This window comes from Rhopalosiphum padi, chromosome 3 (assembly GCF_020882245.1).
Source record: "Rhopalosiphum padi isolate XX-2018 chromosome 3, ASM2088224v1, whole genome shotgun sequence".
NCBI lineage: Eukaryota > Metazoa > Arthropoda > Insecta > Hemiptera > Aphididae > Rhopalosiphum > Rhopalosiphum padi.
In genome coordinates, this window is record NC_083599.1 from 73,400,395 (window position 1) to 73,544,573 (window position 144,179).

The following is a 144,179-nucleotide window of genomic DNA, read 5'->3' on the forward strand; positions in this document are numbered from 1 at the left end:
AAAAATTGTATTATGCAAAAAAAAACAGACATATAAACACGAGTACAAGTATCTACAATTCCTTGTGATCATAAGTTTATAGTTACGTACGACGTGTGCTTCGGTGCACCGCGTGTTTGGTTCGGTTAGGTTAGGTAAGGTTCGAGTGCGCCTTAAGGCCTTTTCTTTGAGTGTATGGCATGACTAGAGTGGCCGACTAGGGTATAGCATAAGTGTCAATTTTTTTTTTATTTTTTATCTATTTTCAAGTGTTTTATGTGCATGGTATGTTAAAACAAATTAAAGTACGATATTTGTGAGTATAATAATCAACGCTAGTATGCTAGTATGTTGAAAATATTATGACTAAAATATAACAACGGAATGCAGCTTTAGGGTACTAATAATGAAATAATTAGCATAAGTATCTTATATACTTTATATTTAATGTTTTGAAATGTCACAATCTGTGTAAATATATTATAAGTATCACTAACGGGTAGTTTAAAATACAGTAAATATATATGTTAGTATTATTAATTTAAGAGTTTTAGTAAAGGTAGCGTTGGACGTATTTAAGAATAAAAGTATATGTATATATATATATATATGTATTAATAAATAGTTATCTTTAGCGATTGAAATGACGATATTTTTTTGACAGGTAAATAAATATCACTATAATGACGTTCATAATATTATGATGTATATACCTACATTTATATTAAACACGCTACTTTGTTAAATTAAATGAATTTATTATATTATTATTACCTAAATTAATAACCAAATTGAGTATTATTTTGTTTATTTTACGTCGAACTTTACTTTTACTTTTTGTCTTATGCTCCTTTAAAGGTATCCTTAATTTATTGATTTGAAATTTTAAAATAAATATTTTATGAAACAATATCGTATATTAATCTTTAGAAAATGATAGGTACTATTTTAGGAACGTGATGAATAATTATTTTAAAATAATTAACACAAAAATATCATAACTCGCTTATATTTAAGCACCTTTTATGTATAAAATGTTTGTTCAAAATGTTGATTAAATTATTATTATAATAAAATATTTACAAAATTCGTTTCGAACATAAGTATAGCTTCTTTTAATGTAAGAATGGTATTTAGTTATTAAGTAGACAAATTTAAAAAAATGTATTTAATGAATTTTCAGCACATGTCAAGTAAAATAGGTAATGTACATTGATGAATCTAATTAGGGAATTTTATCGCCCACATGTATGGATGAGGCGTATGAATATATATATATTTTTTAATTGATGCACTTTCATACGGACAGGTGTATGTAAATTAAAATTATGGTCTCATTTATTTAACCGCCTGAAACGACATACAAGTGTGATACCTTATAAAAAAAACTAATATTTCGGTTGAACTAATTATGATTATTAAAAAATTCACGTTTAATCGAAGTGATTTTTAAAATTCAAAGAGCTGCTTAGGCTATGATAAAAAAAATAACATAAAACACGGTTTTTATTATTAATATTTCATTTGAATAAAAAATTAAAATTAAATGTTTAAACTTTAAATAAATTAAAAACTTGTCAATGATTCAGAATCTACTTTCAAAATTAAAATCTATCGAACCAAAAGGTCCAACAGTTTTTCTCATAATATGATAAAACGCTATAGTTTTATATGATGGACAGTTGCAGTATATCTTTAATATTTATACGAAGAAAGATACAAATAAAAATATTTTACAACTATTCATATTTATAAGATATTTTAATAAAATATCTATTATTTTGTATATTTTGGAAATGAAAAAAATTGAGATCCTTTTCCATTAGTTATATTATGACCGCAGATAAATTAACAAATTATTTTGATTGACATTTTAAATTGGTAAGTACCTATGTATTGTTCTAAGTTGACTTTATACATATTTATACCCCTATGTTAAAATATATAATTAAATATTGATCTTCAATATTATACAATTTCTAAAAACAGTGTATGGTTTATAACAAAATCAATTTTTCTTAGGTTCCTTAGGTGATTCAAGAGTTTAAATTAGTAGTAAATGATTTATAATTATTTATTTAACGTAAAAAATAAAAATACATTTTATTACATTATATCATTATATACTATTAAGTATCTACATCTATTTTATTTTATTAAGTTACGAGTAAATATACTGGATAATTCGTTTAGAATAACACTAATTGTTTCAAAAACTATTAACTTTTATGTAACTAGTTTTTTATATTTAATTTAAAGCCATTAAAAAAAATATATTTTTAATATTTGTTATCGTTGTCAGTTTTTATATTTTTAATGATATTTGACAACATATATATTTTTAATTCCTTATTTTAAATATAATTTTGTTTTATTACTACCTCCTTTAAATTATGTAAAAGAAATATTTTTAAAAATGTTGATTTTGACAATTTTAGCTTTCGTACAATTATGAAAATACTATAATTTTCTTAGAATGCCATTGCAATATTTGTTTTTTCTCTCAGGAGTCTCAGGCACATATGAACCACAGATAAAAAAAAACCATACATTTTTAGAATAAAAACTCATATTAAAAAAAAATAAAAAAAGAGCGCCTGATGTAACATTATTTTATATTATTTTTCATTCGGCTTTAAAAATAAAAAAATAATTTTATAAATGAATTCAAACAGATATTAATTGTTTTAGACAATATTTAGATATATCGATACGTTTATAGTATATTTATACTTTATAGTACATCATATCTTATAAAAGTATATTTTATTACATTACATATTATTTTTCATAACTTTTGTAATAGATGATTTTATACTAATATTACTCAAAAACACTAAAAAAAAATTGTATTGTGTCTGTTTTGTCTATGTTTTGTTTGGGAAAGAGAGAAAAAACAAACAGCTGTGCGCTGACATTCTCTTAAGATTTAATATATTTATTTATACATTATTCATCTATAATACAGACTTCAATAATTAGTTAAACAAACATATTGATTCAATTGTTTGATAAAATTATAATAATAAATTAATATGTATTATTCTAAAACGCGCTACTCTGAACTTCAGTTTTTCCTCGATATTGACTATCTCAAAGTCCACGGGATTCTAAAATATGCAGAAGTGTTAAATAAATCAACATCGAAAAAGTTAAATTTGGTATTCACAGGCCATTGGTCCAAACGTAAATTTAATATTATGTACTATCGGGTCACAAATATATTGTGATTAGTTATTACCAAATACTAAGTACTAAGTAGATAATAATTAATAAAAATTACTGAGCATTATGTTATATTCATAAAAACACCTAAATACAATAATTTCAATAATATACAAAAAACACACTATGTCAAATTGGATGATAGTTCTGGAGATACTACATAAAATATACTAAAGAAATCCGGCTGACTAAAACAAGACGTAAGTTTTTCGTAACATAATATAATTATTTATTTTGCTTATGTCTAATAATAAACATATCGATATTTTCATCATATTATTTGAATTGTATTTCCAAAGTTACAATCTTCATAGGGTTTTGAAAAATTATCTTTGATTAACCTAAATAATATACTATAACAGATTCATCAACTCGTTAAAACCGCATAATAAATTGATTTGAGAATTAATAAATTCCCATATACGTTTGGATTTTATTTGATTAAACTCCATAATTTATACTTTTATTGTAAATTACCAACAGCACTATACTTAGGATTATATATTATCATTCAATACTATATATTAAAACAGAATAAATCGTCAAATGATAATTTTGCTTAATCTTTTAGAAGAGAATAATTGTTTATCACGATTTAACATATTTATAATAAACAGGTGTTTCAGAACTAATTTTTATTTAAATTTTCCTTATTTTTTATAACAAGATCTATATCAAGTTAAAAATGATTTTTAAAAATAAACAATAATAAACTTTATATGTATATTATAATTTTTTATTTGACAAAATAATAATTTCGTATTCCTTGTGATTTGTAATAATCTTATAATAATTTGTTTTTTTTTTTTTTTAATATTTTCAGGAATTTTTTTCTCCAAATTATATATTTTTTTATCATTACACAATTTAATCAACTCATATATACAATTCATATTCAATTTCACCATCAAGTGGAAATCACGCAAAATAGTTATCTTCATCAGAAATAATAATAAAAATATATGAATATGATAAAACAAACACAACCACATTTATGTTTTCCTGTTTTTCTCCTTTTATTGTGACATTATATAAAATTATAATCTCAACTCAACATCGTTAAATATTAAGATAAAACTTGGAGTGAACTAAAAACTCGTTGACAAAGCATAATATTATTATACAGATTTTCATTAATAATGTAGTATTTTATTTTTATATTTTCTTTTAGAATTAATAAAACAATACTATTCCTTTATTATATTTTTAATAAAGTACAAGATAACAGTGTATAATAATATTATAATGTATGTAATTCGTATCTACAAAATCCAAATGTTAATTTCAACAAAAAAGGAAAATAATTTTAAATATTTAACACAAAACTCACTGTAAATTAATTAATAGCTTGCATACTCTTTCATTTACTAGATTCCCCCCCCCCCCCACAGTCTCAAAAGAAAATGCTGCCATGATCTTTTGATTTAATTATCTTTAACCATTTATTCCATGCAAGATATGTTACTAATGGGTGGCTGGCTTCTTATATTTATGTGACTAACATTAATTTTTCTTTTGCTTCTTTATCACATATACATATTTTGACAAATCTGTATAGATAGTTATGATATTATATTTTAAAGAAAAAAAATGAACGCAGAGAATAAAAAAATAATAATAAAACGAAAAGAAGGTTTTAAAATAAATAATAGAATTCTTCCTTCATAGTCCACTTAAAATCGTCTTTGCGATTATTTAATTAAAAAACATTGTAAAGATGTTTTATTATAATTCTTTATTTTGGTATATAATATAATAATATAAACTATAATATTATAGAAAAAAATTTATATTCCCCACATCTATCAATTATTATATATTCAGGAATGAAAAGTTGTTTGTACTATTTTCTATTTAATGTATTCTGTAAACTTTATCGATAAGAACTTGACGTATATATTTTAATCAAAATGTAAATATCCAGTAATATAGCTAATGATCTAGTTTCCGAAACTAATAATAATAATAATAATAATAATAACAATAATAATGAAAAAAGCAAGGTAAAATATTGTATTACTATAAGGATGTGTACCTATTGCATATATTATCCACTTCTGAAAATATGTCTTAGAATTTGATTTACATAATTTTTGAAAATTGTATTGGATATGAAAATAAAAATATAAGTAATAGTGAAATGTTTCAATTTTTATGGTTTATCATTTTCGAAAAATAAAAAAAAATGAACAATATTTCATCAACATTTAAATTTAAATGATATAAATTAGTTAGTGCAGATTTACAATTAATTCTAATTTTTAGTTTTATTATGAAAAAATTACAACAAACCTAAAACCTTACATTATATTTTAAGACTTTTAGACCAATTATACATTCTTTTATTGACATTAAAAAGTTAAATTTCAATAAATAGATCAAAACGAACTAAAAAATTTTCAAAATGTTTAAAATAATAATGTTATTTTATATGTTACCACCAAAGATATAAATTAGACAATAACGTAAATGCCTAGCCAGTATTATAAATTCCTAACATCAGTAGACGAGATTGTCAATACCTAGGCGTTATTAACAATGATCTTTTAACATTTTCCTATGTTGTAGAAATCAAATATTTTGGTAAACACCTTTACTAATATGACTAAAAAATTACTTTAATGTCTAATACTGTTAGAAAATGTTGATAATTTAATTTAACAAATATTTTAAGTTGGTCAGTAATATAAAAATATAAAATAAATTATACATAATTAATTATTATTTATTTTCACAATTTGATGTATTGTGCGACACTTTGAATTACATATAACATTATTTTTTTACTAGCACATCCTGCACATCATCTATTGCTTTTTAACCAAAATACCGGTAATTAATTTATCATTACTTATTAAATAACTCTAAATGCATCATTGTCTAAAAATGATGAGCATTAACATTATTTCTTAGTCAATATCGTATATTGTCTAATTTGAAAGGAAATATTGTTATTTATTAGTCATTTATATTAATTCCTTTATTTACGCAGGTAACATAAAAATGTTTATATATAATATATAAAGTTAATTATTATATCTCAAATAAATTTTTAGCGGGTACTGAAGTATCCCAATACGGACATCTAAGTCATCATTTGTTCAAACCTTTATGTCATCGAAATTTTACCAAATACGGACAATTTTAAAGTATTCCAAAAAATTGGGTCTATCAATAATCATCAAATTCTTGAACTCAACACGTTTAATAAATAACCAGAGTTTGTCTCTTAATCTTGATATATATATAGATTAAGTAATTTCAATTTAAATATTTCGTCATTGTATGTTTTTATCATATTCTCTAAACGAAATTGCATTATAATATGTCTCCATTATAAAAGATATAGGAATCCACTATATCTTTAACCTTTGTTTCAGTCACCACAAGGACATAACTGTAAGAAGAGCTTAAAACTTATTTGAGATTTCACTAAACGCAACACGAAGCTCTTTATCTTAATCAGCTGTCTCCGTGCCTTTAATTTTCTTTAGTTTAATACTTACTAATCGAGTTTGGAGCTGTCATTTGGTATCCCTATCTATCTAATAACATAAACTAAATTAAGCCATTGTAAAATACATTTTTTGATTATAAGATATTCAAAATAAAGGACTTCAATTATTTAAAAAAAACTATTAATATTCTTATTAGTGGTCTGTTAGATTTTGAAATTCTTTTATAATTTCAAACATTTGTATATTTTTAATGTATGTATATTAAATAAATAATAATAAATAACTTCCATTTCCACATTTTCACAATTTGACGAATTTGAACATTAAATGTCAAAATTGTAAATATGTATTTTTAACATATTAAATATATATAAGAATAACTTATGTAAGATCATGTATCAAATTTGAAATCTTTATGACTGAGCTAAAAAAACCTGTATCAAAACATTAAATTTTAAAATATCAAATTATATTATTCAAAAATATTACGAAGAACCTTGTATTTCATTTTAAAAATGTTTACCCAGACTTCAGAGTAATTTTGTTCAACATTTAAACAAAAAAATACTTACGCATTTAGAGATAATTATTTATGGGTATTTTGTTTTAATTATAAAGAAATAACAGAATTGATTTTATCAATAACTGGTTTTGCGTAAAAAAATCCCATTTTCTTTGTTTTGATTTCCCACATCTAAATTATTAAGAAAAAGTGTTCGGAATTTTAATCTTCTCCTCATCCTTGATTCAGAAAATATAATATTGAAGTTAGAGATATAAGATTAAAAAATGTCTTCATAAAATGCCTAATTACACATCATTGTTAAATCAATCCACTAGTATCGCTTTATTTAAAATTTAATAAAGTTCAGGTAAATTTAAATTATAAATTTTCCATTTTAACTAAGGAACTTAAGTGATACGTATAACTTAAGCACTTATACTCAGTTTATTCAAAATGTTTAATTTTGACAAATTTCTAGAAAATCGTATACAAATTATATAATTTTTATATCGTTTTTATAATTTATTTTTCTATCGCATATAGTCTACCTTCAGTAATATAAAAAATGTATTACCGGTATTTAAATATAGTTAATTTGTTAAAGTTATAATTAAATATCAAATAATTGTTATTGTCAAATGAAAATTGTTGTCTCTGTTTATTCGCTTACAAAAAATAATTTTAATGAAATTTCACTACATCGCTAACATAACGTATACCTGCTAAAACATAGTAGATAAAATTGGTTTCGGAAGTCTTTACATAAGTCTCTGTTGACGATGTAGCTTAATATTCAATGCATTTTTCCAAGAATCATAATAGTATTTGGTATTTAGTATAATAAAATGAAATATATTTTTAAGCCCATATTCCATGAATTAGACCATACTATATATAAGACCCAGAGTATCCCAATGTGGTTTGAATTTATAATATTATAAACTTATATACGCATGTGACTGACCTATTTTATTTATTTCCCCTTATTCAATTCTAGCTGACTATGCCAATGATAAAACATTTTTTTTTCACAATGACTGAATAGTTGCATCAGGAAACCTCTAAATTCAATTAAATTCAATACAATATTGGTTTAAAAAATGTAGGGTCAAACCTAATCAAGAGATTCAATCCCTTTACACTGCATTTGCATCACATAGTATGATATTTAATTTAATGAGCTAAAAAGGAATTCTACAAATTCATAAATTGTTTTGTAAAAAACCTTTCCGTGAAAAAAAAAAACTACTTATTTGATTAAATGAGAATTCAAATTTATAGACAACACCGATTACAATATTTTCTAAGTTCTTATTTTTTTTAGTTATTATTAATATAAAAACGTTATTTAAATTTGAAAAATACAAAAAATAACGAATTAAAAAAAAAAATTATTATTATTTTTATGTTTTAATGATGGAAAAAAAAAGCTCTATGGCATAATACATTGATTAGTGACCGCTTTAACGTGTAGTTATCTGGTTTCTTAACTATAACCGTAGCCTAAATGGTTTTTTTTTACAGCAACTATTTTTCTGTTTATCTTTTAATATTACGAAATAACTAACAACGGTTCTGTCATAAGGTCACCTCTATGTTAAGTTAATCATCCACTTAAACAATTACTTAATTCCAACTAATCTCTAAGCTGAGTTGTTAGACTTACATTACTTATATAGTTGATTCATCAACTTGAATACACAAAATAAGATTTACAATTATTTAATTACCTATGCGATAAAATACAAATAAAACATTATATTTCATCAATTACAAATAATTATGATTAATATCTAACTAAAACTTACAAAACGCAAACGTTTATACACAAACCATTTTAAACATACGACATACATTACTTAATAGTTATTATTAATATGAAAGTACGCATGATTTACCATCATTAAGAGTATTCTATTAAAATTAAATACTTTTCAATTCATAACATTCACTATTGAAAAAAATCTCAAATTCATACAATGTATGTATCATACACAGCATTTTTAAAAACAAAACAGTTCCTAAAGTCTTAAAATTAATTTATATCTTTATAGTTTTTATCAGTGAAAATGTAAGCAAATCATCTCTCGGGTCACTTAATAGTTAATATTAATATATATCATATACTATCTAATAAAAAAATTTAATCTTTTGATAGTTTAATGCAATAGAAATCGTTTTTAGAACACGCGAATCTTTTCTAGTCATGTTTTTTTCATGGGTTATCACCACTATGTCGTTGCATAAAATTTTACCGTTAAATACACCAGGTGTACCACGTAAGTTTTATAGTGGTTTGTGTATTTCATAATAAAGATTTTAGTCGTTCATGCTTTTACACAATATTAAAAATACATTGATAATATTATAGTTATATTATAGTGATAATATACTTATCTATTTTTACAATAATAAACCAAATCTAATATCACCGAAACACGTGTACTGGACATTTTGAACCAAAATAATAGGATTCTAGTGTATGACGTGTCAAATTAAAACTGAAGAATTTAAAATAGTATTATTAAACAATATATATGTATTCCTCAAAAACTAACCATTATTTTCCGTCATTTACTTTACTTTCTTTTATCAATTGGATCGTATTGCTAATTGATTATTTAGTAAAATTGGATACACTTAAACTATGGTAAATATAATTAATTTTTAACCGCACAAGTAATATATAATAAGAAAAACCGTTTTGGATCACTATAAAACTAAAAAATAAATAATGTTATTTGTTTGAAAATGAAGAGTCCTATTTGTGTATTATTGCTATATCATATTATGTACGACACAGTTTAGAGGAAATATGCATAAAATATAATTATCCAATACTACACAAGTTTTGTAACTTAAAGGTTTAACTATAATATTGTAAGTATGTACTTAATATAAATATTAAAGTTATATTTTTTTAATCGTATGATACAATAAATTATTACAAATTTAATTTTTAGTACGTGTATATCCTATGCGTGTATAAATAAATATTAACTTATAATTACTTAATATTTTTTTAACTAAATAATATTTTAATAAATAAAAACTATATTACATTACTGATGTTCCTCATCAATTATTGTAATTATTAAAATACTTATTTAATACATTATTTAATATTGCGTGTGCTACTATCAAATTTTAATGAACAAATTGCGAAGTCAGAAGTATTTAATAATTAATATTGTAAAAACATATAAAAATAGCAATTCAATTGCACAGTTATTACTCAATATTAAAGTGCCTTATGCTGATGACTCAAAAACTACAAAAACTACTTTTAAAAAATAAAAAAATAAAAACCAATTGGATAAATAGGTGTTTTATAATATATTTTAAAGAATCCACAATGGTTTTTTTTTTTAAATTAATTATTGATAATTCTAAGTATATAAAACATAGAATATTTAAATAACTTAAAAGTGTGTGATTTAAAAAAATGTATTATTTTATCAACAACATCTTTATAGAATTTTAAAAGTCAAATTTCTATGATTATAATTATTTTTTGTTTTAGTAATTAATTAATGAATATTTATTTTATAATTCAATTTTAAATTATTTTTTTACAGAAAAATAATAACCCTCAGTATCATGGCGTTCAAATTTAATTTTTCTTCTTTTGGACCTTTGTATTACAATTTGGTTTTATAATAAATATTAAATAAAAATGACTAAATGTTAAAGGTTATATTATAATATGAGACTTAAGTTTATATATTGAGTAAATTATGTTAAATTAACTTGTTCAATTCGGTTGGTCGAAGAAACGTGACTATATGACGTGATGGAGTTGGGCAGGTTTGGTCCGCGGATTTCAAAGGTCGAGTGTCGTTTGCGCCACCAATAGATACATTTAAGTACATATATAATTTACTCCGGGATATACAAATATAACATGTATTTTGCGCCACGACAGAAAACGAAATGTAATATGTAATCTGTGTCAAACTTTTAACTTCAATTGTTGGCATTTCCCGGCAAATGAATTTACTAATATCGCATCAACTATTCGATAATACCAACGCACACCTAATCTAGTCTAATCTAATAAAAAAAAATATCGAATAATATTGAACAGCAGTATCGTGATATTTACAGTTTGTTCGATATTAATCGAGTGTGCGTTCATATTTTACATTTTAAAATTGTATTGAAGTAATGGATAAAAATATTGGTAAAATTATAAAAAGTACCAATTAAAAATTTGTTATTATTTGCAAATTTTACGTATAAAAAAGTTAATAAATCTTAATATTGTTCAATACGTGGCGTTGTACTGTCAGAACTTACATTGCGCATAAGTGTATAAATTATTAGACAATTGTTAAATTTGTAATTGAAAATAACGGAGACGATCAACTAAATGTCGACAGAAAAATATATTTAAACGGATGTAAGAGAAAAGTAATGGAAAATCTATATACTAAACCAAGTAAGATATTATTACCAACAGAAATTTTTGAAAATGTATCTAATTTACAAACCATCATTAGGTACCGATGCTGATGTATGACTAGTTCGACAAAATATTCATAACACCCGTAGAAAAATAGTCCCCTGTGATTACCAAAAACGTAAAGTCACAAAAGATAATCTCAATCATAAATATAAGTATGAACAAAGTGTGCCATTTCAAAGTATAAAATCATTAACAATGTCGAGGCCATGTAATGACGATGTAATAGCATTTGCGATAAAAAAGTGTTTCGTGAAAAGACGCTAAAAGAAATAGTTTTTATTTTGTGAATTTAAGATTCGTAATGTTTTTTGTTTTATGCAAAAATGAACGCGAGCACCATTTGAATTTTAAAAAATATAATTATTTTATAATACCTTATAGGTATTATTACTTACTAAATCTATCATTCTGATAACTATTAAATTAAACAGCTTTTTATTTTATTGTTTTTCTTTTTAAGACTAGTAAATTTAAATATATTAAGAGTGTCGTGTTTTGAATAGGTGTGCAATTTAAAATGTTATATTTGTTTTATTTAAGTATTTACAAATATGGTATTCATGGGGTAGGTTGGACTTCATTGATTTAAGATGGTTAAAAATCTAAGATTTTCAATTAAGTGGTTTAGATTTAGAAGTACGTGTATATAATAGCTACCTATATATTTTAAAATATTATTAATGTTGTTATTGAAATCGTTTGTATAGTTCACAGTATTTCAACACCTATATAAAATAAAATATTGTATTCAGCCGATTTAAAAATGTATTAAAACACAAAAAGATAGAATAAATATACATATTTTAAAAAGAACAATATATTTATAAATAGTTGTTTTCATCGTTGATGGTTAAAATTATCACTATTTTATATATTATAATATTTGATATTTTTATATGAATATTTGAAATTATATAGAAAAAATGTTAATAACAATAATAATTTATTATTATACAAAACAAAAATAAAATAAATGGAAAAATATTTAAATTTTCACCTGAACAGAATAATACTTCGTAGGTATGAGAATAATCCAAGTTATAACCTTAATAATTTTTTTTAAAGAAATAAATATAAATAAAAATTCAAAGACAACTTTGAAAGAGAAAAAAATGATTTACTGTCTTTGAGGCGGATCAGTTATAACACCTTTTTGATATGCCTACTAATGCTCGACCATTACAAAAGACAGGTTTTTGAAAAGGATGATGCATATCTTACTGGACATAAGCCTTCTCTGGTTTTTATAAAAATTGCGAGTAAATAAAAAAAAATAAAGAACAAACAGGCAAAGTAGAATTTAAAAAAAAAAATTAAAGGATAATAGAAACCGCACAGGCAAGCAGAGGATATTTTCCTTAATACGACTTAAAGAAAACTGTACAAAGATTATTGAGGACATTTTTATAAAAAAAAAATCAGTTCAATGAAGTAGACAGCTGTACAATAACCGACTAAAAGAAGCATATATTTATAAACAAGATGTACAATATTATAAAAAATAAAGGATAATGAAATAAATGGAAATAACCTAAGTACAAACGTCCGTTTCAAATAAAAGTGACATTGTTATTTAATGCCATATCCTGAATCCTCTGTTCTTTGTACATAACACATTATTATAAACTTATTATATTTTATTTTGTACGATTTTTGCAACTAAATTTATATCATTAATTAGCGGTGTGTGTTTTAGTACTTACTGCAGTGATTTAAATCAAATATTTTAAGTAATGCACTATTTTAAATCGTCTAAAATGTATAAGAATTCATATAGAAATGTTTAATATTATATTCAGTAAAATTTAAATACCATAAATGTATATTTATTTTACCTAAGCAATATGGTGATTTTAATCAGTACCCACACTGAAAAGGCAGTAAAAAAAAAGGACAGTAAATAAATTCCTCCCACAATATTTGGTTTTCATTTATGAGTATAGTTATTTGTGACCACAGAACATTCTATTGATAACATAAATTATTATTGAGATTCAGTCAAATATAAACAAAAGAAAAAAAGAAAAATGAAAATATAAACAAAAATCATTGAACAATATAAATAAAAAATACAAAAGTAATACTTTATATACATAGGTAAATATTGTGTAACATTACTTTACTACCCGTAGTGATAAAGGTACAAAAATAACATACACATAAAATTGTATATATTATGTACGCATACAGTATATTTTTCATTTTTTATTTTACCCAGACCAAAAATAGTTTTAAATAGATATTGAAAGCCAGCTCCTCGTGGTGTCTTCCAGAATCCAGATAATCCTTAACTAACATTACAAATATAATTATTCGCACCAAACAATATTGTTGCGCAGCAGATGGTAACGCCGGGTTTACGTGCGTGGATTGACATCTCTTCCCTCTCTGTCTTGACCCTTCATTGTCGTAGGTTCCGGTTTTTTTTAGTTTTTTTTTTTCAAGATCGTTCTGTTTTTTATTAGCTAAAGGCTGATTTATTGTTCAAAAGCTCAAGTTTGCCTGATTTGTTACTTACTCGCTTAATCTACAAATGTACGGGTACTTATAAACCCTGTTAGTATGGAATTTACAGTGCGCCGTTCACAATTCGGCGAACGTTGAATCTATAATTCTCAGTTGCGTCGAAAGGGAAGTTGTCCAGAAAAACTGTTGTCGAGTTGCTGATATCGCGTTAGTAAAAATACTTTTAATTTGTTGTTGATTTTTTTTATAGTAATGTACCGTTTCATTGAATTAATATAATTTGTAAAATTGATTGAAATAGGTAATGTACTAAAAATTTCTGACCATTACGTGCAAATGAAAATATAATTTTCAATTAAAAATCGCCAATTATTTTAATTCGTGAGATAAGCCCATAAATTAGTATAAGTGTTAGTCACAATTATTTTTAAATTGTTGATGATGTGGAAGTATTATTAGTCATTCGTTAAAATATAATTTTAACGTTATTCGATTTCGACCGAATCGAGAAAAAGATAACCTATGGTTAACATTAAAGAGGGGTTGAGTCCAGTAGTGTAGTCAAGCGTGTCAAGGGCTTACGGCGTATAACAACTTCTTACAATTTTTTTAGTTGATACGTATACTTTTAAATTATAATATAATGTGGGGTGCGTATAAGTACTATACGGGTATACTTATTCTAGCAAAACACAATTTTGACCTTTTTTTCTATAAACGTCAAAAATAGCAAGAAAAAAATGTCTGTTATCTCGTAGTTTAGAAGTTATGGTTATCTATGTTATCATGTTTACATTTTACATATCTATTTCAAATTGTATGGCATGGAAAATAGTTTAAAACGCCATTAGAATCTATAGCTGTTAGCAGCTAAACTGTGGTAATTTTATTTTCAATTCTCACATCTTGATAACTATGGTGTTGACCATTGACTTTTAAATTTTCATCAGTATTACAGACAGGAAGTATTAATGTAGGAGGAAATAAGTTTCATTATATATATATATATATATATATATATATATATATATATATAGGTATGTTGCGCTTTCTTAATTGTATTCCAGTGTGTGCTTTCTCGATTTTCTTTATAATAATTGTCAACCCAAAACATGGAAATTGAAGCCAACAAAGTTGACGACAATGACGTTAAGATAAATAAAGAATTAAAATAATTGGATGTGCTAATTAAAACTTTACCAGATCTATTGCTGAATGCGAGAGAGGCTTTATTAATCTTATAAATTCAATATGTTCCGATCTCAGATCTGAATTAACAATACAGAACATATCTAACCTCATGTTCATAAATATTAATGGACTACCAATCTCACAAAGGAATCCAGGAATCCAACAAATTATGTAAAATCGTGGCAATTCAAATACAGGTCTGCTGATAATAACAGCATTTTAATACAGGTCTCTAGAAGAAGAAAATCATATTTTGTCAGATACCTATTATTAACGTCGATATATATATATATATTAGGTCGTGTGTATATACGCAATTTTAGATTTTTTTAAATATTAAAATATTTAATATGTATATATTGTATATTATATTGTATATAATACATATATATTAAATAAAATATAACTAAGTATAAATTATTCTGAATGTTTTGTAATTTGCAGTATTGAGAATACGACTCGTAATTTATTAAACTTATCATTTATGTGCAATAATTAATCTTATGTATCACGTACCTTTATATATTTAAAAATTGAAGAAGCAAAAAAAAACAACCTATAGAACATATTATTTTCTTAGTCTAATAATTCGAACTATAAGATAATGTAAATTCCACAAATATTTTCATAAAAACCTTTAAAAGCTTAATAATTAAATGATAGCCTCTACAGGACTTTCTATTTTAACTACAGGATTCAACACATTTTACTTAGAATTTAGGTTAAATTATTTTGTATTATACCTACATTATTTTTTCAAAAAAATTAACCAGTTAAGCTCATACACGCGTGCTCAATGTTTTTTTAATAATAATTGAGAATTGAAGATAACAAAACAGTATTAACACGTTGAATACAATTCGTTAATTAATTTAAATCGATGACAGTTAACATGCAATTGTATTTATTGTTATATCACAAACGTACCTATACAGTCAACAATTTATAAATGTGTACCTACAGCTAATACAGCTTAAGCATAATTTTTTTCGATATTTTATAATAATATAATCTCATATTATTAATTTCGACATTTTATACAAATGATAATACTATATACATGTTGCCGCTCTCGCTAGTATGTACTATAATGACTTCGTGAGCATAATATTCGATATCAGTAAACATTTCGAACATATTGTCATTTTAAATTTGAATATTACTTATTGAAGCTATAAATGTGTTTTTTTTTCCTTTGTGGTCTTATGAATGTGATTGTTATTCACTATTTTGAGTATAAATGCTATGAAACTATAATTTAATATTTCATGCAACAAACAAAATCTTTATCTAGATTGTACTTAAAAAAAAGTTTTTTTTAAATTTCTCACTAGATTATTAACAGAAAAGTTCAAAGATAATAAGAATTTTTTTGAGCCTTTTAAATCTATGGTTAACTTTTTTTACAACGATCTAAGTCGGCGGTTCTCAACCTGTGCTCCAAAGTGTCCGAATGGCATCTTAAATTACAATGTAGTCTCTAAATTAATAGATAAATGACACACGCCACGTAAATTCAGATAACATTATATATACTCCAGACTTCCTTAATCAAAACAAAATACCGAAATCGTCCTGATATCCGTATTCAGTTGTCACAAATTGAACCAGACATTTTCGAACTTTCCAAAAATAAGCAACCACAAAAACGTCATTAGTTATTAGTTTTTCAGATTCATTTTTCACTTTTAAGGCAGTTTTTCTGTCTTGTAATATTTTGTTCTCTTTATTCGCAACTATAATGTTATTGTTATTTGTTTATAATATGTTCAATAAAATTATTGAAATTGGTAATTAATGAGAACTAGTGGTAATTTTAATCACAGTCTTCGTGGTTTTTACAAAAGAGCACAAATAGGTAAATTTTGTGGAACAAAAGGGCATTGACGGGAAAAAGGTTAGGAACCACAGATTTAAGGGAATTAAAACATTTTTATTTATTGAACATTTATTATTTTACAACATGGTGAGTATTGGATCGTATTGTATTTTATAGCTTTTATGATTTGTGTGAGTAAATACTACTGTAATTTCTAAAATTAATCTAAAAATAATAAAAAATTATAATTATTTATTTAAATCTATAATTATTTTTATTTATGACGGGCAGTTACATCTAAGGTAAAAAACATTTGATATTGATATATTATATCTTTACATATTAAAATATATTTTCATTCATAATATAATAATTAATTATACTACCTAATCTAATGTTTTATTATAAATTGTTTTATGTTTAATCAATATAACACAATTACTTTTTAAGCCCATATTAAATAAAACGATTTAATGGCGTTATATAAACGTAGTTATTGAAACCGAACTCCAATTGAAATACTTTTTTTTTAATTTACAATAAATAACACGCTACTTTTTTAAAACCTATATATGAGCGTAGTGAGGATGTGGGCATAGTAATGGGCTCGTATCTATATTGTTTTTTCCTAATATGTAAATGTAACATTGTATGCAGGCCATTTTGAATATTTTAGCGTACCACTTTATTCGCTAATATATACTTTCAATAAGAACGTTTGTAAAAATCTATTGTATTTCAATATTATAAGAAATATAATAATAAAGTCGAATTTATTTATAAATATATGTTGTCGAACACGAACGGTCATAATCGTGGGACAAATATGTTTTAGATAATTTGATAATTCATTTAACTCTAAATTACTCAATGGTGGCAATCATATGAAAGGTCAAATTGTATGATTTCATAACTGCCAAACAAGTATGTATATTTAACAGGTAATTAATTGGTGAACTTGTAATTAATTAACGATAATTTCATATTTAGTTGTATACTTATGTATAGAAATAATGATATATGTAGGTATACAATTATACTTATATTAAATTAAGTATCTAGTCTAATAAATTATATATATTATTTTTATTATCGCTAATTTTGATTATTAATAATGACTTTAAAATGGAAAGATTATGAGTTATATTTAAAGCTAAGACTAGGAGTATAATACTGTGAACAACAAATCTGTGAAATATGCATTTTATTTTTAAATATCAAGTACATTTCCTTTTAGTATGGTAAGCATTGAGTGTATCTGATCATTAACTAAGTTACTGTATTGAAAGTATTAAATTTAAAAATTTAAATTAAATGATGAATTATCCCATACATTTTACGAAAAATAATTTTGGGCTGTAATTTTGCCTAAGATTCTATTTTTAAGGATATATTGAAAATGTATTTTTCTTCTAGTGATAACTTATGTTGAACTAAATTATGTACGTAAAAAAAACATTTAATGATTTAATGCACAGTAATAATTATTAATAATATTATTAGGTAATTGACAAGTCAATACCAAGTTAGTAGAACAGTGTGAATAGATTGCAATTAAATAGCTTAAAGTTGGAAAAATATTCTGAGAATTTATATTTTATCTATGGAGAATTGGAGAATAATAAAACGAATTTAAAAAGTCCCTAGGAAAAAATATTTATTGAATTTAATCAAAATAACTTAAATCCTTGGAAGAAAAATTATCTATTTTTATTTAGAAATTTATATTTCATAATGTAAGACGATTGTCGTAACTCATAATTACGAGTTTTATAAAGCGAATATTGATTACAAAAGTATACCTGAGAAAGAAAATACCAGTAAACAGTGCATTTTTACACGAAAATACTGAAAAATTGTATGTACTTATATTCAAATATCTATAACTTTTATATATTATCCTACAGAATACCATGGTCCTATAGCACCATTTACCAAGTATTAGGTATTGTATCATAAAATAATACGTATGATGTGCTGTAGATGTATGCTCTTGCAGCTAACTCCACTAATTACTAATATATAAATATCATTCAAAACCTATTACAACGATGGTGGTCTAATTTTTTTTTTTAATTGAAACCATGGATATATATATACCAATCTAATTTATCGTAAGGAGTTCTTAAAATGGATTAATTAACCCTATCTAATAATATTATTCTCTCAGATAATTTGAAAATTATATATTTATAAAAAGTTATTCAATGAACACGTTTTTTGTTATTTTCTAAAACTACTTTTACAAAAAATTCGTAAAATATACAACGAATATCTGATATAAACATTAAAGTATCTATGTGTTTCAGATTAACTTAAGGTTCTTATTATTATATTGGATCTTATAGAATTCATATAATCTTTTTTTGAAAAATCTAACTACTTATGTACAAAATAAATCTGTTTTGTGAATCCTCGATATCAGATAAAAAATATAAATGTGTTTGCGGTAACGAAATTGTGAGACACCGTTACTTGAATAATAATAATAAACACAATTTGTACGTTACCAAAATCATAGACTATATCGCGCACGTGGTGGTGCATCGCTCGACTAGTAAATGATCCACCAAGGAATAATCATACAGCTACACTATAGATAGCGCGCAACCAGTTCATGACGGCCACTGTCATAATAATTATCTCAATTAAACGAATAATTTACATAATAATAATTATTAATGATATGTAATGTATATGTATGTTTTGAGGGAGGGGGGTGGTCGTGACGCTCCGTCATCGTAATGATAGTCGGTACTCGGCCGGTCAGAATTTTATTGATTAAATTACCTACTTGATTTATTTACAAACTGAAATTATCTTGGACTGAAAATGAAACATTTTTCATAATCATCATTCTTCAATAACAAAATATTTGAATCATAAAAAATGAATAGTTCTGCAGGGGCGGCTCGTCAGGGGAGACTTTGAACCATGACATTTGCGCTTAAGAAAAAAACAGCTACTTGTAAATCATAATTAATTAAAAATAAAAATGTATAAAAGTATTTTGCTGAATTGAAAAATATATCGGTTTTTTATTTGTTTATTATTATTGAAATTTGTAGGCCACAAATTCTACACCATATAAATAGTTATTTCGATGAAATATTATTTTAGTCATTGGACGACGGTCATCGATTCTATGAACTGCCGCTCGACAGTTTCAATCGTAACATGACGTAATGTTATCACCAGTTGTTGAAGAGGGGAGGGGGTAGAATAAGCCGCGTATAAAGACGCTATTGAAACTTGGTTCACGACAATATTGTATTATGCCGTGCCGCCGCGCCATCGTTATAGTATAACTGCAGACTGTCATACATTTAATAATTATTATTATACGTTTATGGTATACTATCTGATATCATAACTTTTGTAGAGAGTTTGCAGATAAAATAGATCGCAGAATCGAATGAGCTTGTTATAAAAACGTATTAAACCATTATGTCATTAAACAGTATAAATATTAGTGTATTAGTGTATGTACAATTAATTAGCTATTTAAGAATATTTAATTTCCAATAACGGGTTGTTTTTTTTTTTTATTCGTTGTATGGGATTTACGTTATGGAATATAAACGCTGTTAATAATAATTAAAGTTTCCATAAAATATATTTTACTCACCAGCCGCTACTGTAGTTCTGATATCACTGGACATTTGATCATAGATATAAATAAATGTAAATTTAGAATAGTCCATGTCTATTTTTAAAATTATTAAAATAAATTGATAAACATTTTCTCGCGCTCACGCAGTTCACTGCCCACCGCTAATCGACGTATTGCGTATCTGTTGCAGATTTCGTCTGTGAAAGTATCAAATAGGTAGGTAGTAACTATAACATGGCAAAATAATTAGGTATTTCAGCAACTCTGTGATACGCAAGTCATGCCGAAAGGTAAACTGTTATCACTATTCATTGTACTTGGCCACTTAGGTATTATCAGTACCACGGTTAAGTATTTTGATATATGACCGATAAAAATCCTTGCCAGTTTACGTAAAATTATCATGGAATGAATTAAGATTTGTTAATTAAATTCCATGAACGGATACGCTAATAGAACGCATTTTAGTATTATTGCTGTCATATACCTAAGTGTTTGGGCACGGTAATTAGTCGGTACTAGGTAATAGTGGTAGAACTGGTAGTAGCTAGTATGGGTAATGTGATGTACGCGAATGATGACTGCCACACAAAAATCAATTATTTGTGAGCCTTAATCATATTATTTTAGTTTTTACTTTTGATTTTAATTTTTAATTTATAATGAAAAACAAATGGAAACGAATTAAACTTGAATGCATTAAGTGTAATAGTGTTTTTAATAAAGACTATCGTGCTAAACATTAACGTCAACAACTTGGTGAAAAACGAGTTTCAGTAAAGCATTTTGGAACATCGAAAAATTCATTCGAAGCTTCAAAATTTTTATTTAAAGAATATTCACTAGCTGTAAGTATTTATTTACTTAAGTAATTTCCATTTCTTATTACAAATAAATATACATAAAAACGTAAAGCATTCAAATGTATACAATTATAGAATTTAAAATTTCGTGGAATTACAATTAAATTATTAGTTTTATTTTTTTTATTTTAATTTTAACAAATTCAATACCTATACAATTGATAAATATATGTCAAATATATAAGTTTTTAGATTAAATGAACATAGTGAAATGTTCTCGATTTACAGAGTTTAAAGATTTTTAGAATTTCATTTGTCATTATTGCCCTGGTTATTATTATTTTTTTTTTTTTGAGTCGGTAAATATACGTAGTATTTGGAGTCAGCAATTTTGGTATGACAACCCCCCCATTCCTTAGATTTTTCTTGTGTCAGCCCTGTTCATACTAGACATAGCAACATAGACTATAGTAGTGTATATTGTTGTGAGCTCTGGACGGACAAGTGACAACCAGTGTGTGTGCGGATAAACGCCCAAACGCCCTAAACAACAATTGTGGAAGTGTGGAAGTTCGCGGGCAGAAAGTAAGTTAACACGTAGCAATACACGTATGACTGTGAACAGTGTGAACACCGACAGTTTACGTCGGTAATAGACTATCACACGAGGCCACGAGGGTTACGACGTTTTTGCTAACACAATATGTCAATGTATTATCATTAAAAAAAATCTTTGTAAATCTCAAAATAAAATCTCATCTTTTCATTATTTTTATATTTTTGTATAATCTCATTATATAAATTCTTCAGAATTATCTCTCGTTAAAGAATAATAAGTATCTTATTACGTATAAATCGATGCGGGAGAAATTAATAAAAATTAAAATTACCAAACAACGAACAAAAAGTTTTCGGTTATTATTTTAAAATATTCACATATTTTATAGGTTTTGCAATACAAATGTTTATTTTAGTTTTTTAAGTATTTCATTAAAAATAAGCTTAAAATTCCAAAAAAAAAATTAAATTAAAATAAGTTAGAATGTTTTAATGTTTCTCATAATATATTTTATACTTACGTATTATATTTTTATATAATTTTTATAGAATGCAAAATCCAATAATTATCAAAAAAAGTTTCGAGTTATTCCCTAAATATTTTTATGAATGTTTAAAGTTTATATTTTTTGAAGAAATTGTATAATATTCACGTATAATCAACGATTTTTCAATAAATAATTTTAATTGTAACTCGAAAAATATTATACCGTAAAAACTTGAAACATTCCAATGTTACTTAAATTATTATTTTATATTCTTAAGAAAAAAATGAATTTTTCAATTAATTTATTTAGAATATATTTTAACTATTTATTGGTATTTATAATTAAAAATGATTAAAATACTTTAAAAGAAAGTGCTAATAAAATTTTTAGATTTAATAAAGTCTTGAAAAGCAAGAGTTAAGATAAATTATTCAATAAATTTTAATAAATGTTAAAGTATATAGATATTATTTTTTATTTTGTCTGAAATTCACTTTGACGAAATTTGTCAAAACACACAGCTTTGCATATTATTTTGTAGTTAAAAATGTATAACAATTACAATTTGAATATCTAAGGTTTGAAAATTGAATACAAAGTTTCTCATTTATAGTTTTTGTATTAATACTAAAATTTGTAATAATGTATAAGTATAGATTTGTTTTTTTAGACATATAGTTAAAAGTCAACGAAATTAAATATAAATAAATAATAAAATATACTTCGTAGTAGTAAAGGCTGACAGGCCGTCTTCATTCAGAATCGTTTTTCGTATGCAATTATTTATCATTAAATTAAAATGTAACACATCCATCACAGTGACCTACTCATTGACGAAGTATACTAGACACCTACCTACTACAACTGTACGTCAGACCGGTTACGTTTACGTATATACTTGCCGACTTTTTATCATTATTATTGATAGATTAAATGAAATATAATTATAAAACAATATTATTATACTGTTGTAAATTCGATTTCATTAAAAACCCAACATTCGTATACAACATGATATCAGGTAAACGCGATTTCATCGCATTTGTTTTTTATTTCTCACATTTTTCAGCGCATATTTAACAATATAATATCGTAAACGCGTATAACATAATGATGTCTAAGGGCTGCGAGTTTTGAAACGGCAGAGTGGCGATTATTCTTATCGTCACGTTTAACGGAATGTCGAAAATCCGACGGCGAATTATTTTGCCATACCTTGCCGTACCCTATGCCCAGCCCTTTATCCCGCTACAGACGGTTTACCGCACGTGACCGACGACGTCGTATCGGTCGGCGCGGCGTCAAAGCGACCGTTGACGGTAATCGCAACAGCAATCGTTTAAACGGTTTAGGCCCCACTCCCCGACCGCGGCTCACCCGATGGCCGAAATCGGGTGGCTATACCGGTCGGCGGACAACGGGCGCGCGCCCGTCACCGCGAAACCGTGGCCGCGGCCGCATCGCCGCGACCGTGTCCCCGTGGCGCGCGGGAGGGCAAATCTCGTACGGCGGATAATCCGCGTCGGCCACTCGCGGCCGCCGTCCCCGACCACGGACGTCGTCTGCTCCGTGTCCGTATTATGATATCATAGCGGGACGGCGTCACGGCGGTGGCAGACGACTCGCGGCGGCGGAGGACGAGCCGCGCTAGGCGTGCGTTGCGCTGCTGTTGCTGGCGCGCAGCTGACGGGCGCGCCGCGCGCCGGCCCGCTGATCAATATAACGTGGGGGAGGGTGGGGGCGGCGGTATTTCGCATCATTAAACTAAACGCCAGAGCGCCCCGGCGGACGCGCGCGATTTTCGTCGGGCCGGCGGGGGAGTGTACGGCGTTGTCGGCTTCGGCGGGGAGGGGTCGTGGTCGGTCGCGGCTCGTCGGCCGAGGTGACGGTGGGCCGAAGGGAGGCCGACGAGAGTTTTTTCGGCCGCCGCCGCCACCGCCTCGGAAGCGCCGCGCGGTATCGGCGGCGTGCGCGCGCCACGGCCAGACCGCGACACCGGCGCGCTCACTACCGCCGCCGCCATCACCTTTACACGCCGCCGCCGCGGTACCGACAGTCGACTTGGGCGCATCACGTCGTTACCTTTGCGGTGGTCGTCGTCGTCGTCGCCGCCACCGTCACAGACGTCGCCGACCGGTGCCAGTGGTCGGACGTGACGGTTTTTTTGGCGCGCGCTCGTCCCGGCATCACGGAGCCGTAGTGGACGGACGCCCGGCCATGCGGCCACCACCGGACAGGGGACCCGGGCCGCCGCGCGGCGCAACCACTCTCACCGCAATCCTGGCCGTCTTCCTGGCGGCCGTTCTTTTGACGGACAGTGCGTTCGCCGAGAAGAACAAATTCTGTGAGTACCTACCTAGCTCTATGATACCTATAACAACACCCAGTCCATACCTACGATTCAATTTTGTCCGTACGCTGAAATTGTTTCGTTTCACGGTAATATATAATTAATAACTGTTAGTTCGTCTTACGCCGATGACTTTTCGACCGATGTCCTTTGAGTACAAATTTTAACGACCGTCCCTGCAGGATCATTGGAAAAGTACGATGTCGTAGTGTCATACACGATCTAGCCAGACCACGATATCGTATAATCGCCGATCACGGGTGTTCCTTGCCCATGTCCTGCGCTCAAACTCTTACTTAGACCCACCACCTGCACCCAATAAGATTTAGGCGCGTAACGGTGATAACGGCTCGGGGCGAGTATGAATTTGTAATGTCGTACACACGCGTAACGCGTTATCTGTGCCCGGAGTGTGTTGTGTACGATGGGAACTCGCTTCAGTCATGTTAGAAAAAAAAAATGCATTTATTTTATTCTATGACACCCCCTGTACGGTCGATAATAAAACTTTAGCTAAGTTTTTCTTGGATGTTTTCACCGCGCCAATTTGATATTACAATAATGTGATCGTGTAACAGCATGAGTTTCGTCTCGCAGACTGACGTACCGATATAAAAGTATATTTCGAATTTTAAACGACCGTTTGATGCGACGTCGACGGTTCTCCCCACCACGACCAGCGCCACGTGCCACAAAGGTGTGCTTTCGCATTTGCCACCAACGTCGCCGCCACCGCAGCTACCGTCAATTTAATAGCAATAATAATAGTGTATAATATAGTTAAATATTAAATAACATTATTAAGTATTAGTTGTATAGTAGTAATAGTAATGATAATAGTAGTAGTGAGTTGTTGTAGAATTGTTGAAGTAGTAGTATTTTATAGTAGTAAATAACACATATTATTATATTGCGGTAAAAGTAACTAGTAGGTACCTAGTAATTTACGAGTAGTGCATACGCACTTTTCAACCGTTTGGCGCCACACGTCACACACACGCACATTAGGTTTCGATTTTTTTCCCCTTTCATAATTTTGCACGTTATTCAAAGTCGTGCGCGCTCTTTCTGTGACGGGGATTATATATTATAATATATTATGATATTATAATCATAATACGCCCAAACCATAATGATATTAATTTTTTTTTTTACTATGACCAAAATATTGTTTATTAGTGAATATAACAATATTGCTATAAACAATACATCTGTTTTAAATTTTAAAATCATATTATTTTGATTTCTCTTTATTTTTCTCTTTTTTCTCGAATATTTTAAAATAAATATATTACCTTCCTTAAATGGAGTGTTGGAATTACAAAAATCCAATTTTCGTTAAAATGTATTACTCCATTTTTCACTTTTTTTTATTATTACAGTTACCCGAGTTTCTATTTTGGTTTTTTATAACATATTACCCATATTATTACTTATTAGTAATGGGTACCTATCATACTACATATTTTATTGATACCTTTTTATTCGTAATTCTCAATCATTCATTTTTTATTATATTTGTCGAATTTTCCACAAAATACATAATCACTATATAAGCCTATGGTAAACTCAGTATACAGTTTGAACTAAGCATTGATATTAAAAATAATGCAGAAATTATAATTTTACTGTACCATAATATACTATTTTGTTATACTGGTACAAACATGGTTTTCTCATAGATATGACAATACAATTTTTTATATTGTTTTTTAAAAGAATTTTTCAACTTATAACTAATGTACCTAGTACCTACACTTATTTTATTTCTTGTTATTTTACTAAAGATAAGACTAAACATATAAATTGGTTCTCCTGAACTTAACCATACTATACATTTTAAAATCACATATTAAAATATTAGTTTACGTATTATCAATTTGACTAGTTTTTACATAAATAGTATAATAAAATCAGCTATAAATTATGAATATAACTGATAAATTCAAAAACATAATTTAAAATAGATTTCCGTTACGGATCGAGTTTTTAGATATTTTGTATTCAATATGACGCTTTGAGTTGTTACAAACTGGCTCGGTATAAATTAGATCTTAAATAGACAAACCATTTTTAAGGTATATATTATTAAAACATAAATAGTTTATGAGTAAAGGCTTTGTCGTTATAAGCATGTGAAACTAATTTGTCCAAAAAAATATAAAAAGTATAAAAACCTTTCATTCTTTAGTTAATTTTTCAGCCATACGTATTTGGTAAGGTTTTTCGTGGTCATAGTACAAAATATATAATATGTAATATACTCGTGAAGTAGTCGATATACGTAATATGTAGTAAATAATTCTTACTAATTGTGACAAACCAATATCAAGGCATTTATTAAGATATTTTTGTGATATATACTCGTATATAAATTTCTTTTGTTATTAAAAAATGTTGAATCAGATTACAAATAACTAGTTTGATACACAACGATTGGTCAACTATGGCGTATATATTTTTACTTAAATAAATACTACTGTATATTGTGCATATTAATTATATGGTTAGCTTTTATATCTTATGGTCAAATTATAACACCAACAAATGAGAATGACAAAATAAACAATTTGAGTTTAACAATTTATACAGTTTTTCATATGATTTGACAATTTACTGTTATAATTATTTTATAAAAATCAAATGATTTAAATAAAAGAAAAAAAGTGGGTACATTTTGTATTTGATATATAATTTACGTAATTATATATGTATAACTACACTTTATAATTTTTTGAAAAATTTATCTGTTATAATATTAATAGTATTATAAATATAATAAAATACCAATAAAACTATGATGCAGGTAATTTTTGTCCCAAGTTAAATGATAAAATTCACTGATATTCGATACAATCAACCAACCATAATAATTGCAATAATTACGATCAGTCGGGTTTTTGTAATATCCACTGATATATACTACGTAGTATGAATAGTATTTATATTAGATGTATTTTATTACTTTGTATACATAGTATGTTTTGTCGTACGTGATAAAATGGAATAGACATTTTACAGTAATTTTAATAGAATTATAGAAGTGAAATAATCAACAACGCATTTCTTATTAAATTTACATTTTATGAAATCATTAGATATTCAAGCCAGTTGGAATTAGAAAAATAAGTTGATTGAAAAACAATGAATAATTAAATTTGAGTGTTAGAAGTAGTAAAATAAATCAAATCTATATTGTCACAAAGAGTAATCATAAAATTAACATATAGTTCACACATAAACAATCATATCATATTAATATAATTTAGGTGCCTAATAAATTTAATATATTAGCTTATTTAAAAAGGTAATTACTCATTTTACATGTATTAATACAAAATTGTTAAATTTTAATAATAGTAACAAAATTAATGTATTAATTGTAAAATATAAAATGTTTAATTTTTTGTTCAAATTTGTTAATATTTCATAATTGCTTTTAAAAGTTAAAATGTTATTCGTTATTATACTCCAAAGTAATTGTATCTTATTTATACATTTATTAGTTATATATTATAATATTATTTTAAGTTTATAGTAGTTATTAATATAGTTTAGGTCTGATAGTTCAAATCAATTTATAATATGACGATAATACTCAAAATGCATTTTAAAATCAATCTCGTAATAATCTCTAAAAAGCAAAATAATAAGAAAACAGTAGAAAATAATAAAAAATATATGACAATTAAAATTAAAAAATATATTTTATGCAAGTAAGCACATTCTATTTAGCAGTCAGCATCATGATATCGCATTGTTGTATGGAAATAAGTTACCACAATACAAAAATATTATTATCTATAAAAAGTGTATAAACAAACGCCTCGGGATGTATTGCTCTTTATAATAAAATTCTATATAGTCCAAGTTTATCTTTTAAGATTTGGATAGCATTTTGTCTTTTGCAAATGAGTTGGTCGTCTTGGAGTTATCTTAAATAATATTTTATTAAAATTTTAAACTCATCGTATTCATATATATTTCATTTTCTGCTTTTCTACTATATGTTGGAACTGATCGTTTACTACAAAATGTATTTATTACGATAAAATTGCATAAAAATATAATACTGACAATAACGTTTAATACTTCGAATAGAACCAATTGATTAAATGAGATTAAATAATTAATTTGGACTAATCAATATTGGTTGTATATTTTGCTTTTATTATAAGCTACTGTGATCAATAGAATTGTTTCAACTAGATACAATTATTTAATGCTTATTACAAATTTTAAACACAATAATTATTGTTATAATATTACAATGGTTATATAGATTTTTTAGGTAACTGGTAGATGATTTTTTAATTACTACAATTCTCTGAACTGCATTTACAATAGATAAACATGACTATGAGTATAATATTTGAGTTATATCAAACTAGTTATGTCCAAAAATCAGCGTTTTTCCTTAATTATATTCGCCATAACGCGTTTGATTATTGCTTTGAATTTTTTACTTTTGGTCCCTCAAAGTACCAACTATTATATCTACTTTACTACCAAAAAAGATATTTAAGTTATCATTTTAACTGTTTAAAAGTTGATGATAGACACATAAAACAAATAATAATATGTATTTTGTAATATCAATATATTTATCGTTCTGTTCAAAATCCAAAAAAAAAATCTAAGTCAATATATGATGTATGTAAATATTTAATATCATATGTATCTAGTTAAATATAATATTTAACATGATAAAACATGCCCATGTGTGGTAGATAATATTTATAATCTTATTTATTTAGGTAAGCTGTTACAAGAATAAATTGAATTATGTTTATAACTTTATATTATTATAACTAGGGTTAGGATGTTTATACACTAAAAAAATGTATAAATAATACATATGTATGCACTTATGCACTAAGAAACAGCTAAATATGCATGAACAATTTGAAAAATATGTATTAAAAAATAAAGAAATGCGGACAAAAAAAAATGCAATAAATACATAGAGTTATAATTTATTACATATTAAATACATCATATACATTACTTGCGTATTTGTTTTTGTAACTTATTTTTATGCAATATGTTTAAGTTAGTATTTATTGTATTCCCTTTGTTTGATTTGTTTACTATGTATAACTATAAAATTATAATTTTATTTAGAACTAAATACAACTACGAACTTAAAATATTGTCCCTTTCTTATATTAAATGTATATCATACCTACTCACTACACAGTATGTAAAAGTATAAAGAGTATAATGAGTATAATATATACGAGATCAAGATGATTATATATATATTTATAACAATTTTTAATTTTTTTTTTAAGTATTGATTCAACTATATAATTAATTTTACTATAAATCAGACAAAAATGTATTATTATTATTAAAAAAAAAAAAAAATTAATAATATTTTTAATTGAATAACTATTCAAAGTTCTAATTGGTAGTAGACCAACATTTTGCAGGGTACCCCTATTTCACCCCGCTTATCCTACTTTAAGTACTTATAAGTATATTTAATTTTTTATTGGTTCAAAATTTGATTTTTTTTTTATAAACCTATAGTAAAAAAAACTTGAAAATAATTCTTATATTAAATATGATATAATGCATGTATGCAAATGTCATGTAAAAACTAATAATTTAGAAAGTGAAAAAAATTCAGGAACGCATACATTTTTAAGAAACTTTATGTTTATTTAAAAAAAAATCCTTTTGTATTAAAATAAGAATATTTTAATATACTATATTTTATTTTTAATTATTTACATCTTACAATAGAGCTATGGTCCTATGATGTTAGCTTGTATGATATAGAATATTAATTTATTATATTTCATATGATTAATTCCAATCTTGGATATTAAAAAAGTTTTCCAAGGTTTATATTATGTAATTTAAATGTAATATAATATATTACAAATTTCAAAACTTTTAAGAGAGTCATTATATCTCAAATTGAAGAAATGAACTTTTTGATTTATTAATATCGATTCTACTTAATATGTTGATTCAATATCAAATAATTAAAATTACTGTAATTATTTTTAAATCCCGTAAAAACTGAGTTTTTAACTTTTATAATAAATTAAAAAAAAACTCATTATAGTGATTGGATGTACGTTCAGGTTTGGGTAGAATAGTTTTAAATTGATGTATTAAAGTTAAACGATCAGTTTCATTGGCACAATGTTTATCATTGCAGGTATTTATATTTTTATAGTTGTGTAACAACATGTTATTTTTATTAATGATTATACGTATTAATTTTTATAATTTTACGTTTTTTTTCTCATACTTTGAAACTATATATAATATCTTCAATAGGTACATTATAAATCTTTAAAGAACTTATCGAGAAATGTGCATTATGTATAAAAATTATTTTTTTTTAATTAATTTAATTCAAACCTTTGTAAATTGAACCTCAAATACCACGATTTCTAGAAAAAATCATTCAAATTATATTACTATCATACATACACTAGAGTGACTAGACTACTATGAGAATGTTTATCGTCAAGTTGTAATTCTCGTTAATTATAATTTGTTTCATTTCTACTTTCGAACTTTGAATTACTGAGAAGTGAATGAAAAGGGTGATTCTGTGTGATTATTTTAACAGTAAACTCTAATTTGTTTAACAAATATTAATTTCTTTAGGAATTTTCTTTTGGAAAATTTAAGTAAATATTCTTAGAACTTAAGAACTTATAAAGTTGCTTTTAATTTTTTTCATATTACATTATGTTTCTTTTTAAATTCACTATTTACTTTCAATTGTCTAATGACCACTTATATTTTAAATTTTAATAATTTAAAAATGTATTTTATAAATGTTGAAGTATAAATGCCGGTGTATTTATTATTTTTTTTTTTTTGTATTTATAATTATTATTTATATAATCACGTTTCAATAAGCAGACTATCTAGAGGTCAAATATTATGAGGTACCAATGCCACTTCACTCTTCTTATATGGTTGATAAATAATGCTAATAAATTTAAAATTTAAAGTTAAATATTTAATATTTTTACTTAAAATTGTTTAGAAAAGAATGCTGATAAAGATAATAAGATTAAAAATGTAGGTTTCTATTTTAAAATACGAAATTCTAATGGGTTCACCGACAATCATTAGGTAGTGAGATTAAAATAATTGTATTTTTTCACTAAAAAATTATTTTTAATACATTTATAGGAAATCAAAATAATAGATGATTTATATTAAAAGAATTATCTTGTGTATATAAAAACATATCATAATACAATAAAAATGTAATTTTTTTAATTTTTTTTTTTTTTATATGAATTTGCCAATAGCGTAATAATATTTTTAGAGCAAATTCTGATATACAATCAATTTGAGTAAGCAATAACTATACCAGTAAAAAAACTTCTTGGATTACAATACGCGAATAATTAATACAAAGTGCAAAGATTGCATGCTAGATTAAATTAATAAAAAGGTTTTATTAATTAATCATACGGTAAAGACTTCGACGAGAACAAAGTTGTCTTTTAGACGGAGATAAGTGAGTTCTGGGTAATCCGATTTTAATTACGAAGATTTGGATCGCCACGTTACTTCAGAGATACTATTAAACCTACAAGATGTATAGTTTACCGAACCGTGTTTTTATATTATATTCTAAGACATGACTAAAAAATCCTATTCCTTTTTATAACTAGTATACAATTAGGTTAAATAGTTGTATGCACGGTGGAAATATTTTAATAACAATTTTGTTTTTGTTCTATTTTCTACAACATTTTTTGCCACTATCAAAAGCATACGTTTTCAATAATGTTTAATTTATTTTTGTAGTATTTAAAGTAATAGAGTAGGGTTTTTAATTAATTACTATATTATATTATTTAAACGAATTTAAAATATCTTATAGACTATAGTGTCTATTAATTTCTACGTATATGATCTAATCTTGATTTATTTCCATTTTTAATTTGAATTGATTGTACCTAATATACTAGATTAAACTAATAAATTGTATATTATAATAATTGAAATTAATAATTAGAGGAATTATTTCACTATTAATTTTCCCAACAGCTAAATAATGTTACTTTAAAAGTGAAGTTTGGTGTATTATTAAGATATATGTAGATCATATATTTATTTATTTTGTTGAATGTCGTAAAATTTTATGTGATCTGTATTTTCGTTGATACGAATTGTAATTCAGTTCGTTGCCAGAATCATTAAAAGTATTATCAATTATCATCATTGTTTTTTGGTGCCTCTAAAATATAATAGGTATTAATACCATAACTGTGCGGTTTGCAACAGTTAATGGGTCAGATTTCAGGTCAAAATAGTTAAACTTGTTTGCCACTAATCGTAGAGAAATCGGTCAGCTTGATCGATGCTCTACGATCTTTATTTTCTTACTTAGCTTTCGGCCCACTTTAAACGATCCGCCCCGAATGGAGTTTTTTTTTTTTTTACTGATTTTTCAGCTAAGACGACTAAAATGGTAATATTATCCATGACGGTGTCATGTGTCGTATATACCCTACGCAAACCATATCACGCGTCTTGATATTCCAATTATATCAATAATAATAATAATAATACGTACTGTTATTGAATATCCCGATCCTGAATAACTGTGCAACAGTAAAACTATGAATCGTCCTATTGGTTAGCTTGGTTAGGTAATAGTTACAATTATTTTTCTTCTCTATTATGAGTTAATTTCAATAATTCTGGGCACCTATTCATGTTTACCCATAGGTAACTACGAGTATGTATTCCGTTCTTGATTCACCTCTTCCGTCTACGTCAAATTTTTAACAATCTATATTTTCAAGTAATGAATGCGCTATAATGTATTACACCTTCTAAACTTATACATTATTGATCGTTTAAAATATATTATGTATGACAGTATGACAATAATGTATACATTATTCGGTTCACACACAGATTCACATTTTTTTCATATGATAATTTTCTATTATAGCTTTCCTTTTTATCGTTTAATACCAATTGTCCGCGGTGGGCAAACGGTTTAACTAAGAAAATCGTCTTAGTCGACGGAAATCGGGAGAATTATATTAAATCACGATTCTGCAAGTTCTGCACCTTTATCACTAGCAAATGTTCAAGTCATTACTTTAATAGTTGTGACAGTGGTCATGTGTATTTAATAATCTATTGATGGCAGTTATAAAAATAATACAAATGTTTGAAGTCAAAAATGTATCATAAGCATAATATTGTATAACAATTAAATAAATATCTTGGCTTAGGATCGAGTATTTGAGTATTTTTTAGAATATTGATTAAAATATAACTATTTTCATTTTATTACTTACTTAAGTTTTTATCTATTATGAAAATTATTCCTAATAATTATCATATTATTATTATTATTATTCCATTAAAAATACTTCGTAAATTCATTTTTTTTTCTTAAACCATATCGTAATCATTAAATTATTGTTTATCTCTTTGTGTTTATTATTATTATTTTTTTTTTTTTTGTAAACTATATTTATTTTACCTATTTCTATTTTGGACTCTGAATGGAAGCAAGTATTCATTTTACAATGATGTGTGTTTTATTTTTTTTTGTGTCTGTCATCACAATTTTAAGTAGTAATAGTGCTTTGATTTTTTACTTCAGCCCATTTATGATAAGGAAAATGAATCAAGTTGGTTCATTGGGAGGTCAAAAGTAAAAAATTGTCAGTAGTTTTCAAAATCGTTAGGAAAAACCCTAAAAAAGTAATGGAAAAACGGAAAAACGGAAATTTTTACGCAAACCAGTTTTCGACAAATCGATTTTTTTATTTTGCTGTAACTAAAAAAAAAAAATCATTGTAAATACTTTAAATTTTCACCAAACGTTTATATTAGCGTTATTTATTTACGATTAAATTTTCAAAATATTTGGAATTTTTTTTAAACTATTTATAGACCATTGAAATTTTTGATTTTTCTAAGTTTTTTTTTTGAAATGCCTATAACAAAAATTGACCTTCCAAAAAATCTTTAAAATTTAATACAAGGTTTATTATAAGTTTACTTATTGTTACTAAAAAAAATTAAAAATAGTTGGTCAAAATTTTTTTTTGTAAGCATTTAAAGTTAAAATGTTTACAAAATATTTTAAAATCGCGAAAATTTAAAAGAAATTTTGGAGTTGAAAATTCATAACGTTTTTGCGATTTATACTTAAAGTTAAAAACCCAATACAAGGTTCTCCATAACTTTTTTTTCAAATAACTGTAAAAAAAAATTCTTGCGTCAATATAGAAAAGATTTTATGAACGTATGAAATAAATTTTTTTACGAAATCGCGTAAAATAACGATATTTTAATACAGGTACCTAATAATATAATATATTCTACTAATTATCCTAGACTGACAAATCATCTCCGTTCAGAATCGTTTTTCGTATACAATGATACTTGTCATTGCATTCAAATTTAACACATCTATTATAGTGACCTACTCACCATCTCTACTTTACAGCAGAGCGATGCCCACTCGCACATCTTATTTCCCTTTAATTATAAAAAAGTGATATTTAGGATCTAATTTATATATTATAATATTTGGGGCTTTGTGTTTAGTTAAGCACAGTACCTAGTGTAAAAAAATAGTGATAATATTATGTACCTATAACATTTTCCCCAAAGGCCGTTTAAAACACAACACAGTCTAGTATACTATGAAATACCTAAGTGTTATTGTCAGTTTAATTTTTTATTTTGTCTACATGCAAATTTGTTTTAAATTTAATTTTCAAAATTATTTTCGAAACGCATAAGTCTTATGAAGTTGAAATACTTATCTAATAAACTCTATAAGTCTAAAATAATTAAAATCAAACCCTTGTTTTCTTTTCTTGTAATGTCAAAACAGTATATATAGTTACTTTTAGAGTATTACTAGAGTTATTGTAATCTTTATAAATATTTTTACTAGGTATAAATATGTAAAATAAATATAACTTAAGAAATAACAATACGTCTATAATACTATAATATTCGTAGGTAAAATTTTTTCCAATACAATTTTATATTAAATTTAATACAATGTATATTTTATTCATTTTATAAGATTACCAATAACAGGTTTACATGAAATAAAAATTTATAAAAAGAATGAAAATCATTTTTTTTTTTCAAGTAACTATCAATAATATAAATATATTTGACTTTTTTGCAGTTTAACAAACGTCACTAGATATTTAACTCTTAGATACATCTGAAAGTTAAAAATAACTATTGAAAATTTTACGTTAACCTGAAATGCTAAGTAATTTTATGGTTTTCAGTATATTATTATACCTATAAAAAAAATATTAAATTTTATTGATTTCAAAATATAAAGGAAATTTGTAAATGTTTTAAAATATGTATACTTTAATAATATTATTACAAAAGTATTCTAAATACTTTAAATGTAATTAGGTAAAATAAATTAAAATACAAGTTTAAAATTAATATTTTAGTACCAGCTTAAAATGTTAAATGTTTCAATTTTTAAAATAATATTGGGTTTTATACTAATCATTGATTAGTACAATTTAAATTTATATTGTTTACTTTTTAAATTGCTGTTTTTTGAAAAATTAGTTAAATTTCATTTATATAAGTCCCATACCATTTTTCAAAGTTCATATTAATGACAAATTTAAATTTTTAAATTCAAATATTTCAAATTTATAATATTTATATAATTAAAATTATGCAATAATAAAAAAAAAGATTTAAAAGGAAAATATACATTTTTAAACTATCTTGTAAGGCATTTACTATATAATAAAATAATTTATATTATGTTTTTTTTTTTAAAACTGTGCGTATATTTGTGTATAATAATTTGTTTATTTATACGTTAAGAAAGCTCAATAAAACATGGGAGTAATACAATTGAATTAATATATGCATCGATGTGTGATTTAAAATGTCTTGAATAATGTTTGTTAGTTTCGATCTAAGTTTGTACAATATAAACTTACATTTGACTGCCATTAATATATTACCGAAATTAATAGTGCTGCGACTGCTGCGAGTAAAATCGAAGACAAGTATTAATGGTGCTAAATACTTGTTTAAATGTATTGAAAGTAATTTTTCTTTAATTATATTCAACCAAGGTAATCTTAACTGAGAATATTAAAATAACGAGAAAAGTATAATAAAGCATTATAAATATTCGTAAATATATACAAATTTTAACTTTTTTTTTCTATAAATGTTGATTAAAGATTTTCTTATTGCTAAAATGTTTAAAAGTATATATCACAAAAAGTTCTAAGCCAATAGGTAATTTTTAGTTATAATTTCAAACTATGTACACCACGAACATATTTAAAATTATGTGTTAGTATTGTCGGATTGGGTTTTAACAATAATATATTATGTTATGATATCATATAAATAGTTATAACATTTAATAAGCGGTAATTTAGACAAAAATAATTTTAATATATCTATGGTATTAATATTAATAAAAAATAAAAAATTACTTATACCTATCTATACAAACACCTTAAGAAATATTGGTTGATCTCTTCGCTAAGAATCGTTTTTCGTATCATTAAATACAATTAATTTAAAAAATGACCTCATAAAGTATGATATACTTTCGAAAAATTCTTATAGCTTAAAAATCATTTCAGGTTTTAATTTCTAACCTAATTTTTATTTCCACTTGTCATTTGCTGTCTTTTAGCTATTTGCGTTTATTTTCCTACGAATAATAACAATATTTTCAAATGCAGAAAGTTAGAAGCTTAATTTCTATGAAATTTCAAAATGATTTATATGAATTCAAATAAGTTTATATTTTCTATCTTACATGCGTTTTATGTTAGGTGTAAAGATATATACAAGCTATTAACTTAATGAGATGTGGTATGATTTAAAAATTTTTTTTTGAATCTTGGTAGATATTTATAATAAAATGTTATACTATTTCTATCGTTTATCATTTGTTTATATATTTTTTTTAATATGAATTTCGTTAAGACAAAACTTGGTTTTATATATAATTACAATTAACTAATATTGGTATATGTAAATGATAATAAGATATTTATATACAATTGAAACCGAGTGAATTGAAAATATTACAAACTATTATAAAATTAATAATTTTTAAATATTTGTATTGACTCAAAATTAGCTTTTTAAATCTTTTTATCAATACAAATTCCTGTAATTTTGGTTAATATTACAATTTAATTTGTAACTATTTACAATATATATACTAGTTATAAATTAAGTCAAATATTAATATAAAAAAAAAAAAAACAATAATAATAATAGTATACTAATCGTGAGTATATAAATATATAAAAATAGTTTATTAAAATGTATTTACTATTTATAAAGTTCCTAATATGCCCAACGATTTTTCAAAATTAGTTCAAAGACACAGAATGCACTCTGGCTTTGAATTACTTCATATTATATGCAAAATTTAAAACGAAATGTATTCTGATTTAATATCTGCAAATAAAAAATATCACTTATAGAAGGTACCTACCTAAAGACCATGGACGAGGAGCTTATAATTTATTTGTTGATTTCATACCACGTGTGCGTAGAGTAAGATATAATTCAGCAATGACTAATGATAAGGCTACTGAAAGTTTGTACCGTTCGAGAATACATTAAACTACATGATTAAATGAGGAGCTGAATAGGGAATACGATAGTGTATACATTATATATGCAGGATATTATGCCATAATATGGTAAATGTTCAGTGCAAACACAAACATATAGAAACTATAGCGGGACCTAAGTTTCAGTCAGCGTCCAATTACGTTGGACAAATAAAAACGTCTGACTTTGAATTATAGAGAAATAGAGAACTTTGCTGTAAATACTATAGTATAATAGCAATAATGATTTGATATTTTCACGATTTCTTTGTATATTCATTTTTCTTTACATATTATAAAGCACAGTATACTGAAAACAAAAATAAATGTACGATAAAAATCGTAAACAGGATTTTACACTATTGTTGATACACGTACTTGAACGGTATCTCAACCCATGAATGTACTGCATTTTATAATTCGAGTTTACATTTGTGTATTTTGTATAGAACATTTTCTTGTATAAATATGAGTAGTTCCGGTGTTTTGGTTAAGATAATTTACATTATTATACTATAAGTTCAATAACATCCTAAATAGTATGTATATATCACTATTACACCAAGTGACTTGGATACTCTTAAAATTAACTTAAAATAAGGATGAATAGTGGGTCGGACAGAGACAGGAATTAAGGGGCAATCGTCAATATTATATTTTTATCTTGATCATCTTTAGGAAAAAGCACGATTTTGTGGACAGTTGTTGAACGTAGTAAAAAGTAAATTGATTACAATAACGTGGACATTTTAAATGTATTTTATACTAGATATTTTAACACACGATATTGATTTTATAAAAAATATTTGTTTTAAGAGTTTTAGTTAAGTCCAAACCAATAATATACTACTTACTAATAATATTACACGGCCTGTTCTTTGTAAAATTCAAAAACTATTTAAAATAATATGGTGATATAAACAGAAAATCAGGAATTAAAAAAGGAAAATTCATTAAAAATTTAATAAAAAAAAAATTAAAATTTATTACGCTAAATTAATAAAAATATCTATCACCTAAATAGTGATTGAATTTAATATAATAATATAATAATTATAATATATTAGTTTTTTTAGTACTTTTCATAAAGAATGTAGACCAATAAGTGAAAGGTTAATTTATGTACTTTTTGATACCCAAATTATTGTTTTGAATCTACCTATGTATGGATTTATTAAATAATTTTCAAAGATATTTAGGAAAAATATATTCTATTTTTTATTCATCGACCCTTAACATTTATATATTTTTTTAATTATTTAAAAATAAGAAACAAAAATATTTATTTCAACTGTATACCTATATATTATATATTGAGTTTTAAATATTTGTCCTATATAAAATACTAAAACAGTTAATAAAAACAAACATTTTGGTAAAATTTAAATTCGACACTGATAATACTTAAAAATAATAACGAGCATTTGAAATATTTTAGGATTTAAGTGGTTTTAACTCTATAACACTAAAATTAAATTATTTATGCATATTAAAATTCCATACATAATGAATTGTCAATATTTCAAATTGTTACTTCCAAAAGCTAAAAATACTGTTAAAATAAATAAATGTTTATATTAAATCTATTACATTATAATTTTATATGATTTAAAGTGATTAAAGTATCAACTATTACAAAGTATCCATTCATATCTTCCTGCTTCTTTCAAATTTTATAAATATAGTTAAATCATTTATAATTACTAAAATATATTATAATAAATACATTCTATAACGTGATAGAAAAAAAACAAAAAACAACAATAATCTCATAACGTTTATCTGAAAAATAAAAATAAATAGATTTTAGCATAGAAATTAGAATGGGATTTTTTAAATTTAAAAACAAAAACGAAAATTTATAATAAAAGCATTATTAACAAAAACGTATTTATTTTTTGATAATCAAAATAAAAAACTTAAGACATTTAAAACGATTTTAATCCCTGCAGTAAATTACAAGGAGATTTGTTTACCGTGAATTCCAGCAGTGAACGGTTTACGGGACACCCGTTTATCGTACACGGCCAACCAACCTATTATAATATTAAACCTTTGTGAGCGAACCTTTGGTGGGAGTAGTGGTGATACTATTTTCTTTTCAGAGAAACGTCTCAATCCTCGGAGAGATAATACTCTCACCACACGTGTTCTGTTACATATTTTATATTACAACATATAAATCGGATCCCTTTTTACTTCCTAATTTCTGGCCTACGGTACCTATTCTACAACTGCAATATTTCGTGTTTCATATTTTTTTTCTTTAAATAAAATCACCCCGATGACTCTGCACAGTCTACACAGTTACCTAGGTCGTTGAAAGCACGCAATAAAACAAATCATTACTAAAACGTCGTTATGACCTATTTAGTGCTTACAATATACCACGCTAATACAAAAATAATCGCTACAATCTATTTTTTGAGCATATTGCACTAAATTATTGAATATTATCGTGATTACAGTTGACAAGAGTACATAATAATATAAACAATCAAAAATGTTAATAAATAATAATATTAATAATATTATAAATTTCAGAAATAATTTTCGAGTAATGATTATATGTCATATACGAATATTACTAGGTCATATAACCATATGATTATCGTCACTTTTCAGATGTTATTTACCTATTATACGCTGAGTATAATTATACCACATGATAAATACGCAACATGATTTAAACACCCATAGATATCCCAGCTGGTCGTTCTCATCCAAATTCAAATATAATATTGTTATGTGCAGTATGCACGTAGTTTCAATTAAACCACAGCACGACACGTATACAACGATCTCTACGGTTAGATTACTTTTAATTGAAACTTGATAGGTATACATTTCCAAACGGAATACGTCAGTCTGTCAGTGGTCACTATCCAGCATGTAGTAAGCGTTTAAATACGAATGTGCCAAAGATTTTTGAGCCATTTATATACCATAACTCATAGTCGGGATAAAATACTTTTCTACAATTACACACTTGCCTGAGTTTGATTTTTCAATGATTTCTAACGAGCATAATATACGTATAACAGTCTCGTGAAATCGTATGTTATTATACATTTTTAAATTATCGAATTTGGAAATAAGTGTAAAAATTAAAAAGGCTGTTTGATAATAATTATAATTGGTATGAATATTTTAAATTGATAAATATATATATCTTTTATACACTCGTATTTCACGTTTAGTTTATGGCGATGTTCATATTTTTGTTTATTATATTTCCATGAAATATTTTTCGTTTTCGAGTTGAAAACATTTTTACGTAATATAATACGAGTATAATGTTATTTTCTCGTACAATACCTTTGTTGAACTATAACAGTCAAACTACTATATTTTACAGTATTGTTATCTTTATGTTATAATAGTTGATAATAGTGTTATAATGACAATTTAATTGTTTTGCTCCAATGGTAAGGTTTTCATTATTAGATTAGGGTTAAATTAAACAAATTATGATTTTTATAATAGTTGTACGAATGTTATGATTATATTATGCTATAACAGTCTATGAGTTTGCATGTCATACTAAATGATTTGTATTGATCGTTATATTTTAAGTAACAGTTGGAATCAGATCTCATAAAAATATTAAATAAAACTAGTGGATAGAAGAAAAAAAAATAAAAAAAATATATATATTTTTTAAGGAAAATATTTTTTTGGAAAAGTAATTATTTAATTTAGGTTTTTTTTTTGTACAATTATTATTTTAATCGATAACAAAATATTTGTAATATTATCCATTATTAAATACTTTACTATTCTTTTGTATCAAGTTATAGTCACAATTCTTCTGTTTTCAATATTATACTAAATTACAAAGTAATGATAAAAATCGCATAAGTTATTTTTAATTAATGACAAAACATAATTTTAGATCAGATCTATATAAATCTATAGTTCCAGCAAATATATTGTAAAAGTTACTATCGTTTTTAGATAGAGCAACTATTTAAATATTTATATTATCTAATACGACTATACGAGTGTTTTAAAAAAAAATTGCAAAAGCAACAAACCGTTGTTTGAGTTAATCAACTAACATTAATTGAAATTGTACTAAACCAATATAAAAAAATCGCAGAATAGTGACATCAATAATAACTATATGATTGTCTTGTAAGGTATACTAACTAACATAATAATCAAAATGCTTTCAAAAATGTATTATTTATTCACATATAATTTTAAACAATTATGTTGTTTGTGAAGGTGACTATGTCTTAAAAATTATTAAGTTAATTATGGTTAGGTTATTTAATTATTCTTTATAACATTTTTATATTATTAATGCTATATGTTTATCATTATGTACATAGTATTATTTTTAACTTGAATGATTATTCTTATATTTCAATTATACAACGATATGTATTCATATATATATTATTTTATATTTACCCATATTACTTGCGTTTGTTGTAATTAGAAATTTTCTAATTTTTAATAAAAAACAAAATATATACATAAATATGCAAATTTACTAAATTATACATTTTAATTATATTTATTATTTATTGTAATATTTATTGGGGATAAAAAAAAATAATTTTTTTTTTTAAACATATAAATCGTATTATTTTAAATAATTTATAAATTATATACACATTTCGTAAATCATGGAACATACGTACTTAATTATATTTAAATATATTTTATTGTGTGAAATGTGAATCATTATAATAATACACTGTTCAAAACATAAGTATTTCTATAAACCGAAAAAAAATATTATTTATTTGCTTGACATTTATGTTACCATAAAGGTTAGAATATCTTTTGTAAACCATAAAAAAATCTGAAATGTGTGAGTAATGAAATTTATTCAGTAACGATTTGTTATGTTTGCCTTTTGGGATTTTGGTTAACGTCGCGTCGGTTTCACTTAACCCTTTTATTTTATATACCTGTCAATAAATGATGGAGAAAACTGTTCAATGTTGGCTCTCGAAAATTGTACTTTAAAGTTAATTTTAATACAATTGCTACAATGAATTTATAATAATATTAAATAGGTATAATATACATTTTGAAATTTTGAAATTTCCAAAAACGACAATGTAGGTACCTTATTATATTTTAAATATTTAATATTCTATTAGAACATTCCAGTTTTACAATTTTAACATTTACATTTCATCAATATAATTTATAACTCTCAATACCTCATAAGTTATAATATGAAACTTGCCTGTATTAAGATGTTAAATTAAATGTATGGTGGGACTACGTTATCTATGTTTTATCAACATTCAACCTTGTGACTTGACGTTATTTTTTAGGTATATTATTTAATAATTATTTTTAATTGATATATTGGAAGTTTAAAAGATAAAAATGATAATGAACCATATACGATACATACATATATTATATATATTTTTAATAAACATTGTGTTTGATTAATTTTTTATACAATCTAATATATAATTAGAATATGTTAGTAAAAAAAAAAAAATCAAAGAAACCTCAATACAATATTTGCTTACTGTATATTATGTATTTTTAAACTATTATATATTCTCTAGATATAAATAATTAACAAATGTATGGTGCGCCTATACCTACTATAATAATACTGGTAAGCGCCATGCCGCAAGTAAACAACGCACTGCGTGTTTTGTGGCTGCGGAAACCGTTAAAAATAATATATGTTTTTATTTTGTTTGTTAAACCCTTTAAGTATTATGTACACCTACAGTCACATGAATAAATTTTTAAATTTATATTTAGTTTGTGTGTCTAGTTCTGTCTACCTTTACTTCATTAAATATGCATGCGATCATTGTGCAAATTGAATACACGGATTTTCATATGTCAATATTATTAAAGGTGAGGTGTCTTGTAGACATTGGCGCTTAGAAATGACCAATTGTTATATAGTTGTTAAATATTTTCCCATGTAATGGATACGTTAAAAATACCGATTTGTTTGCGTTCAAATCGCCATAGCTCCGTAGATATATTTCGTTAAAAAAAAATAAACCGCAAAATACTGTAGCGGTGACAAAGAATTATTACGGTAATCATATACTCGTATATACTCTTAAAATAATGCTCTATAATTACAGTGTAATATGATACAAGTATTTAAATATATAAATACAATTGTATATCTTATGAAATTTCGAACACAGCAGAAGTATTATCGTAATTCGTAACAAATATGAACACGCCAGCAATATATACGTAATACATATTATACTTAAAACGAGATTCAGTATATATGTTTGTTGAATATAATATTCTTTTGTAGATGTTGCACGATTTTCATACTAGTTTTTTTCTCCTCATACAATGGAAATCAAATAAATAAATACAAATAAAGTGCATTTGAAATGTTCACGAAGACATGATTTTTGTCAGAAAATATAAATTGAATAAAACCGGTAGGCAGTTAGATAAAATAAAAATAATAACAATAAAAACCGTTTGATATAACTGTAAATTTTCTAGTACCTATACACGCCATATTATCAGTAGACTACAAATATATTTAGTATCGTATCGGATGTGACTTCAGGCGAGATATTTCAATAAACCGATGTAAGTGATCATTTCACGGTGGCGTAAACTCAATAATGATAAAATAAACTGGTAATAACTGGTTTAAAAAATGAATTACGAATAAAGGTTATATATTGTAGAGTACGCAATACGACTTTATCATTTTTCTAAAGTTAAAACCTGCAATTACATCTATTTGACAAATTTGAAAAATACTTTAATGTATAAATATCACATAATATTGTATATTGTGTTTTAAGAATTTACGTTTTTATCAAATAATGTTAATATGTAAAATAATTACAAAATATTTATTATACTAGCTGTAGCGTGGTAATTATTACCGTCTCCAGGTAGTGGATTCGAAATGATTGTTTAAATCAATTGATGTTATAAACATCCCTGCCTTAAAAGAGTAGAAAGAGTTGGTGTTTATATGTTTATATTATATACTCATAAAGTCATAACTTGGGTAAAACTAGGCTATAAAAAGTAGAAACATGATGGTAGGTTGTTCTAAAAAAAAAAAAATCCAACTATATTTGAAAAATAAGTATACAGAAATAAACAATTAACATCAAAATATGCTATAATATAACAATTTAAATTTGTATTTAATAATAATAAAAAAAATAAATACCTATGAAAAACCAATGCAACTTCATATAGTACCTACCTAATATACCATCATGATTTTAAAAAAAAATAATGGATGCACATTGTACATTTTTCATTAAATTGAAAAATTTAAAACGATTATGAAATATTAATAATAATTTACAAAAACTAGGAAAATCACTTAGCTGTGATCAATTGTTCTTCATCATTGACGATGTCATCTGTTAAATTTTAATTCAGCTAAAAATTATTATTCTCATATTTTATTAAAAACGATTCTAAAGAAAAATTGTATAATGTATATATATCATAATATATTTCTAAGAGTATATTATTCAAATTTTATTTTTATATTAATAAATTATATTTTAAAATTAATATGGCAGGTTGAACTAATTGTTCTAAAACAAAATCGCGTAGTATATTGTATAATTATAATATTATTTCATACAAAATTAAAAACTATCATCAACAATATTACAACTTAAAAATGGCGTACTATAGAATGAAATGAATAGGTTCATGGTATAAATAGATTAAAATTAATTGAAATATTTTGAAAATTTTACTTTATGCTGGAAATATAACGATGTTTATAATGATCAAAAGTCCCTTCAAAAACAATTTTTTGAATTACCTTCAACAAAATAATAATATCGTACAATGTTTATATAGTTGTACAATTAATGAGAATTTAAAATGTTTACAAAACATATTCTATAAATATTTATTTTTATTTTTGATAGTTTTAAAATGTTTTAGACAGAACTTAATACTTATGGGAAATTTTATATTATACTTTTGTACAAGTATACATAAGAAATTTATAGGCATTTGAAATGTTTATTTTCCCAATCAATTTATATAATATTTAAATACTTATAAGTTATAACTAATTAACAACTCATTCAAAAATTGATTCTAATAGACAAATATTCTGTTTTTGAATATAAATAAAAAATATACGAATACTGTTGTTTAAAAACAAAAACACTTAATTTCTTTAATAAAAACAATAACGATATGAAATACCAAAAAATATAATTGTTTTCAAAAATGTTTTTTTCACAATGGCTATTTAAATTATGTAAAAAAAAAGGTTTTCAAAAAAATTTAGAGAAAACTCGTATTCATATAATAAATTTAAAAACTTCGTTGACATTCAAATGATATAATGCCTATTATGTAGTGATATTTTAACCTAAGCCTTATCACAGTTTACAATGACGTTAAAATAAATACTTAATTAAAAACAAACATCTTGAATTAAAAATTTATTTATCATTTTACATTATTATTACCTAAGAAGCATTAGCTGATCTGAATAATGCCCGAATAACCTAAATTATTCCATAAATATTTTAACTTAAATGCTTTAGTTAAGTATTGTATTTGTTATGAATAGTCACTCATATAATTTCTGCGCAAATTGGCCATTATTATTATTGTATACGATTTCGCGTTGACGCAATTACTGATTTTCCTATCCGTCGGTATTATGTGTACATAAGACACAAGTACACACATACACGAGTACAAATGTATATTTCGTGAGTCTGGATTTCTATGTATATAACCGTGGGGGTCGTCTGGTGGACAGGTGAATGTTTATAAATAAGGAGAAAATAAATATTTTATATCTTACCACGGGGCATTATAACGCTGAGTATTACCTTTGTGGGATGTTTAGGTACTTAAGGTAAACATAATAAGACGTCGCTAAGCTCGGGACGTGCAAATCTCGTGACGAAAGAACCCACAGTTTGTACGGTAGGAGGGGTATGAGTGCACTCAAACGGACTCTACTCGAAAGCCAAATCTGACTTTATATATTATATTATATTTTACCCACATAAATAATATATCTGTATTATACGAGACCGTTTTGAGAAAATCGCAGAGGAGCGTAACCTTCTCTAAAATTGTGGTCCCCCGGGGCCAAATCATCGCTATAAACACTACATCACCATTCGTTTGCTCGTTTTTTCTCTTTCAGTTTTTTTTCCTCTCTCGTTTTTCCTCTTCCGCCGTTTTCACGCGCGATCATCGTCGCCAATGCATACATCATTCGTGTGCGTTTCAAAGAAAATATTTATTTTCGAACTTTTAATCCGGAAATGCATTAGCAACTCACCCTCGTCCCGGACACACACCACTCACGCGAATACACTATTGCCTTTATCGAAACCACCGCCGTTGACACCGCGGCTGCACGATGTTGTGAAAAACCACTCCGAGGGAATCCACCGGCGCGGCGGGTGGCACCTATATTTATCTATAGTTAAATATATATAGACGAGGGCAAAGGGTCACGGGCTCGTAAGGGTTTCAGAGCGGAGAAAATAAGCCCACCCGCTGTTCGATGAGAATCAATATATTTATTTCTGAAACGAAATGTGGCAAAATGCGTTTTCGTTTTCACCACAACTGCAACAAGATGATATATATTTTATTGTTGTTACAGTTTTATATGTTAGTAGCAGCGGAGATATGTACCGATGTAACGAATAGTAACGAAACAAAAAAAAAATGTATAAATATATACATACATAAACAATAAATATGTTTAAATATTACGGTGTCGGAATCAGTGTAGCGGTATGTGATTGTATAACATCATAATACCAGTACTCAATGCATTGCAATACCCATGAAACTAAAACATACCGAAATATAATAATCATGGCGCTAAACGTATAATATATATAATATAATAAACCGATCACACCAATTATATCATACTATACAATAATTATTAAATTTAAATATTTGATGAAAACAGCGTACATAAAACTCTTTGAAAAATGCAAGTGTAGGTCCTCTTGGAACACGATTTTTTAATATCTAACTGCTTAGTGCTTATTGTAATCAAAAGCCATGATAAATATAAATATTATTTTTATTTTTATATTAAATATACTTTACTTATTATACATATATGCTTGTCAGTAGTACACGGCACATTGGTACTTCAATATAATACGGTAATTAAATTTTTAAGGAATCGCGGGTGTACCTACGCGTTTCGTGTAAATGGTACACAGAAAAAACAGCCGACCCTAATCTAACATACCTCGTCGCACGTATATACGCATTACGCGCATTTTCGAATTTGATCAGCCAAGTGATGACATAAACCTACTGGTTACAATACAATATGTACGACGCGTCTATCGATTTAATAATAAAAACCAAACGGGACCGAATTATTATCAACGTGCATGCTTTGTATTCGCCGGAAATACGATACGTATATTTTACACAACAGACATTGTAGCCGATATTCTTTTATACATTAAAATATATAAACGAGTACAAAGATAATATTTTAATCGGTATTGTAATTATTTATATCCGTAGGCGCCTAACAATAAGGATGTTAAGAATCGACGTTCAATAAACAATAATATAATGTACCAGGTGAATCATTGTTAGGCCATATTCAAAAATGAGATTCATCTGCTAAACGTTATTCAATTCTCTCGCGTACCCAGTAATATTGCTAAACAATATAAGCGCGCCAATAAAACGTGATGTGGACGCGTATCCTACGCCATAACATATTTACCCAAAATTGCTTTTAAATTTTAATTATTCAAATATTATAACCGTGTAATATTACACAATCAAAAGCTTTCAGTTCATTGAAATTCATACTGAAAATTTAAACAACTAATCAATTTTAAAACGTTCCAGTGAAACTATATCGATATGGAATATCACGTTCAATCTTATTTGATAAAAAAAAATCACTTTATATACATAATAATAATATTGAAACTTTACTGAAGCACTTATATTTTATTTGTTTTAAATATTCAATCAATAACTGCTATTATTATTTTTTCATTGCCGTTATTTTCTTATTTTCTTAGCTTTTCAAAATATATTTTAATTGACTTACCTTTTTATTGATAAAAATTATTTTGATTATTTAATTTATAATTAAATTATAAGGTATTACTTATACTGAACTACATATTATCTTTTCAATACCTACAAAATTTTTTTACTATAATTTTAAGTGCAAAGTTTTTATTTATAGGTTAATGTACAAAGCACAACAAACTATTCTGTATTTCACATAGTGATCATTTTTATATTAAATGTGATCAATCTTAACTAAAAGTAATGTTTTTAGCAAGATCAGCAACAAACACTTCAATAGAATTAAACATTTTCTTTTGTGAATTATAATAAATAATAATCATAAAATCAGATTATGAGATTTAAAACTATCGAATTATTTCAAGTTAGTTTAAATACTTTAATTTTTCATATTTTTTACTGGGTGAAAACATTTTTTTTGATATTTATAGAAAAAAAAATAAAACGATGGTTATTAAGCAAAGAAAGGCTTATTCAAGGTCTTTCTTTTAATTATTTTAATAGCTATATTATAATTTTAACGAATGTTTGTATTTATTTTTCTTCTCAATTATCTTAAAAAGTACTAAAAATTTTAAATTTTAATCTCCTAAGATTATCAACTTTTATTAAATTTTCTACCCTGGTGTCTTTATCAAAGATGATGATTAGAGCATTTTTTTTTATTAGAAAAAGTATCTTTAGACTCAAAATATAAAAAAATACATCATTAAAAATAAATATATTCATTTATTTGCCGATAAAAAAAAATAAATGAATGTATTCTACCTTATCTCTTATTTAAGAAGTATGTATTTACATTAATATATTATACAGACTATAGCAAAGTTTCAGAGATAATACATTAAACATAATTTTAGCCACTGAAAAGTTAAAATATCCAAAATAGAGTTCAAGAACATTCTAAAATCATTAATAAACTCAATTTGTGGTTGTAATTCAAAAAAATATCATTTTGTAGTGAAGGATCATTCAAAATATTCATAAATATCCTCTTTAAACACTATCTACTACTAGTCAACTTCAACTCAAAAATATCCAAATGCACTTTATGGTCTTTGAATGTAGCATATATTTTTACATATTATTATTTACAACATACATTTAAATACTTTTTCATATATTGACATAACGTTATATTAAAAAAAATAAATTAGTTATTTATAATTACAAACAACAATATTTACATAATAGTAGTCTGCAGTATTCGTAAAATGCTATTTTAGGTTGGTCACTAATAACACCAAAAAAAAAATGTGTGATCCAAATTAAAATTGTAAATAAATATGAAACCATTTATTAAAAAAATACAAAATATAGGAAAAAATCTTAAGTATAATATTATTATAATTTACTGGAACTCGTAATATTTTCTTAACTTTGATGCTACTGCTATGTTATATATATATATATATATGCATATTAGTATAAAATTATGAATTTAAATTCAATAAAGACAAATACGAAGAAAATCAAATACTCTCATGTTTATAATAGTATTTATACAAAATTGACAATGTTATATAATATTATTTAAAGATAATAATAATAATTTATTTTTCTAATCCCTTCAACTATACCGTAACAACTAATACGAAAAACCTAAAACGTCTCTTCAAATATAAAACCTACATTATATATGTCATTCCTATGCTTTATAACAGTAAAATTACAGTACAAATTGCCTAAAAATAAATAAACAACCACAACACTCTTACATTAAATTTGGTATTTTATTGAATTGAATTCCCTATATATATATTATATATATTAACAAGACAAATGGAATGTGATCCTTACATTTCATAAATTATACTTCATACAATTTTTTAAATAGGTATTTCAGTAATACCTCGATTAACTACTATCTTAAACTGGACTGTTAGGATGATGGATAAAAAAAAAATTATTTTTATATTTATAATATAATTATACTTATATTAATTTTAATATTATAGGTATTGGTGTATAAACTATAAGATGATAAAATAAAATATTTTTAAAAAATAAGTTTTTTTTTTAGTTTGATTATACTAATCCCTAACTCTTTTCACAGGGAAGTTTTTTAATTTTTCTATAAGTACGTGTATATTCATTATTCATAATACAGGCGTGTAATATTCTATTTATAATATTCACGTAGCCATTATAACGCGAATGACAAAAATTGACGGATGAGAGAGAAACGGATAATAGAAGTTTTACTGTTAATATAAAACATTTTAAAAAGATTTACGTATCATGAATTTTTTTATTTATTCGTACGCTGTGATAGTTTTGTACGATATTAATAAATAAACAAAATTAATTCAATGATCAACATGTTTTTGAATTTTTTATAAGACAAAATATTGGCAGATGCTTATTAATATTGAGGATTGAGTTACTTGAGCTGATTATGTTTCATATAAAAGTTTAATCATTTTCATTCATTTTTTAATAATGAACCGTATTCGCATGATATTACCATACTTTAATTCTTTACCATTATATATTAGTTACATATATATTTTATAAATTTGTATGATAATATTATTTATTACCAATAAATCGCTATTATTTTACTATTTCAAATGACCCTATTTACGAATGTAAATATTTTAATACGACTGAAATCGATTTTAGTGAATTCTATTAAAATCGCAATTTGACTATAAATTTAATTTTAATTTTTTTTTAAATTTAAAAATATCATTATCAGTATTTAGTTGTTGTATAAAATTTCCTTTTCTCACTATGTTATTATACATATACATATATTTATACATACATATTAAATATAGGCTGTTTGTCTGAATAAAATTCTCAAATCGAATCCGACCGAATTAGGTTATCATTAAAAATGTATTGCATATTTGAGCATGATATTAATGATATTAAAACGACTTTAATAGTATATTTTCCGTATATTTAATAATATATTTGTTCCGTTTCACAACGTGTAATACTAATATGCCATCTATTCGATGTTTTTTTTTCTAAAATGTTTTTATATTATGAAATATGTCAGTACCGCATAAAACATAATATTATGCATTTACATTTATACGTGCACTTGTAAGGGTGATCGTACCTCTACTTTTGGTTTTTTTTTTTGAATAATTCAGAAAAAAAAATGAATTCTTTCTTGAAAATGTGACAAAAGGTTGGAATTAGTTACTTCTATTTCTTAGGAAGGAGGAATGTAATGAATTCATTTTTAAAAGGAACTCCAAAAAACTGAATATATGCGTGAGTTTAAATTATCATATGCACGCGCGTGTATGTATACTAAAAACGATTTTCCAGAAAATACGGGTATAATAATGATAAATACCCAAGTAAAAGCACTGAGAGTGGGGGTGGATTACATATATTACTCGTGCTTTTCGTAATTTAACTTTACGGTAGGAGTGTGGCGTGTAAATGAATTTGGAATTTACGACTCTGAGCATAAACGACGTGGTATTTGAATTTGTTTTTATGTTTATGCATTTGCCTTTCCTCTTATTCTTTCCACGTGGTCACTAATACATTTCACATTAGTATAACGCTTAAAGGTTCGCTTAATTGTATTTTTTGTTGTTGTTGTTGTTAGTGTTGTTATTATTTTTTTCTTCCCAACCACCGTTTTCCCTAGTTATATTCGACCAATGGCGTAGTGAAAGATAAACATGAATAACATAGTACACAAGCACACAAATACTTCCATACTTCGGTTTTGTTATGTGTGAGTTACTCACAGTTCTTACTATAGCTATATTATTACTATTATAATTCTAAGATAATATAACATGTATCAGAAAAATTGCGATCATACCTTTAATTATATGTAAGCATTGATTAACTGATTCGTTACGATTAAGAAATAAGCGTAACTTTGAAGTATTAGTGTTTGAAATAATCACAAAAGCATGCACTATGTGTATGAGAAACATTATTCAAGTAACTATTGTAACTGTGATAAATGTGTAAAATAGCTAACTCATATTCTTCTTTCATTTTTTTAATTTCCTTTATATTAAACTTTGTAGCTGAATCCAAATTGAGCACCGAAACTAAAAAACATTCTAATTGAGTACCGAGAAAAAAACTAACTATATCAATTAAGTAAAAAAAAAAACCGATTCTTCTTATAACAAACTATGTTTGTTTTTTGGAACTCAATTCAAAGCACTGACGTTATAACTAAATCTGAGGCTATAGTTTATAATCATTACTCAAGAATGAAAATCAATGTTTCCGAATTGTTTGATCTAGAAATCAATTTTACTGATATTTATCTATTACGATTCTCACCACTAAGTCTCAGCATAACAATATTATAAAGTACATAGTTGATAACCTATAAATCATCACGCGTGTTAATCGTTTACTGGTGTAAATTTATTTTTTTTCGATAGTAAACACATCCCAACGATTATTTGTACCGACAATATTAGTATTATGAATTAAGATTATTAAATAATAATAGTTTGCGTCAAATAAAATCCTTACAAAGTGTGCCTCATACTCATCCACATCTATCTGCTGCTTGTTTTACCTGCTCTTCCTGATCCACTTACAGGATTACTTCAATTATCTTTTAGAATATCATATACAGCGATTTAGCTACCTATTTTGTTTTTCTGCCGGATCCGGAAAATCCTTAGGTTATAGCTTATCAATAAAAATTGTATATCCCTACATAAGCTTGGAATATTATGCATATTTTTGTATGGTTATTAACCGTGCGTATAACATTATTTTATAATTACATAAATTGTTTGTCATTATTAATATAAATAATAATATTACTTATTATGAATTATATACTTTTATGGTTTTGTCGACTATACGAACCGACACCATTACCATTATTAGGTAATTTATTTTTTCAAATAATAAGTATAGCAATAAAGCTGATAATATGAGTTTTTCAAAGAATTGATTTTTAACATTTAACCATGCTTATGAATATCATGTAATAATTGTTGTATTATCGTTGTTCCACATTTGAAGTCCACGTACAATCAAAAATACAATTATTATGTCAATTTATTTATTCGGGGAAACTTTTTTGCTAAAGGTTTTCTTGATAATATTGTTACATACATCGATTATTATTATTTTGTAATAATTACTTGGTATGGCATACTGATTTGCTCAGCGATAATAAACGACAACGACTTTATCGAAACTAATGATTTCGTTTCAAATGTACGTGTGTTGTTCATATTATTACCTATTACCTCTGACATTGGGGCGTATTATTGAGGTAGATAACCGAGGGTACGTAAGACAATAGTGATACATAATATTATGTACACCTGTACGAATGAAATATTGTGTCTCTTTTAATATTTTAGTATTTTACGGTATTGCGGACGCGGACGCCATCAATCAGTCTAAACTGTATTAAAATGTTATCATACCTATTTTGTTTTTTTTATCACCCAGACAGCTTTTTTTCAAAATAAACACTTATCCTAAAAATCTAATTTGGAATAACACAAAAACGACTTCATTGCGTGTTACAGATGAAATGCAAACTATATGCAAAACACATTTTCTGCAACAAGTGTACAGAAAAATCGAAGGTGCGGTATTGGACTCACAAAACGAACGGAACTTGGACTGTGTGACAACGTTTCAAACACATTCAATCTTACAGAGGTTTATGATACATTTTGATCGTTTGCAATTGGACTGCAACGATCATTTGTTCATATTTGATGGCGCCCATGCAGTTGGACAACATAAGGTAGGTCAATTGATAATTGTATTGCATAATATTATAGTCGTTTAATAAAACAGCATTGACATAATATGGAAAACTAAATTTTAAAAGGGAGTTCATACAATTTCAGATGTACGGTAATGTTACTTGGATGAGTAATATTGTAAGCAAAAAAGATATAAATATAATATTATGACAAGAAATTAAAACTATTATATTAGTTTTAGTTTTTATTTGACTAACTACATTTTAGAAATAAAAATTCGCATAATGCCATTTAGTTTATAACTGCGAATTAGTTGGTAAAAAGTTTTTTTTAATTCATCATGTATTAAATTTGTGTCCCCACACCAGTAATTCTGATTATAATAGCCGCATTGATACCCATGTTTCCATGTGAAACTATCGCAATACTCATAACTCATCAGTAATGAAATAAACCGTGTCGTTTTGTGTTTCATCACTGTCGGTCCTAGTGGAATATTTGATATCGGTTTTGGCCATTTCAATCAAGTTGGTCTGGCGTTACGGAAGTAAGAATATTTCCGGCTACAAAAGCGTTGACCTCGGGTGTCGCATTTACTTTGATTTACCAAGGTCCGGTAAAGATTTTAATGTTATCGTTATTCGTTTCACAGTTGCCGGAAATGAATTTAGATTATTCGTATAAATACATGAATATATAAATCTAAATAATATAATACGTATATATATTCAAAATATAATAATATATATATATATTATATAGTATAATGTATTTTCAAATAGCCGATTTATCGCAAATGCTATGGTATAGTGATTGTTTTGAATACAATTCTCATTTTGGAAAGAGAAAATGTCATTATAAGTTATAAGCCTCTATCGGCTCTTTTTAGTGCATTAATTTCTATTCACATATTATATAGTATACATTATACTATGTATAAAATTACTCGTGTTCAAAATACGTTGTATCACGTACCTACCTACTTAGTTTTAATAGGTGAAATTATGATTTGTTTTGCGACACGGTATACGTATATGTGCGTGTCATATTATTATTGAAATAATTTAACGGTTAACCGAATAATAATAACCCTGGGCTACAAAGAAATGGGTCGATTTCCCTTTTGGCCACACGCATAGTTTGTGATGAGTGAATAAACGGGTCGGGTGGCAATGCGATAAAAAAAAAGTATTTAAATTTTCTGCCGAAATATGTGTACGCGAAAGGGTCGCCAGTCAAACACCGTGCACGTACGTCATTTACGTATTATTTACCCTCTGATGTACTGTGGATGTATTACTAAAATAGCTAAAGGAATAATACCGTCAAGTATCGCTTCTGCCGTGTACGGCTCATTTCTCATTGTTTTCAACATCACAACCGCGGATGTGTAGTATACGCATCAAAGCGGCATGATTTCGTGCATTTGTATCAAACTCACTGATTTTAATTATTATCATCCGTACCTATCTATCTGCTGTAACGGCTCACGACCCGAAAGTTATTATCTCGAATCATCGTGATCACGCGGGCAGCGGTAGTGCAAGCTTGCATTATTACTCTGCAATTCTGTATTAGTCGTTCGTGTGGAGCTCAAATTTTAGATTCAGCTATACATTAATAATAACGATCGAAAACATATTATATGTTTCACTTAAAACGGATTTTCTGGTTAATTGACTAAAATATACTTTTTGTAGTACGTATACCTACCTATTATATATATATATATATATATATAGGTAGTGTATTAGTCTAAAAAAATAATAAAACCAGTTTATATGAAAGTTTAGAAAGCTTATATGAAGTATCTGAAATATAATTTATCTATATCGGAAACCACCAATGAAAATAAATTCTCTGACAGCTTCTATAAGATATAAATTTATATTTCCTATATTATATTATATTTAATTAATAAATATAAATATTATATATATATATATATATAAATATACAATTAAGTTTAATTTTAATGTTACCTACTCATAGTAGGCCCGTAATAAGCTATATTTTTCAAAAGTATCCTATAACAGAAATAAAGTGTTAAGAGATTATATAAAATAAATAATATCCCATCAAAATTGTGTATAAATAAATTGAATTAGTTATATTTAGATATACAAAAGCTAATCGATTCATTAATGAAAAATTGGAAAATATGTTAGGTAAAAAATTAAAACAAAATTAATTGTATTAATTTTCGTTTAATCGATAGTTCCTAACCATATTAACGTACTTTTCGAATATATTATACTTTGTATATTATACTTCGTTGAACTATAGATACTTTTTAACTAATTATATAACTATAATGATGTCATAAAGATTTTTATTTAAATCATAATAATTTTTTAAAACTTTCGAAAAAGTATTTACAGTCAAATATATTATATATATATCAAAATTATACACCATATTAATAAAATATGATGGTTATATAGATATAGGTGGCTTAAGCTACTTATTTAAAAATTACACTGAAGTAATATAAATGCATAGCAGACTTAAATTTAATTTAAAATGTAAATGTTAAGTATTAAATCTTGGAAATCATATTTAAATTGCAATATTTTATCTCATACAGAAAAAAAATGTGTATTTTTAACTCTATTTTTTTTTTATTCGAATGATTGTATACAGTTACACAAATCTTCTATATAATAAAATACCTAATACAAGTTTTGTACTAGAATTATGTATTGTATGTAAGTAGATTTAATATTTAAGTAATAATATAACTTATAATCAATGACAATTTTTTTGAAAATTATTATATTATAAATAGTGTAATTTATTTTATAACGTTAAAATGTATTATAATGTTAATTATTGTTTAAATAGAACTTTTATTGGAATTCTAGACAGAAATATAATAAAAGGTTATAAAAACTTTTCAACACAACTATTATATTAAGATGGTCAAAATTAATCATTAAACTATTAAATTGTATTTTAAGAATATTTATATACCTTTATATCATAACATATCTTTATTACATATCATGTATCTGTGATATGTGTACAATAAAATGTAACCCTAAAACAAATAAAAATATTATTTGTTTTCTTTGTAAGCACCACTGAATGGTCATAATTTATAAAGTTAATTAGTCAAAGTTTTACGTTTAAAATGCATTAACCAATGAGTGAATACAGTCCAATCGACTAAATTGTATACTTGTGTGAGGAAACTGATACATGGGTGTAAGAAATAGGTGATGATTATAATAGTATGAATGATTTAATATAAAGAAAACAAACAAAAAAAAATAATAATAAAAAAATGGGTGAATGGAGGGTTACATAAATACGAGAGTTCAAAATAGCGTGCAGAGACAACTTGCGTTATTGCTCTCAGACAAAGCTTTATGAAAACTATTGAAAAGCAACGACAACCTTATATCTTACGGATGGAAAATGCGTCCGAGAATGCACTTCAAACACAAATTCTTCTGCTCTCCTGACACCCGCCGCCGTTACTCATTTCCGGGTGGTCGGCTTTTGTCTGCCAACGATATATTATAACGTATATATATATTATAAATGTTAGTGTATATGTGTGTGTAAGTATGTGTATGTATGTGCTTGTAAAATTGAGTAATAATATATATATGTCTTTACTATAGTGTTGTGTTCTCAACATGTCTGTTGCTTATGCGATTCCGAACAAAGTCTTGAGTAGGATATCACTCAAAAATTGATAAGAATATTAAAGTCATACCATGCACAGATTTTAAGTATTTGTTTAAAGGGCTTGCGTATATGTAAATATTTGAGATTATAATAACAGCATAACAATAGTACAATAGATAGTACAATAGATCACATTTTATTTGTATTTGGTATGCGACTAATTATGTAAGACATCCTAACTGAATTCCAAAGGTTCCATAAGGACCAGCTTAACCTTAACATATCAGAAAACTTCGACTCATCTCTCGGACCAAAATAATTTGATTGTTAAGTTTTTAAAATCAAATTATTTGTAAAATAATTAAAAAAAATAAATAAATACTTAAACAAAATTAAAATGTTATAGGCACCGTATTGTATTTATATTTATTAATAAGTGCCTTAGATGTAATATATCTAACCTCTCTTTAAAAAACTCATGAAAATACAAAGTAACTGATAAACACCATTGACGTCTAAGTCTTGAAAAAGATCAACGATAAAAATAACCATATTCAGTCATTCCTCGGAACCTTAATAATAATTCATTACTACATACATATACGCATCATACATACAAGAATATGTATTCAACTTGATTTCAGTTTGTTTGTTATTGTCACGTATATGTGTGTAATTGAGTGGTTATAATTTAACTGATGAACGAAAATACAATTTGTAACATTAATAATAATATAATATTCAAAACAATTTTAAACGGTTGTCTATAAAACATATTCATTGTTTTTTTTTTTGTGCTGTGATATAAATCTGATACATAAAATAATAATTTTAAGGACATATTAATTTTAAATTGGTTAAGTAAATCATCACATGATAAAAATATAATATTTCTACACACTGATTTTACTTGAATTATAAACAATTTTATTTTATATTAACCAAATTAAATATAAATATCATACTTAGTATAAATATATACATAAGTAAGTTAAATGATTTTAATTGTTATATAATTCATGGCTTCTAACTGCTTAACTAAGTATAATAAAACCTAATAAACACATTTCTGTACACATCACAAATTAAAATTAGTAACGTAGGGCTGAGTTAAATTTTGTAAAACGCTAAGTATATTTAGGAAAATGTCAAAATGTGTAAATGCCATATCAATAAATAATTTACTCATTGTACTATATTATTAAAACTTTAATAATGCTATAAATTCAACAGTTACTGATGTATCATTATAGCTCCAGTGCTCCACGTAACCTAATCGCATCATTACATGTAATGTTGACTGATTGCGTCTTCCAGTTTATAACTAGGATCCATTTCACTGTTTAGTTCACTAATTTTTCCTCTTAGAGAATAAGGTTATATCATGTATATAAAATAACATATTGTACATATAAAAAAAATCATTTCGTCTTGATCTCTGAACTACCCACTTGTGATATGAATTGATAAAGACCTTGGGGTAATCTTAATTTGTATTAGTTGTTAAGCTATGAATTACAATAAATGTCGCTTACAAAAGTATTAACGGGTCCGATTTTATTATTATTATATCTCGTAAGTATATACATTTTAAAAATTCATTCAAAAATATATTGCTAAACATTTTAATACAGTTTAAATTTATGAATTACTTAACTTACCAAAAATAAGATAAAACAAATAACCATATATGTAAAGTTTTGTCATTATATTATTATAAAAATAAAATGTCACAGTAACTATAATGTATATCTATTAAAGTTTAAACTATCGTTATTGAAAAATTGATTTCTGCCGACGGCAGCATATTTCTACCAACCTAACAATAAAATATTACGATGCATTCATATTGTACATTAATGAAATCCTACAAACTTCATCACTGCTTGTGAAAAATATTTTATTTTAATTTTAATTTTTTGATTTGTCATAAATTAAAAAAATAGTTATTAGAAAATAAATAAATAATATGTTAACATTGATTTGTAGATTGTTACTCTTTACATATAACTTTATATTTTTCTTTATCTGCTTCTTATTCAAAATTATATTGGACTTTTGCTATTTTTACTTAAAATTTACGATAAAAAGAAAAAAATATATTTAGTGAGTGCTATCTATAGGACCCATAGTCAAAAGCATAAAGTTAATGCATTAGTCTTTGATTACAAAAGGCATAATTTTTTACGAGATAAACCGAAAAATGGATATTCACTCTGAGATGTATTTTGAAACTTGAAATCTTAGCTATTCATCCGATAATATTATACAAATCTGAGTTTTGAATATACAACTGTAGTTTAATATTGTGTTTTGTTAGGCATGATAATACGATAGATATATAGTGGAAACAAAAGTTTTTAGTACAATATTTGGACGAGTATAATAATTTTAAATTTAAAAAAGACTCACATATAACTATTATGTTATATTGATAAAATATTCAATAAACAAAATAATAAAATACCTGATTTAAATGCACATTCAAATATCGGCAATCGACTTTTAAAAATTTACCGGAGTATAATGTTGTATAATATGAATACAATAAACATTTTGTATAATGACCTAGCTAGTTTTTAAATCTATCCCTAAGTACCCACCGTATCTTAAGTTTATATTTTTTATATAGTTTAATCACAATATGTATTATATGGGTCCCGATGGAACTTATTATCTCGTTTGCAAAGTCATTATCTGTCCTACGTTTAATGGTATTTGTTTTTAAAGAAATTCTGAACAAATTGTGTGTATCGTGTTACATATTTTATAAACAACTAATTCTAATTTTACAAATAGGACTTTTCGAGATGAACGCTTTTCTGTTTATGTGATTTTTATGAGCTCAAAAAACAATCAATATATTAATCGATTGTACGTCTATATTATTATGTTCTATAAAAGTCTTAGAGGACTATCGACAACAACAGTGTTATAATAAGAAACTTTTATATAAGTACCTACATTTTTATTATGTCATTTTTTCAACCTAGTATACCATCTCCACTGCCACCACAGCTTGCTATTTAAACCGTCTCTGTTTATCGATCGTTCGTTAACGAGAAATGAAAGTTTTCTTGCATTTTATATAATAATAATTTTTATTCTTTTAATTTGGATAATATGCTTTTAAAAGTTAAAATTGTATTATCTTTTTGATTTCCGTTTATAATATATTGTATATTATGTAATATATATATACTTAATAAATGAGTAATTTATTAACGTTTGAAATCGTGGTATTATATTTCCTTTTCCCATTTACATATTATATAAAATATAAATTGAAGATTTTTCCAAAATTAATAAAATTGTTTATTACACAAACAAACATGATTCTAATGCTTAGTAATCCTTCTACATAGTTTATTACATACAAATATGCATTCTGCTGTTTCTAACTGGTTTCATTTTGATAATTATTGCAATAAGTTGAAATTTTATTTTAACATTAATGTTTTATGAAAACAGTTTTATCATTCGTGAGTTGAGTGCACTAAAAAGTAATTGGAACCAAAATTGTATGTTTTAAGTGACAGAGTTCCTCTTGAGTCACGTATCTCTCTTAAAACAAAATGTCAAATTATCGCGGTACTGTCACCCTTCAAAAATTTATAAAAAAATCTCAATTACATTGTTAGTTGGGTTTAAGTTTTTTTAATTATTAAAAAATTCTGATTTTTTTAGTGCGTAGGCGCAGTGTATTGAACTGAAATCTCAACATTAATGTTTTATCATTTTTACTTACTAGTTGGAACTTTTAAGTTTGTTTTCAACGCATATTATTTGTTTTATTTTTAAACGATTGAACATACACTACTGTTAAGTGCGTTTCATTTAATAATATTTTGTTATACATAAATTGTTAAACACAATTTTTCAGCCATGTATTTTAATCACGATTAATTATTTAGACTTAATAAAGTTTAGAGCATCTTAAAATGTTGATTATCTATGGCGTCTATTATTCAGTATTCACTGCAGGGCTGTGTCTGCTATGAAAGGATTTGAACAATTTCTGTCTATTAAAATTGCACCTTTGTACTGCGAATCTTATTATAATAATATATTTTATAGGTTGGGTGCCGTTTTCACGTGCCATGCGGTAACTAATAAAACGCTTATTTATCGTCGGGGTATTTTCATCACTTAGGTATTCGTGTGCACGTTAAAACTTTATCGCGAGAAATTTGAAAAGTTTACGTGAAAAACTCGAGTTTTGCTGACTTGAAATATTATGATATCGATTTGATCTTATACCACCATTGAACGTACAATAAACAATGAATATAATATATTTCAGTGTGTATATTAAAATCTATAAGGTCACAGGCTTGCAGTGTTTTAGTAATCTAGATTTTATTATTCGATTGAATATAATATTGATCTATTTATTAGACTAATTTTCTATGTCAAAATTTTTACTTAAAATTTTTTATTTATTTTGATTATAGTATGTATTAACGTGATAACTGATAACTCTTTTTTCACGGACACTTTAGTGAGTTATATTATAACCCAATTAATTTTATTATTTTATATGATATATATACTCGTATGTATATAACTATACATTATATTATATTTATAATATATATATATATGCATATTCCATATATATTATAAAATATGTAAATACAAATATATATATAAGTATAATATGTTCTAGTATTATTTTGGATGGTATAAGTGATGAGATTTTATTATTTTTCTAAATACATGTCATTATTTTATATATATATATTTTTTTTATATACCTATCTATATTTATTTTTATTGATAATTTATATTTATTTTAAAATACAATTTAACCGTACAATGAATACCTAAATGTTAAAGAAAAATATATAATATTTTATCAATGAAAATTAATCAAATGCTATATATTTTTTCTATTATCCAAATAATTTATTGAAATATTAACATTTTTTATAAAAGCAAAGAGATCCTGATTATTAAATAATAATACACGTAGATTGTAATTAAAAACCTATAACCTAAAAAATCCATTTTGATAAAAAAATACAGATAACATTTTGATTTATATATATTAATGTAATTTTAAGACTCATAAATATATACAAATGTCATATTATACAAATAAAGATAAAAAAATCTATTAAAAAACGTAATGATTAATATTTTAGTATAGCTAAAGTTAACCATTTCAATATATTGAGTATATAGACTGTGTTGCTTAATATAACGAATATGTTATTATTTGTTTGTATACACTGATTATACTATTAAACATAATAAATACGTACAATTTCGTTTCTCAGCAAAATTTTTAAATTTTTTAAAATAAAGTGCGATGTATTATGACCAATATTTTCTTTTTTAAGATATTATATTAATTTAAAAAATAATTTTTTTCCAATTTTAACTATACGTAGTATTACATCTTTAATATGAAATGCACTAATATACTAGTATTTTTATTTTTTTGAAAATTATAAATATAATAAATTAATAAATAATTGTTGTATTATACATTTATTAAAAAGTTCAGTGCATTAATTAAATATTATTACTCCAGTAGAAGAAATATTTAAAATGAATAAAATTAAAATCAAAAAACTTTACTTTTACCCGTAATATTGTACACGTAAATGAGATCACGTCATATTTATCTAACTAGCATAATATTATAAAAATATATCATAATAATCGACATGACGTCGATGGAATTTATAAACGCCTACGCGCGCATACTCGTTTAATACTCGTATACTATAATAATAATAAATAAATCAGACTTACGTAAAAAGATGACAATATAATAGTAGTGATCAAAACGCGCGCGTATCTGAGTGTGTGGGTGTGTGTGTGTGTGCGTGTGTAACCCTATTGTTATTAATCCTGATGCTCGCTAAATGCGCGGTTGCCATGCCGACGTCGGCAGCGTTTGAAAAGGACAGCAGCAGCCCGGATGTCCGTGCGTGCATGTGCAAATAACCGTCTCTGTGGCAAGTGATTACCACGAACGACACACACGCGCGCGCGCGTACTCGCATTCACACAATTTGGTAAAATATTTGGATTTATTATTATTATTATTATTGTCATCACACTGTCGACGTTCAACAATTGTTTTCGACAAACGATGTGTCAGTAATATTACTAATTAGTAATTATTTTACTACTTTACACGCGGAGTAACGTCTTGTTTAAGTTTATATTCATTTTACAAGTCACTCGTTTCGTATTTCAGTGATATTAGAATCTTGAGCTATTCGAGGAAAACGAGTATTGCAGTTTTACAGGATGGATTTAAGTGTATTGTATTATAAATTACCTATAATATCTATCCATTGAAATAAATCTCATTTTTTTTAAAATAGAAAATCTAAATTTATTGTTATCGTACAACGTGCCTAACGCGAATTACTGGCATGCGTCTTAGAGGCCATTTTTTTACATAATAGTATAGATATTATTTTCGAACCATACATCTGGCTCTCCCCTTTACGACGTCGGAGTAGCTAAATTGCCTATCTATGTAGCCGTGTTATAAAGTAGAGCAACGATTACTAATGATATAGTTTTATTTTAATCACCTTTCATATTATTATCATTAGGTATAGAGCAATATTAAAAGTAATTAAATATTAGGTATTTTTAAATGATAATTGTCAATATGTTCCAATATACGACTAAAAATAAAACAATTTTACGAATTCATATTGCGTTCATAATAACGTGTCATTATTTCTTAGGTATTAGTAATCACCAACAATTTTATATGCACGGGATTGAAATTAGATTCAGATAATATTATTAAACATATAACATATTTTAAATATTATTTTAAATTGTATAGTTCTTAAACACCCAAATAACAAAAAAAAAAACTTGTGAAAACAAAAAAAAATAAAATACATTTAATAATAATATATTGACACATTTTTACAGAAAAAAACTCATTATCTGCTTTAAAAGAAAATACATTTTTTTTAAGTGAAAAATTCCAACAAACCGATGGCCTTTAATACTTACTCACTTCAGTGTCGATTTTATGAAAAATAATGTAAAAAAAATATTTGAAATAACAAAAAAGAAATATAATGTTAAAATAACGACTCAAATACTTAAAAAAAAAATGTGGCAAATACTTTTAAATACAAAATATAATTTGTTTTATAACCGGATTAATATTTTTGTTTGTCGTGTATGACTAATAAATAGCTACACATTTGATAGGACTCTGGTATAAGTTGATTTATATCTAAGTGTATACATTATAACGATAGCAGTCTGTAAAAGTGTTAGCAGTTTTCCTCTTAAATTTAAAAATATTTTATTTGTTTACCCCAATATTTAAGGAAAATAAAATACATATATAATGCATTTTTTGTTTTTTATTTCAGTATTTGATAAAAAATCAGTAATTATTAACCCAATATAATACATTGAGTCTATATCTCAATTAACTATATATATTGAGTTTTATTTCAAATAAAACATCTACAATTTATTTTTTTATTCCCGTAAAGTCGTTGGTGTTGAACCATATAAAAAAAAACTATTGAACGATTGAACACGTGTGACCTTTATGACCATACGATTGAGTATAAAATACTTAATATTTACTATATCAAAGGACTAACGGATGACTAAAAAAAGTTCTAACGTTTGACCACGAAATTGGAATTATGCAATGATGCCTTATTTTTATTTTAGTTATTTTTTTTTTAATGTTGAAATCATTTTTATTTCTATTTTTAATACCGTTATATTTTATTATGTGCATATAATTACTATATAAATATACAATGTAAAATACACTTTAACAGTTCATCTTATCATTGACGGTCGATACAAATATTAATAAACAATTTTAGTATCCCTCTACGAGTTTGTTTTACAATTATTGGCATACACCGCATTAGTGTGTGGGTACTGGTATTCAAGGATGTTACATTACGAATGGCGAGTATGGTGTTGCCTAATGTTAAGAAAGCTCTACGGAGTTTTCTCTTATTTCCCAACCGTTTCCGATGTTATAACGATTTCCGTCGACCACACAGTGTACAATAGCAATATCGCACGCATGCGATTAACGATGCAAGCGCATGTGTATAGAATGTACTGTATGATCTAATAACATCTGGCGGTGTATCATGGTCGCATAAAGACAAATTACGAATGTGAAAAACACGGATTTTGCAAACAGCGTTTAGCAGAGGTGGATGAGGGGAGGGGGAGTAGGTATCTTACTCGTTCATAACAATATATTATACTACACGTTGAAGTGGCACGCGATCCCAAATGTAACGGCCCCGATACAAGAACAGTGAGCTGCAGTTCTCCGAAAGAGCCCGAGCGCGTTTTTCACGTAATAACGTTACGACCGAAATATTAAAGTGTGCGCAAAAAGTGGGCAACAGTGGTCGTAAGTCCACCTGACGTTGTCCAACGTGATTACCGAATAACGCACGTGCGGCCCGCGCTCCAAATCCAATATGATATTACGGCGGGCCCCGGGGTTATAGGAAATCCTATGGTAAGGTATTATTGTTGTGTTTTATTTTCCTTACCGTATCCTATATTATTATTAAAGACCGCCGTTGACCAACACACCGCGCGCGCCGTTATTGCACTCGGAATGTCTATATATACCCGTACCGTATTATACATTTAGAAAACGTATTGCAACAACGCCACGCGCCGACCGCAATAAGGCGATCGTAAGTCTACGGAAATACAATAGTATGCTATACGCCCGTCCGTACAAAGAATCGTAAATAAATCGTTTGCCTTTTTCCGAATTCACCGGTCGTAATAATAATATTAAGTGTACAGTATTCAGTGTCAATACACTGCAAGCGAACGTATATATAATATATATATATATATTACATCATTTCACTCGTCGTTACCACGGCGTAAGTTTTCTTAAAACCGTTACACTGTTCAACGTGATTACCGAACAACACACATACATTTCAAATCCAATAAAATTTTATAGCTTCAGAGTCATAGGAAATCCGAAGTACTTTCCCTTTACATTATCGCCATTTCTAACGTTAAATATTGCAATTGACCACCACGCCATATCTCTTATATACACTACAGGGACACATAGCCAACTGGCGGTTTTCCAACACCTTTTTTTTCATTGCCTATCTTACTTTTAAAACTTTTATACAAATAGGTCAATTTTATTATATTTTTAATTGACAATTTAAATTCGTATTAATCGGTTTTATGTGTCATTGCCTGCATAGATATTATGTAGATTATACATTATTCTATAGATAAGTAATATAGTATAGTATTCAAATTAATATTGGTTATTTTTTAAATTAGAGACCTAGGCTATACTATGACGTGTTTTGACTATTCGCATTTGCCAATTTGTGTAAATGTAATTTTTTTATTATATTTTAATAAATCAGAATAATATTTTGACATGTAATAAGATAGAGTTAGGTATTGCATTTACCTACACTTAATTATTGCATAAATCATTTTCTGTATAATACCTCTCCGTTATAATAACGTATTTTTAAATAATGAAATAGGATTGGAAAATGTTTACCAATTAACTTATTTTTACATACCGCTATTTCAAAATTAATATTCAATAACATTTACAAAATATTTTACTACGACAATAAATATATGGATACGTATTTTATTATTATTGAGTTTAAAAAAAAAAATAGTTAATCAAACATTTCCTGGTATATAAATGTACATATTTAGTGGATCGATAGTTTCCATAATAATATATATATATATTATATTATAATAATATTACAGCTACACCACATATTTGTATTGTTCCTACATTTAGATACAACACAATATAAATACGAATTTTTAACTTAATTAATTTTTTTTTATATATACAGCATACGTTTTTATTAAAAAAATTTAGTTTATATTTAAATATAAGTAAAAATTTTCATCGTGGTTTGGGTGGAATTGAAATTATTACATATTATGATATTTGTCCCCTATTTTATCATCAACATTGTTAAAAAACCAAATAATTTCGTTGGATTTTATTTTTTCTTGTATATCAAAATATTATATTATAATTCATATGTTAATTTAATTTTAAAAAATCATGTGGGTATTATAATATAATAATATAACGTACCTACATTTATTATATTCACATACATTCTGGTGTTTGTAGTATACATGTTGTAGCTATGCATTGACCACAGTGATTGGTATAATTTTTATTTTTAACAAATACTCGTGAAACATTAAATTTGTGTTGTTTATTTTGTACGTGATTGAATTTAATGTGTGTAATAGCTACTGTGTTAACGTCAAGCGTTAATTGGGGCGATGAAGATACCTTAATATATATATATATATATATAATTTTAATGGAAAATAAATTATTTAAAAGCTTAAAACAGCAAATTAAAATGTATACCAAAAGCGAGATTATCAATTTTAATCACGTTATAAGTTAGTTGATATATAAAATATTCATTTTGATAAATCACGGAATTTAAGTATATTTTTCAAAAATCTTGGAACAATAAAATAGTATGAAATACAAATTTTTTTCTGCTGATGTACACGTTACTTTTATAATACAATGGGAATTTAATAATTTAAAATTAAATAATTTAGCTATAACTCCTACGTATTTTTTTCTATTGTTAAGTACAAAAATTGCCATTTCTCAGCATAATGACATATATATTTCTATAAACTGTATTTTAAATTCATAATATCACCTTTAATAAATATAACTCTGCAGTTTTAAACCTTTATAGTTTTGTCTTATATAAAAATATAATTTATTTGTATTAACTACCTGGGTATATATATTAATTTACACAAAATAAAATACTAAACTAAAATTGTTTTTTTTTTTTTTTAACGGTTTTGGCCATCATAAAGTTGTAATGAGTATACAATATTTTCAATACTCTGATTGATTGATCTTTCAGCTTAACATAAAACAAACACAGTGTTCGACGAAAAATTACAATCTATTGACTATAATATTTTAATAAAATCATTTTTTTTCTGTCCGTAAAAACCGTATTAATTTGAACACAATTTGTAATATGTATTGTATGTGTCACGTGAGTTCCATCGTCACCACCGACGTCGTAAAATCTCCTAACCCTGCGTTTAATAATATGTAGATTAGTAGATTGTATAACTTTTACGATTTACATAACTCGTTCATGAATATTTTATTACGTATTAAACTTATAAAAATACACTAGAAACGTTTACGCTGAAAGTTCTATAATCTACTACATACCATTTTTCTGACCACAGTCAACCAATATCGACGGTATATTAATATTATTTTATTTCGCTGCCTCCTCATGTCAGGTCATACGGGAGATCGATATTAAATTGTTGTATAGATATTATTCAGCTATTTTGTTCGGTAGACACACACACTTAGAACATCTATTCAATTTTGTATCTACTAGTCCATGTACTTTGTATTCGTAAATGTACAGAATTTTCTTCGTTAATATATTATATTATGCTACAGTAATATTGTATTCACCTAATCTACTTCCTACTGCGTATACAATTATGATAAAGTACTTAAGTCTATTAGTATAATTATATTATGCACAGATGAATGGTTCATTAACATGCTTAGTTTTAATTTTTAATAACGTATGTAATATTTAAAACACTTTTTAGTATGACATATTGATAATATGTTTATAAATACTTAAATGTATTTAACCTTTTAAGTAGTATCTATTCTGTGATGATACAAAATTATTATTTTTTTTTCTAAATTCGAATGAGTTGCTTATTAATATGTATTATTAAACTCTATGTATTATGGATAATAATCTTTAGTAATGGTTTTGTATCATATATAAAGTGTATGCGATATAATTTAGTCTAACACTCAATATGCTCATATAACTTTTGGAAATTTAAAAATACTTATATAATGATATTAATAACTATAATTATTTTTAAACCATCCTATCTTTAAACCTGTTCTTTCATACTATTATGTATAGGTACTTTATTATACGTTATACATACAATTTAATAATTTTGATTTCTGAAAGGTCATGTAAGAATTTAAATATAGACAATTTATATTTTCAGTTTGTAATCAGAATTTCAATAAATTTATAAATAAATAAAAAAAAAACGAGATCGATCATTCTTGGTAAATTATTCTGTATATTTCTTCCAAACTGTGGACATTTTGAAATGATATCTGGTGATATTTCCCAGATTCTCGGTTATTTAGATTAGAGAATATATTATTATAGAATCAGAGAGATCACGTTAACCGCTGTCCCTTCTACATATTACATTATATATTATAACACACTGACGACAACCATTATTTGAATAACTCGAAAACCGTTTTCAATGCTTGCCGACCATAAAATATGGTAGATGTGTGCCTGCTAGTGTGAAAGTTAATAATATACACAAACTAAAAGAATTTTTGACAGCATCGGAATCCAAACTTATAAATAAATAAATAAACTACGTCTTCTGATCGTTTTTTTTTTTCAAATCCGAAGAAAAACTACGCACGCAGCTAGCGTTAAAAAAAATTGAACAGAACAGTTAGAGGAATACCGTACGCACGCGGTCGTGTGCCACTATAATATTATCGTCTTGCAATCGAACCCGATCGTGTGTAAAGCGTTTTTTTTTCTTTCGACCGCAATAGCCGCCGACGACCATGACATCGATTTTTGTCCGGTCTTCGTCTCTCGCCGCCGCGTCTCGCCGGGTAGCACAATGTCACAGCCGGCTTAAACCTGCCTGCCTGCCTGCTTACCTACTAACTAACCCTACGGGAGAACAATCAACTCAGATTCGCGTTTTGTATACTCTCCCCAGAGATATACAAAATGTAGGTGCCCCTACATTCATAGATATAAGGTATACATAGGTACGTATTGTATGTCACAAAATAATTAATGCCATTGTTATGGTCGTATAATAGACGAATCGGTTCTCGGTTGAATTATGAAGTACGATATTATATGTTGTGGAAATATGCGATTTATAAGATGATTATAACGTGAAGTACGATTATTAATGATCCAATATCAATGACGTATTATTCCGTGAATGTTAACTATTAAAAAATATAATATGTCTCAATTATCCGAACGGCTCTATTGTTTGAAAATAATTTTCTTGCAACGAGAACAATTTATTATTTATTGTTCTACGCTGGTTTGGATTAGGGGTGCACAATTTGTTATCTGTAACGATTTATTTGTATAATAATTTCGAGTTTAATATTCCATGGCAAAATGCCACATCTGAAATATTGTACACAATATGCTCTTAACAAGATATAATAATATTTAAGATACAAAATATAAAATGCTGTTTCGAATCATAGTTTTTGAAAGAAAACAAAATATTAAAATTATAATTAAACATTTGGCCTTTGACCACAGTATCCCGATATTAATAATATTCGTTTGAATGGAATCTGGCGTTATAGAAATACATTTATTTTGGTAGTTTTTATCATAGATCACTAACGCCTTCGCGTTATGTTAGGTTCGGCGATGGTGGTTTATTTTGAAAAAGAGGATATCCAACTCTCTGATACTCCCCTGCCCCAATCAGTATTTTTTCGGTTATTCTATTTTACATAAATTACTAAAAACCAACCGTATAAAAAATAAAATGTACTATAATAATTTTTTTCTTAAAGGCGATACGTTTTATCCCTATTATAGGTACCTACTGAAATTATTATAATTCACTTGTAATATACAAAAGTTAATTGACATAAATAGTGTGACATGTGTCACTTTTAGTTATTAATATTTTCCATAGACATTTATAATTTTTGACTCGAATTCATTAAAATATTTTAAATACAGGAAAAATACATTTTGCTGTTTGGAAAATTAATTTTTACGGGTATTTATAGTTTAAAATTGTTATAAATTGTAATACTGCAGTTTCGTTGATCCGGACACTATATTAGACTAGTTAATATAATTATAATAAGCTACTCTGAATTTGCGACGGTTACTATGTTATTTGATACCAGGCTTATGATATTATAATTCTCAGATCAATATTTTAAGTCTGTACAAACTAATTAAAAACTGTCTATGCACCCAAAGTACCTAAATCCAGACATAATTGTTAAGTCGTGATGATGACTTATGGTATTATACTATTTAACTATTAAACACAACTCACAAGTCAATTAATATCATAAAATCATAATAACTGGGATATAGAATTGCAATCAGTAAATATTATGTACTCAGCAATTTTTTTCATTCCATCCAACATATTTTTTGATTTTTTTTTACCTCATATACGTTTAAAAATTGTTTGGTTTGAACATCGCTCACATGTAATTATTGAACTTGTCTTTAACTATACCATCATTCGCATCAATTCTGTGAACTGATGATCAGATAATTGCCTAATATTCATCTATTATCCTTTCTCCGAGAAACCAAAATGTTTTATTATATTTTATCCTATATATAAATAATATAACGTTATATCATTGGGATAATATAATAAATATTTATTGCCAATAAAAAAGCTTGTTGACAAAATATTTTATACGTATTTTGATTACTTCGTGGCCCACAACTCTAATAACATTTTATAGATAAAAATTTGTTCTCGTATATATTTTACTCTCTTGATTTTAAATTTTAAAAAGTTTACAAGTGCGATTAAAATTAGTATTTGTTGTTCAAACTTAGCTTAACGATTTTGAAACAATTTTTGTGTAGATGCTTTGCAAATTACTTTCGTGATCTTACACCTAAAGTATCCGGATATAATATTACAGTATAAAATGTGGTAAAATATAAAATTTAGTTCTTCATGAAATTTAGTACCTACACGGCTACGCGCCTTTAATTATAAAATATATATTTTACATACGAGCGTATTATTTTTACATTAAAATAGTAACCATATTATAAAACTATTTTTGACGAAGCCAAGTCTTTTATAGGTTACATAATAAGTTTAAAATGTTGGTCTAAGTACAAATTAAGATAGTTGCATAAATAGTTGGCCGTACTTTTAAATTGATTAAAAGTGGCAATTAAACTCAGTGATGCTCATAGCCGTTGGATCAAAATCAATTGAATAGTTTGTTGAGCAAACGGTTTATTACTAAAAGAATGTTGTGCGTGGAAAGTTGGATTCCAGCCTGTCCGATAAAATTCCAATGACGCAGCCGATCCAAGGTGTCTCTTTGTACTAAAGTTTTTAAACTAAGTACACGAATACCGTCGTGCCGTTTGCATTCATTAAATTTATCAAAAAGACCAGTAAATCAATACAGGGACATTTTAAATATTTAATACACTTTTCGGTCCCAAAGAGTATTAATAAATTGTATTCTGAATGTAGAAAGTGATGGTTCTAATTAATGTCACTCTTATAACTAATACAGTGATTTTTTTCTTTTGTACAGTTTAGCTACTCTTTACTAATATCTAATAAAATATTTATGCTTCGAAATTATAATTATATAATATGTTTTGTTGATTTTTTTTTACTATCGTCTACGATAACTTTAAAATATTATAGTTGATGATCAATCTAGTCATCCAGTTCTAATTTAATAAAAATATATTTCTTAAATTTTTCGATCTAATATTTTAACAAAACTAAGTAATTCAATATTACTATAAGTTGATCCAACACATTGATTACTCAAGATTGAAAAACTTTTATTTCCTAAATTAGAAAACACAGAAAATTTTTATACCATAAGCCTGTAAGTGTTATCCCCTGATAATTCAAAGTATAATTAAAAAAGAACTTAAGAACTATTTATTTTTTATTTTTACTTATTGGATATTTAAGGATCATTTTTTTGATTTCCGAATCATTCAAGTCTCTTACTTGTTTATTTTTTTCTTAAATTCATTCATAAATCTATATTTTTATGTTTTTAACACTTTTGGTTCTCTTGTCCATTGCAATAGACTTACGTTATTCGTTTTTTTTTTTTAATCTACTTTAATAAATTTCAATCCTAGACCAGTATAGCTATAAAATCAAAATATCCGTCTTTTCTTTTTACACAAATTAAAAAAAATAATAATTTCGTTATCATCAATATTTTTTTCCGTCCATGCACATAGTTTGTCTTGTCTTCATTGGAGCAAAATCTAAAAATGTAACTTTAATGTATACTTTTCGTTATTACATTCAAAAAATAATTGTTAATGATACTCAGTCCACCTTAAAATACCCAAAATCATATTAAATACGTAATTGTCAATACTTTGAACAAAATTGAAAAAATCAACATTTCATAAGTACTTTCTATTCACGTAATGCCGCTAATCAAATCAAAATAGGTACCTGGTACTCACTCTCAAAACTTAATACAACACTCCGAACACTTTAATTTCCTATACGTATAACAGAAAAATAAAACAACACAATGTTATACAAAAATAATTAAAATAGTGCCAATAGATTCTCAGACTTTACCAAACACAATTTGTGTGCACCGGCTCCACTCAGTTTTGATGAATATGATATTTCTGAAGAAAATGTCATGCGAGTGTACGACGACGACAACAGCGACGCGATACAGTAATATTCCTGTAACAGCGGTGGCTCGTTTAAAGTCATACGACCCTAATAAGTGTGCAGTAGTCCCTTGAGTAGAATCCATTAACGGGCGTAATTTTGCGGTAATTATTATTTTGGGAATAGAGCTCAGTATTATATTATAGATATAGTACAACGTCACTATAATATATTATTCCAGGCACCATATATTATTACATACGTAGACTATGTTTTAGTATTACAATCGTCTTGGTTACGAGCTGTCGCCGGTGCGATTTTACACAGAGCAAAGTGCGTTTGTGTTGATTATTATTATTCCGAGTGCGCGCCACCATGTGAAAATGCGATGATAATACTTATTATCCTCGAAAAAAAAACACAAAATATAAATATCACGAAACAAATTAATTTTAAACTGTTAAATGGACAAGGCAGGTACTTGTCCTCATGTGCATAATAAAAGACAACTGTGGTATGTTTATTATAACACTACTAGCGCATTTACATAATATGACACAAAACGCTGCATACTTCGTTTTTCCACGTGAACTCAAAATAGTTTCTACGACACGAATTTATCGTACTCGTTATTGTTGGAGATCCATTACAGTGTAATGATATTAATATATCGTATCTGATGAACGTTATATCGTCATACGTACACGGACATGCCAATGATGCGACTGTAACAATTTTTATCTCTTTTTGAGGGATAGTAGGTCAACATTTTAGCCCTCATATTTTGTCGTTATAAATTTCTTGTAAATCATTCCTATACTAAATGCACAACCATATGAGGAATTTGAGTGGATTAGCCTTTAATTAAGAATGACAATACATCAAAAATATGTATTTAAAAAAACCCAAATAATATATTTCGAATTAAAATACAATTTTATGATTACAATATATATGTTTAATTATTATAAGTAATTTACAAACATAAAAACTTGGTAAAATGTTTGAAGAAAAATTTCACATTGATTTAAAAAAAAATGTGGACTACTACAACTCACACAGTACTGGTTTTGTAATTAATATGCTACGACTATAATATTATATACTTCTAACACATATATGTTCAAACTTACTCAGAAAGTCTAATCAAATTACCCGCAAAACTAACACAGATTAATTCGAACACATATTTCGAATGTTCTTGATGGATACAGTGTATTAGCTAGCCGGTCAAGAAAAAACTCAATTTTTTTGCTGGAATACTTGGGATTGAATTAGAATTATTCTTGTCAAACTCGGGAATACCTATAAATACAAATTTAGATAAACATTAAAAACGTTCAATCCCCATGGTACTCTTATGTGAAGAAAAACATGTAAACTTATAACTTTTAAATATTAACACCTATTGTTATATGTATGAGTCGATGTGGATAAAGAGAGAGAGTGACACAAAATATTGTTAAAAATAATATTGAATTCGGGATGGCCAAATAATATTATATTATATTTAACTTATATTAATAATTTCGAATAGTCAAACAAAAAGAAGCCAAAAGGGTTCTAACAGTCATTATTTATAGCTATATAAATGCCACTCTGGTCACCCTGTGTATTATAAAGTTATAATATTTTAATTTATTCTCTTTACGTCTAGCTGTATATTATAGTTTTCATTTTATATTTTAGTTTTTGCTCTGAGAGATTTTTGAAAAGAAGTCATCTCCGAAAGGTTTGATGTTGTTATATATATATCTAATATATTATATATTATTATTACTATTATTTTATTATTATTTCATTTACTTTCTCATATTTGTTATAAACAATGCGAGTTTGTATGTTTCTCACCCGACGTGATGGGAAACTAAATTGAGAGATAAAAACTCGAAGATCGCGCAACGGACCGTGTGAGTGAAAGAGCTATGGTACACTGTGGCTTTATTATTATTGCGTTTTTAATTGTATTTGTACACGTGAAATACCATTGAAAGCCCGAAGAACTCTATAAAATGTACAAAAATCGTATTAAAACCTTATACTCGTAGTTCACGCAGACGTTAGTGCAACGGCTTGTAAACATTAAATAATCGTATCGGCGAATATTTGCTTTTCGTTGGCAACATATTGTTTCAAACGCTATATAGCAGTAGCTTATAATATATGAGTCTCTAAAGACACACTAAACTCATAAATATCTATTTAATATTTCGTATTTAAACATTTCTCTGTACAGTAGATTTGGTTAGTTTCCTTGGTATTAAAAAATAGATATAGTTTGCCAAGCCAAAAACTGATTTCCCCAACGTTGTAGCTAATAATTTATCACCTATATCGTGCAATTGTTTAATTTAATATTAATTTTTGGATGTGTTTATATACTATAATATAATATTTAATATTACAGAATCGTCTTTTGTAAATAGTTTTGTATAGAAATTATTTAAACTTACAATAAATATTTCATAAAATAGTATAGTTACGTAATTATTCCATATCACAACTTTATACAATTAATGTAGTATTCATATAAGCTGTATCATTTATTTAATTAATGTACTAATTTTTTTAATTATATGGTTATTTTATGTAGGTTGTATAAAATGTATATATTAATATATATATATATATGTGTAAATCAATATCAAATTATAATTAATTATTAATTATACAAATATGGCCAATTAAATTGGTATAAACGAGTAGGAATTATTCAACCATACTGACTTTTTGATATTGATATCATTATTTTATGTTTTTAGATAATATTTTTTAACGAATATAAAAATATACGAATAATACATTTACTACGCTGTAATAATACACACAGTAAATTCATAATATTAAATCCACATTTTCTTTCCCATGCATAATGCAATGACATTTTATTTGTTGACTTAAAGATTTTTTTGTTTTAAAATTGGTTTTCTATAATCCAAAAATCATAGTCCTTTCTCTATTTAGGTATAACGTAAGTTTTCTGGTTTCAATTTTGTGAAGTACATCATTAACTTGTTACAACTTCTGTCAGTTATACTGTTCATCAGTGTTTTCGAATTGCTTATACAATATTGTTGTTTATTTAACAACAAAAAAAAAAAACTAACTGATTTTTTTATAATTTCGTGTTAATTACTTAAGTATATGTAAACAATGAAACAACATATTATAGATCAAAGTTTTTATTTCTATTTTTAAACTTTAAACTAACTTGAAAAGTGGACTTTTATTGCCATATCGGATATTTGCCACATTTGCTATAAAGAATTATTCTGATTTTTTTTTTTTGTAGAATGCCTAATTAATCTTAATTAATGGAATTAGTTTTATTTTTATTTATATTTTTATTATGATTTAGTTATTCCAATAATTTAAACTATTTTTTTTTTGTTTTTTAACAATACATTTTATCAAATTGATCACTATATTATTTTTCTGATCGACAAAAAATTGTATTGACTAAAAATCGAATGTACATAAGTAGGTAACACATTAACAGCTACAAAATTAATTTATTATTGTTTATATCTTTTTTCGCCCCCGATACCCTTATTATTATTTTTCATAATATTTTATAAATATTATGTTATTTCAGAAATTATCACGATTATCACTATAATGATGAAATTAATAAGCAAACATTTAACTATCAATTACCACTTATAAAACTTAATGTTAAATACAATTATGTTTTATCTATATTTCGTTATATTTGAAACTCTTAAATGATTGTTGTAGGTAGTGGAATTTATTGGTCGAAAAACTTAGTTTTTGAGAATTAATCGTAGCAGTGAAATGTGATTTTGCAATAGTGTTACATAGATTCCACGAACGAGTTTTTTTTCTTAAAAATAAAACTCACAATAAATACTTCTTTCAGAAATTAAAAAAAAAAAAGTCTGAGATACTTAATTCTTTTTTGTGGGTCATGCGAATGAACGACTTACAATCCATTTTGCCAAAGTAACAATTCAAAATCCTCTACTTGAATACTCTTGTATAATCTGTTTATTCAACCATATTCTATTGATACTAACTAGTACGATAATGATCAAAAACAATATATAATATAGCTCAAGTCTTGGATATTAGTGATAACCATTAATCTCCATTGATATTAATACAAAAGAAAGAAAAGTGTCCATGATATGTCTAATGACGAAAATAAATTCGTATTTTTATTTCGGAGAGACCCAAAAAGAGAAGAAACGAGTATCTGAAAATATATTCCTTAATCGAGGAAATCTCCAATACTGTTTTAAAACTACATTTACTTATTTTAATAATATATTCAATGCTTTTTAGTAAAGTTGATGTATTCCAAATTTCCCGAATTAATAAATTAGATCCGGTGTCGTACCCATGCTATACGGCGATGAAAATTTAAGATGAATAATTCTTGTGCTGCAGCTTATATTTAAGTTCCATTAGCATGTGAGGTGAATTTTGCAGAGCGATCAAGTAGCACTATTGTTCGCCAAATGCTAAATAAATACACATATCTTATGTAAATGTGTGCGGTAGCACCGCATAAATCGTCTACAACAGGACACATGGACGACAAGGAGACAACAATACAATAACCCACATTATGTGTGTAGTTCTATTTACAATTAATGCAAAACAACGGTTTTTATATATAACTTCAATGTTACTTTATAGTTTATAATCTAAAATGCGTTTTAGAATTTTATGCTTACATAAAAACGAGATATCCACCTGGTGTTTAACACCCTATAATAATATAATTTATAAACACGTTTTCCTGTAAAAGTAACATTATTTGAAAGTGACATTATGTTCAAAATTAAAAACAGTTCAGTCGGGTGAATATTACGCTATTTATATTTTACGGTCGTAATTCAAAAGTTCAATCGATAACCTATTTTCTATTTTCTTTACCCAGCAATCGTATTTTACAACATCTAATGAACGTTGTTTATACATAGAGACAGCGTTTATAGAATATCGGCCAAATACAGATATATGAGTTGGAATGAGTAACTTGATCCTAAATAGATACATAAATGTTCAGAAACTTGATACTTTATATTATTTATAACTTAGTTCTAAATTACTGTCAGAGTTCTAAGACACTTGATACGCGATATATTTTAATTTGATTAATTTCGATATACCTTATAATTTATTATATTTAGATAATAATATTAAAGAATATATTATTGTTTTACATTATAATATTATAATATGTTCTTAATTCGTATAATTATGTCGTCTATGCGCATTATTTTGTTAGAAAAATTACATTCAAGGACAACAACAATTAAATATTTTATTTTATTATTATTATTATTTTTTTTTTTTTTTAGAGAAATGTCATAGTTTATGAGGGCCCGGTATATAACAAGTACGAGTATTATTAAATATGCACATATTTGTGCAAAAAAAAGTTTAAAAATGTGTAAAATAAAATTCTGTATTACCCACTTAAACATTTAACATTTTAAAACGTATTACAAAATGTATGATCATTAAAAAAATAATTAGAGACATAAAAAATACCATTTGAATTAAAATTACAATTAATCTATTACCTTTAATTATTATTTATCATTATTATATTTATATTAATGTAAAACTAACTACATAAACGTAATATTAATTTGGAACAAATATCAACACGGAATTACAAAATTTAATCTATGATTTTCAAACTAGAAACTTCTGTGATTGTCACATAGCATAGATTTATACTTAGAAAAACGTATTTCTATCTCACAAGACACTAAGGTGCATATGTAAAACAAGAAATTTCTTCAAATGACACCTCTTCAAAACTTTCATTGTTGTTGTTTATTTCTCCAAAACTTCCATTACATACTAGCAGTATTGATGTTACTCCGCCCAGGTGTTCATCTGAAATTACTCAAAATAGCTTTTACAAGAGGTTAAACTACTTCTTAACGAAATTTAAAATAATTTTGATTTACTTTTCATAAAATATGAAACGTTTATGCAAATATATAAAAATATGCAATTTATAGTCATTTTTACTTAAATATGCAAAAATATGCAAAATAAAAAATTGACTATAGAATCTACACATTACGAAACGTCGACATTTTTAATCAAAATTATTTTAGGTGAATTGTAGAAGAATATACCTATATTTGCATAAAAACCTGAGCACTAGTCATAAATAATAGTTTTTATCGAACATCAACACAACCACATTCCTAATGTTATGATTTATCTTTAATATTATACAAAATTACATCACAATGTATTTTTTATTTTATTTTTCAGTTTATCTTCGTCTTATGGTATACATAGTGATTATTTTATCAAAAAACACCCTTTATTTTGAAATGTATTATTTTTTTCTCATAATTTGAAAGTATTATAAAATAACATACCTAGTTCGAAAATATTATGTTTATATCGTTATAATATCTTGAATATTATTCTAAAAAACTGTAAAAAGTTGAAAAATTAAAGCGATAAAAAATATATAGAATGTTTTTTTTTTCAAAAATGTTTTTTTAAAGACTTAAAACTTTGTCGTAGACATAATAAAATAATACTAAAACCATTCCGAGTATTATTGTTTTGTTAGGATAAAGATAACAAAATATTTAATGTTTACAACAACTAAAAATATATTGCATTTGAAATTATAATTGTTGTGCTGCAGGTACTGTTCATCTCCACAGACGTTGATGAAAATAAAATAACAAAATCTATATGTATAGAAGGTATACATGAATAATGCATACAAGTATAATACGACATATGAAAAGGAAATACAATAAACAAAAAGTTGGATGAGGAATATTGTAATTAACTTTTGAATAATTAAAACGATCGTAATGATAATAGTCACTTGATTATATGAAGACAATTTCAATAATATATATAAAAAAAAAGTTTAATCTAAAAACGTACCGTATGGCGTGCGTGCAGAATGCAGATATATCATATTTTTACTCACGACAAAGCAATTATAATAATCATCGGAATCAATGGGTATTCATATTAATATGCTGTGTATGAATACGTCTACGATATATATTATTATTATTATTATACGTATAATACGCCTCCCACCTGCTGTGGTAGACCTCTGAGTGATATATATATATATATATATATATGTTTGTGTGTGTGTGTAATTCTATATTTTAATTAGCAAAGTTTCGCGAAACCGTTTGTGACGGAAACACGCAAAAACATTGTCCCCGGCCATGTTCGGAACAACCGAGTTTGAGTGAAACGGTTCGGCGAAAGTCCGACGAGACTCTTGGCCGCGTCTACCGATCCATAACTCGTCTCGGATTACGATTATACCGCCTACATATTAATAATATTTTTACTCGAATCGCGAACATGTCACTCGTTCCCACTCCCACCGACCATCAACATCGTCCCTGTATATTATAATGCCGTGCCGACATAGCCCCGTCAACGCCAGATATACGCCTTGATATTCCATCGCTTTGAACGGTATCTGGGCTTATAATAGACATTTGAACACTTGAATATAAAAACAAAAAGGTGGCTGCATAATGCATACGCAATGTGCTGTTAATAACGGTGTCGGCGTAGATTTCGTCGGACAGAAGTGCACGGTACAATCGCGGTCAATTTACAAAACTTTGTGCAGCCCAGACGAAAATCAAATTGTTTATTCTAACGTGAGGTAAAATTAAAAAAAAAAAAAACTTAATATCTGTTTCGTGTAAACAATCAATATCAAAATGACGAGTGAATACAGTTATCGTGCAATACTAATCGTTTGTATGCTATGCTAAATGCTAATACATGGATTTTTATAAAATATTGTTTATACGAGTGTATTTTTTTTTTATCTCGTCAATTAAAATTTAGTCATTTATTCAACCGATATCTTTGATAAAAAAAAAAAATTAACGCAGGAGGTCGCTAGTATTTTTAACGATTAATACATGACTTTTCCAAAATTCCATCGAGGACCGCTGTAATTGTAGATCATCTGTAGTATAATAATATTATTTTATTAACAGTTGACAATTGTATTAAAAAATTTATAAAATACGAGTAATACCGTTGTATTAATTCAGTAATTTTTAAAATCTCTATAATCAATTAAAAGAACTACTTTTGGTATTTATCGAAATATTTGAACAATCTGGATCGTTAAAAGTTAAAATATACATTCATACAATTTGGATGGATACAGAATTTAACTGTTAATTGTTTAATAATCAAAAACAAAATAATAAATTATTCTGATCAAGCGGTACACGGTAAATAAGTAAATAAAATAATAACTAAACAATTTTGAGAATGTAAATATCTCTATTGTACACATGTATATTATACACAAATTCAAATTTGTATGGAATGCAATATTTTACGGCGAAAATATGTCAAAACGACAAACGTACGTTTAATAATACATAAATATATATCGTATCGTGTACTAAAATCAACTATTTAAATTAAATAAATAAATGGTATATGGTGTATAATAGCAGTAGTTAAATATGTTGACTTTGGTGTAATATTTGGCGTGTCCATTAGTTGCTTAAGTTTGTTGAAGTTTAGTTAGTTGATTAGACACGTAAGCTTCTAAATAATATTAAATGGTTTGCGTGAAATGATCGTTTGTTAAATTTGACCGGCATTTTGACTTAAGTACACGTTATACCCGGAAGTGTTGTCTCCGTATTATAAACGTATCACAACAAATTGTAGGTTAATTTAGAATAATCCTTTAAACTATATTATATTCTTAATATTAGAGTGACTTGATCTATTATCCAATTATTTAAAAATGAAAATATTATACAAGAGTCTCGGTATTAATATATTATTGCTATTTTAATTTCGAATCGAGAATTTTAAAATAAAAAATTTAAATTTTAAAAACTAAAAATTAATAATTGTTATTGTTGAATAAATATACTTAGAATTGTTTGTACAATAACATTATTATAAATTTATATAGTTATATCGGGTTCTAGATTATGTTTTAAACGTCGTTTTTACGATATTCTTTATTTTTTAATTACCGTCGAAAGCAACGGAGTACCTACTATTATATGTATATTATATTGATCACATAACACGTCTAGACGTGAGTGTGCACGTGCAATACGCACATATTATCGCATATCTACCTCTTGCAGCAATGAACTTACCGCGTACATCACACACACACACACACATATATATATATATATATATATAAATGAATTTCGACGGTCTAAAACGGAAGGCATTTATGACTGCTCGTCGGAAATCACTCGATTACGTACCACCGCGTGTAGACAGTCGTGTAAACAACGTGTCCTCCTACCCGGGATTCGGTGAACGAATAATACGCATACTTGGCACCGATTCGACCGCAAATCGGACAGGTGCCCTCGTTAACACGTTTCGAGTCTCCTTTGATATTACTATGTTATGAAGGTATCTACCCCATTGTTGTACATACGCAAACGCATTATTATATAAATTATCATTTCAGGAATTATTAAGCAAATAACATAATATTATATTACAGGTTATATTATAATATAGAGGTTTATGACGACGTGTTTGTTCGGCGGGCATATTCGCTTGTGCAAAATAATATTAACCGTTTCACGCGGTAACTGCTGATCGCCGTGTACCCGTGTAGAAAACAGTAGGTGCCTATCCTACTTTTGAATTTTAAATATTTACACGCGAATTCGGCAATTTCGCGCACCAGACGTTTTTTCCAAACCAAAATAACGAGCGACTATGGTATTTGTGCATCGGCGCACACGGAGAGTACCTACTTATATAACATTAAACTTCGCGCAAAGCGAATAATAATAATACGTCGCGTATCGTGTACTTAAAACGGCGGCGTGCAGGTGTTTATATTACCCGAAACATCGCGAAGCCTATTTTAGAACTGTTTTATTGTTAAATATAGTCGGAAAATTTCAATACTTCGCGAATAAACCCTGTCTGTTTTATTACTTCGTAATAATAAACGCATAAATTACACACAATGTGCGTTTTTCATTACGTTTGCGAACTGGGGATTTCTTCACGCCACCACACTAGACGAGTATATAGAGATTCCTTATTCGTTTAAAACAAATGAATTATGTGGTTTTATCGCGAACGAGAATTTGGAGACTGCCAACTCATTCGTAATGAATTCCTACTAGAAAACTATACAAATAAATAATAATCATACAACACGATAATAATATGCTATACCTTTTACACTATGTTAAAGTGTATTAAATGTACTCGTATATTATAGTATAATAAATTACCATTATAAATAATATTGACTTATATTCGCTCTCGTGTAGCATTATGCAACGATGCGTTACAAAATGTTATAATAATATTATAATAATTATATCATTTGATATGATTTTGCTGTAAACACATAATATTTTATCCATTGTAAGAAAACTGAAAAAAGCTATCTATAGTGTATGGATAACATACGAAATTCAAATTTAAAACGTTTTGTCTAAAATGTAAAATATGGTAAAAAATACACAATACTTCGTAGTTTATACTTGTCATCATAACAAATATTCACAACATATCGATAAAAATGTATTACTTTTTGTTTGGGGTGACAATTTAAAAAACAACAGAAAGCGTATAATATATAAGTATAGTTATATATTTTATATTTTATAAATCTAAATCACAACTGTTCTAAAAATTAAACATTTTTATTGGCAACGTTAAGTTTTTAAATGTCATAAAGATTTAAAATAATTGAAAATATGACGTTTAAGTATATTTGAAAAATTCTAAAACCCGGAATTTTAATAAACGCATTAGTTAAACGAAAAATGGGATACCGTCCCGTTTGCTCAATACAATTACTTACGAGTATTTTTTTCAGCAACGAAAATGATTTCTTCTTACAGGCTACAGCAATATTGGGAAACACTAAAGTGGTAAAGCATTAATAAATTAATTAACTATTCAATTTTTACACAAAGCGCGTTCAATAATACAATGGCCTGTATAAAAATAAAATCCACTTTTACCTTTAGGACGCCTATGGAAACATTCAATAAATGTAATTTTGGAATAAGCATCACTTGTGAGTTTCCCACACACACTTAAGCATTATATATATACTAGGGCTTCAAATGAACCTCTACTCCGGATTATACGAAACCCTACGTAATTTTCTCCTTTAAATCAATTTTCAAGTAAGCTCAAAGACGCCCATGAATATTGGTGTATGTGTACTGCAGTACTCGGTTTGTCGGAAGTCTTGTAACGTACGTTTATTATTGCTATACACAATCCGGGGTATTTTTTGAATACAATCAGTAAGTTGTTAATATACCATTTTTAAATTGTTATAATAATATAACCGTACGCGTATACGCGCATTGACGGATATAACTATTAGACACGTCGTGGCGTACACACGAATGTCTGTAATATTACCAATAATGTTTTAGTATAATATAATATAGGTACCCCGTATGAATAATTCTCGTACACGGTATTACGGTATTACATTAGGCGGTGTAAAAAATACACGCCCACGCCCTCGTGCGTGGATATACATTATTATAGTATTTTTATTAATATTATTATTGTTTTCGATAAAAATCAATTCATTTCATGTGTTTTTGTTTTTTTTTTTGTTTTTATACAGGCCGACATCACGTGCAGCAGTACGAAACAATCCGTCGGCGTGATATTTACGCGTACGAATTTTGTCACGCTCAAGTACGTGACAGATTCGTGGGGCACGCGTGTCAACGGTTTTAGATTAATTATAACCGCCTTCAAAGATCCTTGTAAGTATTTTTTTTTTTTAGAGAGAGAGATAGATAGATCCCAAACCCTATACTGCACCCCCGTCTCACAAAGTCCCGCGTTTCCTCCCTATCCACCGCCGCACGACGCCACACCCCGTCGCCGGAATCGTTTCGTATACATCAGTGTATAAAATACCGATATCAAGCTCTGTCTCGTCTCGTCGAATATTAGTCACGGCGTTATTTGTCACGCACACAGTACACACACGCACATATATATATATAATTATTATATATCGCATATATTATTATGCATAATACAAAATATCAAATTCTTACGCCCACTCGGTAATAACGAATACCATCAACACATCCACTACACCACCATTGTAACACATACGAGACCCGTCGTCGCCGTCGTCGTTGAAGATAATATTATGTATCTAATAAAATAATAAGTTTCGCATTTTTAACGGTCCTTAGTATACTTCCGTCAATTCGTCAACGCGTCAAATCCCGCTTCTACCGTGTACCTACCGATGAAAAAAAAAGTTTTTTTAGCTGTACCGTGTGCATTCGAAATTCGCATTACATGTACCTAACGTATAAATACTATTATAATACGATATAAAAACAATATGGCAGGTAACTTTATAACGTTTTTGGTTAGAATAATACGCATATTATTATTGTATCTAATATTTTTTTATTGTTTAAATACTAGGCCACAATTCCATCGTCCAAAATAAATACAATTTTCATCAATGTTTTAATTTCGATTAAAAAATAAATAAATCAAAAGTTATTAAAAACCATAAAAGTCCAAAAATCACAACCGACGGAGCACAAATGACATACCCTTTAGGACACCTAATTCAATATATTATATTTTTTATGCGCATTACCGAAAGTTCGATAAATCCACGTTAAAAAAACGTGTTTTTTTCTACTGTTGTTCCAGTCCACAATTGCAGGGAGTTCAAATGTCAAACGATGTCGCAATGCATCTCCAACGACCTGGTGTGCGACAACATCAACCACTGTCCCGACGGTACGGACGAAGCGACGACGCCAACTTGTCAAGGTACGGCGAACGGTTAGATTAGCATTTTTGCATTCAGGCTAGCTTTATGTAGGGTCATAATAAACTTGACGATAAAGTAAATTCAAATACACGTAAAACAGTGGTGGGTGAGAGGGCGGGGGACCGTTTTATTCATATTTTAACAATTACAATAATAAAATCGTCGCGTTTATTATTAATTTTTTCATATTTTGCCGTCGACCCGTCGCGCGTCGTAACGATGGCTACGTGACAGACGATACAATTTTATTATAATTTATGGTTAAACGTACACACTCATACACACACATACACAATATATTATATGATATTATTTCATGTGTATGAAACACATTTTCAGATTCAGAGCGGAGCGAGTTATTCAAAATGATAATGATTAATAATATTTTATGTAGGCTTACCGCTTACGGTTTCATTTTTTCGGTCGTTTTAAATCTTCTCAGTATTATATTATTACAAATAATATAATGCCTTGCTGTAGGTAATAATTTACTACCCGCAACGACAAAATAATGATGTCGAAAAAATGTATAAAAACCCAAGGATTTTAGCTAAATCTTGATAAACTTTTGAAAAACAAAGCTTTGCTCGGAATTTATTTTCGAATGAGATCGATTGCTTTCAGAAAAAGTGACCCACCCAATTATCGTTTGGTATCGGATACTGTTTTATTTATTTATTTTTTATTTTTTATTTATTTTAAATGTCGTTTAATATTATTGTTTCAAATGACCTACCTTTTGCACTGCAACAATAATAAAAAAAAATACCAATTGCAATTAAAGGCCCTCTGAAAAATTCGCTCCTAATTGGGATCGTTGAATATTCCAGTTGATTCCCATATTTTACGCTATTTGAGGTTTTAATTCAATATAGTTATATCTAATTGAATCCCACTTTAAACTCGTCATTAAATTACGTCCATAACAGAATATTATTTCAGCAAAATACCTATGTAATATTTTCGCTTATATTTTTCTGACTATTAGAATTCTTTTTTGACATTGTCTCTTGATTTGTGTATTTCAAAAACTATTGCATTTCATTATATTAAATAGGTTAGTCTTATACCTATGATAATTTTTAAAACAAGTTAGACGAACACTAATCACAAAAGAAACTGATAAATTATCGACAACTGTGCGATTTGAACGTACCATAATGACCGTCAAAGTGCATCAAAATTATTGTTTGACAAAGTAAAAAATTCGATTGATTTGACTAAAGTATAATAAGTATATATATTATTATTGGCTCCCGCACGATTCGGTTGTCGAGCTGTTTATTAAACCGCGCACGAAAGTCCACCAAGTATTATCCAATATCCATAATTTGTCCGTAAAGACTATAATACCAATGCGCGCAGCTCCTGCTTAACATAATTAATAGTTAAATGTCACACGCCTTGTACGATTTATTTTATCGTGTCTTAATGATATAAAATTATACCGTTTCCGTTCATCGTGCAAAGTCTGTACCAAATTTATCATTTTGTCCACAGGTGCTTCTTCGTTAACGCTGTTGGGCATTAATATCACCATACTCGTGGTAGCCTCGCTCATTGTAGTCTCCATATTGGGCGTGTGCGTCATCGTGTTGACCGTTTACTGCATATGTTACCGGACGTCGAACGGTACAATCCCGACTTCCAGGCACTCAGCCTCGTTACACGACACGTCAAATAATTTTCAAAGTAAGTCATTTTTATCATAATATTATATTACGATTTTCAGGACCACTAGTCAATTGATATCGTTTTTGAAAATGTTATAATATTTACTCGTGTAGAGTACACGCAGTGTGAAAAATTCATTATCGCTGTCATGAGCCGAAGGACAGAAAATACATTTAAACAAAACACGCGAAATAACATGCAAATTACTAATCTGTTTTTTAGTAATTCGTTTTTTATTTAACCACAGATCTTAGTTGAAAAATACTAATACTAAAAAAAAATGAAACCAAAATGTCCAGCTGTCTACTACATCGTGTACAGTATCTTGTCTAACTACCAACTATTATAGATTAAATATTATTATAAATCGCTGTTGTCATCTAATGTTTATTAATAATTAGACTTCTATGACACGAACATGATATTTTACTCATGGGAATGTTACTATTATGCCTGTGAGTTTTAGTCGTTTTTGACAGTATTTTGCAGCGTGTTTTTCAGGAAAGTTAAAAACTTTTTTAACGTTTTTCTAAAAATTTAAATAAACGAACTTACTTTAAATATATAAATCTCATGTTTTAAAACACCATAAAACCTTAAAATCCTAAAAACTACAAACACATACTTATACGACTATTATACTAAAAAATACCCCCCAAAATAAAAACATAAAACAAAAAGCCTATAACGCCTGAAAAGTTCAAATGAAATTTCCTCTATTTTATTCTACGTAGTATGAATTTAATTTATAGCTTCGTATAACAACAATAAAAAATATCAAATGCATGTACAATCTAAACTCTAATCATTAATTTAGTCTAAACGTAATATATGGATATTAATAAAAAGTTCACTAAGCTAAAAAAAAATATCTGTTTAACTTATTGTAACCCTCTTAAAGTGTTGGGTACTCTAGCATTTAGTTATATACAGGGTTATTTAATCATTCTTTTATCCTTTTGTAATGCACTTAATCAAATCTTGACATTTTGAATTTTGAATTATATTATATTTTTAAATACTTATTTTTTTCATACCACTTAACGAGTGTCCAATAAAGCGATACAAAATTATTTTTTAAATATTAAAACCACCCTTGATATTTGTTATTTATAGATGACTTTTTTGAAATGTTGATGGGTGAAAATTAAAATTGAAATCAATAATTACTACATAATTAAACTGTATATACTAAGGATAATTACTATCATTGATACTGACCTAGATTTTTTTTATAAATAATTAAAAGGACATTTTTATAAATAATAAAATTGTAGTTGATTAATTTATAATTCTAATTTTTAAATAATCACAGTCCCCGTTTATTCAAACCTGATATAATATTATCATTACCTAAATAATATCCTTAGTACAGTATTTTAAATTATTATTTAGATACTATTTTTTTAAATTTTGATATATTATAATATATTATGTATCAAAATTATAATTAAATAATCTACTTAAAAATGTATAGTGAAAAAGAATGTTTCTCGTTTAAAAAAAAAGAATAAATTTTTGTAAATCATTGCATTACTATAGTAAAATATATTTATTAAATATAAAAACAACTGAAAATACAATAATAATAAAAATGATAAAGATAATAATAATAAAAGCTACGACTTGCGTGTTTGACGATAATGATGATAATTTTATCGCCTTATGTTACACTCAAGACTAAACAGATACTAAATATTGCTATTAAAACATTTTTTGACGTGTATCTTTGAACAGTGTAATAAGTATAAAGCTTCTCTGAAGTTTAACTCGAGAATACCAGCTATTATTTATGTTCCAGCATATTTCTTAATATATAAAAATATTGTTCTTTCGCCGTTTATTTGTTTATTTCTTAATGGAAGTAACTTTAAACATCTTAACTATGTTTTATGTATTTCTATTAGATTTAATGTTTAAAACGTGTTTTTAGAAAACAAATTTGATAATTCTGATAATATTTCTAACGGATCAAATGTCAAGTAATTTATTTTGTCACATTTCATACTTTGGTTAATTTTTCATGCAAATTTATTTTACGTAACGCCTTTGTAACCATCGTAGCCGGTTTGTAATATTCGAACAGTTCGAGCAAGATATAATTGTATTAAAATAATACAATAGTCAATGATATTCAATATAATCAATACATCTTGTTGTAAGAAATAATAATAATGACATCCCCCTATTCGTAACTAAATAACGTATATTAAACATGGTTTTTTCAATATGTATTAATAGGTCGTACGTTATGGCTCATAATAACTGTTAGCCTAGGCCCTAGGAGTTTAGTAAATAACTAATTTATATTAATAGTCAAAAATTGTATTGATAGAAATAAAGTTGCTTGAGTAATCAGTATTTTTTTTTTTTTTTTTTTTTTACTTAAAAATACTATTATAAATTATATTGGGATAAAAGAAAAAAGAAAATCATTTTTATTTAAATATTAAAATAAATTATCATTGATAGTATTTATTAGTATTGAACATAACTGCATTATGCGTAATAAATATTTTTTTTTCAAATTATATAAAATAAATATAAATATAATGCTTAATTATTTTTTTGAAATTCTAAAAAAAATCTAAAAAATATGTTCTCTTTAAGTAAATCATAATATACAAATAAAACACTATTTTTTTCACAGATAAATAAATTTGTATATAACTTAGTTTAAATTCGATGTTAAAAACTTATTTTTCTTTAATTAAGTCATTATTATAATCTTATGCAGATACGAAAAAATCATATGCAATATGGCTCTCATAAAATAATAATTTCAAGGAGGGAGGAGAATAATTGTATCTAATATAAAAAAAATTCTATCTATTAGAATAATAATAATAATAATAAAATAATTTACGTTTAAAATTATCTGGGCTTGTTGGTTACATTTATAATAGTAGAGTATGACCAAAACTTCCATTAATAAAAATATCATTTATACATTTTTATAAGAGAGTAGAATTAATAATATTAACCATAAGATGTATATCAATATTGCCTATCTATAACGCCGTGTAATGATAATTTTTTTTAAAATGAAATATTATAGTTTGATATAATATTTGAAAACAAACCCAGTAGCATTACAGATCAAGGGACATAGTATAATGTTCTTTCGGAAGCGTTCACTGAATATGCGTATTAGTTTTAATAAGTCTATGTCATGGAATTATGCATTTTATTATTTACAAGACAATTGACATTATTATTTTATGCGAAAACGTATGTGTACGAGGTTTGGCTTAAACAAGTTTAACATTAAGTCAAAAGTTACTTTTAAGATGTGTTGACTAATTAATTTAGCAAGTTATTTTAACACAATATAACGTAAATTTACTTAGTTGTGTTATTCATAATGACAAAAGTTTGTATTAATATATAATTATAATATACCTAACATAATTTTTATATTATAATTAATATATAATATAATATATATAAATACTTTAATTCCGAATTAATTAAAAAAGTAACAATTTTTCTTAAACTTATATAAATTTAACTACATATTTTAATACTAGTAGATTTATAAAACTCATAAAATACATATACTTTGTGGGCTTGTGAAGTTGTATAATCATTAAATTGCATAGTAGAACAAAATATAAACTTTTAAGTTACTAATAACTGAGTTTAGTAAGTATTAAAATAATTTTAAATTTCATCTGTATAAACTCTCAAATGTAATTACAAATATACTAAACCTTTTATCTACTCTATATAGCAATATATAATCAGATTTTTTTAAAAAAAAAGAGGATATTTTATTTTTTTTATTCACTGTATTAAACCGACATGGGAAGGATAATATCTTAAACTCAAAATAAAGGAGTGACCAAAAGTATGTATTTTATTTCGTCCATCTTACGTGAATCACCGGACGGGAATTGGTTTTTAACATCGTTTCATGGCATAAAAGTAGAATACGTACAAAATAGTACTAGGTAACATAAAAGTAAATCTCCGTGACCGTCATCGTTTAGACACAGACACATTAATACCGTCGTCTGTGCTGCGTGTTCTCGCGCACACATACAGACACATGTGTGTGTGTGTGTGTGTGTGTGTGTCACTTGTCTGCGCAAATCTTTCCTTTTGTTTCTTTTACACTGCAAGTCGTTATTCCACCAACAATGCCGTCGTTTTAATCGGTTTTCTAAACTTCCGGTCGTCCGTGCGTACCCACCACCGCCGTCACTTTGACGGTTTTATTAACGAGGGAGCCACTAAGGTATATATATATGTTATATTATATTATAGTGAGCATGCGTATATGCATATAAGTGCGTTTCCGGTCAGATTCGAGTGACTCTGGTGAAAACACTAAAAACATTAGGGATTCGGGAGTCTTGCCAAATGAAACAAAAACGAATGAAACCGGAAAGACATTTAGATAAAATTTCATATACCTACATATTATTGGTCCAATCATAATGGGTATAGCATTTTGTGTATGCATTGCGTAGTTGCGTTGTTGACGACGAATAAAATGCGTTATAAATCAATATTACCAGTACCGGGTTTGGTTTATCAAGCCACTCTCAGGCTCTAGGCTAGAGGCGATAGCAGAACTATTTTTTTTTATTAGAGTGACATTAAAATGCTTTTAACTTAAACCATTAAACATAATTTAAATTAAAATAAAACTTATTCTTTATACCTATAAGGCTATAAATAGGTATACATTTTTAATTATTGGTGTTTTTTTTAGGCCACTTTACTCTAAAGTTTTTATTTTGTTAAGAGCATATTAAGGCGGACCGTTTATGTAAATCTGTTCCTCATTATTAAAAATTATTATAAATTAATGAAGGTAAAAATGTTAATACGTGATTTTTTTTGCATTATAACTTTTTTTGGTTTTTTTTTCACGAAAAAAATCAAATGTATCAAATGTAAAATCAATTGTAACCCTAGTGTAGAATTTTGGAGATATCGTATACTACAGATTAAAGGTGTACTTTAAACAGAAAAAAATATAAAAAATATAATAATATATTATATTGAAAAGTAGTAATAAACTGCAATGATATTCGAAAAATAATTCTGAACTCAGTTTGTTTGACTACTCATACATTTTTTTTAAGTTTAAAATGTTTAAAACCATTGCATTTAAGTCGTTGTAATTAAAGTATATTTATCAGGTACGTAGATTGAATCTGTGATTATGTATTTCATTAAAATTACATATAGTATTTTATAATACAACGAAAAATAACTAACATCGCTAAAATTCAAACTATAAACGTTATGGAAATATTATATTGAAAATCTCCACGTAGTATTGTAAATGTGTGGAATACAATAGCTTCAAAAGTGGTTACTCAAGTCCGCCACATCCCAGGAATGCGATCTGTACATAAGTTCACGCCGCTGTGAGTATACTGGCAGTACACATAATAATAATATATCCTCGGATAACATTATATTTATGTGTGGATAGCGTACATATTATAGCGAACGGGTACCTGCTGTATATTATTATCTATAACCGCGATGTTGTATAATATTGGCGCTTGAATAAACACGCAGGCGGTGGTCGTGTCAGCGTTGCCACCTGTTTGTCTATAATATATTATTACTATTATTATTATATCGTAATACTATTATCGTATTAATATTATATATATACATATTATAATATAAGGTAGTTTATACTAATTTAGATCGCTATTCGAAACGTCCCTCTCGTCTCCGAGCGCAGCGCCAGCGTTGCAAATTAAACCCTTTACTACCGTATAATATAATAATAATAATAATAATAATGCAAGTAATCACGTGCTATGCGCGTATCCGTAAAATAATCGTGCGTATGCGATCGGCGGCAATTATCAGACGCTACTGAAACCGTCCGTTGCATCACACGAAGGGATTTCCCAGCGGGCGACCTCCTCCCGCCGCAACGTCATTCCTCCGCAATCCTGCAGCAATTTTCCTGGCCGTGTCCTATCGTAAACCGACCCCCGTAAAACCCAGACAGGTGCATATGCATGAAGTCTCGGCTGACGGTTTTCCCGGTAGTGTGTATACCAAGTATCACGGCTGGCTGTGTACACTATACATACACCACACGCCTGACCGTTTGCCGTCGGTGTCATTGTGTGAGTTGTTTGCGCGCAATAAAAACGTACAATAAATATTGTAATATGATTGGCAATAACTAATTTTATTATATGATACGTTTTACACGGTATATCTGCGGATTTTCCCGGAATACGATCGACGACCGTAATGTGTCAAAAAACCGAATTGGGTTGTTCTTATATTTATATACATTTTTGCTGAATCTGCGGAGCGGTGATTTCCAGATAGCAGATATATGCTCTGTATCGGCTAACTAGTTTGACTGTCGTTACGTTTTTACGACACTGCGACGCAGACGAAAAATACAAATTATTTTTGAAATATTTATTTGCGTTTATTTCCATCGAAAGAAGTGTTAATAATTGTTTAGTATTATAATTTAAATAAGCAATTATCGCACAAAATATACATTCGTACGTATGAAAATGAATACAATAGGTATTCGCTCTTATATTTTTAGCGGGACACGATAATACGATATTATTATCCTAATTTTTTAAAATAACACCGTTCAAGAGACTTAAGTAACGAAGTATTAAACCGAGGTTTTTAAAACATTTCAAACTATTTTTTCATTCTTCTTATTGCCGTTAAGACTACTTACCTGTACTTTCTACACCTGTAAATTATATGCATTAATGTCTTGTTGCTCATAATTGCTGTGCGGTCATGGGAGACAGTATAGCGATCGGTTTTGGTAAATCTTTAGCCGTCTAGGACGTTGCCCGGGGTACACTACGTGGAAGCAATTTACGTTTGTACCCCATGATCTGCCCAGACAAATTTGGGCGACTCTAAATCGCATTAGGACTAGCCTTGGAAGATGTAATCACATGATGTTCAAATGGAAATTACGTACTACTCCCTCCTGTGACTATGGAAATGATACGCAAAATCTCCCATATAGAAACTGAATGCCCGATCCGTGCATTCAAAGGCACTCTAAATGATATCCATACAGCTAACAGGAATGTAGTTGATTGGATACAAAATCTGGACATTAATTTATAATCTAAAGTTTCAAATATATGCCAGTTATAAAAGTTACCATTTGTCGTATTAAGCATATTTTCATTTTCATTTATGTTATTCCATATAGTATGATGTGTCTGTTAATATTTACATGTTTAAATTTGTTGCTCTACTCTGACATACGAAATATAAATATAACTATATGCATGCAATTTTACTGAATCTCTGTAAAAGCCGTATGGCGTTGTTCTATTAAATAAATATAATATCGTAATATATGGTATTAGTGTCAACATCAAGTTGCTATTATTAACCGTTGACAGCGTCTATCGTCTGACCGTTCGCTAACACCATCGTTACCGTACAGTTCGATTCAAGTATATACTATTATACTAACGAATCCCCAGAGACCCAGAGGGTCGAACGACTTATTTCCGGTGTCACAGGCGACACCAGTTTCCGGTCGAGAACAATGCGCACGTCTTTAGGTATACACTTAAAATTACTTTGCCGTTTTCACACTCCATCGTCTTACTCGATACTTTCACATGCACACATGCACGGTGCATACAATAAAGGATGTCCCTATTGCGTGGTCTACAATCGTAAAAAAATATATATCACGCGCGCTTATAAAAACGGGTAATTTCTGTCATTCACGCACCAATCTGATCACATACACATTCTCTGGGGGATAAAAATGACAGATTTTAACATTGACTCTTTCTAACTATACCATCGTTAAGTTTTTTCATGATTGGCAACAAAAAAGTGCCATTTTATATTCAATAACTACCACATCAAGTACTCCAGTTGAAAGCTGGTTCTGGCTTCGTACTGTTATAATAATTAATCAAATAAAAAATAATACGTAGGTACGTTAATATTTATATATAATATATACTATTTACCATACTATATAATATTATGTGGCCCTAGAATGAACAAAATTGGATGGAGACCCCTGTAATATAGTACCACAGACATTTCCGATTTGTATGATGTATTTTATACCGAATGCATTCAAATCTATTAAATTTAATACTCCTAATTATCTAGTGTGCCAATTAATTTGAAAATTTAAGGTTAATCGTGATATTGCTCAAAGAGCGTACAAAGTTCACTGCGAAAATTCGCATAAAATATGTGTTAATTAATTCATATTATGTAGTTATAACCACTAAATAACCGTTCAAAACTTTACTTTAAAACAAATGTTTTTAAATTGGATTGAATAAAAATGTGTTAAGTTGTTTTTTGTACTATTATAAATAACGCGTACATAATTAGTATCTGTTTTTGGTTTTCAATAATATTTTATACGTGTTACATTGAAATATTCAAAGATTTTAACACAACACGTTACACAATACAATGAAAATTAAACTGTATATTCTACACCATTAGGCATCAATGAATAGTGTAAACCGCTTGTGATATTGTAATATTTTAGTATATAAAATATTGTGTGTACCATGTAGGTAGATAGTTACGTTAAATATTACGTGTAATAAGTCTGTATGAATGTTATATAAATCAACTGATGTAATTCAAGTAATAAAATAATGTCAACAATGACGTTTGAAATGTGAAGGTAAATTTCTGATGTTATGATACTAATGATAATATCTGTTGTTTATCGTAGAATTGAATAGTTTTCAATTGACCATACGTTTTTGAACGAAATCTAAATAGTAATATTATTTGTTGATAATTTCAGTGATTGGCGTTAACGGAATTGGACGGTCGGGAAACTGGCAGCACCCTGCGGGCCAACAGCTAGGGTACAGCTCGGCACGGGTCCGTCTCTACTGCCAGGCAAAGTGAAATATACTGGCTCTGACAGGTAAAAAAAAATTAAATATAACATTTTTATAAAAAAAAAAAAAAGAAAAAAATTGCTCGATGAATATCTTTTCTATTATTTCATCATTTCGCATTTTCGCGTTCCTATACATTATAAACATTATAATATTATAAGTATGTACTTTTCTCGTCAGTGTCAAAACCAGCGAATGTTTCTATGACCCCATTCATCGCCTTGATAGCTTGATTTGATTCTACAAATCGATTTTAAAAAAAGGTGAAAGTAGTTTAAGTAGTTAAGCGCTCGCTTTACAGTTGTAGGTGTCGAGTGTACGTTTAATTTAAATTCAATAATTGCACATAAAAAAATGATTCTGTGCAAAGTCAGCCTTTATTAATAAATATATTTTTTTAAGTAATTAGAATAATTTATTTTACTATTAGTTACACAGTAGATTGAATTAATTTTCGGCGAATTATCATCTTGGTTCTGAATAAAATATGGAAAAGTGGTTTTCTAATTTTCTTCACATTAATTGTTGTGACAACCCATTTTCAATTTTTTTTTTATCCATTTTATTTTAATATTATAAAATACTTTAATTATTTTATTTATCAATATTATAAGTAGGTATATTTTACTCTAAATTGAACAGTACAAAACACAAATAGTTCGAGATTTTTCATTATCATAAAAAACATTTTTTAACTCAAAAAATTATTATAATATACTCGTATCATCTTCCCATGAATAACAAATAATAATATTATAATTTAACTTCATCCTACATACCTAAAAGTCTGATTCCTATATATATACGTAGATAACATTAGAAAAAGTTATTTTCAATTGAATTATTATTATATTATATATACTAACAATAACCAAATGTATACAAGGATATCTTGTAATATTTGCCATATTGATTATACCTAAGTAAACTTTTATATCGTGTATTTTTTAAGTATATTAAATTATATTTAAAAAGATTTGCAGAAAATCCATTACTTAGGATTTGCAATAACTATAATTCGATAATGTTTGATGGCTGCTAGATACGCACTCGTGCCAAGACGACTGCTTATAGCCATGAACAGTAAAATAATATACGACAACCACATAACTCGTTTCGTTCCGTTAATTAACAATGTTCGTCGTTAATTTATTTATCGGTCATTGAAAACTTTTGACTCTGTGGCATTTTCGAATGGGCCGCCTAAAAAAAAATATATATTAATATTAATAATATGTCCTTTGAAGTTAACGTTATAACGGCAAGTATGGCACGTGTGTAGTTCAAAAACAGCGACAATGTTTCGTCGCACGAACTCGATTAAATGACGGCCATCGTCAAAACACAATCCAGTTATCGCCAAAAACTTTCAACTCGGTCACACAATAGCTTTTTGTCCCTTTGCGCAAAATACGACGTTTACATGATAGGTACCATGTCTGTGACCTGCACCGTATATATATTTGAGTATAGTTATTATAATATAATGATATTGACTCGTATGCATAGTGCATACATGAACTTTTTACTAACAAACATATTTCAATGATAAAGTAAAAAATGACAGATAATCTAAAATATTCATTTAAATTTATGGTTGTCGATAGTTCTTTTGCCTCATATAACTTCTTTCAGAAGTACATTTTTATTTGAATTGTGTATTATTGAGTTCAATAATTAATTTCTATATCGATTATTGATTATTGTTTATTAATTATAATAATTTTACTGGCATTTAAAAAGACAAACTAGTAGCTGTTAACAAGCTTCAATAAAAAAAAAATCAATTAGTTTAAAATAACATAAATATTATAGGTACTTAAAAATATAATTATGAAACATTTTTGTTAATATAAAAAAAACACCTACACCATGTTTAATATTCGAAATTTTTAAAATTTAAATTATTTCTGTTTATATTATTCGATAATTTGATATTTATAATAATTAGGAAGGTACTACAAATAATTCTAAATCGCTAATCCCATCAATGCATATTACTGTACCATAACTTAATTGTTTGAATCATTTTAATTGGAAAATTATAGATTTTGTATTAGAGTGAAGTAAGCAGACGGGACTGTACTGCTGGTATATGTTTAGATATACCGGGTGATTTAAATAAAAGACCTTTTGTTACGTTATATATAGGTATTATGTGTTTTTGTATTAATACCTTTTCGATACTATGGACATGTTACTTAATTTTATTGCTATATGTAACCGACTTTTTACACAAAAGGAGCGTACAATACCAAAATAATATTGCTTTTTTTTTAAAAAAAAAGTTTGGAACGATTTCTATTTATAGTTATTAAAATGTGTAACCGTAAATATGAAAATATCGAATACTATAATAAATACAATAATTGTATAGTATTCTACAACGTTCCAGTAGTCGTAACTAACGGTTTATGCACCAAACGGATAGTCAAAATTTGTACACCCTGCGATTTACACAAATTAAAAAAATGTGCGAAAACGATATATTACAATGTGGTTCCAATTTTAAATCCAGTAAGACTACATAGAAATATCAATTTAACAATAAATGAAGCTTTCTGATCAGAAATAAATACTTAATAATGAAAGTGAAAGCCTATGGAAAGCCTTGGCAAAAAGCCGATAGGCATAAGGCCAAGAGTTTATAGATGATCTGCAAAAGCCAATGAAGATTATACCATAATATTTACAAAGAACAAAAACTTTACTTCGGCCAAAAATCGAAATTACGGAAGACATAAATCACTATAATATAATATAAAATATAGATCCAATATTATATTATAGTTATTGGTAGTAATATTGGTAATAATATATATATAATATATATTGAATAAAAATATATAATATTTATAATATATTAATATTATTTTATACATATAAGCCACATAAATTGCTTTCATTGGTGTAATAATAAAAAAAAAGTTTTAAAAATATTTTTAACTCGTGTATAAGAGTTAGTTAATTGTTTTACAGTAAACTTACATGATTAAAAAGCTTTTAAACAATGCCTGACTGGCGTCTTACATCATATATTAATTTATTCATAATATAAAACAGCGCTGGTACAACCGTACATATTTCAATTCATTATTTTTACTATACATAAAACATTGTATAGGCATGTTACTACCCGTGAACTTAACATTATAATTAAATATGAGTAGTTCATGTATGCTTAGAACTTTTTTGATTGTTCATTATTTATTAATTTAATGTGAAGGGTGTTTACTTAGTGTCTATTTTTATTTTTCAATTTCAAACTTATTATTAATTATATTTTGCTACAAAAACGTAATAATCATACATTTAATATTAAAAATACAATATTGATCAGATAGTTAAGATTAAAATATTAATTAAATTAATTAGTATAAAATTGAATTAGGATAATTAAATCTATGAAAGTATGCTATAAATAGAATAAATGTATAAATGTACGTTTCAAAATGAAACTGTACATATATTTAAATTATTTGCATACTACACCTTGCAACTTGCTTTATAATTAAATAATATTGATCTTAAGAAATAATTAGCGATATTATTATTGTTTTAGTTAAAACCCCTTGGTAACGAAAATACAATATTTTTTTTATAATATACTCTTCAGTCTTCAGTGTCTATGAAAAAAATTTGGAAACATGTTGTAAATTCAAAGGATGTAGTTATATTTTAGTTGTTTACTCTTTATATTTAATGCCGAAAATTTTGGCTCGGATACGATATACATATATCAAAGTCAATTTTATATTTTTCTAAATTTAATTATAATCTGCCTAAGTGACGTGTTCTATTATTGGTTTATAATAACGATTTTTAATCTACATTTTGTTTTAACAACATTAAATTCAAAGCTCTAATCATAATGTGAATTTATGAAGCGAATAAGTAGTATCATTATGATATCTCGAAGTCCTGACAGATGTTTGCCACTAAAATACAAATGAGAAGATTTACTATTATTATGTTTATAAACTCGAAATATTTCAAAAAACGTCGTATCGATGTTTATTATTGTTCATCTAACAGCATGAATGATAATTTATAAATATTATAATATTGCTTATAGACATTGTGCACACAGAACGGGAATTATAGGATTATCAAGTTACAACTCAAAATATTTACCCCTAAAATAATGGATATTATTTTATCATAATAATACCCATTATTGTTTTCAAACAAACAATTTTTTTAGAAATCGGGGGATAATTTGGGATCTTAGTTTCTCAAAAGCTCAGCAAACGCTCACAGAAATCATGTGGTTATAGTAACAAACTAACAACAGATAAGTACTATACATTATGTTCCAAATATCTCAGTAAATATATTTTTTTTTGAATTTTGTATTTTTGTGAATAATCAAACTTCCAATTTGATAAAAATATCAACAAATTATTTTTGAAACATTTAAAACAACAATTTTGTTTAACTTTTTTTAAAAGTAAATAGTAAAAAAAATGTTTGGTAGCTCCTAAGAATCATTCTTACACATCTAAGAAAGGACAGAAAAAGACGTGATCTAGAATATTACAATTTACAACTATGCAATAACTCTCATAATGTCTACAAGTCGGGATTGTTTACTGAATATAAATCCATCGTATATTATATGCAGACGGTGGCCGGTGGCGTGATTATAGACTTAGGATTTCCGTAATTACACACATAGGTCGCTTGTATGAAGAGGCCTAAAAGCTGATTATATATCTCAACAATACCAATTTAAACAATAATATATGTAATAAATGTACACATATTATATGCATTATACACAATAACAAAATATGCACATACGGTTACTATATATACTAAAACAATCATGTATAAGAAAACAGCACTACGTGTACACACTACACACCCCAATGTAAAGAGACTTATCGATTTTGAGACTAGACTAATATATGCGTACGTAATAATTTATTAAAAGGATACGCATGATTAGTGCATACATAAACGAGGGTACTATATTATGTATATTGTATACATATTTAATATAATATAAACTTGAAAGTATACATTTTAACTATTTACCAATAATACTAAAAATAAAGGTTTAGAAGGCTAAAAAATGTTTCGCCTAAACAATTGAAGTGGTATATTTTCTCGAATAATGTATACCTTTAAGTTTACTATGGTCATGATAATTTTATGCAAAGACGTTTATATATATTGTGTAGAAAACTATAATTTGAGCTAAGTTATTTAAAATTAGGTATGTTAACAATTGAAACACGCGTTATTTCATAATTTAAGCATACGTTTAATACGATTTAATATCAACATAGTTGATAATTACGTAATGACGTACCTACATAAAAAAAATAATTTAAAATATTAGCTCCAAATATTTTTCAAAACCTTAAAGATAAATTATTATAGACTAAAAATTTAATTTCGTGAATTTAATTTTAAGTACTAAAACAAAATAATACAAAACTATATACAATTATTAATTAAAGTTTTCAAACTAACACTAATAAATATTTAAATTTAACATTATTTTCTGTCTAATTTCTCATTAGTTTAAGTGACACATAAAAATAAATAAATCCTTTAACTTTAAAAACTCATCTAATATTCTTATAATTATTCGTCGTTTAAATAATTCGAATACGTTTTGAATAAAAGTTCATTCACGGTACAAAAATTGTGATTTTTTTCAAAAATTACAACCAATTAAAAATGTTAAAATGCAATGTCGTCGTCCTTTAGAATATTATTACAAAATCGTTATTTAAATCTTGATTACGTCCAAACTGCTTTCTGTGCGTATTCTTTTTTCGTACTTTAAACTGTTTTCTATTTCTATAAGCTATCAATACCTTCCAAATTCAATCGCTCAAAACAAACCCATGGTTTTTTCAAAAATCATTAGTATATTATATAATATAATATGACTAAAGGATTACGATTTACCAGAGAAAAACAGCATAAATGAATAAAGAGAGACCTGACTATCGTAGAGCAATAACACTGCAATTACTCTAGGGTGACCGTCACTGCAGGTAATACGCGTATTAGCTGTTTAAATCTATATAATTCCTTTTATAATAGTTTAGGATGAAATATGTGTATAGCTGTAATACAATACTCTCATACTAAAGTACTTTATGCCTTATACAATAATATACTGCAACATATTATACTACTGCCCTATCGTTCTCCTCTGCAGTAGAACGCATTCCAGCAATAATATTTAAGCAACCTGAAGATGATTATCAAAGAGCGATATTTAAAACGTCACGATTAGAAAATATTAGAAAGAACATTACTTTTGATAATTGTGTTTATCTTCATAATTGATTTTTTCGACTAACTAAACTTGGGCAGTTTTAAAATTCAAAAAGGAAAAAATATGTCTGTATTTTTTTATCTTTTCGTAATAATTTTTGAATTTAATTGTACATATAGACGTCTATAATACACGTCTCAAAGATAAAAAAACTACGAGAATAAAAAAATAAAAAACGAAGAATATGAATATTTAAAAAATCTCGATCAATTCGTTCTCAGTGTTACGTGATCCGAGTTTATGTAAACAACAACAACAATAAATACATTTCCATCACTAATAGGAAAACATAAATATTTACTTAAAAACCGGTGATAATATTGTTGGGCGCGTTTCGCCGGACCTATGTAATCTATGATGCGATAAACGTGTTTTGACGAACGAAAAAAAAAATTAACACGTAAAGTTCGCACTCCTCGGATACCCGAACAATATTATATTATAATATTTATAATATGCTGTATGTACATTGTACACCTATGCACGGCACCGATAGAAGGTTGTTTTAGTTAGGGATTTGTTTTCTAATTAAATATCCTCAGCCTCTCGCTCGAACAATAGATATAATACCATTATAATGTACTATATATGCATATTATATATATATATATATGTTATGTACGTGGTGTTTCGCCGTGCACTCTGTCGGCGGCACCGCACCCAATTATAATGTACGTACATTAAGTATATTAAACGGTTTTCGCACTCACCGCCGTGCTTTTTCGATCCCGGGCAAACGTATTAGGACTAGACCGCCGTAATATTATCCGTAAGCGTATTTTTGCTTTATTATCCGGCTCACGTGCATCTCACAGTATTGTGTTTTCTACTGTTACCCGTAAGCCGTTTATTGTGCAACGAAAATTTACTCGAAGCGGTTGTAAATTATCTTATTATTTTAGGTATGGTCGATTCGTAGGCACGGAACCGCAAAACAAACAAATATTTTGGATTTCGAGCGTGTAAATACGAAAGGTGTTTTTTTTTTTTTAAACACGACAAATAGGTAGCCCCATATCGTTTATTATTGTACTTCTACAGTCGATTTTCGGTCGTATGATTCCGCAAACATAATATATCTATATATAATTATGTTTTACCACCATTTTAGTGTTCGTGTTCAGGCCGTACTGTCTTTAATGCTGTCTATTCAGAACCACTAAATACCATTTTTAAGGGGCTAATGGTTGCGCGCTCATAATGAAAAATGGTCTGATGTATGATAATAATATTACGCAAAAAAAAAAGCCCACCTTTCGGAAGCACTGTTATTGTTTAAGAAGGGTCTAGCGTGATGCTTCCGCCGGAACTATAATAATATCAGTAGGTATAGATTATAAAGTTTGCTTTGCACCGCCGTTCGTTTGAAATGGCGCATAATTGTTATTATTGCACATATATTTCGATGCACGGTGTTTTCGGTCACAACAATACACGTATATTATCGTTTTTTTCTGGGTTGGTATATTATCTATAAAACCTATAGCGACCGGCAAAAAGACGGGTATAAATGTAGAGCCGTTATAAATGCTGAGTAGGGATATCATAAATTACAGAGATGCGACGAGAATTTAAACAAACGTCTCGTAAAAATATGTTCAGCTTGGATACAACAATGAACTGGTATGGAAAAACATGTTTAAAACAAAAATAATAATGTATAAAACAATACGATCGGCGCGTGACGCTTGTAATACGTTAAGCTGTCATTAATTTTGTATTCTATTATTAATTACACAATATTATGCCATTTTTGTTTGAAACGAATAGAGATGGTAATTCGCCGGCAGTACAATATAGGTACCACCGTTTTGTTTCAACTTAACATACATTACCCCCAACTACGCATTTGACAAATTACTGTTTTTAATTTTATTTTTTAACAATGATTGCAAACGATGAATTAGTCTAAGTCAGATGTTTTAAACGATTAGAAACCGTCAATTGATGGTCTTCTTGATGAGTAATGACTATAGTATCATACTATGTTAATAAGTAACAGCATTTTTTACCATACTAATGATATTATAACACTATATATATTGTATTAATCGATCCTTTAATTTTAAATCGTTTTTATTATAATGAAATATGCTTTTTAATAGTTATAAGTTATATAATAATATTCATAGTCTGCATTGGTACAACATGTACGACTGTAGCATTATATTTCGTCTACTCACAATATATACATATTGTAGTTAAATAAACACGCAAATAACTCATTTTTATATGATTACTTATTGTTTTGTTTCAGCGATATTTCCTCAGCTCATAAAGAGGAATGGTTCGTGTAGGTAAGTGTACAACATGAAATTTAAGATTTTTATCAACTCCGTTATAAATAATAACTCATCAATTGGTCGTAGCTTAAATTATTTTACTATTTAACACCGATGGGCTTAGTACTATAATAACACAGCACTGTTGTTATTTTAACACGCGTATGTTACCGATTTATGTAGTGGAAAATAATAAATAATGATCCAATGAAATAATAATTGTTGCAATATCCAGTAAATTACGTTTTAAATTATTTACGTACCCCTAAACGACGTTTGTCGCTGTTATACGATTTAAAAATAAAATACTCGTTGGTATTGTTATAGGTATCACACATAAACGTAGGTATATTCAGTACTTCCACATACGCGTGAAAGTACCTACTATACATTTATGAACTTCGAGTCACGCCATTTTTCACACAAAATAATGGTTTTCTATTTACTCGATAAACAAACTATTAAATGTTAAATTATGCATGAGCTTATAAAATACGCATACGATGCAACACGGCGTTATTGTTATTATTATTATTATTATTATTATAGTTTATTTTTATGTATGTCGTAAAGTATATTTTACCATTTCAATTTTCCGTAAATTTAGAACAATATTTCATTGATACGATTTTTATTTTACCGTATATAATACGCCCACCACTGGCTAGCAGTATATATATTTTTCTTTATGCGTCCCGCAGTGTCATAATGGTGTACGACATAATTTTATGTCCGTCGCGAGTACTGTTCGGTCAAATCTCTAGTGTATCGAAAAACAAATTCGATTACGCTCATAGACGATAAATCGTCTTCGTCAATGGATAAGCATTAATTTTTTTCATTTTCAATTAGGCACCGCTATCATACACTATTTCATTATTAACTATATTTGGACAACCGTATTTATTTTGTTTTATAACGATATACGATAGTGTTTTTACATGCACATCGGTCTGCCGACGAATTTGCTAGACGCGTTTCAAACATTCAAACGCATTATCTATTTATACGATAAACTTGGGATATTCGTGGCAGTCGATTATGTATTTTTATGTGATATAAAAAAAAACTTCAAATCCGTGGAGAAATCAATTTGATGTTGTGGTATAGATGGTACTATTTATAGGTAGATTCCTGACAAGACCAAATATACTGTCGTGTCACTACATACGCAGTCATAACAATAATAATCGTATTGTACATGATATAATATACCTATATACTCGGTTCAAACATTACTCGACTTGTCTATCGACAATACTATATAATAATATATTAGCAGCATTTAAGGATTGATAATACAAAAGGGAGTAGATAATTCTCAGACACAATTGTCAACACTCAGGAATGTCACTCGTCGAAGTATGTGATGCGTATTATTGTATACGTACAACTACGTCTCTGTCATCATATTATATTATATTAGCCAGCACAAAGCTCCGAATATAAGTATTCGCGGTGATATAATACAGTTCGAGAAAGCAGACGGTCATAGAAAAAGTAATATATAAAACGCCTCGGTAATAGCGGCAATAATGAACAAGCACATCTTCCAGACCTTATCGCCTTTCACAGATGAGCCGTTTCGGGGGTAGTTTTAATTTTAAACCTCCCAGAAAATCGATTTGTAGCTTTAGATCATTTTTCGCGACACTTCTCTTTATAATAATTAATAACCTGTGTATAATAAAACCGAGCGATTTTAAACCGAAGGTGTTTCATAATATTACACCGTATACTGTTTAAATCGATTGTTTATACAGTCACGACCATCTTGATAATGTATGCATAATATATACATATTTATTTTTTATATCGATAACGATAAAAGAAAATAATGATCATAATGGTAATAATAATAATAACAATAATCCGCCAGACGTATAAAATTTAGATTTTAACTCGTTATTTGTTGGTAAATTTTGTCTGTTGGATAGCTGTGGAGTTTTTTTTTTTTTGTTTGTTTGCTTGATGACTAGAACGTTGGTGCAAGTCGATTTCCGTAAGACGTTCGGTTCATTTGTGTAATACATGGATACGTAAAGAATTTAAAGATATTATTTTCCACCTATATAACACCGATAACAAAACAAATCGACCGATAACAGTGTGATTTATAGCCCGAAATATCGTCTGTACATAAACCGACCATTGATATCAATACGATACCGTAGTGTAAGGTTATATAAGCACAAATAGCTATTAAATTGTATTTTATCGAAACCGGTAAGAATGAATGATTTCAATTTTTTACACTAAGTGTACATGGAAAACGATATATATATATAAAATGCATTTATCGATGATGATGATAATAATAATAATAATAATAATAATAAAAGCTTCGTAGCTATCCATTCATATACGACGTGTGTACATAATGTTCTTTAGAATATTAGAATAAGAATATTTGATAATATGTTTAATTAAAAATATTATTGAACTAATTTTGTTTTAATCGTGTTTTAACAGGGATGGCCTAAACCGTAGCCCAGCAGGGTGTTACCGGTAGTACCTCGCCAGGCCGGCATTTGCAGCATTCGGATTGTTGCACTTTCCTATAAACTTTTTTTTTTGCCTATAATATTTATGTTCAAAAAAATATACTTCATCAGTTTTTATATACTTTTATTTCCATTTCTTTTCTAAAAAATAAAAATAATCATCATATTAAAATCTAAAAAAAATTATATATATATTATCATAATCGTTTAGAAAAAAAATACATAAATTGAGTGGAAAAAATTCTAAAAACGCCCTAGGAAATCTGTGATTACAAGAAACAAATTGTCGTATTCATTATTATCAACAATAATATTATTACAACCAAAACCTTTATAATAACCTTTGATGTATTATTCCTTCCTTCCTTTATAGCCAAGTACCTTTTATACTATAATTTTATAATAATATATCTATTATATGATAACATAATCTCAATTATGAGATTAAACCATTAATTTTTAAATAGCAGCACATTTTTCTACTTTCTTGAAAATCAAAGACAATTTTTTTTTTCTCTTCACATTTCCCACTTATCGCCGGGGAACTTTGACGCGATTCACTCGATGCACATACAATCGAAGTCTTTTCTAAAGAACATGGGTGAAATTGCTTTTAAAACAAACAGTAACATAAAATAATCTTTGGAATTCACAGTTAATCGAGAGTATAATATTCCTCCTCACCATCTCCCACTTACTACATAACAACATGCCCACATGACTTCAAATCTGGAAGTTCACTCGAGATCCACTACCATTAACCCGGTACAACCGTGGCTATTACCATTATATACCATATCTTTACTACGCGTGCGTACACGATTTTACCCCTCTCCCCCTCCTGGACCAAGATATAAACATATAATTTAAAGTATATATTATTATCCTTGCACACAATGTACCTCATATTCGCGAGTGTGCGTGTGCGCGCGTTTGAACCTATTGCATATCCTTTCATCTTCTCGTCCAAGAGAGATTTAATTTTTCATATCTTTAGAAATGTAAAAACGTTAACATTTATTTTTCACCATTAAAATTCATAAAATTTTCCAAGCCTTCTTTAAACCACGTAATTCCATGTTAAAAAATTTATTTCCCACAAACGTCTTATAATTTTGCATATCATGTTATATATATTTTTTAAATAAATATTAATGTTACCGCGTCATACGATTTTCCACGCGAATTTGTTTTCGCTCTTCCTTATCACGTATGCATCATTTTTTATTATTTTTTTCTTTTAATTTACGTCACTCGATTATTCGGCTGAACAGATCAAATTTTATAATGATATTTCGTTACAACGAATATGGACTGACAGATACGTTACTAATACTTCACGCCACCCCCTTGAACATTTAACCGACATTTATACTTGTTTCAAACCAACACTCGTTCCGTTAATTCTTACTTTACATTAAATAAAAATATCTAACAGTTATTATCACGTTTTAATTTAATTATGTGTGATTGTGTGTGTGTAGTACAATTTTTCAATGTTTTTATCAATGTCGGTCTATATCCGTCCATTCAATCTATTTCAAACGAAACAATAATTATAATAATAAATAGATTTGTATAGTCAGATTGCGTTTCACACACATAATATAATATTATAAATATACATAGTTTTTTTCTTACTTTTTCCGAATACCGGATAAACTACGAAACCGTAAGACTCCAATGATCCACGTCTCAATTGATGTCTATATTTCTACCTCAGCATTACATATTAATAATTATACTATACTTAACAACAGTAATAATATCAGAGAACAATAGTTAATTGCCACAATCAATTCTTATACAATAATATATATATTTTTTTTTTATGTAGTGTTTTTGTATGTCGTACTCGTACTACAGCTGTACAAAATCGTAACAATGGTGTTTGTATCATTATTCTATTTAGGTAAATTATTTTCGTTAACCTTATGTTACCAGCTTATAATTTTATTCAATGATAGAAAATTATTGTAACGGTTGAGTGTATCGATACACTTATATTTTATGTATTAGATTTAATCTAAAGAAAAAAAAATATTTGTTTTATTGTTTAGTAAATGTGTTAGTGTATTAGTGTTACGAACATCAATAGCCAAAAAAATGTGTCGATCGGGAAGCTTATTCTTTGAAAATTCCTCATTAAAAATAATAATAATAAAAACTTAACTATAATTTGTATGCTATCTATGCGTGAGATTATGGTAAATTAGTTGAATTAGTAATAAGTCAGTTATAATATAAATATATTTATAATAAGTACATCATATTTATTCATTAATTTTAGCGTTTAAATTATATACCTACACAGCCCAATACCTCTAATTATGTCTTATATATTATTATGTTTACAGTATGTGTAAATACTATCTGTGCTCTGTATATTTCTTGAACGTTATTTAATACCTGATGATATAATAAAACTGTGGTCTATTAGTGATTTTGTGTTAAGCACAAAACCGCATTAAGCAAAAGAACGTACCTAAATTATATTATAATTAAATTTTGTAAAAGAATACAATTGCACAGCTTTGTCTTTGGTTTAGCTTGTAGATTAAAACGTCAATTAATGTAATGATGACTACGATATTATGACAATAGACATTCATATATTTTATATATAATTATATTTTTGTTTTGTAATCATGGTAATAACATAATAATATTGTTCATTTTTTTTTTTTTTTAAGGCCTACAAACTTGTGAAAATTAACATATTTAATTGTAATGTTCAATAATCAAAAAACTTTTCTGAAAACATTTTTAATATATAATAATACACAGATAATAATTATATTATAAATACAGATGCATTAAAACTTTAACGTTAACAATAATTTATTTAATATAAAATAATAATAATATTAATAATATGATAATAATAATTATTACAACTGCCTAAAATATATTATATATACAATTAATGTTATAGATATTTAAGTCAGATATTATACAATATTATTCTATTATTATTTAAACGTACACCGAGTGTAATATAATGTGTTTATATTTGACGTGTGTACATTTACCATGCATTTAGAAAAAATATATTTCATTCCCCATAATATTATACTATTACATGAATAAATACAAACATTATTTCGAAAAGCAACGGTATTGTCGTTTTTTTGTGTACATTTTTCTCCTCTCGCATTTCATTTTCTATGCAGGTACCCGACGACGATCAAACGACGATGTCAGACGAGAGCGAGTGTATATAATAACATAACACGGGTAATAGCCAGTGGGTACGGAGTGTGCACAGGGCATGGACGTCGTTTCGGCTTTTCAATATAGGCGAGGAGGCGTACATTTTAAGCAGGACGATTTTTCTTTCCGCCAAGCCATTTCTTTTTACCCCATACCCGACGACCGTCCACGATGGCGTATAATATCTTCAAACCGCGTTCATACGCAATCGTAGGTACCTAAGATCATTTTTTGTGGCCGCAATAAATTCGCCAGCCATTAAAGGATGATAATTAAAAACTGAATCTCGACGTCACGCAATAAACGAATTCGTCCAGAACATTAATTCATAATATTATTTGGTTACAGGTTTTCTGTGACCGTTAAATAACAATCGCTGACAGACGTTCACTTAATAATAATTGCTCTAATTTGTACTATGATATTGTTATTACAACGTAAGTTTAGCACTCGCGAACACACGTGCGACAGGTAAGTATATAGAGATGACGGTAAATGCACGGACGGACTCCATCACACGATACCACTGGTCGTAAGTAATCAGACACGTCATGACGGTGTAAGAAAGCGTTGATCGTTTTTAGGAGTTTTCCGAACATGATAATATAATAGTACACATGGTATTCGACGACGGCCGTTAGTAGGAAAATGAAATCTAAAATTATTACTTGTATCAGTGTTTCTTAAACTGCGCTCCGCGGAACCCCATTCCGCGAAGATCACTTATAGGTTCCGCGAAACTTAAGTGTTTTTTTTTTCAAAATATTCAAAAAATTTATTTGAAAAATCTATTATTTATTTATAAAAAAAAAAGTATATTTTAATTTTACATTTAGTTAATTACAGTATGAAATGTACGTTAAATTATAGTTTTTAGTCTTATTAGTCTTAATTTTGTATACTAACACAATATAAGAAAGGTCAATATTATAATTATAATAAAAGTCAAATATTATATTACTTTTGAATGTTATGATACCTCCTAAATAAATAATTTTATTACATTTTGCTGTATTTACTATATTAGATATATTATTATCATTGCTACCGTTTATTTTCAAGTTTATTAATATCCTCCTTTTTTGAAGATAATTTTGATAGGGGTTCCGCATAAAAATATATTATTGTTTCGTGTTCCGTGACATTAAAAAGTTTAAGAAACACTGACTTAGATAGACACCAGATAAAATAATGTCGGTGATCAGGAGGGGGGGATTTTAAATATATAAATATTATACAAAAAATATATATACAAATCTATTATTGCTCCGCTCGAAAGACATCGTTACTATTTGATAAAATAATATTGTCTTATAATACTAAATTGTGGGGGACGACAATGGTTTTTCCTTTTTATTTTATGATTTAACAAAATAATAATAATAAGCTGTTTATTGTCATTTTTTCAATCAATATAATATCTACTATTTTTACTGAGCACTTTTTTCTATGAACAATACTTTATAAAATAAAATAGAAATAGGTTCAACCAATGACTAGTCAACGTCTCAATAAAAGTAAGTACATGGAATTTTTAAAAATAGCGCTACGTATAATATTGTGTTCTTATTATTGTCGCACTTATTTTCTACTTTAAATTCGTGTATTATATAACATATTATATAAAGCGACGAAACCTTAAAATTAAACGCTAACGCTACGTGTAAAGCGGTGACAATATATATTACGTTGTTAATGTCTATAATTTATCAGCTTTTACATAGGAATCTTAATAGGTATCGAATTTTAATAGCCGACATAAATTTCAAACTAAGTACCCGTACATAGCATATTAATATAAGCTTATGATAATAAGTATGTACATAAAATGGTGATTTTCTATTAATTAGTGGAAAATGAGGAAAAACAAAATATAAAAATATCTAAAACTACGAAAAATTCAACAATCTAAAATGTATAGTCATTGCGATTCTTGTGTTAGTGAAACAAATTTTTGTTTTTCGAAACGACTAGTTTTTTTTCCTGAAATAGAAAATCTTCGACTAAGACGATTGAAAAATTAAAATGCAAAGTGAATCAACATATTATTATCCGAGTCCGTACACGCACGAGACAAAAAAAAAAAAAAGAACCGTAGAAACTGTCGAGGTGGGCGTGCCTCGCCGGCGATTGTAAGCAATGGCTAACAACCGTTTTGTTTTCTAGGTACGTGCATTATTTTTATGTAATCGCAGCATCCGGAGAAAAGTTTCTCGGCGAGAAACTTTTAGTATAACAGCAGTAATTTGCAATAGTGAATCCTAGAAAAAAGTTACTTGTGAAATAAATCGGGTGCAATAAAGTACTTAGACGATAGGCGGACAGCCTCGACGTAACCGATGATCAAGAACGATATTATGATTTAATGTAGTTTTTATATCTTTGACCGTTATTTAGTGACGATAATATTTACGGAGTGAATATATACCTACCTGTACATCAATTATCGAAATGCAATATTGTCATTGGGTCACACGGTACGCGATTTATAACGTATAGGCGCTTAATACAATTAATACAATAAAATACGAATTAAATGAGCTATTTAATTTATAACAAAAATATTATTATAAATCCCGTTTTAGCGTAGTACGAGTATTTGAAAATTTCGAATACGAATCAATTTTACGAGGTAAATAATTCATTTATAAGCAAATAAATTTTTATTTTTTAATTTTTAACCCGTCGTTGGTGACGCTAATATTTTTATACCGTTATTGTCGTGTTAGCGTTTCACTCATCTATTAAAATACACGTGTGAGCATACAAATATACGATGGTACTGACAAATTTCAATATTAGACTGCTATAGTATAATTATATAATAAGATAATAATAAAATAACAAGATAATAAACCGAAAATAAAAACAGTATAATTATAAAATATACGGTAAGGCGATCAGTGACAGGCAAGTACAACACTAACTACACGGTATTATTACGTATACGGCAACATTGGACTCCGATAATTTTGTAAGTTTATTTATAACTTTTAATGTTTTTCCGTAATCATTTTCGTAAATAACTCAAGGGAGCATTTATATAATATTATCAAAATCCATTTAAACCAGTGGTTCTTAAAATGGCAATTGTGTGAGCGAAATGCTCATAGCGTCACCAACAACGGGTTAAAGAGCATCCGTGATTTTTTCTTATACCTTATACTCGTATATACATCTAGATACGTACATTAAAAATGTGTAGAAAACTTCCATAGTTTCCACAACTATAAACAGCTATGTTTTATAATCGCTAATAACGATGGTTTTTTATTCGGACAAACGTTTTACTGGTCTAACGTCTAACCAAATACTTCAGTTAGTAGTGACTTACCGTAACCAAGTCGATCCTGTGCATTTCTGAAGACCACCGTACCGGCTAATTCGAAATTGGAATACATAAAACTATAAATGATATTATAACTACTTATCATCTCTTTAAATAGATATTGTTAAATCAATTCAAATTCAAGTATTACTTACGTGTTTTTTATTTCAATATTAATTATACAATATTTATAATTTTACGGTTTATCTATGTATAGTTTAACTTTGTTATCATTAGTTATAGTAAATTATGTTATAATTTATCATTTCCAATGGTCGAAATATGCAATAAAAAAACACTGTTGCTAAAATTATTTTAAGTGTTATTAATTACAGTAATTTATTACTCTAATAACTATTAACATTTATTAATATTATGATTTTCATTTAATAAACGAATTGTGCAAGTAGGTACGTAAGTTGTTGTAGTTGAATTATATTAAAATACAAAAATAATTAAGTCTATTAGTATGACGATAATATTATCACAACTTACCTTCATCAAATCTTAAGTTTGAATAGAATGGATCATAATGATAATAGAATATATTATATTAGTCTGAAATAGACCGCAAACGAATCCCCGTAAATGTTCGGTGGCAGCAACGTTGTCGGTGTTTTTACGGATTATAAGAATCACTTAGACGCGTTGCATATTATATTCATTAAAATGCTAAGTTTCAATGCACTTAGAATAACAACCACATTACCATCAATCATTCACGATTTACAATAATCCTTTACTCGTACCGCTTTTACGTGCGAACGAAATTAAAACGTTAAGGTTACAATATATTAATTGTAACGGGCAGACTGTCATTCGTGACTTAAATGTTGTGGAGTTGAGCTTAATTTTTTTTAGTTAATTTAAGTCTTATTGACTATTTATTTTAATACAACACTAGTTGGCATTAAAATTTAAAAGTACAAAACTGTGAGGAATAAGGATATGGTACTGTCGACATCTAAAAATTCCGTACAGCAGACTTCCTTACATGTACCTATATATATATGTGCGTCCACCACTTTCTTCTTCTCCGGGAGATCAAAGGTCCTGTGATTTGGCCAACGCCCTCGCAGTTGTTTTTGTATATGTGAATGTTTTCTAATATAAACGTGATTCGATTACAATAACATGCTGTTTTCGTGGAATTCTGAATTGCGGATTTCTACACCAAAAATGCTAATAATAATATGATAGATATATTATATATTATACAATACGGTCCGCATTTCTTCCTAACAACTGTATTGTGATGTAATAGTATGCCTTTACAGTGAGTTTTCCGGTTATAAAACAAATAATTATAACTCTTAACAAAAAATATTGACAATGTGTAAGCAAAAAACGATGTTGGCAAAAAAAAAAAAAAACGAATGGTTGACCGAAATAATTGTTTAAGAATATGAACCAATATTGTATTGTGGTATATAAATTGTACAATAATATTAATAAAAAAAAATAATGGAAAATGATATATTCTATACAGGTATACAGCCATATTATACTTCAATAAATATAATATTATATTCATTAAATCTGACAATACCAATAATGACTGCGGTTTAATAAAATATAATAACTACCTACCGGAGTAAATATAATATATACGCGTAAGACCGCCGGGAACATGATTTAATATTTCGATATATTTGCTTAAAACAATATTGATCATTGGCAATAATTTAATATAAAGTATGATTGATTTCGTTTACTAGTAGTTGTTTTCATAGTGTTATTTTATTAATATTTTAAAATCGTCCTTATCCTTGCAAATTGACAAATTTAAATTTATTGAAATTAATCAATATTATGAAATAATAGATGTACCTTATCGTTATAAACTTTAATGATCGCTTATACTTAATCACACAACACATTTTCTCAGCGTGGGATAACAATAATCATTGACAATAATGGGCTATAGTACCTATATTTAATGATTTTTTTTTTTAACTCTTCGAAAACTAATTTTAAATCTCATTAATTGTTAGATTATTTATTTAAGTAAATAGAATTAATTTGATTGCTTACAGACCTCGCTTTTTTAATCGCATTATATTATTAGAAATTTTAAACATATTAAAGCATTATATTGACGACAAATAATATCACTTATATACTTGTATAGTTGTATTATACTAAACCTATTATTATAATCAATAATCAATACACAATTATAATTGCAGATTACTCGTACCTTCCTAATTTGTTAAGACCTATTTTGAGATTACTTATCACTTAAACATAATTATGATATTAATGTTGATAATTTTTCACAAATAATGTAGTTATTATATACCGGTTGAATGCTATAAGATGAGTTATCTAATCATAAAATGTATGTTATATAAATAATAAAATTAATAATTCTCAAATCTATATTATCAATTTTACTTATATATTTGTATATTTTACATTTATTTTAAATAAATATATACTTACATTTATAAATTTAAACTGAATGATATTATTTAATTTAAATAATTCGTTTTACTCAAATTAATTCAAAACTATATATTTTCATCGTACATGTGTAGTATTCAATAAATAAATAAATAATAATTCAATCAGTTTATCCAAAGAAAAAAAATAATTATATTTTAGTAAAATAAACTTTTTCTTTAGCAACTTATTGTCACGTCGAAAAATAATAAAGTTGTGTACAGTTTACGTTTCATTGTGATAAAAAGCAACTCGTTAAGTTAAAAGCAATGAACAAATAACTTCAATGTCAACTTTTAACTTTTAAACTTTTTGATACCCATACTTTTATATTGGTACCCAAATACAATAATGATATTGTATTAATCAACCACGGTACAACAGAGCCGTCTTAGAGAAAAATCGATTCTATCGTCTCACCCAAGACATTGTGTTATCTTTATCCAGTTTAATTTTTTTGGATTTTAATAAATAAATAAGTTACTATTTTCGTTTATGTGAATATCATAATGTTTGCGTATTTATTTATTTAATGTCGTTGAAATGTCGAAGAATGACATTTTTACTGACAAAATAAATATAATTAGGACGTACTTGATAGAATCTTGATTTACTGTTTTACTGTTAGCAATTCGTTCTTACTAAATTGATGTTAAAATAGCTAAAATTAATTTACGTAAAGTTTCATTCGAGTGGCAATAATAATAAAAAAAAAATGTTTAAAATTAAATTTAAAAAAAAAAATCATCCAATTTAAAATGTTAGTTACATTTCATTCATTGTCGTTTTATATTTATTTATTTTATAAGACGAGTATTGACTGGGATCAATTTTATTGATAAGTAATCTATTTAGGGTGTGTTTTGCTAATCCCCAATGGCCACTTTTTAACGTCAGTTAAGTTCCCTTCCGAAAGTTAGATGCTGTCCGTGACTATAGATTCAAACGCAAAGGGTGCACAAAGGCGTATATTGGATCTGTAGTGCCTCGCATTAACTTCGCCAATTGATACTTTTATATTAAAAATGTATATTCGTTATGAAACTGTCGACTCATCGCATTAAAAGTTTTGGAACACAACCAGATAATATGATAATAAAATTTATTTAACAGAACGAAGCACTGAATTGAGTTATCAAGTTAGTATATTAATCAATTATAATATTATAAATATTAGATATACAGATGGTTTTGATTCGGTCAACAGTACCTACGTCATAAATGGGCATCACGGGCGATGGTCATTAGTAGGTACATTAGACAATACTCTAGCGTGACGCTTTAATGCAATCACGGATAAAGAGGGTGATGAACAATGGTCGTGGCGCGCGGCGGTACGTATCCTCTCGAGCAATTGATTTTGTATACTCCGATAGGTTTGTCCAGTTGGATGACTAGGCTGAATTAGGCACGTTGGGGTAGCAGTTCTGATAGCCCTTAAAAGGGATATTTCTATATTCGATTCGGTGTCGTTCATTGGTTGTTTATAAAAATCATGTCAAGTGATTTGGTCGTCGGCTTGAGATCGCTTAATATCGTCGGACTGGTATTAATTTATATTAGTTGCCGGGTCGTCACTGTTACATGGAACGCTAGTAGCGGACACCTATAAGATTTTCGCTACTTCAAAGAAATTGTATTGAACTGCCACAGTGTTAGGTAACACTATTTAGTAGCCAAGAGGCTGTTGCCACTGATCCGTTGGATCGTCGTATATATACAACGAGTTCTTAGAAGCTAGCCTGGTATTCGATAGTCGTTTGATGGTATTTTAGGATTTATGACTGACTTTTTCTGTGTGTTGAGTTACCTATAAAGTTTAATATTTCTGAATTTAATGATGATTAGCAGTAGTTGTGTAACTAATCGTTTGGCTTTACTTGGCTTTGGTAAAGTGGCTTGGTTGATATATTATTATACTAATGCCAAAACATTTTGTATTTTCTAATAGTAAGATGTTTTTGTCAGATATATTTATAACTTTATTTTACTTCATATTATCTAGATTAGTTTCCATACGACCGTGGACGACGTAGATCCAGAGATTTTATTTGAATGAATTTATCACGGACTTTTTAGCACCAAAGACTCGAGGAGCATATAAAGAACTAATAATAAGCTGGAATCCGGTGGGACACAAACTTCAATTTAAAACGATATTTTGCTCTCGATTTTTGTTGAGAATGTTCTTTGTGCTGAAGGCGATTCAATTATTTTTATTAGTCCAGCTAGTTTTGGCGTTTGGATAATTTTATATAAAACTATGGTTTACCATATACAGTCGAAAGTTTTTTCTATGTCTAGAAAAATCGCCACCATATCTTCTCTGTTAGTGGTATTTGCGCTGATATCGTCAATCAGATTTATAAGATTGTTTATTGTCGATTGCCTTGGGCGAAAAGTAAATTGTTCAATTCTAATTCGGCTGTAAGTTTTTTTTTTTTTAGTGTTTCTGAGATAACTTTTTCATACGCTTTAGGTAATGATGTTTGAGAGAGATATGTAATTTTCTAGTATTTTATGTTTTTTTTTTCGGACTAAAACGGTTATTGCATTTTTTCGAGTTACAGTGAAGAAGCTTTTCCTTTAGTAACAGTTAAATGTTTTCGAGAGTCATACGATTTAATGGGAGAAACTGAATTACTAATTATTAAGGCCTCGAAGACGAGTTACCTACTCGTTATATGGTGGGAATTAGTCAACGGTATCATTTACAATACAGATCACGTTTGCGACACCGGATCCTACTCTTACTAAACTGGATCAGGTAATTTCCGCTGTGTTTACATGATAAGTCAGGTGGACTTTTAGAGTATTGAGCGTGACATCCTTGATAGTTTTGACTTGGGGTTTTATTTAGATTCTAGCCCGAGTGTTGTATCTGTCAGCAGATGGTATAATTGCTGTATAGTACTGTATCAGACCTCAACCACCTGGGACTACAATCAGGTATATATACATAGTACTATAGTACTTATATAAAACATATGAGTAGGTCATATACATCTTAAATCACAAATAACATCTTACAAAATATTTTATATACGCAGCTAGTGTATATAAAGAAAAAAAATTTATTAAATCCACTGAACCAAATACAAAATAAATAATAATGTATTTAGTTCAGTGATTAAATCATAATATTATATATTAAACGTGTAGGTACGAGTATAATTTATGTATTGAAATTGTCACCGGAGAAATTTGCAACTTCTTCCTACATAAGGATAATTCGTACGCTGAACCACTGGTGGCACGCAATATCATTTTATTTTATCATCATTCTGTACAGTTAGGTACTTCAATAAAACTACAGATAAATCAACTCTTACCTACGCGCACCAACGACGAAAGTTTTGGCTGCGTTGCGTCGACGTTTTCGCAACGATATCTGCTGCTCCCGCGTACTAAACAACCGATGGTTATCGGTACCTGTAAATTTGCAGAGAGTTTAATGTTAAGCTCCGGAGTGGCGGATAGGGTTACGCACAATATTTATTGTAACGTAAATAAAAGCATACGCCTTAGTTGGTTTTATTTCACAGTTCTATTAAACGTATGCCGATAAAATAATTTTTGATATTTGTTGTTAAATTATAACAATAATACATAGGTACAGTATAATTAAAATATTTTATACTATCGATATTTTAAATTTCGTCTGGATACGTTTTTGTGATAAATGTGACTGTTTGGTTAATGAATCATTGATTAGTTTTCGTTAGAAACTAACTGCTAAGGAATCAAAAAATATAATATAATAACTTTCATTAAATTATTGTACATTAAAACCATTAACTTGAGTTAGCTTAAACAGTCTAGTTAGAAATATGATGCATATTCCACATAGTTTTTATAGAGATCAAAATACAACTACGATCATACTCGCCGCCTACGTACATTATAATAAATATAAATAATATTATAATAAATATTAGATGCTGAACGGAGTGATGAATGTATTGATTTTACAATGATGTGTGTTTTTTTTTTATTTTTTTTTTTGTGTCTGTCATCACGTTTGTGAATAATAATAATAATAATAATAATGCTTCGATTTTTGACTTCAGCCCTTCTTTAAATAGGAAAATTCATCAAAATTTCCAGTAGTTTTCAAAAGCGTCGGGAAAAACCCTGAAAATAACGGAAAAACGGGAATTTTTACGCATACCTAACCACTTTTCAACAAGATCGATTTTTTGATTTTGCTGTAACTCAAAAACGAATCATTTTAAATACTTGACATTTTCACCAAATGTTTATATTATAGTTATCTATTTACGATTAAATTTTCAAAATATTTTGACCTTTTTTAAGTTACTTATAGACAATTGAAAGACTTTTCTAAAATTTTTTTCTTAAAATGCCAATAAAAAAAATTTGGCTATCCAAAAAAATCTTTAAAATTTAATACAAGGTTTATTATAAGTTGTACCTATCGTAGTAAAAAAAAATCAAAAATCGTTAGTCACAATTTTTGTTTATAACTATTTAAAGTTCAAATGTTTACGAAATATATCAAAATTGAGAAAATTTGCAAGGAATTTTGAAGTTGAAAATTCATAGAAATTTTTGTGATTTATACTTAAGGTTCAAAAATCCAATACAAGGTTAAACATAAGTTTTCCTACAAGTAACTGTAAAAAAAAATTCCAGCGTCAATACAGAAAACATTTTATGAGCGTATGAAATTTAATTTTATACGAAATCGCGTAAAATAACGATATATTACAATTGAAATATAGGTAATAATATAATATATCCAATTAATTATCATTGACTGACAAATCATCTCCGTCCAGAATCGTTTTTCGTATACAATGATACCCGTCATTGCATTCAAATTTAACACATCCATTATGGTGATCAGTGACCAACTCTCCATCTCTACTATACAGCAGAGCGATACCCTCTTGCCCACTTTTTTTTATTTATTTATTTGTATATTTTTCCCAAAAACTAGCAGTAGCAGCTGTTATTATTTTGTACTATTGAATTCATGAGCCACGAACCAAATGGTACCAATTCAATTTTTTAAATAACCTTTTAAATGTGCGTAGTGAATTTGATCACGTACAAAAACCGTTTTGATATTTATTAAAAGAAACATAATATATACCCACAAAAATATATACTTAAATTGGAAATTTTCGATTCCAGAAGAAAATAAGAATAAAAAAAATATATAGTTTTTCTAAAACAACTTTTGGAAAAGTATAACATTAAATTGACATTAGCACGATATAATAAGCTTTAATAAAAGTTTGACAAAACAAAAAAAATACACAGTGAAATTTTTTCTCAACTGTAGTTTAGTTAAAAACACGTCACAACCAAAACTATTACAATTAACTATATTTTTTAATTTCAATAACATTATTGTAATAATAATAATATAAATATAAATAAAGTTTAGAATAATTAAAATATTGATCGATTAAATATAATACAAAATGTTGCTACAGTCCTAAGACAATAATTTCATTTTCTGGTATTCACGACTAAAACATTGCAAGTATTTTATATTATTCGTAACATGAATTTATTTTTTATTTTTGTACTCCCGCCTTTAATTCAACTAAATATAATTTAACCCATAACCATATCTACGTCAACCATATCGAATTATACAATTTTATAGCTCCAAAAATATCCTAGTTTTTTAAGCCAACAGTTCGTAATAACCAGTACATTAAATAACAAAAAATAGATGAGCACGAGCGAAGAGGGAATTTTAAAACATAATATAATGTTCACTGACAGTTATAATAAATAAAGTAAAATACTCCGTACAAACTAAAAACCATATTATCCATTGCTTTATTACAATATAATATTATATGGTACATTTTTATTTCACGATAACGTTTTATATTCCGTGTAAATCGAGAAATGAACGAATAAACAATTTTTTTTTCATCATTATCCGCGAAAATTTTTTTGGAGTGAAACGTACGAGTCTGTGCAACTAAATTTTATTTTGAATTGTTTTTGATTTTATTTTTACCGAAATTTTCCATATTTTAAGGTTTTGTTATATAATAATAATAAATATTTACCGATAATGGAATGAAAAATCAGTTTTAGATTTTATGAAACCGCACTGTATATAAATAGAATAAGACACAAAACTACATATAAAATTACAGATAAAATTGTTGTCTTTTAAACTTGTTTACTCGTGTAAGCGATAATAAGCCAGTGTTCTACTGACATTTATTTTCAATTTAAGATGAAATTTATACACAATAAACTCTTATTATTATCGATACATTTAGTGCCATTAAAAAAAAAAAAACACAGATTATCACCAATGGGAAGTGGTGAACACATTTTTGAAATTCAAATGTATTTTTTTTTTATGTTTTTAGATTATTATAGTTATTTTTTTTTTAGGATCGTTTTGTGTGGATTTTTTTTGACATTTATATGTACTTTTTTAGGACGTGGATGAATTTTCTTAGACATCAATCGTACATTATTTTTAGAGCGACAACAATGTTCTAGTTATACTTATAATGTGTTTAATGTTGTAATATCGTTACAATTGACAACGGCAGATTCGGCTGCAGTCATAACGCGAACGGCGCATTTGTTATTTTATTTTTTTCGTTGTATTTTACGACACATTTTTGAACAATAAAACACGCGTTATTACACTATAGGAAAACAAAAAAACGAAACTCACGCACAAATGTAACGACTCTCTTTTGACCAGGTTGTTGTAATAGTATTATATATACCGTGTTTGAAGTGTTCCTAACATTCGACGGTAGATTTTTTGCGTAAATATTTTACACGGTCCACGAGCTTTGCGTAGTTGAAGTGCTTGCACACAGTCTGCGGGGGGAAAAAAAACCGTATTTTTCGCTCGCATAACCGTGACGAGAAAATATTTGCTCACAATTAAAATCACTTATATACATTTGGCGTGTAATTTATACGGCGTATTGGCATTTGATCGTAATAATAACATAGTGCGTTGTAATACACATTGTAGCGAGTTGGGACGACACGCACGAATCTATATATATGTACGTCGGCGACGCGGGGTTTGGGAATTCGACCCGTCCGGAACCGTATACGATGTAATATATTCCCAAAAATATTCTTTAAATGTTTACCGGTTACCTAAGTTATTTTTACATAATTTTTATGCAAACTCTCCAAAAGTACATTTTTTTTTTTTTTTTGTTTACCTTATACCTCCCGTGGGCGGACTGTGTAAATCTACAGCCACTTATTGTTACGGTAGGTAGGTAACTTCACATATTTATTTTGATATCGGACACGATATTTTTTACGATAATTACCGTGACACACGCATGATTTAATTTAAAAATATCGACTTGCTTATCAAAACGCGCTTTGTGTTTTGCATCCATTATTATTTATTCGTACGTCTCGCGTGAACACAGTAATTTTGTTTTTATTATTGTTCGCACCTGCCGTTTTTCGGTGACATAACACTGAAATGTAAGGAAATTTTTTTTTGAATTTGAGTATTACACGGAAGCTTATCTACTCGTTATAATATGTCAATCGAACACACACAGTTCTTATTACACTCGAATGCAGTATAAGTACATATAATATATTATGTCCTACACGGCGTGCCTGTGCGATATGAATTTATTATTGTAACGTTGCCCCAAATAATAATGATAAATATCGCAAACCTCGACATGTGTCAAATAGTATAGTATTAATAATAATCAACATTATATAGCCGAACGAGGATTACATAGAATATATAAGCTCAGGTGATGTTTCGGTAGCGGTTCGACTTGTCCCCGGCGTATAACTATATCGTTAAACAATTTTCTCTATTGTAATTAAGGGTCTACTGTTTATTATATAGTCAGTATTATAGTCAACGAAAAGAGGCGTTTTAGTGGACCAAGATATGAGACGTATGTACGTGCGCTTTATGATTGATCCGATGACTCCGTGTATATATATATATATACGACTCCGTGCGACTTATGGGACAGGAATCATCATATTATTATAATCTTAATATAGTACCTATTGCGACATTGTTTATTTATCGAATAATATAAAATATAATATACGTGCAATACAAACAGTGCGCAGAATATGAATTTTATATGATATTTAAAAAAATAAATAAAAAAGGATTTATTTTTAATAGTATATTATTTATTGTATAGCGTAGTTCCAATTTGATATTAAAAATTAAAAGGATACCTTTTAGCTAAAAATAGGTTCTGTCCAGCTAATATCGTTACGTCAAGACGTCATATCGAAAATAAAGCGAAATTATTTTTCAAATATTATCAGAGCAAAAAAATAAAAATAAAAATCCGGACCGAAAACGGAATTGGAACTTATTTGTTTCCCATAAAACCTATGTGGAACTAAAACCGAAATGAGCTCTCATAAATCTTCTAGTTTCAGCTGATGTGATCATTTTTCCGTTTAGTAATAATGTTAATTATACTGTTAAGTATGGCGGGATTAAACCGTTTAGCAGTTTAGCGTGACAAATTATTTTTGGTTCATATAAAACGATTTATATCGTTTTATGCAAATCGTATTTGTGTAGAAATGGACATTTTTTTTTACTAGATGATCGAAAGGTGTGGTCTGCGGTCACTACATGTCGTTGGTTTGACGTTTTTCTGAGGAAATTTTATTTTTGTGGTTTTTATCGTTAAAAATCCGCTGGTGAATATTACAGTGTCGTTTTATTACGCGGCTATGTGATTTTGGAAATTTCGTAATTTAATTATCAGCTTTATTTTTGTAAATGATAAATAATAATGTTATCAATAAAATATTGGTAAAAACTATACTCAGAAATGTTATATTATGAGTTATTATTAAAGTATACAATGAATTCATTATATTTTTAAATTTTATTTTTCAGATCAAAGTTCTTTACGCATATTTGATATCATTATACACGAGAACCATTTTTATAATATCAAGAATATTATAGTTAATTAAATCAAAGAAACTTAAAAAGAATATGATATCGTCGAAATACACAAAATTCGTCTATGTTTACAAAAATATTTTGTCGACAAACGTTTTTAGCGTACTGATATGAAAAATAAAACGTATCATCGTGTCTTACGTCGAAAAAAAAATATATATAAAACAGGCTTTGAGAAAACTCGAGTGGCAGTATGGCGTAGAGTGGTGTTATTTTATTATATATACACATTTATTGTATAGGTACGTATAGTAGGTAATATACACATCTAACACACTCCATAATTGAATATCTATATAACACAATATATTTTGTGTGTGTGTGTGTGTGTACGCTGTTTGTATAGTGCGAACACAGAGGTCCTGTGCGTGACGACCAGATACGTCTTGTTTGCTTCTTTGATAAATAATAATAATAACAACAACAGTACTACGTGTACGACGTACGTGTATAAATAATCAAACAGTCGAAACGGGGGGGGGGGGGCGTTTCGAACAAATAAAATAAACAACGGTTTTTTTTTTTTTTGTTTTTTGAGTGTTTCGACTGACGAATGTCAGTGGGTATAACGCGGCCCCGTTTTATACGGTTTTACACAAGTATTATAATATTATTATGATATGATAAATATAATAATATTTTAATTCGTTCGTACAGTGCCATTCAACCCGAACGACGGAATCGACGTGCTTTCGCGATAAACGTCTATTATGATGTGCCCTCAGCGACGTCCCCGTCCCTTTGTGTGTATATATTATATTCCACCGCCTGCGGGTAAATAATAATATAACGTCGTACACGCGGCTATGTAGAGATACTCGTACATATCCAATGACGACGTAATACTATAAAATTGGTTTAGGCCAAAACAGAGAATATTATTATAATAATAACAACAACGAAATCGCGGAAAATGTAATAATCCTTATTATCGTCTTGTTCGGAACTTAAATATTTTAATAAGCCTCGTGCGCCTCCGTCGCTACGACTACACGCGATTGAAAACTCATCGTTTTAATATATTCGAATTCAAATAATTCGAAAGTGTCATTCGTTTTGTCGTAAAATTGAATGGATAAACGACTTTTTAATAACCAATGAGAAAAAAACCATAACTTAAACTTTCATTTACGTAAGTCGAAATAATAAATACCATATCACGCTTATTTCGTACAGCATCGTTTTTCTGTTATTTTTCTCTAACTTCCCGAATCAGTCAAATCTCTCTACAACTTCACTGGTTAAATTGACTATTTGATTTTTAGATTCCGACTGGAGCGATAAATGTATAGGTTTTATTATGATGTGTTTTGTTTTTTTTTGTGTGTATGAATACACGATACGTTGTCAATGAAATACTTCGATTTTCAAAAATGGGAATAGTTTTGACTATAAAATTATATCTAGTTTATACTTTTAAGAGGTCCAACTTAAATATTTTCAGTGCTTATATTTAAATAAAAGGAAAAACAGGAATTTTTATGAAAATAAAATTTTCGACAAAATCAAATTTATTTTTACTCAAAAACGAATAACCGTAAAAACCCAAAATCTCCAATGAAAGTTTATATTTTTGTTTTCTATTTATAATAAAAATTTCTAAGTATTTCGGTTTTTGAACTATTTATAGGTATAAGAAGTTTTCATTTTTTTTTTGTTTTTTTTTATATATATAAATAATAATTAAATGTTATTTGCTGAGTAGAAATGCTTGATGTAATACAAAGCTCTTTATAAGTTGCTAATATATATATGTATCTTAATATCTTAATTAAAAATTATCGTTAATCTATAGTCATATCTTTTTATAAGCGTTTGAAGTTAGAATTTTGACAAAATTCATAAAAATCACGAAATTGAGTAAATTATTCTGTAAGAAATTCATATTTTTTTTTATTATTATTATTACTCAACATTTAAAAATTAATACAAGATTTTTATTTGTTTTTCAACTTATATATGAAAATAATTATAGAAAAGCCAAGTTAATTCTCTGTGAGCATTTCAAGTTTAAATGTTTACGACATTCGATATTCACTCATCAAAAATTTCTCCTCATACAATTTTTAAAGTTGAATTGCTTCAAATAAATAATTAATTGATGAAAAAAAATTAATGTATTACTTATGTTATTCGAGAATTGTAGTCGTGTTACTATATCTTTTATTAGGTAGTCTCACTTATCAGGTAAGTTCATTCATATTACACTTTATAAATTTACAATATAACGTACTAGTAAGTAGATGCTCACGTTTACTGCATTCGTTTCGTGTATGTAATATGCACATTTTGTACCAACAAATCGATAGAAATGTAAAATATATTTTGAAAAAATAAATAGTATTTACCTATTATTTGGCTCGTCACAATACTTTCAATTTTTTTTTACGTTCCGAAATTGCAACCTTTTAACATACTGGCGGCCGCTCTTGGTCACACACATTATATGGATTGAAACTTGTTATAATAATCTCGTATAATTTGAATTAGTTAATTTATAATGAAAATAAATTATTTAGTGATAAAGTATACGCTAAACAGTCTTAAGTTCTAAACTTTACGCGGAATATCAATTTATAATTTATAACATTTAATAAAAGATTAATTTATTTTGCTAAACCTTTATACTCATTAATAATTAATATGCTATGGATTCTGTACACTTTATTCAATATTCACAGCCATATTACATATTATTTTCTACTGGTATATTACTGTAATACAATATTGATATAATTTTTAATAAAAAATGTTATTAATAAAACTTCATTCAATAATATTTACTTTACTTTATTATTTTATTACAATTTACTCATTTGATTTTTATGATTTTTTTTTTTTAGCAAGATTATTATTTTACATTTAACTTTGTAATTCTTTATTTTTATTATAATTTTAATGTTCTGACGAATCGAAAATTATAATCTAAAAAAATGCTTAAATTACTTTAAAAAAATGTCTTAAAATTTCTTGTAAAAAAACATAAAAAAATGTATTAGTACTTAAAAGTAAAAAAATAAAAGTTCTTTTATAAATATTGATATTTCAATAATTGGTAGGTGTCCTGTTGATCCTACTTAACTTCCTGGAGACGTAATCCTTGTATGAGCTTATCTCGAGAAACGAAATTAATTAATAAGATATTATATAATTTATGTTTATTGCTATCTGACCATCGACCTCTGTGTACAAACATCTTTAATATTTGTAATAAAAATTAAAGGCCATAAAAAATACTCCAAAACTTTGAAAAATGGTGTAAGTACACCAAAAAAGGCAAAATAATCAGTATTATCTAAAACACATTTTCAACTTACGGTTTAAAATACTTAAATTCTTTTTTTTTTTTTTTTGATATTCGATTTTTATTCTTATTGTTTTTTAATGTTTGAATAATTTTTATAGTTTGTTCTGTGTGTGTTAAGAATATACAATACGCATATAAACATTTAGTTCATCGTCAAATTGATTGTTTACGTATAACTATACTAAATGATTTTATGCTTTAAACGTTGTGCACTTGTGTATTTTAATAATATTCCATGTTGGTATTCTATTTTAGTATTTTTTTTTTTACTGATTTCAATAAGAACAAAATAAATATAGTTTTAACATAATTGTATGGTTTACTTTTTACTCTCTTTTTTTATCTACCTATGCAAAAAAATAATTTATACCACGACATCCCGTGTGTTTAGGTCTCTAAATTTTAGCCATGGACGGTCGACTTGATAGAATAATTAGATAATCATGCAAATTAACTATCTGGTCCACCATCATGACTACGCAGTATATCATTATTATGTTATGGAATACCGGGCAATGTGAACCACGAATACAAACAAATAATTTACAATATTGATCATTAATCTTATTAAACTTTAACATACTACGCATATTTTAAATCAATTATAATAATAGTTGTATAATATATTTACAGAATATCAAAAAAAAGTTAACTAATATTATTGTTTTATTTTTATTTATCGTATAGATAATTAAATTACCAACCATCAACATGGTGTACAATAAAATTATCAATTATATATGCACAGGACGAATTAATAGATGAAACACATTCGGGTCGTGGACGGCAAATACGAAAATTGGACGTCGATGGTGACCGTGGAAAACTGTGGTTGCCACTATTGTGCACGGTGATATAGACCTATAAGGTAACATATTGACGATTATAATAATTGTTATGGGTCGGGATACCATCTACTTATAACAGTTACTGGTGGGTTAACTACTGCGCGCGATGACTGATTTTCGACGACGGTGAATAATTATATAAAAAAAAAAAAACTGCAGTACCTATCAATTAACGGTTTACAGATAGAGACAAACCAATTGCACTACAGAAAAAAAATATTTGTAAAGAACTAACGTTATAAGCATTTGCGATTATTACAATAATTACTTACTACTTTGGTACTTAACAATTTGGATAATATTTTGGATGAGTTCGGCTAAAATAAGTCTATTTGTCTTGTAAATGACGCGCAAGGAATGATTGTACAGTTATCAAGTCAAAACAACGATGACAAATTATAATATAATATGTACAGTGTACACGCATCATCGCAAGCACAAAATTCGTATTCCTAGTTCCTACTACACATTGTATATCGTGAATAACGTAAGAAAAATATAATATGATATATTTGCATATTCTCAGACGTGTTTGAACTGTAAATTCGTTTTAATGACATTTGGCGATTTAAAACATATATATTAATATATTTATAAGATTAATTTTTTATATTCTGATAACGTTTTGGTCGCGGAAATATTGTGTTGATAAAAATATGTTGACGTATTTTGACTTTTATCTTTAAAACGACGAAAAAATATGAAAATGTAATAATATATTGTAGTCGCGTCAACCAAGACGGCCAGATATCTTATAATTAAATACGATATCCGTTTGGGTGTATGTAATATGGATCAAAGGAAAATCTGACCTGCAATGCTCTTATTGTGCATGCATTTTTTTATACTTTTCAGATGTGTCGTGCATAATAAGTGCATAAAAAATAAAATATGATTAAAGTCGAAAACTGATAATTTTATATAATAATCATATATTCATATGTTCTGTGCACTACTTCAATGGTAAAATGTAATTCACCTGCGAATATATTTATTTTCCGAAGTCAGTTAATTATGCTCTAGAACTCATACACAACATGGATTATTTTGCGGAATAAACATTAATCAAAGTTTTTTTTTTTTTTTTTTAAAAGAAGGGAAGAAAAAAGTTTAAAATTAAATAATTAGCATAAATCCGCGCACCCATCGGCCAAAGTAATCGGCTTGGCGTCTTTAAACTGATACTCTGAATAGCCTAGGACCGCCTCTGTCGGAATATTAATCGTATACCTATGTACACACCTACGAGGCGTTAAAAACAAGTAAAATTTTCATCATTTTAATAGTACCCGTACGTGTGTATGTTATAATAATTTATCTGCTGCAATAACAGTCGCCGGACTGAGAAGCGCGTGTGATTTTCTCTACACTCCATCAAAACGTAATAAGTAATAACACTAATTCCGTCCGAAAAGTTTCGTCCGTAAAGATTTAATTCAAAACGCATCCCTCTGCTTGCTGAAATCCGTTGTATACACAAGAGACTGCATGTGCTCTCCGCTGGCGCTATCGGGGGATTTTTGGATGTGTGGGGGGGGGGGGGTGGAAATTGCAGTCCGACGGTGCGACACGTCATAGTCTTGTTCGTGTTTCGCACACGGTCCAGAGCAACGACGACGTGCTCGACACGCGCGGCTTTCGGCGTACGGTAAGAGATTTTTTTTCTGCTCGACACGCACAGTTCGGGGGGGAGGGGGAGGATTACGTGTAGACGTTTTTCCACGTGCCAGTTAGCAGGTACATACAACACAATACGACACTATTATTATTTGATCATATATATAGTAACGATAATATTATTTTATATATATATATGCGTCGAAAATTCACGAAGTATACGAGCAAAACGGTATTTGTGATGATACGTCTTATACAAACAACACACTACTTACGCCCTCGCTGTTGCTCGCCACCACTCATTGATGAAATATAACAATAATATTATGAGAGCGTTCGCGTATACCGACACATTTATGTGTGCTGTGTAATGGTAGTTGCGCCGATCGCCGGAAGAGCTAATAAAATGATATATTATTGTTATTGTATTTCGTATACTGGCCGAAAGCTATTTACAGCTACACAGCCTACAAAACAACTGAATGCTGAAAGCTGTTCTAAGGCACGCAAAACTCCGGCGCGTGTGATTTCGTGTACTATTCGGCCAATTTCGATTCGTTATCATTACAACTGATTACAGCTCGTCTATTATGCATTTTTTGAAGTGGCACGTGATGTGTCAAACATTGTTTGAACGCCAATTTAATTTTAGAACTAATCAGTTTCAAATATTATAATGCATTAATGCGCACACTATAATATTAGGTTTAATAACTCTGATATTCCGTGGATGACGAGAAAACAAAGACGTTTGTTTATAAATTGCATAATAAGTTGGTTTGAATAAAACGTATTCGAAATATATGATTAAAAAAAGTGTTATAAAAGTTCAGTCATCAGTTTTAAATCATCACTGTTCAGCTAAAGTGTAATTTCATTTGCACGCCTACGTTTTTGATAACTACATAGCTTTTTCAGATCTATCGAATAAATACAACTGTGTTTTTTTAAGTTAATCGTACCTGCAAGGCTTTGTATTATAACAAACCATTGTACTTTTAATATGCATAATAAAAATAAACTGCGCATTAAAAATAATAAGCGATTTAAAAGCAAGTCAATTTATTTTATTAAATTAAATTAAAAACTGAGTAGTTATATAAGAGTATTATAGGTGTAAGTCACAACAAATAGTAATTATCCGAAATACAAAACAAAAAAAAATTAATTTTAAACTTAAATATTACTCGTAGCTACCTAGAAGTTGATAAAAGTTGATCCAATACATTTTCGTTTATCATAATACAAATATATACATTTTTTAAATTTTAATTGATAAAGTTTTTGTTATACAATTATAAAATGTTTTAACGAAGACTAAGCATTTACAAGTTTTAAAGCCGAAAGTAAAGGAAAAAGTTATTTATTCCCATAACTCTTAATACAATTTAACTAGTTACTTTTAATATATGCTAACTAGTTAACTTGACGAGTTATTTTAAAACATAACAAAAATATTTAAAAACTTTATTTTAATATAATAATATACATTTTAGGATTCCAAACAAAGTATAATGCATTATTAGTTCTATAATAAAGTTATGCATAGTGATATTTGTTTTTAATAACATTTTACCGTCAATCGATTTCAGAGTAGTTCTATAAACTGTTTTCTTAATAAGTTTAATTTAGCACCTTAAATGATCAAATATTGAGTATGATGAGTATTTTAAAAATCATTGTTTACTAATTTATTTTATCTCTGTATGTGAAAGAAAATTAGAAACAATAATCGATACATTTCAAAGAGATGTCAAGTAATGTTGTTAAAACTAATAATCAGGTTTGTTTAATAACTTTTAATTTCTGTAACTTTATTATTGCTATCTATCAATATTAATACGTCGACGCATCATTTATCTGAATTTTTGCACCAATGTGAATGAAATATGACCACTGTGAGTCTGTGAAACACCCAGCGTTTGTAAATAATATTTCAATTTTTTCTCATTTTTTGTTAGAATATTTTACAAATTTAAATATCATAATATTCTTATCAAAGTTTGAATTTAAATAAGAAATGTCAGTTCTATTAATTATAATCGATTTATGATTCAATATTAATAGATAAAGTACCTGTATAACGTAATAATCGTCAACGAATAGTTTCCATACAAAACAAATATTGCAGAAATGTAATTTATACATTTTTATTATTTCTAGTTTATCGATTTTTAATAATAATAATAAAAAAAAAAATAACAAACTTTTAAATTTGTAACTAATAATAATTTAAGTTAAGTATTTTTTTTTTTAATTTAGTCACTTTTGTTTAAAACTTTTAATCAAGGTAAATTTTCTTTTACACCAACTGAAACGTAAATAAGTTAAACATAAAGTATCCTGGCTATATATATATATATATAATATGTAAATAGGTAGATATGTATAATAATACAGTCGTGATGAACTTTTAACAATGCTTAGTAAAACGGACGGCGACGAACGTTTGTTACATTATTATTTTAGAGCCGGCAAACCGATGGCAATCAATTTCGTGACGAATATACATCACTGTTTGTGAACAAAACAGCCGCCGATCGAGAAATTTCGAAATCGACCGGATCGCCAGGTTTCCGTCTCCCGACGAATTGATTGTACGACGAGTATTGTGTATAGCACACACACCGTATTACGTACATAGTCGCCGATATTATTATTATTATTAAATACTGCTGACGGTGCAGCTCCGCGGATGACGATGATGACGACGACGACGACGACGACGTGTCCTTTGACGACGACACTCTTCGAATCCGTATCGACCGCGGTCGGTCTGCAGCCGCGAGACGCAGCAAATCCCTTTACGTCCGATATATTATATACCTCCACCGCCGCCTCCACCGCGATCGCAAACGACTTCACGCGTTTTTGCCGCATCGCCGGCGATTCCGTCCCCCACACCGCAGCAGCCGCGGAACGCGTCGCGCGCGTATCTTCGACTATCGGCGGCGATGGTGTTATAATATTATTATCGTCTAATATTGACGGTAATACGCGGGGCCCGGAGACTCGTCGCCGACGGCGGCGGCGGAGCTTCCAAGTGTTCGGCGAACGATGCGGGTCGGCCGATTCGAGTGGCCACTTATCACGTGGCTATAACGACGACGTATAATATCGTTATTATGTTTGTAACGTGTGTCGCAGTGTTTCGACGACCGTGTGACGGGCGAGACCGTCTTTTCGTCATCGCGACCCTATCGAGACGAATTTCGGACGAAAATACACCAATAGTACTTACGCCTCATTTTCTATGTCGATACGTCTACGCTATATTACGTATTATGACGGCATTACGTTTACGCGTAACGTCTTTAAACCGTGATGATGGAGAACAGATTAGATAAAAAATACGAAAAAAAATATCGTACTCGCTTTTATATCATATTATTATTGTGTCCGAGGAGGAGTTGCGCCCGAGGAAAAACTAATTATTTTTCCAGTTTTTCACCGGTGTTTAAAATGAGACCACTCGTGACAGTTGATTAAGTCAATTACCTATATATTTTACACTTACGCGTGTATTATTTACTTTGCTAAATCAAAATTGTATTAATTAATTTTATCATAACATTATACAAATGCAATGCGTGCATATATAGTTTAGAATTAAAACACCGGAAACGGACAAATACAATTCCTAAAAAATTCACGTTTATCGCATTAAGTTTCGTAACTATATATGCACATGGAATTCTTTAATTTGGTAAATGCGTATTGCTGCGTAAAATAACTGTAACGTCGTGTAAACGTAAAAATTATTACATTATACTTTTAAAAATATATCGGTACAAAAAAAAATCCGTATAGTCTCTTTCTCGAGTGGATCGATAACACTGGTCTTGTCAAATTTCAACGCAATACACTTTGGTTCTTATATATATATATATATATACACACACACCACCACTACTTTCCATTGTATATCGTTTAATACCATAACAGTGGAAATTATCATATTCTGGTTCGATTAAAAGAAATTTCACGATCGTCTCGCAACACCACGCTTTTATTATTCAAACATTTTCATTGCGGATCAATGCATTAGCATAGAATAACATAGAAGAAATGACGGGTATATTGAAAACTCTTTGTCCTTTGGGATATTCGTTTTCAATGCCCCGAATGAGTCTTTATTGCTGTTCAGCCCACTTCACCGCCACGTCGATTATCCGTTAAGGTGAAAATGGTCGATAAACAGCGAATGTTATTAAAATAACAAAATATTAATCCTGCGATAGTAATAACGTAGTTGTACGCGTTCGCGACGGTGACTTCCCCGCGCCACGCGACTCCCGGCATAACATTATTAATATAATATTACGTCATAATTTACGCGTAAACTAATCGAAAAGCGAGAAGACGATGATAATGCGTTCTAAACAAATATAATATAGTTTCTGGGTCCAGGCTTATTCTATATCGCTGTCTGAGTGTACGGTAGTTGTATATAGCGTGTTGATCTGCATTCAAAATTCGAGTGTTCGAGAACACTTTTCAGAGTTGTTACATTTTTTGTTTTAATAATAATTATTAAAAACACGATTGCGCGCAAAACGAGTATACCTGCCTATCGATAACAAAACGTAAATGTAATATTGTGTCGAGACATATTCCCCGTATCATTCGGATTTTCGCTATTTTTCCGACAGATTCCACTGTTGAACACGATAAATTTGAGCGTTTTTACTGTTCATCTCCAGTCGTGCCCTTATCTATAGTCTTCGATCGTACCGCACGCAAAATGTAAAATGCCGATGCGTGCATAACGTTTTTTGGCTTTCAATGCGCCAACAATAGCGCAACTATATACCCGTAATAATATGTAGCTCGTATAATACCATAATATACCTACACACTATAGGTAATATTCATTGTGTTTTCGACGTTTGGAATCGTGTGCGATATCGGACGTCGTTTTCAGCAGTGACGTGCCTCGTCACTCGGAAGAATATATATATCTATAATATATTTTAAACGAATAAAACGTACAGAACGGTTTTTGAAAATATGCATATTATTAAATTGTTGCGGTGTACAAAGCTGCGCATTATATACGGATAAGCCGCAACATCGCGGTATATTATATACTATTAAGATTATTATATACACGAGCGTGTATAAAAGCTTTGGCCGAATTAAAGACAGAGAAATGTAATAATATACGATTATATTATAATATTATTATACGTATACCGCGTGTATCGAATTACGCGATATAATATAATAATAATCGTCGTGAAAAACATAATCCGTAATCGTTTGTTTACGAGCCGTATTATATTGTTATTATTATTAAAACGTGGCTTTTATTTTTGAGGTGTAAATCAAGTTCTAGAAATAATGCGGACGGATTAAGTACAATTAAAATCATAAACCGTGTTTTTGTTTAATTAAAATAAGGTTCGTTTTGATCTCGTCAAGAAACAATATTGCGCCCGATTAAAATCGAAAGCTTCGAGCGCTGAAAATATAATGTAAAATATACGATTGCCGCGCAGTCGCCGCGTAGTCACGGCCATATTATAATAATCTCGTGTTTATTATAGACGGTGATAATATTGTCATTACGTCCCGTGAATTCGTAATAATTAAATTCCGTAGGTACTGCGCAACGCGACTACCTACATGCGAGCGCGTTTACCAGTAGGTGTAGGTACACATACGCTCTCGCGCAAGCGTCTGACGGGCCCCGAAATCTGTATAAACGTTGATTAAAAACGTCCCATCTACGCGTGTAACTCGCCGATTTCTATTTGTTTTTGCAGGCGCGAAACGGCGGTGTTTATTTTGTCTTCGACGAAACGGGCCCCACCCCCCCACATCCCTCCCCTCAAACCGAGTAAATTTCCAACTTCTCGTAAACTCGATATTATAATAATATGCCGTCGGTGACCGAAATAGTAATATTATTATCGTCTTGATGGTACCTATACACATTGTGATCATATTGTAATTTATGCGGTAAGTGCCTCTATACCTGCGTAAAGCTGCAGAATAAATAATAATATGTTTCAGCAGTGTACAACGCGTTGTCGCGCATCGCCGGATTGCAAGAAAACACTCGTTCTACCGCTGCAGTCATTGTGATATTTGTCACGCGAAAACATCTTGTTACCTGTATCGTAATGGAATATTCAGTCCTGAAGCGACTGTGCCCCAAATGTATACAAATCTCATTTTACAGTTTACAGGAAAATTATTATTTTCTGCGCAGAAAAAAAAAACTTATATAATTTTATAAGTTACCTACTTTAATTATATTAACATCACTTAACTGTACACAGATTTAAAACACGCAAAACTCAACTACCGTAAATTTGGGACAAAAGCTGTGGTCGGACATAATTGTTTGAATTAAATTATTTTTACGCGTTGTTGGGGATGAGTGATAACGATGGACAAAACAAAAGTGGTCAAGTTGGACTTAATCGCTATGCTATACGGTCAGTAGCTGTTGAGTGTACCTACCTTGTCATCGATTGAGGAACTGTGCTGCCGACGTGTTAAATTTGAATAATAAGTGACATGAATAATAATAATAATATAATAGTAATAAATAAAACAAACATCAATATGTAAAATCAATACATCCATTGTTCCGTTCAGAATCTAAAGTACTTGTTGTAATAAGCACGTGAAACGGACATTTTTAAAAATGTAAATCTTCTTATTTGCCTGCAGTGTAATATATCATAAATAAATAGTATGATACATCCTAAGTATACATCGAAGTTTCACTTTATAACTAAAATTATTTAAATATAACACTAATAACACTATAATATATAATATTTACAAAATAATATACTGTATTAATGTTTTAACTTTAAGCAGTAGTTATACATACACGTTATATATTATTATTTTTGTGTAAAGGTACATATAGAAGAATAATTTAGTTTTCAAACTCGTAATACATAATATTAAAATATTAGTTTAGATCGTTTGGTTTTTTGGACTCAAATAACTGTGTATAATAACAATTGACGCTGATCTACCTAACCACATCGAGTTTTATGCTCGTGGGATGGTTATGACATTTTTCCAGTATGGGCTCTTTCGGTTTTATACGTTTTCTACTCGCGTTGCGTATACATGTACGTATTATAACTACTGTCGACCTAAAATACACACGCTCGACTAAAACAATTCGTCGAGCAACGTTTAAACGCGTTAATAGAATAATAACGCGTATCTTGCATATTATATGACGTCTGCGTCGAGAAAAAATATAATATATTTAAAAAAACATTCGCGGGACCGATTTACCGAGAAAGGACGAGTAGTTCGGCTGCTGTACCGCCTGTATTTTTTAACTCGCCACTCGGACTTTGCACTGAGTATCATCTATCCGAGTTATCAGTCCGGACGAAAACTCTTAATAATCGAATGAGTCTGTGCGTTTAACAGTAATTATTATTCCATTATATCGTTATTGTCATTATTATCATTATTATTATTATACGTATACAATTTATGCGTGTAAAATATTAACGGCACAACAGACACCTCTTTCATTTCATTTTTTTTTTTTGTTTTGAACATTTTCCCGACTACCTATAACGCAATTATTTGTCCGCGAACGGCGAATAGGGTTGAGTTATTTTATTCTGACATGCGCTAGCGCCGTGTAATTCAATTACCCACCACTCATCAAACGTAATTATTATTAATTGCAGCGGGCGGCGCTTGTGTTCAAAAGAACCACCGCGAGGGCCGGTTCGAGACGGTTTTGAGTTATATTATTACTGTCATTACGACGAAACCTAATACTACACGCGCTGTTGTTGTTATTGTTATTGATGTGTCCGATGTATAATCGAATTCGACACTGCAGGTGCCCCCGATGTTTATCCATTACAATAATAATATAATGTTTCGTTGCCGCAGCGGCAGTCTGCCGGCTCGGACGCTCGTCGGTATCCGCATACATTGACGATATTCAAAGGATAGAATAATAATAATAATAATAATAATACGTTATGTTAATATCGCGCGTCACTATGACGCTATATTATAATGACGATGACCGTTACAGTGTCTCGAAAACTGTTTGAGATACTAATACTCTGTCTGCGGAGCGTCGTGCACCTCGCCGTCGCTTGTATTCCAATATACGACTATGCGCAGTGTTCGCTATATTATTCAGAATATATTATTATAACGTACACTCGAGTGCATTGCATTTCCTCGTTCCTGAAAAAAATATATTTTTTAAAAGCTCCGATCGGTATATTTCTGTGTACACGAAACGCATGTGAATATTATAATATTTTGAAGCCATCACACGTGATGTTCGATGATCGTGTTGAAAATTATTCTGGATCGTTTAAGGTGCTAACTAAAAATATGCGAATAAATAATGTTGTTTTTGTTCTCTCATCAGCCTAGGCACTTTTGCTATAAAATAATCAAAATATTCTCAAATTCCCAAAAATAGTATCACGGTGCAACGTTACACCCAAAAAACAAGTGTTGTAATGTTATAGGTCAAAGTCAAACGCACAGTTTTGTCTAAAAAACGATTGCCCAAACTTTATTTGGTCCAATAAAATATTGCCAATTAATTTCAATCCAGTGCGCGTTTAAGTAAAAAATGAATCATGGTCTAAATTATTTGCTCAAATACCTACCTTATTCAAATTCGAAGTTTTAGTTCAATTCAGTTTTAAATTACCTATAGACTAAGTATATATATATAGTAAGTTTGGCAGAAGTTTAAAACAACGGAGATTTTAAACAAAATTATGTCTTCGAAATTTATTTCAAACAAATAAATAAACACAACAATCAACTTATTCACATAAACATGTAGACAATTTTAAATAATAATGTCACTGTCTTAACTAGTTCTGTGAATAACATGCTGTATATATAAACAAAATAATAACACATATTATTCACGCTTTAAAATGCCATTATCTATTTTCCTTTCGCATCATACTGATCGGTTTCCAATATAATAGAACAATTTAGCAAAGTCACTTAAAAAAATTTGAATAATATTTATGCTAAATATTAGAATGAACACGTTTTGACACACTTCGGTTTGAATAAAAATCGAACAGAAATGACAAATCGAAATATTACGTGATTTGAGTTCATTGGATGTAACGTATATCTACCGGTTTTTTTCGATTTATAAGGTATTATATTATACGAATCCTATATCAATAGAGGCTGACCAATCAAAAACATTCCAGGGAATATTTCAGTGGTAAGACATGTATAAATAAAATCTTACTGTTTTTCAGTTATTATAGACTACTAAATAATAATAATAATAATAATAATTTTTGTTGTTCAGTAATATTATATCTCATAATATTATTTTTTTACAAACGAATTATCGATTATTACCATGCGTTAATAATAATTAATTCAGTATTTATTATCAGAAATATTACGCTCAACTGAATTCACATTTTGTTTTGTAAACTCAACAGTATTATTCACTATAGTTTTCAAACTATGTATTTTCGATCAAATATCTCTTTCAATATATTATCCTTCAAGAATACGCATCTGCAGTAATGGCAATTATAGGACTTATGCTGCGGTGAGCAGAAATTCGAATTCGAATATTCCCGAAAGTCTTGCGAGGGGCGTGTATACGCACTCAATATACACCCAAACGACTGTCATTTAAATATTAATCGAAACGTCAGACCTACATCATACAACTACTTCCGGATTCTAGTCGCAGCCAAAGAAATTTATTGGCTTGACGATATGAATTTTCGTACCATTTAATATAACAGTGTTATTCCTATACTAATATTATTTTATCGATCTCGCCATTATCGTATGGGTTCGTGGGCGATGGTAGTGACAACGAGTCAACGAGTACTTAAAGTATATTATTTGTAAGCAGTTACCTATCGAAAGCGTACTTTTTATTACTTTACAATAAGTATATTATTATTATTATTATTATTATTATTATTAGATTTCAAAATCGATTGAAATCAGTGTTTACCTAAATCGGATATTATGTGTTTTGGGTTCTTAAGAATTCTAACCTTCTCTTAAATTGTTGAATCGTTTATAAAAGTTACACTCTGTAACTTATCTTATTACGTTATACGCGTAGTTATCGAACGGTTGTGTATTGTTTTGATGTTCTAAACAATTAACTTTAATCAAATTAAAAACGCACTGGGCTATTTAATTTAGTAGTTGACCTATTTTTTTCCTTGTACCCGTGCGTATACATAATTGTTAGACCACTACAGTTCTCGCGTTCATTTGCCAAGTTTTTAATAGTTCGGATAAATATTATTTTTTTTTTAAATGCATCATACAGGTAGTAATCGGAGTATTGTAATTAAATATCGTCAAACCGTAGATTTTGTTTCGTCGTTTTACTACCTAACAACAAGTATTTTTGTGTACATTCGTTGAATTTGAATTGTGCTATCTAAATTAAATTTACTTAACAAGGATTCATTATTTTTTTCTCTTTTCGAAAAAAGTAATTTAATAAATCCCACTCTCTAGACATATTCTTTTTTAAATCGTAAATTACAGTTATAATTTAAATTTAAAACACTGACTTACGAAATTCAACACATGACATTTTATGATATTATTTTGTACTAAGAAAAATATA

The 144,179-nt window shown here is 27.6% G+C and overlaps 1 protein-coding gene across 4 annotated transcripts; it reads left to right on the forward strand.

Moving 5' to 3' along the window:
• Positions 1-24,593: 24,593 nt before the first annotated feature.
• LOC132924360 (uncharacterized) lies at positions 24,594-112,959 on the forward strand. 4 transcript variants are annotated; one of them, XM_060988613.1, is made up of 8 exons: positions 24,596-24,917; positions 55,072-55,295; positions 87,008-87,152; positions 88,066-88,197; positions 89,699-89,890; positions 98,658-98,783; positions 107,316-107,355; positions 109,813-112,959. In XM_060988613.1, the coding sequence occupies exons 1-6, from the start codon at positions 24,791-24,793 to the stop codon at positions 98,762-98,764; spliced, it is 927 nt and encodes a 308-aa protein (XP_060844596.1). In that variant the 5' UTR covers positions 24,596-24,790; the 3' UTR covers positions 98,765-98,783; positions 107,316-107,355; positions 109,813-112,959. The 4 variants fall into 4 exon arrangements, with proteins under 4 accessions (XP_060844599.1, XP_060844596.1, XP_060844597.1 ...); XM_060988614.1 differs by having other exon boundaries at positions 88,069-88,197; XM_060988615.1 differs by having other exon boundaries at positions 24,599-24,917; positions 88,075-88,197.
• The last annotated feature ends 31,220 nt before the right edge of the window (positions 112,960-144,179 follow it).

Coding starts and splice junctions, on each gene's coding strand:
- LOC132924360 (XM_060988613.1), top strand. CDS start 24,791: ATGCGGCCACCACCGGACAGGGGACCCGGGCCGCCGCGCGGCGCAACC. Junction 24,918..55,071: donor CGCCGAGAAGAACAAATTCT/GTGAGTACCTAC, acceptor TGCGTGTTACAG/ATGAAATGCAAACTATATGC. Junction 89,891..98,657: donor CACGTCAAATAATTTTCAAA/GTAAGTCATTTT, acceptor TGATAATTTCAG/TGATTGGCGTTAACGGAATT.